Source organism: Gordionus sp. m RMFG-2023, chromosome 3, assembly GCF_954871325.1.
Source record: "Gordionus sp. m RMFG-2023 chromosome 3, tfGorSpeb1-WG-v2, whole genome shotgun sequence".
NCBI classification, from domain to species: domain Eukaryota; kingdom Metazoa; phylum Nematomorpha; class Gordioida; order Chordodea; family Parachordodidae; genus Gordionus; species Gordionus sp. m RMFG-2023.
In genome coordinates this window covers 45,667,441-45,801,511 of record NC_088777.1, presented here as the reverse complement: position 1 = coordinate 45,801,511, position 134,071 = coordinate 45,667,441, and the positions used below count along the sequence as shown (strand labels likewise).

The 134,071-nt window shown below is 28.8% G+C and overlaps 6 protein-coding genes and 2 non-coding genes across 10 annotated transcripts; 4 read left to right on the top strand and 4 right to left on the bottom strand.

Moving 5' to 3' along the window:
• Positions 1-13,481: 13,481 nt before the first annotated feature.
• Positions 13,482-18,400, top strand: LOC135926484 (actin-3). 2 transcript variants are annotated; one of them, XM_065462373.1, is made up of 6 exons: positions 13,482-13,628; positions 14,017-14,167; positions 16,337-16,576; positions 16,780-17,026; positions 17,159-17,350; positions 17,608-18,400. In XM_065462373.1, exons 2-6 carry the CDS (start codon positions 14,042-14,044, stop codon positions 17,931-17,933), a joined length of 1,131 nt encoding a protein of 376 aa, XP_065318445.1. In that variant the 5' UTR covers positions 13,482-13,628; positions 14,017-14,041; the 3' UTR covers positions 17,934-18,400. The 2 variants fall into 2 exon arrangements, with proteins under 2 accessions (XP_065318445.1, XP_065318446.1); XM_065462374.1 differs by lacking the exon at positions 13,482-13,628 and adding an exon at positions 13,735-13,869.
• Positions 18,401-27,155: 8,755 nt separating this feature from the next.
• On the bottom strand, positions 27,156-33,449 carry LOC135926419 (uncharacterized). The gene is made up of 4 exons (XM_065462295.1): positions 32,794-33,449; positions 31,063-31,240; positions 28,911-29,069; positions 27,156-27,496 (listed from the first exon to the last, which is right to left on the bottom strand). Exons 1-4 carry the CDS (start codon positions 33,307-33,309, stop codon positions 27,360-27,362), a joined length of 990 nt encoding a protein of 329 aa, XP_065318367.1. The 5' UTR covers positions 33,310-33,449; the 3' UTR covers positions 27,156-27,359.
• Positions 33,450-37,288: 3,839 nt separating this feature from the next.
• On the top strand, positions 37,289-37,407 carry LOC135927715 (5S ribosomal RNA). The gene has a single exon (XR_010572162.1). It is a non-coding gene; the product is annotated as a 5S ribosomal RNA (ribosomal RNA).
• Positions 37,408-38,566: 1,159 nt separating this feature from the next.
• LOC135927714 (5S ribosomal RNA) lies at positions 38,567-38,685 on the bottom strand. Its single transcript, XR_010572161.1, has one exon. It is a non-coding gene; the product is annotated as a 5S ribosomal RNA (ribosomal RNA).
• Positions 38,686-65,490: 26,805 nt separating this feature from the next.
• LOC135927038 (uncharacterized) lies at positions 65,491-67,935 on the top strand. Its single transcript, XM_065462974.1, has one exon. The coding sequence runs from the start codon at positions 65,491-65,493 to the stop codon at positions 67,933-67,935; it is 2,445 nt and encodes an 814-aa protein (XP_065319046.1).
• Positions 67,936-74,380: 6,445 nt separating this feature from the next.
• On the bottom strand, positions 74,381-76,166 carry LOC135927196 (uncharacterized). The gene is made up of 10 exons (XM_065463151.1): positions 76,150-76,166; positions 76,016-76,097; positions 75,547-75,588; positions 75,465-75,506; positions 75,325-75,375; positions 75,201-75,269; positions 75,105-75,149; positions 74,959-75,045; positions 74,742-74,909; positions 74,381-74,471 (listed from the first exon to the last, which is right to left on the bottom strand). Exons 2-10 carry the CDS (start codon positions 76,083-76,085, stop codon positions 74,440-74,442), a joined length of 606 nt encoding a protein of 201 aa, XP_065319223.1. The 5' UTR covers positions 76,086-76,097; positions 76,150-76,166; the 3' UTR covers positions 74,381-74,439.
• Positions 76,167-79,640: 3,474 nt separating this feature from the next.
• Positions 79,641-97,301, bottom strand: LOC135927380 (1,4-alpha-glucan-branching enzyme-like). Its single transcript, XM_065463347.1, has 16 exons — positions 97,084-97,301; positions 96,873-97,042; positions 93,757-93,872; positions 93,112-93,234; positions 90,838-90,982; positions 90,155-90,245; positions 87,238-87,447; positions 86,461-86,576; positions 85,916-86,040; positions 85,503-85,601; positions 85,041-85,183; positions 84,711-84,850; positions 83,277-83,461; positions 82,348-82,478; positions 81,215-81,332; positions 79,641-79,916 (listed from the first exon to the last, which is right to left on the bottom strand). The coding sequence occupies exons 1-16, from the start codon at positions 97,290-97,292 to the stop codon at positions 79,869-79,871; spliced, it is 2,169 nt and encodes a 722-aa protein (XP_065319419.1). The 5' UTR covers positions 97,293-97,301; the 3' UTR covers positions 79,641-79,868.
• A 12,629-nt stretch (positions 97,302-109,930) lies between these two features.
• On the top strand, positions 109,931-132,510 carry LOC135927699 (uncharacterized). 2 transcript variants are annotated; one of them, XM_065463868.1, is made up of 8 exons: positions 109,931-110,242; positions 119,488-119,797; positions 122,099-122,268; positions 122,771-122,896; positions 123,243-124,016; positions 124,414-124,618; positions 129,022-129,209; positions 131,827-132,510. In XM_065463868.1, exons 1-8 carry the CDS (start codon positions 109,946-109,948, stop codon positions 131,968-131,970), a joined length of 2,214 nt encoding a protein of 737 aa, XP_065319940.1. In that variant the 5' UTR covers positions 109,931-109,945; the 3' UTR covers positions 131,971-132,510. The 2 variants fall into 2 exon arrangements, with proteins under 2 accessions (XP_065319940.1, XP_065319941.1); XM_065463869.1 differs by lacking the exon at positions 129,022-129,209 and having other exon boundaries at positions 131,827-131,975.
• Positions 132,511-134,071: the final 1,561 nt, after the last annotated feature.

The following is a 134,071-nucleotide window of genomic DNA, read 5'->3' as shown; positions in this document are numbered from 1 at the left end:
TATTTATGAAAATTTTCCATGGATATTATAGAAATGCTAGCATCCGTATCAATCAAACAACATTTATATGTACATTTGATCAATCCTCAATTTAACCCGAGGACAAGGAAACTGTTCATTCAATCTTTCAGTCATTAAAATTTTATGTTTGAAAGATTGAATGAACAGTTTCCTTGTCCTCGGGTTAAATTGAGGATTGATCAAATGTACATATAAATGTTGTTTGATTGAAACGGATGCTAGCATTTCTATAATATCCATGGAAAATTTTCATAAATATGGCATTATAGAGGAAAATAAGTTTGTTAAACAATCTGACGGATCTGAAATTGAAGTTTGGATTAAAATTAAGTGGAATATGTTTTCAACGATACAACCATAAGTTTGGATTTATGTAAAAAAATGTAAACATGGGGTAGGATATTGTAATGAAATTATGATTCTATGGGAGTAAAAATTGAATTAGGCTTGGGCCAAATAATTAGATGAAAAATTTTTATAGTAAATAAAAGGCCTATATATGTATAAAAAAGATGTGTATATGATAGAAAAGATATATATAAATGGATCATAAAATTTGTTTTATGAAAAGTGATTTACCTAAAATGAACATTATGAATATTTAAGGTTTTCATTGAATTTTCAAAATCTTAGAATAGATATCATTAATATTCTTAAAGGTTTACACAAAATCTTAAAATGAATAATATTAAAGGTTTTTATTGAAATATATTCATTGAAAGTGAAAAAGTTGAGTAGAAGAAAATAAGAAGCATATATAGAACTTTGTCCTGCTAATAATAAATTATTTATCACGTCAATATCGATGCTGAATATATTAAATTATTCCTTCCGCATGCCCAACAGCTATCTTTCTACGTTTGTCCCAACCTTGTCCTGTTTCTCTGTTTGAGTGACGACATATTGGCCTATCTTGGATCATTTCCTCCCTTTGTTGCGCTTGGCGGCATTTGCCCACTTTCTAGATTCTGATTAACCATCTATTTCTCTGATCTCTATCTTAATTGTCTTGTTATCTAATCTAAAACATGACGCCGTCTGCAAATAGAATTGACATTTTTATATATATTTCTTATCCTTATTTCTATCTCTTATCTCTATAAAAATCTCTTACCCTTTCTTCTTAATTTACTAAGCTACCCTTTGTTGTTACTTGTTACATAAAACTTCCAAATATATTATAATTTTACACACTTTGTCTAAAAACAACGAAATTTTAATTCTCATAATTCCGTACGACTTGTAAAAAAAGCAAATCAATTATGTCTATCATCAATTTAAAACACGTTATTAAAAATATAACACAAATATGATTCTCATAATTCTCGTACAACTTGTTAAAAAACAAATCAATTATGCTTATCATCAATTTAAGATACGTTGTTATTATTGCTCTACCAATCTTGGTAACTGCTTAATAGGACTTGACCAAGTTCCTGACTGTTCTTCAATTTCTACCTAAGCTTTTGAACCTATATTTTTCCTTACTACACCCTTCCCCAATTTAATTAGATTATCAAACAATATCCAAACTAGACTTCCAATTTTAAAATTTTCATAACATATAGTTACTTTCTGTTTTATTCTTTCTTTCAAGAAATCTATTAGTTCTTGTCTTTCTACCTAAAAATATATCTGCTGGAGAACTTCTTTTGTACCTCTTGGTGTTGTTGAATTCTAACAACGATAACCTCCATCCATATCCACTTTTTTCTTTTTTTAACTAACTATTAACTATAGCTACCATTTGCTCGGCCTGTCTAATACTTCGTAATGTGGTGGCAAAAATAAATGCTCAATCTTCCATCTATCACAAAATTTGCCAAGTGCTCTGCCTTTAAAAGCTGGACCTCTATCTTATACTAACGTCTTTATTAATCTATATTTACCACAAAATATTTTATTTTATCCAAAGCTACTCTTGTTTATAAACCTGAAACATGCTAGCAATCTATCCATTTTGAACCTGCATCTACCATAATAAAATATTTTCTTCTCATATATTCTAAAAAATCACATGTATTCTTTAATATGGAATGTTCCTCTCAGGCCATTTATCTTCTTTGATACTTGCTAGTACATTTGCCCACATGTTACATGTACCACAACTCCCTAGATGTCCGGCATGCACAGCTGCTAAAATATATTCTTTCCTAATATAACCGGTATCACTAAGCGATATCCTCTAATTATTAAACAATTGTCTTTTACTTAATTCACTCTTTGTTTTAAACACTTTGTCTTTACTTTTCTATTCTATTCTATATCTCCTTTCGAACAAGCTCTAATTCTCATTAATTCTTCATTTTACTTAGATACTTTATCTACCAGTGCCGGAAAGAAAGCATTGGGCGAGGGATTATTAAATAAGGTGACTGTTTGATGGCAGGGTTAGGAGATTGGAACAAAAAGAGGTTAGCATGATTGCAGGAAAATGGAAAGGTGAAATACGGATGTTGAAGGGAGAGGGGGATAAGAGTTCTGTGTATGATCCCTCTCATAGGGTAAGGTATAATATGAATGGAAAGGAGGTATCAATGTTGTTTAATATAGGAGCGGCGATATTAGTGATGGGACATGAGGAATATCGTAGATTATAGCCGAGGGGAGTTATAAATAGAGAGGAGATTTGTATGAGGCAGTTTGATGGATCGGAAATAACTGTCATCGGTAGAGTAAAGATATGGGCTTATATAGTGGGGAGTTACAAGTGTTAGATTTGTGGATAATGGATCGGAGGGTAAAAACAGTGTTGGAATGGAATTATTGGATCACCAGTGTAGCCAGTGTAAAATTTTTAGTTGGTATTTGCTAGATGAGGTAAATTTATTGCTATAGATAGCTAGAATGAAGGTGAAATCATGAAGAGTCGAGAGGTACTGCGGAGTGAATTGAAGGAGATAATATAAATGAAGGTGAGTCTTTTTATTGGGGAGAAAGTAAAGGAATGGCGTTAGAAGGTCGTGGATACGCTGAGAGAACGCCAAATGTTGGGTAAAATGGGAAAGATGATTCAGGTGATAAGGAATGAAGTAGCGAAGCTACAAGTTCGATGTGTAGGAAATGGAGAATTACAGTGCGAGAATGCGAAACGACATGAGAAGCAAGTTAGGAGACCGGGAGAATGTGGTAGAATTGGAATCTACAAAAGAGAGTAGAGCGATTGGCAAAGGAGTAATATAAAATTTTTAGTGAGGAGTTGGTTTGCTTGAGAGATTATGAGGTAGAAATACGGATGAAAATGTATGCCGAATAATTGTATTGTGCGTCGAGTAAAATCCCAAAAATCTAAATAAATTGACTAAACTGTGAATTGACATCATAACTCAAAAAATAATGACGGAGACTTAAATTTTTTTTCATTTTATGATAATATAAGCAAGTTTACACATAATGAGTCAAAAAAATAAAATATTTTTAAAATCCCAAAAATTTTAAAAAAAATTGAAACTCCATACTAATAAATAGGCCTAAATAAGCTTCAGCCAACTCGTTTTAAAAAAATTATTTTTTGAATTGAGATTTTTTGGAATAAAAAATAAGATTTAACAGCTAAATATTTTTTATAATGCAGCCATTTGGGTGGAGGCAGGAGATAGAGCGAAAGTTAGATCACTGGGGTAAAGGAGGGCATAGAAGCCCGGTTGAGTACGGCGTGTGATCAACGGCTTTGGTATCGGTGAAAAAGACTAATGGGATGTTGCTGCTTGGTGCCGATTTCCGGGTAACGTTAAATCCATGGGTGGTTGAAGTGAAATATCCGTTACATAGGATCGAGGAAATATTGACCAATTTGAAAGGGGACAGATATTTTTCGAAAGGGGATTCTTCGAATGTTTATAATAGCGAATGAGGAAGGAGATGCAGAAGCTGTTGAGGATTACACGCCAAAAGGGTTGTTCGCCTTTCATAGGTTGCCGTTTGGGTTGAGGGCCTCTGCATCAATATTTCAGCGAATGATGGCTGCGCTGATTCTGATTAGAAGGTGTGTTTTATTACATGGATAATATGTTGACAAGGAGGTTCACGCCGGAGCAGCATAATCGAAGATTGAGATATTTCCGAGAATCCGGGAGAAAGGATTGCGAGCGAGTAGGGAGAAGAGTATACTGTGAGTAAAGGAGGTTGTTTATTTGGGATATCGGATTAAAGGAGTGGAAGTGCGGCCACTGCATAAAAATATGGTTGGAATCAAAAATATGGTGAAGTTCGATGTAAAGCGGAAATACAGTCTTTTGTGGGTATGGTAAATTATTATCACCGGTTTGTTAAGAATTTTGTCCATGTGGTAATGCCGTTGTAAGTTTGGGGAGATGAGCAAGATGCTGTGTTTGATTGCCTGAATGGGAAAATATGGGAAGAACCAATTTTAGTATGTTTCAACAATGAGTTGGAAGTGGTCTTGGCAGTGGATGCGTCGAATAAAGGAGTAGGAGGGGCTTGTTGCTTGAGATGGATGAAAAAGAGAGACCTGTGTTGTTTTTTTCGAGAGTATTCCCGGATGCTGAAATGAGGTATTCGGTGATCGAACAGTAGGTCTTAGCGGTGATCTAAGTGCAGAGAGTGTTAGATTGGGCAGCGGTTTGTAGTATATACGGATCACAACAGTTGATACATTTGTTTAAAAAGGATAACAAAGAGTTAATGAGGTTACAGAGGTGGTTGTTGCTATGGTGAAATATAGAAGAGGTCGAGAGAATCCGGACATTATGTTGAGATGTGGGGCAGGTGAAGATATTGAGGACAAAGGTTTGATGGTGAGGGAAGAAATGGAAATTGGTGAGGGCGATGTCGAGATTTTTAAAAGGGGGCCCGGTGGAAGAAATTCGCTATGCGACTTTGAATGATGGAATGCTGAGTCGAATAAATGAATGTATAATGAGGAGCAGGAGATGGCGAGATGGAGATAAAAGATACAAGAGTGTTGGCAAATAATTAACAGTACTGGATGATTGTGTAGTGCGAAGGCGGTGGTCCTAGTAGGCTGAAAGAGAATGTGATGATATTGTTGCATGCTGGGCATCAGGGAGGAACGAATAAAACAGTGGGCCTGTGAATATGTATGATGGCCAGGAATGAATGAAGAAATTGAGAGACTGGTTGGGCAATGTGAAGTGAGCAATATCTGGGCCAGAATGCCCTGAAGGATAAGAAGAGTATATGACCGAAAGTGTCGGGACCTTGGGAAAGAATACATGTGGACCTTTTTTTAGTTTGACAAGAAAGTGTTTCCTTGTGGTAGATTCATACTCCAAGTGGGTAGAATTTGAGGTTGTGAGAGGATTGAATACACAAATTGTTGTCAGTAAATTGAAAATATGGGCGAAGTTCGGAGTGACAAAGGTAAAGGTAATAGTGTCCAGTGGAGGTCCGGCCTTTAGTTGTGAAGTATTCAGAAGGTTTTATGTGCAAAGTGGAACGAAACATGTGCTGGCGCCACCTTATCATCTGAGCTCGAATGGATAGGCTAAAAGGATTGTGGGAGTGGTAAAGAGTTGGTTGAGGAAAGCAAAATCGGGAGAAGGTTAGTTAAGGATGTAAGTGGCTTATTATAACAATAGCCGGAAAGGGGCGGAGTTTCCGCCGTCAGAAAAGTTTTTGGGCCGTGGAACTCAAATTGGGTTGGATGCGTTTAGGCTAGGAAATTAGAAGGAAGGTGGGAAGATAGAACAGGAAAATGGTGGGAAGATAGAACAGGAAAATGATGGAAAGTTTGAAGCAGCGTCTATATGACAGGATTTTCACAGGATGCAAACCACTTTCAAAAACCTATGCCCATCCAAAAAAATCCCACCGCCTTCGTAGGCGATGTTCTCCTGTTTTTAATTTTACCAAGTTAATTATAACGATATTCTAGCAGAAAATTTAAAAAGAATAACTTAAATTATTTTATCTCTACTACCAACTATCGACATTTTGTGAATATAAAGGAGTTATTTTTTAGATAATAAATTCAATTAAAACCCCCATCATTTCCAATGAATTCATTATTATAGCATTATGAGCTTGCTGAAAGTGTCTAAACCTTTTAAAATGCATTTGTAAGGATAGCAGAAAATTTTATTTGGAAAATAATGTCTATGATTGTTTGTAATATCTAGATTTGGTTGATGAATTGTATTATAATAGGTCTAAAATAAAACATTAATTTTTACAGCAATAAATTTTGTCCCATTTGATCTCAAAATTTAATAGATAACCACCCAAAAAATGTATCATACCCCCATTAAAACCGCCTACCCTCTACTCCCCCTCCTCAACTACTCCTACCCCCCCCCCCCGTTCATGTGGATGCTAGTTTGAAGTAAGGTCAGACAGTGTAGGCAAGGTTGTATCGAAGTGAAAAAATGGGAGACAGGACAGGAGTGATGATCGAGAAAATGAGTAGAATGTTATGCCGTATCAGATTTCCGGAAAGGAGAATTGTGGTCAGGCATGTTGACCAGCTGAGAAGGGGAATAGTATCAAGTCGGTTGTACCGGATCGGCCACAGAGGTGAAAGGGCAGTGAATGACTCGGAGACTATATTTTAAGGTCATATGAAAATCAAAGGGTTCCTTTCCTCAAGATGGGCTGAACAGTAAAATATGGTAATCTAAAAATTGTTTTCCCATAATTTTTTATTTAATTTTTTTTATGTATATTTTCTTAATTAATAAAATATTATTCACAAATATGTATCTTATGTTATAAAATGGTTATTATATTACTTATATTTTATTTAATGAATTTTTTTTAAAAAACTTAACGAGATCTGTGACTCAGGAAACTAAAGAAAATAAAATTATATACTCATAAATGTATCGAAATATATTTTTTTGGACAGTTGGGGAAGTAAAGTAAAATCTTGTAGGTTTATAAGTCGTGTACACTAGAGGAAGTAAGAATTTTTTTTTAGTTTCTTTTAAAAATAGCAATTTAATGTAAGTTTTGGCGTAAACGCCAAAGGTTTGATTATTTTTTTAAAAAATTGTTTTTAAGTAAATATAGATAAAATAAAGAATAGTAAAAAATAATATGGCAGTAGATAAATAAGAGTATTCGAGAATTGTTTGAGCATATATATTTTTTAGTTGATATTAATAATCGAGATTTGTAATTTAATAATAAGTATCAGAGAATCGGGTCGGACACAGAGGTGAATGGGCAGTGTAGACTCGGAGACTTTCTTTCAAGGTCATATGAAAATCAACGGGTTCTTTTCCTCAAGATGGGCTGAACAGTAAAATATGGTGTTGATATTAATAGTCGGGATTTGTAATTTATTGGTAAAATGTGAATAAATATTTGCAAAAGAAAGGCCCGTAGGAATGAGAAAGAACTGGGATAATATTTTTATTGTGTTAACTGCCAAAAATAGATGATGAATTTAGGATAATGATTTACGATAAATGAGTGTTGGGGTTGGCGAGGGACCGGAAATAATTGTTTTGTAGTTTAGCTTGGTTAACCAAAGTTTTCATATGAAAAGTAAAAATTGTTGTAATTGAATTTGGTTAACAAAGGTTTTGATATAAAAAGTAAAAATTATTTCTTGGTGGTAAATTCTTAATTTGGGGCTTCACATGGGTCTCTTCGAATAAATGTTAATTCGAATCGGGTTAATATTGTTTAGACATAAATAAATAAATAATTACTCTAAATTAACTAAATATACTAATTGTTTGGACAATGTCAAGTCGGAACTATAAGTTTTTTTAAAAATATTATAGGCAACAAAATCAGAGCTATAGAATAAAAACCCAATGAATTTTATATTTCTAAAACAAAAAATACAAATTATTAATTTAATATATATTTATGCTTGTTTTACTGGAAACGATTTCATTGGACAGAGTATGTCACATACATGTAACTAGAATCCTATCATAACTAATATTAGTTTTCAACAAATAAATTTGAATTAATAATTTTATATTTATAAATTGTTTAAATATAAAAAATAATTATAAAAAATTTGCAATCGATTTCCTGTATCATAAAATACTAACCCGTTGGTATAACATATTTATTATCAAAATTTAAAATAGCAAAATTTGACTCAAAGAGAAGAAAAGAGAAGAGAAGAGAAGAGAAGAGAAGAGAAGAGAAGAGAAGAGAAGAGAAGAGAAGAGAAGAGAAGAGAAGAGAAGAGAAGAGAAGAGAAGAGAAGAGAAGAGAAGAAGAAGAGAAGAGAAGAGAAGAGAAGAGAAGAGAAGAGAAGAGAAGAGAAGAGAAGAGAAGAGAAGAGAAGAGAAGAGAAGAGAAGAGAAGAGAAGAGAAGAGAAGAGAAGAGAAGAGAAGAGAATAACCTTTTAATGTCATTATCTAGCACTTTCATTCAGCATATCTTTGATCGCTCTCTAGGTATTGTGTCTTTCCTCCACTTCTAACCAACAGCATCTATTCAACCAATCATTCTTTGCCTTCCGTTAAACATGAAAATTTATTCTCTTGACATTTTATCCCATACCATTCTTTCAGTTCCTGGCTTGCATTTTCTTTCCAGTAAGAGGTACTCGGCTCATCCAACTAATCAATCTCATCTCCGTTCTTTCTAATTTGGCTTGCCTTAATTGATTATGTCTCGCTGCCGTATATGCAACCTGACATACACAGCTTGCTTAAACTTTTCCCTTTAAAGCTAGGAAGACGTTTTATTGGTTAAAATTGAAGACATCTCTTTAAATTTAGTACTTCATATCCCCACCCTCACTGTCAGGTCTTTACCTCCATCTACACTAATCGCCTATGGAAATCATACATACCTCTTTAATGCACTTTCTACTTACAAACGACGCTTATTGCCTTCTTCCGGCTTCCCTTTACTCCTACACCTATTGTGCATCCATTTAAGACAGCAGGTACTAATGATGAAGTCTCTAGAAACACTTTTCCCAAATACACACGGGCACATACCTGCCTCCTCTCTTTTCTAACAAATCTTTATGTTATCTAAGTTGAAATTGCGTTTTCCAAAAATTTTATCAATTTTGATATTATTTATTTTTTTTTACTGATAAAATTTAAAAAAAAAAATTAAATTAATAAATATATTACGAAAAACATCTCAATAATTGATCTAATTTTACCAACCATTTTTTTTAGTGATCCTTAACTTTAATGTAAATCATATCGTTGGCTGAGTTTGAGTATTATAATGTTCCAATACACTTTTTTACAAAATGCTTTTTTTTGATAAATGAAATTTTTCCAATAATAAAAATATAAATATATAACGAAAATAATCCTTTGCATCATCACATGTAATTAGTGTTGTCAAACTATTCGATTTAAGCCCATTTTTAAAAATGGCTACTCAACATTTTAGCCAGAAAAATATTGTCTAAGCCTCGAGATTTCGTTAATAGATGTTAAAACCTTTGTGCCACCTATTAGCAAAATCTTAAGGCTTGCATAATATTTTTCCTAATAAAATATTGAGTTAGCCGTTTAACAACACTTTGTGTTCTCTTATATAGGAAATATTTCTTTTTTTAAAAAAAAATGCTTTTTCGAAGAATTTTTAAAGAAATGGATATAGAACACTATTATATTCAACCGACAATATCTAGTTATAATCCGGTCCCGTGTAATTCATCTTTTGAGTTCGTAAGATGATTCGGACCAAGTGGCATACTTTTCCTCCCTTCACCGCCCTCTAAAGGTCTTCATTGTTTTCTGTAACAAAATAGGAAATTTAAAAAAATTGAATGTACGCCAATACAAAACAGGAAAAACTCTATCATCCTATATTGAAATTTGAAAAATAAAAAATTGAAACAATTTAATGTACTACAATGCAAAACATGGGAAAAACTCTATCATCTTAAATTGAATTTTAAAATGATATACTTTTTTAAATTTTCTGTTTAACAAAAGAGAAAATTGAAAAATAATTTAATGTACCGCAATGCAAAACACGAGAAAAACTCCATCAGCCTAAATTGAAATTTGAAATGAAATTTTCTGTTTAACAAAATAGAAAATTGAAAAACAATTTAATGTATTACAATTTTACATCATCAAAAATAGAATTTTGAAATGATATACTTCCTTAAATTTTCAGTTTAACAAAATAGAAAATTGAAAAACAATTTAATTACAATGTAAAACAGAGGAAAATCTCCATCATCAAAAATAGAATTTTGAAATGATTACTTTCTTAAATTAACAAAATAGAAAATTGAAAAACAATTTAATGTGCTACAATGTAAAACACAGGAAAAACTCCATCCTAAATAGAATTTTGAAGTGGTAAAATATACCTTAACTCCTTAAGTAAAAAAAAATGGATATAAAAATTATTTTCAAATTTTAGAAATTGAATTTAAATATTTTGGATGATATTTAAAAACAATTGATTAATGGCTCATGTAGACTTTTTTCCAGAAGCCCTTTTCATATTGATATAAGATAAACTATTTAGCGCATAGAATTGTTTTATTTTGTCGTAAATTAAACCTAACATTTTTTTCCCCTTTAAAATTGGTTATTGGATTTTTAATATAAGTTGAAATATCATTATATATGTATTTATCTGGTGTTGTTAAATTATTCTATTCGAGCCGATTTTTAAAAACGGTCCACTCAATATTTTAACCAGAAAAATATTATGCAAGCCTGATGATGCACAAAGGTTTGGATCTATTAGCGAAATATCGAGGCTTAAGTAATATTTTTATGGCTAAAATATTAAGATAGCCGTTTTTAAAAATCGGTGAAATCGAGTCGTTTAACAACACTATTTTTTATTTATTGATAATGTAATTTTCAAAATAGAAAAATGAATCTAAATCTATTAAATTCAGTGATGAAATTATTAAAGTATTTTGATTTGCATTACTCTCCACTGGAAAATGTCTTTTTGACCATGCCCTATGCTAGTCCATTTCTTAGATCATTAATATAAACCACACACCACAACCTATTATATATTCTAATGTAATGTTGTTAAAAAGCCCGATTTTAAAAAACGGTTCGATTAAGATTTTAGCTAAAATAATATTATGTAGGCCTAAAGATTTTGCTAATAGATGGCAGAAAGGTTTGAACATCAATTTGTAAAATCTTGAGGCTTACATAATTGGCTAAATCTTAATCGGATCCTTTTTAAATCTTTTTTGACAACACTTTTCTAATGGATCCGCCTATTCGGATGCTCTGGCTGGGCCTTCTGGGGAAGGTCTTTCTCAGTTTCTGACAACATTTTATTGTATCATTAAATTTTCCATCACCTTAAAATAACTTTTATTTTTTATGGAATATTTTAACGTATTCATAGAAATGAAAGTGTCAAGCAACAACATGGTCGCTAAAATTTGGGGGCGTGTGCTTAGCACACCCAAAGTATTTATTTGAACATTCTTATTATTCTTTGAATGACAAAATGCCTGACCTCATATTGCTCTAGATATCGCTCCTGTCATACCTACACTGCCCACACCGATAAATTAATTAACTATCGAAAAACCGTTCGGTTTAGGGTATTTTTTTTTAAAAAAAAGAAGATATATTTGATTTAATCATTAGACGAATTTAAATATTTTATATAATATTTCTTGAAAGGGTCAAGGGTATAGATATAATTACATATTAAAAACTATTTTCTCGATAAATTTGTAAAAACCTCACTATTTTAAGGTAATCTTTTATTTTATAAGTATAATATTCTTTTTTAGACATCCCAATCGACTTCGTATTCATTAGTTTTGAATAATTGTGGTTATGATATATATATAATATTTTTATTATTACTATTTTCTTAAAACAGTATAAACGAGGATTCCCTTATTAGGCAAAATTACACACTATAATTTTTTTTTAATGTAGTAAATATAGATAATGTTTTAAATTATTTATTTTTTTAATTACAAAAATAATGAAACAAAAATATGAATGATTTTTAATACATAATATACATATATTTATATAAATTATAAACATCAGCAAAAAAATACGAAACAAAGTTCACTGTAAAAGTGAGTAAAACAAAACAAAAATGCATATTATATTGCTTCAAAATTTTGTTGTATAATTTGGTTCACGCAGAAAAGCAGAAAAGAATCCATGTGTGTTGTTTTTTTTATATATATTTGCCCATTATTACTCATTAAAGATTACACTATAATTTTTTAAAAAAAAAAAATAATTAAAATAGAAGAATTATTATTTAAAATTTAAAAAAAATATCGGTTTCTGAAATTCTGAATATTCTCGATATCAGCTTGAAACAAAATTTATTATAAATTATAATATAAGTAATTGCTATCATATCATGACTAACTTAACTATATATAACTGCTTTTAACACAAGAAATTTATAGATCGAATCGTTAAGCAATAGCAACATATTTTTATATGAAAGAAAAGAAAAACATACACATATGCTAGATTATCTCTTATTTTCTAGTTCAATTTATTTATTTTTTTTATAAAAAAAAACTTTTATTTTAACAATAATAATTATTCAATAAGTTTAATGTTAAATAAAAAAAATTTAAATATTATAAATGAATAAAAAAATAAAGAATATCGATAAATTCCTTACTAAATAGGAATTGGGAAAAAAATCATGCCCCAAATAGATGATAAAAAAAAATTTAAGTGATAATCATGATAGGTTTGGTATTAAGAGAAAATCCTATAATTATTAAATTAGATATACACCAAGTCAAGAACACTGAATAATTTCGAATTCTGGAATTAGGGCAAAATATAAAAATCGAATTCTACTATCCAAGCACTTGAATAATTTCGAGTTCTAAGATTTGGGCAAAATTTATAAACCGAATACGATTATCCAAACACTTGAATAATTTTGAGTTCTGGAATTCGGGATAAAATTTAAAAACCGAATTCGACATCTCGTATCCGAAAAAATAAGGGTGGATACAGGAAAATAATATACTCATTTTTAGATATAATTATCTCTATATTAGATATTTAAAATAATAAAATAAATAATCCAAAGAAAGACATTTTAATCGAACACATCAAAATCGCAAAAAAAACTTGGCCTCATCCAATTTAAATTTTTCCCAGTTGGTTCTAACTGTCAAATTTTACTCATATATAATAATTATTATTCCTATTGATTCCAAATTTTTGACTTAAAAAATCACTTTTTTTGTCAAGACATTTTTTTTTGAACATAAACTAGTCTCATAATTAAATAACTAAGGATGCTCATTAATTATCAATATACAATTGGAATTTATCTTTTAATTATAATAATATTTTTTAAAAAATGAAGAAGATTATTATTGGAGGAAAAACAAAACAAATTATTTTTTTTTAATATTTATTTAATTTTTTTTTTTCCAATAAATAAGTTATCCTCTAAAAGGTTAACAAATGGAAGTTTGCTTAATATGGAAAAGATGTTTTAAGGAATAAACAAAGCGCATCTTTTTCCAAAACCATAATAATTCTTGCTTTTTAAAATAATAAATGAGAATACAATATTTTATTTTCCAATATTTTAAATTAAAATTATTATATCGATAATTTTTTTTTGCTAATTTAACTTTTTACACACAAGTATAATATTTTTGTTTAAACTTTTTTTAATACATCACAAATTTTTATATTTCTTCTTTGTCATAAAAATTATATTCTTATAAAAAGTAAATTGCATTATTTAAAATATATTTATTGATTGAATTAATATTTACAAATTTATCGGAATTTTTTTAGGCTAATTTTAAACTATTTTGTCATGGATCATTAATTTTTAAATTTATTAATTTATAAACCCATTAAATTTTAGAAATAATATTATCTATCATCAATATAAAAATATTAAAACTTATAAAAAGATATTTTAAAATTTTATTCTTATATCTTTTTTTCTGATATTTTTGTAAAGTAAGTATTTTTGAAATTTTTAAGGAATAAAATAAAATATTAATAATTATTGATTATTAAATATTAAATATATTCTACTTTATTTAGAAGATTATTCATATTACCATAGTAATATTTTAAAAGATTTTTCTTCGTTAAATTTTTTAGAAAAAAAAATTCTTAATCTATCAAAATGTGCGACGATGATATAGCAGCATTAGTTGTCGATAATGGATCTGGTATGTGCAAAGCCGGATTTGCCGGAGACGATGCTCCAAGAGCAGTATTCCCATCCATAGTTGGTAGACCGAGGCATCAAGTTTGAAATAATTTTAATTTATAAATATATCACCAGCAAATCCTCTATATAATTTTTTTTTTAAATCTTAGCAATGAATTATTGACTTTTTAACCGTTTTATAATTAAAAGAAAAATTGGACTACCGATCATTTAAGTCTGACTTAATAAATGAATCCCTTGTGTTGGGGTTATCCAATTAAACTTTTCTAAATTTTATCTATAGCTAGTTTCTTTTCTAACAGGTGGGGAAGGGGGCTAATTTTAGTTTTTCTTATTTCACGTTAATAGGTAATTTTATCTAAATTTTTAATATATTTGTCTAAAATTAGCATTTAAAAAAGAAAATTAATTCTACCTAAAATTTGCCAAAAAAGTACCATATCTTTAAAAAACATTTTACTCAGCGCCGTGCCCTCCTGAAGATGTTACTGACACCCACCCTAAGAATTTTTGATAAATTTTATTATTAAATTTAATAAATGTTTTTTTTTTAAATTTTTTATCAAGAATCTATTATGATTTAAAATTAAAGACACAGCAAAATTGTCTAAAAATTCATTGAGTTAGTTAATACTCTTCATGGAATATATTTACTCTCGAATCAAATTTTAACAATAGCCTTCAATAAGATTTAAAATAAAATTCCCCAGTCTTAAGTTATTTTTTTCTCATGAAAAAACTCTCATTAAAATCATAACAATTAAAATATCAAAATAAGGTAATTAAAATGTGGTTAAGAAGAATATATAAATATTATTTTTTTTTTGCAAGTCAAAAAATTTTACTTTCAAATAAATAAAAATGTTTTTTAATTTAATTTACACAACAACTGCTTTACAATCGATTTCTGTTTTATGAATTAGAAACTTATATTTGACAAGTTTTCTTTATTATTTTGACCTTATTTTTTACACTTTTTTTAATCATAACTATTAGAAAACTTTATCGGCTCAACCGATCGCCTAAATTTTTTCGAATGATTTAGTAATTATAAAATATTGATCATGAAGTAAATCAAGGATAAATTTAAAAAAAAATTTAGATCAATCACAATGACATTCGAAACTTAAAAAAAAAATTTTGAATTTGTTTTATTATTATTTTAAAAAAAAAATTATTATTGATTTTCATGAATAAAAAAAGTGTGTAAACTAAATTATTTACATTATCGGTGCACCTAAATTCCTTGCCCATTTATGGAATTCATGTTTTATTTGTTTTTTTTATTGCTATATAACTTTTTGTTGGTGCTTTATTATTATTATTATTAATTGTGTTGTGTTTAATATTTATGTTAATTTTTAAATAAAAAATATGTATATTAATTAATTTAAATCAAGAAAAGTTATATGGAAAAAACTATACGATGCTCTGGCCGTTGTTAATTTTTGAAAATTTGAAATATGTTTTTTATAAAAAAAAATACACCGTTTTTATTAGTGACTTAAATTTTATCGAAAAATAACGGTTTTTTTAAACTTTGAAATATATTTCAATTTTTTCTTAAAAAAGTACCAAGATCCTTTCACCGTAGAATTGATCTAGCAATATAGTGTTGTTAAACATATCGATTTAAACATTTTTAAATTAAGATATTTTTTTAAAGTCTCGGGTCTGAAAAATATAAAAATAAATTTGAAGTAATTTTTTTTAAATAATAATTTACTTGTGTTAAGGGAAAAGCAAAAGGGATTAGTGATTTTTATTTATTTAATTTTAATTAAAAATTTCAGGCCCTGGAAGTTTGAGTTCGGGTTGAGAAAATGGAATTTGACTCCACATATTTGTACTAATTTTTTTTCTCCCCAAGCAGTAAAATTAAAAATTTTAAAACCCGTTTTGAACCAGTTCGAATATGTTTTTTACGATTTGGTTATCCTCTCAAAATATTCTTATGACGGTTCGGTTACGGTTCTGAAATTTTTCGCTTTTTGAGGTTCGGTTTTTAAAACCCGGCTTGGTTTTTTAAAGTGAAGAGATAGATTTCGATAGTCCTAAAATATTGTTAAAATATAGTCCTAAAATATTGTTAAAATATACAATATCATGTAAATTTAATGGATTTTATTAAATCTTCTGAAACTTAGGAATCTTTTTATTTCTTTTAATTTTAAACGAAATATTAAATTACAGGCAGGATATTTTATTGGGAAATTTAACAAACCTTTATTACCTAATATATATTAGGGTGTGATGGTTGGTATGGGTCAAAAAGACAGCTACGTAGGCGATGAAGCTCAAAGCAAGAGAGGTATCCTAACCCTGAAATACCCAATAGAACATGGCATCGTTACCAATTGGGATGATATGGAAAAAATTTGGCATCACACTTTCTACAACGAATTGAGGGTTGCCCCAGAAGAACACCCAGTTCTTTTGACCGAAGCTCCACTCAACCCCAAAGCTAACAGAGAAAAAATGACACAAGTAATTAGTTGATTATTAAAATGTTTTTATAATATACCCGATGTTCTATTTGTCGATATTTGTCGAACATCCTCGTTTATCTTTTATATTTATAAATATAACCTTTTTTGAAGATTTGCATTACTGATACGAAAAATAACTTAATATTCTTCATCAGATTTTACTTCCCATTAAAATTTACTATTTAACATTTCTATATTTAGATCATGTTTGAAACTTTCAACGTACCTGCAATGTATGTTGCCATTCAAGCCGTGTTATCCTTATATGCTTCAGGTAGAACTACAGGTATAGTACTTGACTCTGGAGACGGTGTCAGCCACACCGTGCCTATTTATGAAGGTTATGCTTTACCTCATGCCATCCTCCGTCTCGATTTGGCCGGAAGAGATTTAACCGATTATTTAATGAAAATCTTGACAGAACGTGGTTACTCCTTCGTTACCACGGGTATGTTAGCAAATGATCCTTTTTTTTTATTACTCAGCTAATTTATTAACAATCAAATCAAATAATTCAACTAATTTTTATACATCATATCGATTAATTAAAACATGAATATTTATCGGTTCTACCCTATAGCTGAAAGAGAAATCGTCAGGGATATCAAGGAAAAGTTGTGCTATGTTGCCTTGGACTTCGAACAAGAAATGGCTACCGCTGCATCCTCTTCCTCTTTGGAAAAGAGCTACGAATTGCCTGATGGTCAAGTCATCACTATTGGAAACGAAAGATTCAGATGCCCTGAAGCTCTCTTCCAACCATCATTTTTGGGTAAAATCTTTTTCTAAACTCAAAAAAATGCTATCAAAAATCGAATGTATTGAAATAAACAGCATTTATTTTTTACTATTCACTTTTAAAAATTCTTTAATAAAATTTAAGAAATTTTCCTTTGAAACAATTTTACAAAATACAACCAAACTTTTGTCAAATCCGGGCCGAACCGTAACTGCTGATTTTTGATATATAAATAAATTCTTCTACCCATATTAAACACCATCTTAATATATGACGTAATATCATTGAAGGTATGGAATCTAGCGGTATCCACGAAACCACTTACAACTCCATCATGAAATGCGACGTTGATATCAGAAAGGACTTGTATGCTAACACCGTATTGTCCGGCGGTACCACCATGTACCCGGGTATAGCTGACAGAATGCAAAAGGAAATAACTGCTTTGGCTCCTAGCACAATGAAAATCAAGATTATAGCGCCACCCGAACGTAAATACTCGGTTTGGATTGGTGGTTCTATCTTGGCTTCTCTTTCAACCTTCCAACAGATGTGGATCAGCAAACAAGAATATGACGAATCTGGACCCAGCATCGTTCATCGTAAATGCTTCTAAGCTATCCTTTACTAGGGTTTTTTTTCTTTTCTTTATGATCTTCATTATATTGATTTCCTCAAAATATCAATCCAATCCCTATTTATTTTCTCGTATTTTTAGATTATTTTTTTTTAAATCTTACAAAAAACCATACGGCTAATAAATAATTATTTGTTAATGTAAATGACATTTTCACACAATTTTATACACATTATAATATTATATGACAACATATATTTTTAAGTATAATTTATGTTTCAATGATTATTTTAAGGTTACACATATATAATAAATGCTAAAACTTTTTTAAAATTGATTTCTATTTATCTTTTTAATACAATTTTTGGAAATTGGATTAATTTATATATATACTTAGAACTATTTTTTTTTTGAAAAGAAAATTTATACGATTAAAAATTTGTTTTTTTTAACTGCCATTTCTAATTAATATGAGCTGTTGCAATAATAAAAAGTATTTCAATAAATATGGCTAAATTATAATTCGTAAAATATACAACAATATATTATTATTATTCAAAGTTTTGACATATAAAGAGAAATTGTTTGCGAGTATGAAATAAATTGAATTTTAATCGAATTGCTAGCCGTACATTGACGTAATGGAGAGATGCGAAATCCTAGATATAAAGATACTTATTATATTGATATCTAGACGAAAATTTGCTTTCATTTCTTTTAAATTGACTCCCTCTTGAATTATTTTATATTTAAAATGATCTCAGAAATTTCTTCTATTTTAAAAAAGTACGTGACTTATTCATTTAAGTTTTGGAATTAGTGCTTCAAAGGGTTAGAAAATTTCTAGCTTAGAACTGCATCTTATTGTAAGATTTCGATTAATATCAAATCAAATTAATAGTATTTAGACATAATTGAATTTTGAATGGAAAATTTGTGGTAAATACTAATCAGACATTACAGCGCATTTATAATTTTCGATCTGGTGGAATTCCAATCTTGGCGATATTTTTTACTTTATCAATTATGCGTTTTTCCTTAAACTATCTATAGTTTGGCGGACATCACGTTTAACGCTTGATTGTCATATTTTTTTGTTTGACTTATAATTCTTTTTTTTTGTTTGGCGAACGTGATTAAAGAATTATAATTAAGGCACTAAATATTATTGCGAATCAAAACCAGATATAATAAAACTTCTATATTTTCCATTCTCTGATATGATGCGAATTAGCAACTTTTTTTTATTTTGCCAATAGTCTTTTTTTCCCTTCTGCCAAGAAGATTAAATCTAAAAAATATACCTACTAATTAAGTACTACATAATGGCTTGGTATACGCTTTAGAATTGGTGTTTCCAATAGTTTTCATTTTGTTCATAAATATATATTTTTTTGTTCCCAAAACCTATTAATAAATAGGAAATGCTAATCAGAAGGCATAGATTTTAAAATGAATTTTTCCAATTGTTCAAACTGACGAATAAGATGATATAATTATATTACATGTTTTAAAATGATAAATAATAATCGCGTGGAAATGCGCCAAAAAGTTAAAAAATTTTCGCAGCCCTCCAGATATCCTAACTAGGCCACTGATTTTGAGTTGATTTACTCCCCCTAAATACAAGATATCAACCAGCAGCGTTATCCAATTTTCCAATTTTCCCATATTCCTTTTTGATTATTATTTAATTATGTAATAACCGTTACATTTTACTAACACAATTATAACTTAAATATTACATCTTTTCACCAAGACCGTTAACTTTTTGGAGTAACATATACAATAGGGACTACTATGAAAAACTATTCCATAAGGAGTTATGTAAAAATCCTCTATGTCCATTAAGACATTCCTGTACCAAGTTTTATTTACGAGTAGATCGCGTCTAAAATCACCATTTTTGAGATTATAATAGATATTTCTTTATAATTATTTGGACAATTAAAATGAAATATCACCCTGACTAAAATAATTAGTTGTTTCCCTAATTCTTTAAGTATTTTATTTTTAAATCAATGATACTATAACCATTATCCAGCCGTTTGTATTTTATCATTTGATATTTTATCTACTTTAATTTTTTTTTTAAATTTTATTCTATAAATATTATTACAGTAATTATTAAAAGATCAGATCTTTTTAAACTTATAAAATATTAATCTCTAAATTTAGTGCTAATTTTTATCTTTCTCCATTTTAAGGTTACATTTTTACTTCTGTTATTTTCAAGATCCTTCCTGCAATTTAGAATTGTTTTCCTTTCTACTTATTTTATTTATATAATTGCTAATTGTAAATCGGGTTTCATTTTACTCTTTTTTCCAGAGCCACTTTCTTTCAATCGCTGCCCTTCTGGAATGCCTATAACTACCGAGTACTTGTACCTAATATTGTTTTTCTCTAATTAAGCAGTATCATTTCCTTAAGCTTTACCGTAAATTATTTGTATCTTTTATAAACATCCTGCGAAGTCTTTCACTAATCTTGCACCTTTCAACTATGTAAATTTACTCTATAAAAGCCTATTCAAATAACCCTAACTCTTTTGAACTAACGGAATAATATATTGTTAGTAATTTTTTTATTACTAGCTAATAATCCGTCAAGAATGACGGGGTTGAGGGGTAATTAGTTAGTTTTTCTCCCTACTTTTATGATAGTTGTTACCTGATATTTGAAAATAATATCTTTTTATTCTTTATAACCCCCTCCCCCCTTCAGGCCAGGTCCCCAGGCCTGCAAAAAAATTTGTTTTAGGTCAATATCTGATCCATAGTTGATTATAGAATTCCCAAGCGTCCAAGCTGATAATAATCTTGAAAAATTTTCCCTAAGCCTAGTCCAATATAATTAATAAAAATATTTTCAAGCCCAGCCCCACCCATAATAATTTTAAAAAAATTTTCTTAAGCTAATTTAAATATATTTTTACTCAAAAAATAGCAATCACTATTAGTCCTAATGAGTTGATCTTAGTCTGTCTGAAGTAAGATTGAGCGGGATTAAAAAGAATAAAAAATGAATATGATTTTTAGAGATTTAGCTATCTCCAGGCTTGAGAAAAAAATTTCAAAATTTTTACGCGTTGGTCAGGTTTGAGAAAAATTTTTTAAAATTATTATGGGTGGGGGTGGGCTTGGAAAATATTTTTATGATTTATAAATATTATGCCTAATGGTTCATGCTCATTATTATGTTGAGAAAATTTTCTCAAGCCCGCCAAGGACCATAATAATTTTTGTAGTTAAAAACTGAAATAAAATATGTAAAAGTCATAATTCATTTTAAAATACAATCAGAATATGAAAGTTGCATGAGAGCCTTGGTTTTTTGATCAGGCCTAGCTGTCTGCAAAAAAAAATTTTCATGCCAATGTCTAACCCAATTTAAAATTCAAAAATCTTCAAGCATCTCTATTTTAAATTTTATTCAATATGATTTCCATCACAAATTTAAATTTTGATATTTCTAATGCTCTTAATGCTCACTGTCACTGTATTCTCCTAAATTTTAATATATTTATAAAATTTATTAATAAAATATATTTAGTACCATACACACAAACTAAATAATTATCCTTAACACCGTCAGCTAGTTATGGTAATAAACGGCAAAATTTTTAAATTTTCAGCTATTAATTAATATATATATATATATAATTAATATTTTAAATTTAATTATATTCAAGTTGGTGCATGCGTAAAGCATACGCCTTTGAAACGGGAGGTTTGTGGTTCGACTCTCGTAGATAGCAAAAAAAATAACATTACATTATTGTAAAAGAATGCCCCTTACTCTCAATCCTTCCCTCTCAAAAATATAACTTAACAATCCAAAACAATCCTTTTCTAACAATTAAATAAATAAATATCAACAATAAACATTACCAACTAGGACAATTTTACAAGTCCAATTTATTCGTACAAATATATAAAATTATCTAAGTATCGTAAACGATAATCATTAAATTGCTAAATCCTTCACGATCCATCCTGGCATCATCCAATATAATGTCTTCTTCACTCCAAACCGCACACAAAAAACACAAGAAAACACTAATTCCCCTGGTAGAAAATAACTGTCATTTGATATATTATATTAAATTTATTTCTTCTTTTTTTCAACAGCTACAACAATTATATAGTCTCCTTAAATTTTAAATACATTAGGGAGATACGAAAACGATCGTGTTTTGATTATGGAGATTATATATTAGATATACACGAATAGTAAATTATTCAATTCCTACGAAAAATTTTTATACCAATAATTCATTATTTGAATTATTCATTATTGAGTAGATCTATTGTGTAACCTCTAATATTATCAACTCGCCCTAAGATTTGACCATATTTCGATATTATTGCTCTTAAAATAATCGTATTTTATTGCTATTACCACTACCTCCATAAGATAAAATTCGTAATCCTTAAGGGAATCATAATTTCGCTTTAAAATTTTAATATCAGGGCTTCAACGGGAAAAATTCCAATCTAAAGATTTTCAAATCTATTTTTCCGCTATTAAATATAAAAGTATCAAAGCTACAACCAAATCAAGTCTCATAGATGTTAAGATTTTTTTATAATGCTAATAATAGTAAAACTTATTTTAGATATTTCGCTTATTTAATTGCTTTTGTGCTTCTAGAATCTTCGTTCTATCTTGTTTGATGGGATTTACTGCTATATTAAACAAACTGAAGAGAAAAAGTAGTATAAAGTTCATAGAATCATAAAATTCAGAAATATTTTGAATCGTGGAAAGTTAACAATGTATTTAGACCAAATTGATTGGTGATAATCTAAAATTCGATATTCAAGATTAAGTCTTATATTTTTATTTATTAGTTAAACATAACTTATCGATGAACTAGTAAGTAATAATCATGCTCATATTGTTCATTGCTTCTAAAATTTTCCTTCTAGCACGATGCCAATTTTATAAAAAAAAATTTTTTTGCCAAAAAGGTTTTCCTTTGAACTATCTACCAAACAGAATTACTGATATAAACTTCCTCGATAATACTTCCAATGTTTGGCTAACTTCCACTTAAGACATGATATTGTAGGTTTTGGGTTCAATTTTTTGATGGCTGGCAAAATTGATTAAAGAATTAATAAGGTACTAAATATTGACGCAAATCAGATAGTTAGAATAGAACTTCTATATTCTCTGTTCTTGCATGATGTCAGTGGCGTAGTTTATAGGGAGGGGGGAGGAAGGGGTCAGCAGAGCATAGTTTTTTTTAGATTTATACTTTCAAAAGACTCAAAAGTGACTTTATATCAAATAAATACCATGAATATTTATATTTTTCTGGTTTTGATGTTAAAATTAGTGTTGTTAATGGCAGCCAGAAAATTATACAAGCCTGAAATATTTTGCTCATGGATGATACAAAAGTTTAGACATTATTCGTGAAATCTCTAGGCTTGAGAAATATTTTTTGGCTAAAATATTGAGTTAGAATCGGCTCAAATCGAGCCGTTTAACAACACTAGATCAATAATTCTAGGACTAAAAGGGGGCCTGGGGGGATTGGATCCGCTCTAAGAAAAATTCCTAGCTACGCCACTGTTTAATATCAATTTTTTATCATTAATTCTTTTCCTACCAACTACCAAAGAGAATAGTGCAATAAAATATACTGTTAAAGCTCTATTTAATGATTTAGTATAAGTTTCAGAATTAGTGTTTCAATGGCTCACTTCAAGCTTAGATCATGACGTCATAGTTTTCATTTTGTTTACAACTCAGTTACTGTGGTTCCTATACTAGAGTGAGAAATTGCATTAAATGTTAGCGTAGGGCTACATATATTTTTCTATATTTTCCATTTTAGCACGATACCTATTTTGGTAATCTTTTTTTTTCTTTATACTGTCTACCAAGCGGATTAAATTAATAAACAATTATGATCTAAACATTGATAAAATTTGCTGAATTAATGCTTCCAGTCACTTTTTAATCTTAAGGTTAGCCAAAATCTTGCTACTATAATTTTTTTTATTTCTACCATACTGTTAAAGTGAGACACTAATAAAGCATAAAACATTGCCCTATTATTGATATATATAAATAAAATATTAAATTCGGTTCTTGTAAGTAACAACCGGCGAATGAAAAAAAAAATGTATCTATAAAAATCTAGCTTACAGCTAAGTCAAAAGAGATAAACTAATTTCCTCCCTTATATATTATCCTTCTCCATTTTCAATTAGAGACACGCAGACCCGGCACATTAGTATTTGGGCCAACAATATCAATAAAATATAAACCTCAGCTGTGGCCCACATGCCTTCCTATCCTATTTATCCTCTTTTTTTTACCTGATTGAATATCACAACTTTCTTTCTTTTAAGAGTTTAAATAGTAGAATTTTTTTTTAAAAAATAGGGTCAAAAATATTTATTATTCATTTTCTAACGATATTTTGTGATATAGAGTTTGAAAATTTTGAATAAAAATCTTTGAAATATATATATTTTTTTAAATTTTTGATTTTCCTCCTAAAAGATTTTTTACCCATTAAAAATACAAATTATGAATAGAAGAAGATAAAACATTTAAATCAAGGTTATTGCTTGAAAATTTAAATTTATAATCATCAAAATAATAGATTTATATAAATAATTCTTTTGAGTTTGAGATTTATTTCCTATATTTTTTTATTAAATTTGAGCCGTGGGCCGCAACGAGCTATATCTAAAAAAATTCCCAACGGGTGGCGGGCGGGTAAAATGGCGCTTTGCAGATCTCAAGTTACATAGATGAAAAAAAAAATGTTTTACTTTAGGAATTCGAATTTTAAACACTGGTTCCATGTTTGCGCACATGATTTATATAGTATTTTGCTAAATAACAACCAAATTTATTAAAATTCGATAAGACCCACTTACTTTTTTTAAATATATGTCCACGGAATCATGCGACTCCGATTCTTTATATCTCCTCCCGTAACACGGAACCACCTAGGTGGCTCCAGAAAACCTAGATATCGGATTAGTGATACAGGCACTCACCGAACGAGCCAAAAACCTGACACGAAAACAAATTGTTTTTGTAAAATAAGGATAAAATTACGACGCTCTCTTAACATTTTAATAAAACGGATAAAAAAAATCAATAACGTTCGACGCAATACATCATTACCCAACAAAATTATAAATATGTATTTAATTTACTTTATAATTAGTTTAATAAAACCAAGTTATTGACTTTGTTAAAAAAAAATTATTTAATAAAATATTCCATAAAATTGCGTTTTGCTTTGGCCATTAAATTATATTATTATATACATAAAAATAGATTAATTTTTTTGTTTAATAACAATTTATAAAAATTTATCTTCTTCGTTTTAAATAAGTTTTATAATGCCGAATTAAAAATAAGTTCGATGCCTGTTTTAAAATTTTATGATTTGAGGGGGAAAAAATTTCTTATTTCTTTTTAATACGTAATTTTTAATTCGTAATTTTGAAAATATAACTCAAATTGTTATTATTTAGAAAATTGAGCTACTCAACGCTGGTGGAGAGACCTAGAGTAGATCTCGGTATTTTATGAAAACGTTTTTAATAAGTAGAACATTGTAAAAAAAATTGGTTTTATCTTTGCTTTTAGGATATTATAATATAATATTTATATTTTTTAGGCAAATTGGCATTTAAGAGAATATCCTATATCACTCTAATAAAATTATATAGCATGAGTGAGAGGTTTTATACGATAACTTTCATAAATTATAAGTGTAGAGGTGTATATGGAAATATTGGATAGAATCTCTATCATCCTAATTCCATCTCCACACTTCAATCATGGTGCAAAATCAATTTAGCGCTAACAACTATATACATTAAATTGGCCTCATAATTTGAAAAGACCAACTTGAACTCGTAAATTAAATATCACTAAATTATCTTTTCATTCCCAGGTCTGCACAAAAATAAATAATTTAGAAATTATGTGATACATGATAATGTGCATCGCTTTCTAATCGTTGTAGAACAAAGCAACGCTAGGTAGTCCTCATTTCCATCCAATTAGATGTTATGAAAAATTTTGGAGAAATATGAGAATTCCTTTAAAGTTTGTGGGCAAGCGGCACTCTGTGGGCTGCTTAAAAGAGATTGGGACAAAAAAACATAGCCCACACCCAAACTTATAAATTAATTCTCATCCAACATTTCTCAAACAATATTAATCCATTCTTTTAAAATAAATTTACTATTTGCAAAGAAGCAGAAAAAGACATATTATGTTATTAATAAGTAGGTTAAATTGAGCTATTATATCGCAATTATGTAAAAACCACCTAAAGGAGTTTATGTCAAGAAAAGCATCCGATTGTAAAAACCTTGCTACAAGATTTCCTAATTATTAAATCAGAGGGAAACTGGCCAACCTGGATAAACCTGGAAGTCGCCATTAAACGGAGAAGAAGATACAATAAATAGATGAACAGAATTAAACAAATTACCTAGAACATATACAAGGACCGGATCCATTATGTCTAACAGTTACTTCGCTCTGACCGCTACTTTATAAAAATAATAATAAACATATTTAAAAGGGCATAAAATTGCTAAACAGATAATTTCTAACTTAATTGGCTAAAAGGAAAATCGACTTATACGAAAAAAAATGTATTATTTTTAATAGTTTTTTTTTAAATTTATATTATATTATAATATTAAAAATAATAATATATTAACAAACCCGTTTTTGAGCCATTTCAAAAGATTTACAGTTTTGATGGCCCAATTTCGGTTCTGATTATTATGGTTTACAAAATTATAATGGTTCCTCCTGATTTACCGGTTTGGTATTCGTTTGATTCCGGATATCTGAATATAACGACGCCGAACATATATTTTGCTTAAAATTATATCTGTCTATCTTCCTTTTATTCCTTCCATTCATTCATCCTTCCCTCCCTATCTCCCTTCCTCCCTCCCACCCGCCCCTATTTGTCCTTTTTTTTTATTTTCTATTAAATTTGACAACGATAGTTTAGTTTTTATTTTTTTATAATTATAAATATATATATTTATTAAATATATGATGTCAAAAACAATATTTGGAAGATCTATTGATTGTGTACAATGTAATATTTGTATTCGCAAATCAGCTCAGTTTGGGACTGAGCTTAAAAATCAAAGTTTTTAATATTTATAAATGATAAAAAAAATATATATGGCACAAAATATAATTGTAATATAAAAAAAATATTTATATAATATAATATGAATAGTTTCAAATATTGCAGCATTTTTTATATATTAAAATTAAATATATATATGTATAGTATAATAGCATAAATATTGAATTCCTAACCTAATTACTAATATTTATAAATCTCATTTCATAAGTTTACATAACATTAAATTTGAATATAATGTCAGCTAATAAATTATAATTCATTATATAAAGGAATGAATAACAACGAATAACCTATTAGTTTGGTGGAATAAGGTAAGCAGGTGAATTGTTTAAATAAGGTAAGAGTTTTCTATCTGGGTACAAATGGTTTTGCCTCATAACAGTTGAATATGAAGGAGGCGGAGATGAAGGATGAAAATTGTTTCTTTGAACTTTTAAGATTTATGTAAATTAGTGAAAGTTGATGAAAAAAAATATTCTATGAATGTCAATCTAATGACGTATATATACATATATATGTCGTATGGGTTTTAAGAATTCGTGTGGATTAGGAATCTTTCAGAAAAATTTTTCTTTGCCAAAAATGTTTTAGAGCCTGAATAGTGATGCAAGACAGCTCAAACCGATATTTATAAACGGCTAACAGAGTATTTTATCCAGAAAAATATTACGCAAGCCGGAAAATTTTTATATGGCACAAAGGTTTGGACATCTATTCGCGATTTCTTGAGGTTTAGTTTTTCTGGATAAAATATTGAGTCAGCCGTTTTTTAAACTCGGCTCAAATGGAGCGATTTTGCATCACTAAGCCTGAAAAACAAAGTATTAAGACCAATTTTGCTCCAAGAATTTTAACTACTTTACAGTATTCATATGATTATTAACACATTTCTAATTTTTTTTTCTCTAACGTTCTTATAAAATTATGTTTTAAACAAAAATAACAATAATTGCAGCTAGTTAAGCCAATTTTATATGAAAGTTGCTTAATCTTTTATAACAACAATTCATATTAATAACTAAATTTAACAGTGTTTGGTAAAATCTGATGGAAAAACCTTTCCATATTTTTTTAATTTATATTTTGCAAATAAAAATTATTTAATCAACTCGTAAAAATTTTAAGTATATAAATTTAAATATCATGTAATAACAATTTGTTCAAGTTTTAAATTTATGTTGTTAAACGGCTAAAAGATTTTTAAAAATGGGCCGAGATTTTAGTCAAAATAATTTTATGTAAGTCTCGAGATTTGCCAAATATAAGTCCAACTACCACCTATTAGCAAAATCTTCAAGCTTACATAATATTGCTTTGGCTAAAATCTTAATTGGGCTGTTGTTAAAAATTTACCCAAACAAACACAAAAAATGGAAAAGTTAATTAAACAGTTCGATTTTTAAAAAACCACTAACAATATTTTTAGCCAAAAAATATTACTCAAGCCTGGAGATTTTTCTCTTAAATGGCCGAAATGTTTGCACATCTATTAAATAAGTTTCGAAGCTTGCGTAAATATCATTTTGACAAAATTTTTTAATTTAAAATTTGCTAAATCAAGTAGTTTAAACAAACAACTGTATATTAATTTGTGATAAAAATATATAATTTTTTGTGCATAAAATTTTTAAAAATAAAGTTACGACAAAAGTATCTGATTATTCACGGGATAAGGTTACATCTTATAAATACTGAAATAAGAATCGGGCAAAATTAGTTCTTTTCAAAATTTAACAAAAACGAATGCTATATAATTGATTTAAGTATTAAAAATTTACTATTGCCCTGAATTGCTAGAGTTCTTACCACATATATACTCTTTTTTTTATATAAAAAAATAATACCTGGATGTGTGTTACGATGGTTGGAATTGAATTCAAAACGACCCGAGTTAGAAGAGAAGCACAATTTTTTGAGGAGGTATTCGAAGCAAAAGCATGATGTTTTAGGTATGTATCGCAAAAATAGGAATATACCTAATATCATTTGTAAGGTTCCGGTAGCTTATACGTTAAGTTCATTTTTTTTTTAAAAAAATCATATTTTTTAATCAAAAATTTAATTAATTATTTTTTAATAATCATCTCTTATCTTTTATGCGTTATGATATCGGTTGACCAGATTATTCATATTATTCATAAAAGCAATATTAATAATATATTAATTTTTTTTAAAAAACCTTAATTTTTTATGGAATACCTTACTAAAATATTTTTAAAAAAATAATAAATTTCAAATTTTTCCTTTTCTTTAAAAAAAATGATATTCCATAAATAATTTATCAAATTTATATATTAAAATATAAATTTAATTAAAAAATATTTTATTTTAAATTATCATGATTCAGATAATAGATTATGGAAAGAAATCATAAATATTATATCTTTACTATAATGCTTAAATAATATTTATTATGTTATGGATTTGATAATTTATTAATGAAATACCTGTTATGAAACTTGAGTCATAATATTTTAAGATTAACTTTTAATTAAATTAATAATATAATTTTATAATCCTATAAACTAGAATGATCTTTTCAAATATATTAGAGATCTGCAGATGTACATTTTGCGCGGCCCGGCCCGAATTATTTTTATAAAAAAAATTTTCGACCCTACTCGGGTTTTATATTTTCAGGCTCGGTCCGGATTTTTTCAAAATATATTTTATTTATTTTTAAATTTTATAGCTAATAATGGCAATTTAAAATTTACGGCCCGGGGATTTTTTAAGACAGACGCCGGGCCTGCAAGTCTCTGAAATATATCTCAATTAGACATCTGCATCGGCCAAAAAATATTTTAAAAAATTATCATAGCCCGAACCGAAATTATTTTTTAAATATAGACCAGCCCAGACCAGAGCCAATTCGGATAGCGAGAAGGAGGGTCGGGCAGACTTTCCAGGCTCTATTCTCAATCTCATGTATTCCTGAGATGCATGATAAAATTTACTATTCGTATTATTTGATTGGTATAATTGCGAATAATCTATTTGTGAAGAATCGAATACAAATTTTTTGAATAGGTCTGTCCATGAGAAGCATGATATTAGATATAAGAAAGCAGTGGTACCGCTAGAACTTGTCATGTAGACATGATCTTTTCCTTTTTTTTGGGTTAATTTTGAATTCCTTATGTTATTTTATGTGGGGGATGGGGGGGGGGGGGGGGGGGGGGGGTGGTAGGAGATAAAAAGGAAATTAGAGTGTATTATCGTCGTTATTGGCTGAGGGTAGGGGCAGTGGCTCTAACAACGGTATGGTGGTGGGGGAAGGGGGGGGGGGGGGTTCGAAGCAACTGCTTCTAAAAATTTGAATGGGGGTACTTTTTTTAAAATGTAATTCTTTTATTGTTTAACTACACACATTCATAACCAAGTGGTTTCTGGTTTATGATATCGGAATCGACCTCGTGATTCCTTCTTCTGATGATAATTTTGAGACTTATGGTTCAGACTGGAAAAACTATTCGTTTATTTTACCTTATCGTCTACTTTTAAATTTTTCTGCTTTCCCTAATTTAACAATTTTGTATAAATATTTATTAACCATTATTACTACCTCATGTACTGACGAAAGGGCCATGTGTTAAATTAAATTAATTTAAACAAGACTTCGTAGTACCATGAAAGATCTATTTCTTAATAATTTAACCATTTTATCAATGAAAAAAAATTTATTTAAACAATTGATGAAATTATAAATTCTTTCACTTTTTCTTTCCTTAATTTGTCTAAATTATTTATTTAAAAAAATATTTTTAAAGTGTATATTTTTTAACATTTTATTTATATTATATATTAAAGATTGATGCAATAAAAATTATTTTTGAAATTTATGGGTGTCAAAACAATTAAACATTTTTCGGGGGGTGGGGGGTGGGGTACTTTTCAGGCGGTATTTTGCTTCTATCTCTCAGAAAGTGTAGGGGCCACTGGGGGGGGGGGGGGTTAGGTGTAGAGGTGTCTGATATTGTTTTATAATATATATACAGGCAAAAGTGATGGCTATTTTATGATGAACGTTTATATTGTTGGTATTATCGCGTAACTCGCCAAACATTCCAAAGGTTATGGCCAATATGAAATTCATGAATCCAAATCCTACCAAGAGAATCGTCCAATTTGATATCGATAGTTTTCTTTTGTCGATCCAACCTTTCCTTAAATCCTAAAAGAAAAACATATGATAATTTTAATTTTATAATAAATTATCTAATTATGATGATAACTTAGTGAATTAAAATTTTAAATAATAACAAGAATACTATTATCCTGAAATAGAAATAGAGTTACCACAAATTATTTAAAATATGTAATGAATTCAGAATTTGTAATCTTGACTAAAATCAAATGTTTCTGTTTTGCCTGTTCTGGATAATTTTTAAAACAAATTGTTCTTATTTCGTTTCCGATAAATTTCCAAAAGAGAAGTTAGGAGTTCTGAAATCAGGGTTCTTTATACATCATTTCCTATGTTATTTTTTTTTATAATTTTTCAAGATAATCGCTCAAGTCAAAGAATGTTTAACTGAAGGAAATTTTTTAATTGGATGAAATATATTTAAAATGAAACAAGTAGATGTCCATACCTTTCTGCCATCTATGAGCAAAATAATCGGACTTTTAACAACACTAATTTTGAAGAAGAAAGATTTTTTGATTCAAATTTTACCTAAAAAATTGTAAAAATATATTTTTTTAAAAAAGCTATAGTAATTTTATGCATAAAAAAATGTTAAAAATGAAAATCAAAAAATTTTTGTTGAAAAAACTTTTATTGGTTTTCTAAACTTTTAACAAATTTAAGATAAAAAATTTTTTTTAAAAAAAAATACAAAATTTTATAAATTTAATGATCGTATTTTATAATAATATTTAATAAAACTTTTTAAATAGAGAATAATCTTCTCGTCAGTAGTAGTGATTAGAGATCTGCAAAAGTAGGCCCGGCCCGTACCCAGCCCGAACAGGCTTGGAGAAATTTTTTAAAATATATCTAAATTTATCAATTTTATGATGAATTTTTTATGTAAAATAAAAATATATGATTTTATTGATAGAAAGTAGACGCCATATAACATATATCGTTTATTTAGAGTAATTATAAATTAATTTCTATATTTAGCAAAAAATTTTTAAAAAAATTTCGGATTCGGCCGGGCCTGAAAAACCAGGCCCGATGCAGATCACTAGTAGTGATAACGGCTCTTAAGATCTTAGTATTACATACGCATCGAGATATCGATAATAAATTCCATCTAATGAGCAAAATATCCAGGGTTACACATATTATATTTTTTGGCTAAAATTTTGGGCTAATTAAAAAATCAAGCCGCTTAACAATTCATCAGAGTAAAAATTAATAATAATTACATTTTAAACCATTTATTTTTATAAAATTCGTATTATAATATAAATAATCGTGGTAAACTGTGAAAGTGAAAGGCATATCGAGTTCATAAACGATCTATCTTTTTTTTAAATTATTTTATATCGCATTTTTGACAAGTGGATTTTGCCTACCTTTTGCCGTATGAGAAAAAAAATTGAAATTTATTGGTAATTCGCTTTTCGATTGTCATAATGAACTATTATCTAATTATTAAAAACCTTTATCAATAAAATGATGAATCTTAAAGAATATATTCTTTAGAGTAAGGCAAAAAAAAATCATTAAAAAATTTTAAAATGCCAAATAGAAATTAAAATTTAGTATTTAACCTGAGTAGATGACATGGCTCGCCTATAACTATCGTACCACCTCCGCTCTAACTTAGCCGGAGAATAATAGGTAGGAGCTGATCCTCTAAATAATCCGCCGGGACTAAATATGCTATTATTAGCGTTTCGAATGCTTGACAGTGTTGGGTTGTTAAGAATTTGGCTCGCCGGGGTAGTTGTTGATGCAATAGACGTCGTCATGTTGTTGTTAACCAGGCGGTTGGTCATAGTATGAATAGATAGTGGAATCACATCAGTTGGAACAGTATAAATTTTAGTGTTATCTCTGGTTGAATAAGGGGGGTGGCCATGATAATTGATAGGCCTGATAATACTGTGATCGAATCTTCTAGGGGCCATAATTTGGTTCCCATTCGATCTGGATAGTAGACCATTATTACTATTTAATTGGAACGTAGCGGGAGGGGTAGGGACGGATAAGTGATAGAATGTTGGAATAACAACCTGTTTAAGTTTGGTTTTATCGGGAGCAGTGGAGTAATGGGTTAATTTCATTTTTATTTTATTCAATGTTATATATACTTCTTTTTTTAAAGAATTAAAAGTGTGGATTAGAAGATACAATTAAATAATTTGTGCCATGCGCTATTTTCGCATATGTTTTTTTTAAAATGATTAAAAATTCACATATTTTATGAAATTCTTTCACTTTGTGGTGTCATATTTTATGTTCTTTAAATATATAGTTATTTAAAACATATTTATGAAAAATTAATTTTATTTTTTTTTAAAAAAAAAGTAAATATTAATTTTATTTACTGTTTATGTATAATAAAATTTTGAAAAAAGTTTTTTTTAAAAAAAATGTGGATTGGATTATGATGTTTGATTATTATAACATCACAAAAATATTCGTGATTTTCAATATAAAAATAAATGAATACACATAATAAATTTTATTTATAATTTGTCATTTTGTGTTATATCATTATTTAAAGTCCTCATAAAAATTCTTTTTATAGATAGAGAATAGAAATTTACAACACACAATATATCCTCAAATTAGGTTTTAATTTTTTTATAAATAAATTATTCTCTTTTGATTTTTGAATATGAAGCGAGTCTGTCACATTACCCCCATCCTATCCCATATGAATTAATTTATTTTTTGTTAATTGATATCCTTTATGTTTATTTCTCATTCTTTATAATATTTTCACAAAATGAAACATTTTAACATCTGTTTGGAACGCGTTTAAGATTAGTATAGTATACTAGTAAAAAAAATAAATTTAAATTTAAAATTTGATAATTAATGGGAAAAAAAAGAAGCTTTAAAAATTAACATAAAAATAGTTTAATTATACTTTTCTTATACCAAAAAAATTGTCACTAACTTGTCATTTTTAATAAAATACCGATTAATTACATTACATATACAATATAGAAAATATGAAAACAAACAATTGATTTTTAGGAAATTCAAATTAAATATTTTAAAATTCGGACAAATTATTATAGGCCTTTTATCGATTGGCCCTTTAAAAACTGAAAATCGTTTACGTAAAATTATCGATTGATAATTTCTTAAATTAAAAGGATAAAGATCAAAAATGATGTATATTGGTCTCATAACATTATTATAAGGTTTATAAAATTTGTTTTTTTATTATTATTATTAAGTTTATAATTTTACAAAATAATACAAATTAAGTTTATCTATAACTATTATTTGATTGTCAAGAGTAGTGTTGTTAAACGGCTCGCTTTGAGCCGATTTTCAAAAACGGAAGTCAATATTCTAGCCAGAAAAATATTGAACCTCAAGATTTCGCTAATTGATGTCTAGACCCTTGTGTCATCTATGAGCAAAATCTTCAGGCTTGCGTAATATTATTTTGGATTAAATATTGAGTTACCCGTTTTTAAAAATCGGCTTAAATCGAGCCGTTTAACAACACTAGTCAAGAGATCTGACAATTTTGGCCAAATTAAATTTACAGGGTAGTTAGTAGATGGTTATAAATTGCTAAAACATAAAAAAATTAAGAATATATTTCTATTATTTCATTGAATAAATCTCTTAATATTATGTAAGCAATATTTCCAATTTTTAGATTCAATTTATAATGTTTCGGCTGATAAGGTGTTTTCATGACAACATAAATTATAATGAGTGATTGTATTATAAGAATTTTGTTTCAATTTCAATAATTATTCAATTCTTTATATATCTCTTAAAATATTAACATATAGGTAGAAACAGGTGATAAAGATCAAATCAACTAATTCAAAATTATGTTTTTGTTTTCTATTAATCAATTTATTCCCTTTTTTTGAGTACAAATTATTTTATTATTGATAAAGATTTTAAAAAAAGTTTTATATCACCTTTTAAAAACCTCTCCATTGTACAATATTAGTAATCATTTAGTTTGGACATTACTATCCGTTTTTAATAATGTAAATGTGTAATGTTTAATGCAATGAGATAGGAGGGGATGGAATAAGTAAATATTTGATTAAATGATACATCATATATAGACATATTTTTCTTACGTAATATTTTTAAATAAGTCATTATTAAAACTACATAAATATGATTATTCTTTTTCGTATATAGGTGTAAAGGTTATATTATTTCATTTCTAAGGAATATGATAATTTTGGCTGATAAGTTATTCTCTTACCTTATGTATTAATTTTAAAATATTTATTTTTAATAATATTTATCAGAAACTTGCAGAGGTAGAATTTGCAATTTTTACGGCCGGCCCGGCCTGGCCTGGTTTTTTTTTAAAAAAAAAATTTCAGACCCGGCCCATATTTTTTCATTATATATTATATTTATTTGATTTTTATAGCTAATAATGGCGATTTCAAATATTTGGTTTTAAAATATACGGCCCGATTCGGCCAGGATTTTTTTTAAAAAAAATTTTCAGGCCCGGCCCAGCTATATTTTGAAAAATGCCGGGCTTAGGGTCGGGCCTGCAGGTCTCCGATATATATATATAATTGACGTTTATGGGTTCTGTTACATATTTTGTATTTAGTCATATAATTTAGAGAACGGCAGCTGTTAAAATTTTCGGCCTGGTCCAGCCCCAATTTGAATTTTCTATTTATTTTTAACCCCGGACAGTGATACATTCCCGGATTCTTTATTTTTGATCATTACCTAGTCACACAAATTTTTAAAATTAGATTTTAAAATAATTTTGCAAAAAATAAGCAGTAAATGAATATTAATTTTCCTATATTTTCTCACTCACGGATTAATTGATGTAATATTAAAGTGCCATTATCTAGTGTTCATTTAAATTTAGATTTTATAAAAAATCATAGTTAACCTCCTCTCCCCCGTCAATCACGTTGAGGCCTCATTAAGGATAAAATTATTTAATTTTAAAAAGTTAATTTATGTATTAAGAGGGTACACGCCCCCACCCGACCCTCCAGATTTCAAGAATACAATTGATTAATGATTCGCGTGTTATCTAGCTCTAGGTTATATTAGTATATAGTAGGAATTTGCAAACGGCAAAAAGCGATACTATAAAATTAGCCAAAAAAATACCGCAAATATTAAGAAACAAAATATATAACATGCTTAGAAAATAAATAGTCAAATTGTTGGATAGATATAATCTCTTTTTTAATAATAGGAGCACTTTTATCAAGTTAGCAGTTTTCTTTCTGTTCGTAGTTGTAACAATAACCTATCTAGTGTTGTTAATTAGCCAAAAAATATTATGCAGGCCTGAAGATTTTATTCGATAGCAGAAAGATTTGGACATCTCTTACCGCGAGACTTGAGTAATAATTTTAAGCCAAAATAATGGGTTAGCCGTTTAACAATAACACCTGAAACACCTCTTCTAACATATCTAGAAACCGTAAGAAGGAGTATCAATTTTAAAAATTTCAAGTAAACAATGTAGGAGAACTGGATCTGACAAAAGCGGGAATAATTTATATATAACTATCGTTCGAAATGTTTAGTGATTCATTATGGGGTTTATTATTCTTAAAATAAAAAATTAATGCAAGCCTGGAACGAGGACCGAAAACTCTCAGTAACGAAAACACTGACCCTTTTTAAAAAAATTTAGAAACCACATACCCTTTTTTTTGATAAATAATTCAGAACCGGAACTAGAACTGTCTTTTAGTCAAAGTTCTGGTTACGTTACAACTTGCAATATATAATATACCTGCAAAAATATAAATCGAACCTTATATATCTTTAATTTGTATTTTAGAATTCAATAATTGTATTATTCGATATCGTACGAATTGAATAATTCCTTATTCGTAATCTTACTAATAATCATTATAGATTTGATTCGTCGAATTGATTCTATTCGAAAGTTATGTTATTTAAAAATAATTTTATTTTATATAAAATTAATTATACAATAATATTATTTTTTTATAGAAATTTGGTTTTAGTCAATATAAAAAATTATAGTAGAAAGCTATAATAAAATAATATGTTTTATAAATAAGCATCTTTCAACATTTGATTTTCGATTACGACCATATCACGTTGAAAGCACCGGTTCCCTTTCGAACACCGAAGTTAAGCAACGTTGAGCCTGGTTAGTACTTGGATGGGTGACCGCCTGGGAATCCCAGGTGTCGTAATCTTTTTATTTTATTTATTTAAATGTATGCTTTTATTTTATTTTATATTATTCTTATAAACATTGTATTGTCAAATTTACCTCTAACCTATTTCTTTTTTAAATATCCATAAGTGTGAATTATTAAATAATGTAACGATCTAAGTTATTATTCGAACCATTATTGTAGTAATAATATGATTTGTTAAAACATTTACATATATTTTTAGCAACTTTCTTATAAAATTGTTTAACTTTTATATCGGAGTAATTATATAAATTCTGGGCAATTCTTTTAATGTGAGCTTTAAGGAATAATTCTGAGCATATTAAATATTTATTCTAGTTTTTTTAAAACATTTTAGTTTTTTCGTAATTCAATCCACCTTTAGAGACAACTCCTTCAATTATCTGACAGACTTGGTGGTCATGAATGGTTAGAATTACTCCCTAGTCGTAACCTTGGTAATCTCTTATCAGATGAACAATGAGTAATCATTGGTTTACGTCTAGGTTGTGATATAGTACAGCCCCATGCCTGCATCAAATGCAAATCACCCGTTGATTCAATAGACATGGCTTAAATTGTATATTTAGTCAAGGGAGACATCAACGCCACTCAGCTGTAAACCATATAATAAATAGAAGCCTAACAGCTGCACACATTCCAAACAATCTTGAACCATCAAATTTATCTCAAGTAGATGGTTTAAGACATGATGGTATGACAACCATACTTTGGGCCCTAGGCAAATCACTCATATGGGATTACACGTGTGTCTCATCATTCCCTTCAAACATAAATTTCAATTTAATAACACAGGCAGAAATTAAAAAGACAAACAAATACAAAAATTTTAAAAACTTCATATTCACTCGAGTAGTGACCTCTACTAACGGGCATTATTCACCTTCAACATTTATGTTTTTAAAAAATCTGCGTAATAAAATACGACTTTTCACAAATGAACCCAGAGAATTTCTTTTTATTCGGCAAAAATTCGAATATAAATTTTTTAATACAATAGGTTCCTTTTTGGGGACTTAATTATAGAATTTTATTTTTAATTATATAATTATAATTTTATAAATTAAATTTTTTTACTAGGTTTATGTAAAAAGAAATTTAATAAAATTAAGAATAATGTAATTATCAATTAAAAATCTAAATAAATAAAACAAAAAGATTACGACACCTGGGATTCCCAGGCGGTCACCCATCCAAGTACTAACCAGGCTCAACGTTGCTTAACTTCGGTGTTCGAAAGGGAACCGGTGCTTTCAACGTGATATGGTCGTAATCGAAAATTAAATGTTGAAAGATGCTTATTTATATAAAACTTATTATTTTATTATAGATTAATATAATATTATTTTTTATATTCACTAAAACCAAATTTCTATAAAATAATATTATTGTGTAATTAATTTCATTACCTTTTTATACAAGTATTCCTTAAAACATTATAATTAATAGTTAGTTATATAAAATCTATTATAATTATTTTTAAATTAAAATATGTTGCTATAATATAAAAATGAATTAGATTAAATAATGATATAAATTAATCATTATAAATTTACGGAAAAAATCAATTTATTTCATACAGAAGTTAGTATATAAGAGAAGAAAAAAAAAATTGTATCGAATCGCGAATATAAATGAGAAAAAATAGGAAATATGTTTCATAATCATATTACGTGATACGTGATATATAGCGCTTCTGCCCTCTGCCGTTAAAGGTTAAACAAAGCTACGCTAGGTTTTCCTCATTTCCATCTAATTGGAACGAATTTAATTTGGGTGTAAAAGTAAAAATATGAGGCCGCAACATTTCGAAAAATGTTACTTAAATATCTATAGGCTTATTAAAAAGGAGTTGGACAGAAAAAGAGGCCATATTCGAGAACTACAGTATAATTTAATTACTTTAAGGGTGGGTGTTGGCTGATTTTAAGTTCATATTCTTTGGTGTAAGTCTTTATGATTACTATCAATATTGAGATTTAATGTTCATAGAATCTGTAAATAAAGATAATCAAATAAAAAAAATTTGCCTAATCAGTGTGATATATTATTATTTTTTATTGATGATCTATACAATACAGTATTAACACTTTTACTTCCAAATCTTTAAAAAATTTTACACCGGATCCATAAACTATATAGAGAATTATCGTACAAGCTGAAAAAAGGATTTTCTGTTTCATATTTTGAAAAAGGAAAAAAAGAAGATTATAAACAATGAAGGGAAGCAGTGACTCCTATAACAGGAGGGGGAAGGAGGGTCCGAAGCAACTGCTTCTACAAATTTGAGTGGGGGTACTTTTTTAAAAATTTAATTTCTTTATTGTTTTACTACACCCCTTCATAATCGTCTCATTGAAACCATGAAAAATATGGTTATAAAAAAAATTCAAAAAGAGATTGAATTTAACAGGTGCTTTTCAATTATAGTTGAACACATATGATGTTTCAAAACCAGAAGCAATTGCTATGTTAGTAAGATATGTTGAAAATAGTGAGACACCTAAGCCCGTTTAAAGACTGATAGACATATATTGTATGGGAAATACAACTGGTCTTGATATTAAAAAGAATAATATCCAAACTTGGCTCCATGAATCTACCCCTCAAATTCTTAGTTGGGAAAGGCTATGATAGCGCCTCGAACATGAGTGGAAGAATCAATGGAGTGCAGGCTTAGATTAGAGCGGAGGCGCTAAAGGCAGCTTTAATTTTTGCGCTATTGTCATCGATTAAATTTAATCATTGTCCAATTATGTCAATCAATAAAAGAACTGCGAAATGTTATAGGAATATTAGACGAGATTCATGTATATTTTATTGATGTTAAAAGATATATGGTGCTCAAAGCATGTCAGAGTAATATACTGACAAAATCGCTACGATTTTTATTCATCAAGAATACCACTCGGTAATATTATCATATTTGTTTAAGTTTATTTTATATTTATAGAAGCTGGTTATCATCATATAAAGCGATTGTAAAAATTTTTTTACTTTATGATGCCTTGAGAGCAGCTTTGACAAATTTAAAGGATTCTGAAGATCCTGCCACGCCACGTGTTATAATTTTTAGAATAAAAAAATTTTATTTTATTTTATCACTTTGTGTTTTGGCTAAAATATGTCGATAACAAGCTTAGTTACAAAATCGCAAACCATTTAGAAGGATATACGGTTTGCATTAAATCAAATTCAATTGGCAAAAGATTGCCTGATTAATTTGAGAAGTATAATTTAAATTATTGTCTTTTATTATATTTTAATCTTAATAGATAATAACACTGAATTTTTGGATGTTTTTTCAAAGGCACAAGATTTTATAAAGGAGAGAAATCTACCTTTTGATTTAGAAAGTTCTAGATTGCAAACATTACAATCCAAAAAGGAGAGGTATATAAATTTTTATCAAATATTTTATTTTAGCTTTAAAACCAGTGTATTTTATGCTGCACTTGATAATTATCATGCAGTTTCGATAAAAATTAAATCAAACATAATTTTTTACACCAAAGGGAATGGCAGAAAAGTCAATCGTTAAAGATGATATCGAGGATATCTATGAATTTTACCATTTAAATTCAAGTCAAATTTTTGAAAATGTTGAAGTTTCATATTTATAAGATGGCTAAAACGGGTGATGTAATTTTTACACGTGACCTAGAGTATCTAAAGATTTGCCAGATTTTGAGAATTGTAAATGTATATAATTAAAATATTTTTACTAATACATTATTTAGCTTCTTCTTCTTCTTCTTCTGACGATAATTCGGAGACTTATGATTCAGACGAAAAACTATTCTTTTATTTTACCTTATCGTCTACTTTAAAAAATTTTTGCTTTACTTAATTTAACAATTTTATAAAAATATTTAACCATTTCTACTACCTCATATACTGCATAAAGGGTCATGAGTAAAATAAATAAAACAAGACTTCGTATTTTATTAATTAAAAAAAATTTATACAATTAAATATGGATGAAATTATAAATTCTTTCTCTTTTTCTTCCCCTAATTTGTTAAATTATTAATTTAAAAATAATATTTTTAAACTATGTATTTTTTTTTACATTTTATTTATATTATAAATTAAAGATTGATACAATAAAAATTATTTTTGAAAATTATGGATGTCAAAAATAATTAATCAATTTTTCAAAGGAGGGGGGGGGGGTACTTTTCAGAGGGGCAATCTGCTTTCATCGATCAGAAAGTGTAGGGGCCACTGAAGGAAAGGGGGAAAAGATCTAGATTATACTGGCTAGAAATGTACCCATGAAGCATATGAAATTAGATTTTATCATCCGAATTTCTATGCGTTAACATAAGTAGATGCCTTATTTTGAGTCTCCTGATTTAATCCTCATGGCTCTAGCCAAGGTATTTAATTATGCTAAGAGCCAGGCTTCTAGGATGTTAGGGTTGTAAGTCACATTGATATTAATTTATATTCATCAGGAATTTCCATATATTTGTTAGTTTTAAAATCTTCTGTGTATTTTAAGATGACTTTATTGATGCTGGAGGGTGAGATGGAGTCAACGCAGGAAAAATCCTACGCTAGAAATTATTCTTTTCCCCAAGGAATTTGTGTAATTCCACCGGGCTATCTCCCATCAGCGAAGAGATCTGGGGATTCTAAAGTGGCAGAAAAGCATTAAGCATTGTAAAGCCCGTTTTATGAGAGTATTGCATCTGATATGTCGGATTGAGCGTCCACTGCTAAAGATGCATTGGAGGCAATGACGGCCAGTTTGAATTACTGGTTTCTTGCACTTGACGAGCTCATATGAGACTGATGCTGTAACATTTAAGCAAATGTCCACTGCAAAGCTAAATTCTAGGTTTGACTGCTCGAGGTCAAGATTTTTAGAGGGAAGGGCGTCTAAGTATTCATATCCAGAACCTTGGCTGAGACTGGCTAATAAGGCATGATCTACAGATAGCAGAGTCGAAGTAAGGTAATCAACGGACCTTTCAATATTATTTTTGGAGCTTTGATAATAGTATTCAATTTAATTCTTCGAATATTCGATTAAAAAATTAAATTCTTTATAAATATTTTCAAAAATGGATTATTAAAATTTTAAAAAAGTGATTTATAAAATATATGCTTTTTGTGAGTTGCGACACAACCTAAAAAAAAATAAACGTACTACAAGTTAAACAATAGAAATTTCTTAAAAATATATAGATATGTTTTACGACAAATCATATTATTACTATAGCTACTGTTAATCGAATAATAACTTAAATCGTTATATTATTATTTTATCATATTGTTTAACTTCGAATTAATATGATCATATCGTTTATTTCTGGTGAGTTCACCTTAAGGTGAGAATTAGTTGTGGTAAAAGATATAAGTTAATTGCAATGATTCCCATTTAAGAAAATTAAGGAAAATATATATAAACTAATATTTAACCAATCCAAGGTGAAATACTAATTTTATTTTTGTATTCATGCATCCTGTCTCCAACCCAAATAACCAAGGTAAACAAGGAGGAAGAAAATGATATAGGAGTGTAGCTTATGGGGGTGTATCACTCCTCCACCCACAAATTCACTGCTACCAATACCACGAATGTTTATTCTAAACAAAAGTCCATTAATTTATTCCCACTGTTGGTGATCGTGATAACATTATCGCAAATTCAATTTTGATTCCTAAACTAGAGATAGTTCTAAGGGCCTGAAATAGCTGGGACTAAATATAATATAAATGTAAAATTTTACTTAATTTCACTTAAAATAGGCTGCCAAGCTAAAGCTTGCTAATGTTGTTAAATACGTATATATTTTTTAAAGAAATACATTAAAATTAAAACGCCAACTTCCGGATTAATGTTCAACAATATCAATAAAACTATTGATAAAATTAAATCATAAATTAAATAAAAAATTAAAGCACAATACAAGTAGTGGAATATTATATGTCGTAGATTTACAGTATATATAATTTTATCAGTTATCATATCACAATCAAATAATTTGTACCAATATAGCCAATTATATATTTTACAGAAAAATATAAAATATTGATAAGGACATAAGAAAATATAGTTTAAAGACATTGTAGGATAAATAATATGAAGATTATTTTTTAATATAATTTTTTATTTAAAATAAAAAGATGTCGTTAAAATATTGAATGCAAATTGTTGCTATATTTACTATCAAGAGCATTGATTAGTAAATTTTGTTAAAATATTAACTATAATATTTTCTCTACTATCACATATGTCTGTAAAAGTGGAATTTTACCTAGTATTTTGTAACTAATTCTATATAATAGAGGAATATCAACTATATGTCTACTTACTTTTTATAAATAAATTTTTTATACTTGTTTGGAATAAATTATTATTATATTTTATATAAACTAATAAAAATATACTTAATATTTGTTCCAGGCTTATTTTTTTTATTAAAAATAACCTCCTCTCTTGTAAAAATATTTTATTACTTTATATAGACTAAGGTAACCCGGCCGAAGCCTTGGCAAAAGTGGGCCAAAGGCCCGGCCAAATACCCCCCCCCCCATTAGGAAAATTCTGGCTACGCCTATGACAATAGTATTTATAATTATTCAATAAAATTTTTGGATTTAAAGAGAAGTTGTTGGGAAATAGAATAATATATCTTAAAATAATAAAAATAAAAATTATTATTTATTCTATCTCCAGTTTTAGAATAATAATAAAGATGATTTTTTAAGAAATATATCATAGTACTTTATATAATTGATGAGGAACTATTAAATATACACATGAATTTCATATAAAACCTTCTCTTAACTCAAAAGATCATTTAAATGCATTTAAGACCTTCATAAATATTCTTTTAAACTAAAATCTCCTAACATAGATTTCAATCAAATATGGGGTCAGCTTGATTGTGTCACAAAAACTATGTGGTGGTATTTATCCCATTTGCAATTGTCTATTTAGAAGATTATTAGCAAAAATAATTGCCATGGGTCAATATCCATAGCAATTAGTGTAACAACCCATAATTCAATAATAATAAGAATAAGAATACGACTCAACTTTATTCATTAAACACCAAAAACAGTCTCCATGCATTAACAAAAAATATACAAATCATAAATCATAATTATCTAATTCTTCATTTCCCAAAGGTCCATTCTTAGTCCCTCGCTGACATCTTCTCGAATTAATCCAAACTCCTCATCCCAAAATGGATAACAAAAGAATCCTCCCCATCAACCCATCATGTGTTCATCACCTCCTCTTCTTCCCCCAAGGAAAACTTTATTCCCCTGTCAGAAAATAACTGACATTTTATGCATTATATTAAATTTATTTCTTCTTTTTCAACAATTACAACACGCCCACCCTTCACAAGCCCAGCGTCCCTCTCTTTGTGGTGGTGTTGTATCGAATCGCCCCTTTGAATTGTATCGAATCACCTCTTTAAATTGTCTCGACTTTTAATTGTATCGGGACGCCTTGAAGACGTTCAGGGAATTTATCGAATCAACTTCCCTTATAATGATTTATAATATAATAAATCCAGTACATTTCAATATAAAATCGCGAAAACAGACATTATCAATAATGACATGTACATTGGGGTATCTGCATTTATAATCTACGGAAAATTAATATGGACAATGTAATATCCGCAAAACATAATAATTCATTCAGTTTAAGACATTTGTGAAATATGAGCTATAATACACATTATTTGGGTATGATTCATGGTAATTAAGAAATAATGATTTTACATATAATAATGTAATGTGAAAACATGGTCTATGTGTGAAATGCAATTTCAACACATGTAATTTTTCTTCTGTCATGTAAAAAAAACAAAGCTACATCTTTATAAATATTTCCCAAAATGAATATAAAAATCCATTTTTAGGTATAAAAATAATTGCGAAACTTGGCCGAACAAAGATTATAAATAAAATTACAATACATACGTATATAAATACATTTAATATTATATATGAAGGAACAAATATATAATATGTAGAAAAATATTTTCCATCTAGAAATTACTCAGTATCCTAAGAAAAACATACCATTTCTACCTAACTCTGTCATCACAATTATCACAAATTCACAAAAATGTAGAATGCAAAGTAACAAAAATTGAGAATATAATGGTCTATATGGTATATATGTAAAGAATCTTCAATGTACCTTCACAATATAAAATAATTTGAGTCTTTTCTTAAAAAAAAATGTTCATAAAATAAATAGTGCAATGTGATGTGTTATAAAATTATTAAAAAGATAAAAAAAAATGTATTATGCAGCATAAATTTACAAAAAAAAATTTACACCAAAACAAAAATTTCCCCAGTATCCAAACTAAACAATATTTTCACCTCAAGGCATACCCATCAACATGGCTGACCAATCTGTAAAAATATTTTCCCTTCACATCATTGCATACCATAAAAATAATATAATAATTGCAAATAAAACTTTTTATAAAAATTTATAATTTAAAAAAAATATTAAACATAAAGATTTCATAATTTGAAAAAAAAAATTATACACCATCTAATATATCATATAAATTCCTATCCAATTTATATATATACTAAATGCAGACACTAAATCAAAATAACTATCCACATCTAACATTATAGATATTATTCTGACCTCATCATACTTCAATTCCTTTAAATTATCATTCATAATTAAATATATCATATGTGTAATTAACATTACACCCTATTTCATAAAAATGGTTAATTACTTCAAAATAAACAACATTAACTTCCCCTCAATAGATCCTTTAATAACATATCAACCTTAATCATAACTAAATTACAAATACAATATATTAACATTAATTAATAATAAATGATCCCACACATGTCCATCCCTTTAAAACCCAAAATGCCTAACTTCATTACAAAAGTCTATTTCCATATATATTTTCCTAAATTTCAAATACTTAAATATTTAGTAATCCTTTCTGTCCTGCTGATCGTGAGGTCTAGCTTCCTATGACGGAATACCTATAACACCATTCAATGAGTTTTAAGGCATACCAAATAATGATCAAAATAGGATGTACCATATACATCTAGATAGACATAAGATAATATACCAAATATTACTGTCTTAAATTCCTGATCTTATTTCCATATTTCTGCCTAATACTCATTACATACTTCTAATCTTACACAGCTTAATTCAAATATAAAAATATATACATCCTTAAACTCACCCCCTCCTGTATATTTCACAGTAAAACTCAAAATTACATGAAAAAATGGTTCTTACCTTTTTATCCAGTACATTGCATTGTGGCCACACTAATATCTAAGTCCATCCTGGTCACGGCACCAATATAACAACCCATAACAACCCATAATTCAATAATAATAAGAATAAGAATACGACTCAACTTTATTCATTAAACACCAAAAACAGTCTCCATGCATTAACAAAAAATATACAAATCATAAATCATAATTATCTAATTCTTCATTTCCCAAAGGTCCATTCTTAGTCCCTCGCTGACATCTTCTCGAATTAATCCAAACTCCTCATCCCAAAATGGATAACAAAAGAATCCTCCCCATCAACCCATCATGTGTTCATCACCTCCTCTTCTTCCCCCAAGGAAAACTTTATTCCCCTGTCAGAAAATAACTGACATTTTATGCATTATATTAAATTTATTTCTTCTTTTTCAACAATTACAACAATTAGGATTTAGTGTTAAGGGAGAAGTTAAAATAGATGCCATTCATAAATTCAAAATCCTCGTCCTTATTATCAAAGTATACTTTAAAAAAGCTTTTATTAACAAATTTCGAGAACATTTCATTGATGGTTATACTCAGAGTTGTTAACGCTCCTTTTTAAAAGTAGCGAGCTCCCGCTCCCGCTACTACATATTAAAAGGAGCGCTCCCGCTCCAACTAATGGAGTGCCGCTCCATAACCGCTCCTTTGATTTTCATTTTTTTAGAAGGTACACGAAACAAAATCATATTTTTTTATCAAAACGTTTTATTTATATTATATGATATATCAAAATATTTATAATCTTTTATTAGCTTTTAAAAGTAATAAATTTTCTAAATTAGAATCTAACAAACACCCACGCCTCTCCTCTAAGACCTGTTTTGCAATACTAAATAGGCGCTCCACAGGAGCACTAGAGGGAAGCGGGGTATTGTATTTTATATAAATATTTTTTAATTCAGGGAATTGTTCAAAAATAGTAATTTTGCTATCATTATTTAAAAAATATCTATCCAATATATTATCTTCATGGTGATTAATTTCATGGAATCCAAAGAAATCTTCCAAATCATTGCAAGGTTCCCGTGAACTAGTAGTAGCTCTTTTTACGTCGGGTATTTGTTTCCTTAAAAAATTAATTAATCTGCCTTTTAGTTCCATATTTTTTGGATTTTTTATTCATTCCCAATTCAATCTGAATGCAGGATGGACAATCGCTGCAATGATAGCTACTCCCGCTCCCCATTTTTAAAAAGGAGGGGCGCTCCAGCTGTTTTTGAGGAAATGTAGCGGCGCTCCAGGAGTGCCGCTCCAGGAGTGCCGCTCCTTAACAACTCTGGTTATACTCATAAATTCATAGAGACATAATATAACATAACTCTCCTTTATTCAGCCCAGATGTCATAGACTCTGATGAAAGGAATTTTTACCTGGTATTTGTGATCTCACCAAAAATAAAATAATTGAAGTTTAACTTTGAAGCCAACTCTCCTTGATTCAGCCCAGATGTCATAGACCCTAATGAAAGTTTACACATCAAAAATAAAGTTATTGAAGAATTTAAACTTGCCTATTCTTTTGATATACCGAAATAAATAATGTTTACTTTGGTGTTCAGTAACAAATATTTTTGTATAAGCCTTGATTTAAAAAAAATATTATCTAGATAAAATTTGTTGAAAAAAGAATAATTTACCTATAGTGGCAAATTTGATATAGATATTGTGTTGAGTATATTCTTCATATTATAAATTACATGGGAATTACTATTGGCTTTGTAATGTATTAATATAAATATAAATTGTATTTGGTTTTAAGCTACAATTTATTATAATAGATTTAATAGAAAACCATATAAATATATTTTATTACATAAAAATCACTTTATTTTCATGCTTAAAAATGCTATGATGATTATCATTGGAAGAATATTTTTTTAAAGAACACTATTGGTTAAATTTGATTAACGTTTTTTTGAGGATTATTAAAATAGATAATTAAATATTTTTATCATATTTTATTTATCAGATCAAATATTTTGATCCTGATATTGAATTATTCTTTCTTTAAATACAAGAATATTTTAACTTGAATTCAATCAAAATAAATTTAACAAAAAAATATCTAAAAGTTCAATTTAAATTAATAGATTATATTGTAAAAATACAATGATAATTAAAAAGAAATAATAAAAAATCACGTTATATCAAAATGTCTTTAGAATATGAAATAATTTATAGTTCTGAATATTTTAAAAGTTGCTCTAGGTGAGCTATAACTTCTCCAAAAACATATTTTGAAATATATAAAAATTTAAGGTAAAAAAATTTAATTCCTTTAAAATATTAAATTTCTTCTTTTGCATAATTTTATTAATTAATATCTTTCTAAGATATATGATGCAATTCACATAATAAATAAATTCAACAAGCATATTTGTTTATTTTTTTTGCCATAGAGTTATATTAACATGCATTATTTTAATAAGTCTATGTCATGATTTTAACGTTATATATTCCATGTATTTATGTAATTTTTATATTTTTTATTTAAATCACATATATATGAATTGCAAGATATAACATTTCTCTAAAAGATATTGTCATATCTAACTGTTGATATATAATTGACATTTAATGGACATTTTATCAATTGAATTCGCATAAAAAAATATATATATAAATTTTTTCTTTGTAATTGGGAAAATCATATTTAGAAAAGTATTACTGTCGTATTCGTAAATAAGTTTACATTATATATATTTTTTTTTACATTAGATATAATTCTAATTGTAATTATAAATATATATAGTATATATTATAACACGTCGCTCATAATCACGTGTTTTTTTATGTAATATCGTAGTTATATAATATAGATTATGATTATTATTTTTTTTTGGATTATTATTTTTTTTTGTTTGGAATTTAATTTTGATAAATTAAGAATAGAATAAAGAAAACGATTGATATATTTTCAGCTTTGTGTTTTCTGATCTTATTAATTTAATATAATTTTTGACAGTTTGTTTTTAGAAGGGTTGAGTTTAGTTTCGAGGATTTGTTTAGGTAGATTTTGTTTTTGTGTTAGTTTGTGTGTTAAGGTTTTTTTAGTGGTGCCTTGTGACGCCGATAGTTTCCTAGGAGTTATTCGGTTTAGAAGGTAAAACAAAAAATTTTTAATTATATAATTTTCTTAAATTTTTTTTACTGCACATTTGTAACCATTATACGATTTTGCTACCAAATATTTAAAGTGTTTGTAATTGAGTATTAGTATTGATTAAAAGATTCATGACCAAATGGTTCATTTTTTTAGGTATCATGAAGATTACAGCGTGGCTGCTAAGATTTCATTATATAAGAATTTGGGTCTTAAAGTTTTGTATAAAACAGGGAATGATAATTGGAATATTGGTAATAATTTATATATTGGGGATTTTGGCGAAATATTTGGTAAAAAGGGGTACTGCGGTACTGGCAGGCATGTATTGCAGTTGGAAGAAGGATACTGCGGTGTCAGATGTTTATAAAAAAAATGGAGGAAACCTATTTTAATTTAATATCGGATATTTATGGGAAGAAAATAGCAGACTTGGAAAGTAATCTAAAAGATGTTTTAGAGGAAATCAAGGCTGGAAATGTTGGGAAGAAGTCGGATAAGATCTTTCTGGAAATGAAAAAAATGAAAGAAGCCATCAATGCGTTGATAAAGGAGAGCAAAAGTCTGGTTAAGAGCCAGGTGGGTGATAGAAATATGAATAAGAAATTTAATGATTACGAGGAAAATAAAGGATTGTCGGAAAATAAAAGATTTGTGGAAATAATCATTTGCCATCGTTGCGGATGGCGAGGACATAAAAGGGATACCTGCGTAGTCCCAGAGCAAAGGTTTAAAGATGAATTTCCGTTAAAGAGACCTGAAATAGGAAATGTTAATGTAAAAATGGTTAGTTTAAATGAGGTCAGATTATGTTTTAAATGTAAAAGGCCGGGACATGTAGCTGTGGACTACATGGAAGTATCTCAAAATTCGTGTTGACTATATGATAGCAGAGTGAATCATATAGGAGTTGGGGCTCCGAGAGTTTGGAAAAATTTGTTTAATAACACATTTAATATTGTTAGTCGGGATAATGGGAATGATAGAATAAAAATAAGAAGGCATTCTTGTAATTTCTCTGGGAGGGAGGTTAGTTGATTTAGGTGGGAACAATATCCAAGAAATATTGTCTGTTATTCTCTTAGAAGGGATGTTAAGAATTTTATTTGGGAAAGATGTCCCCAAAATCTTGTTAAAAGAAATGTAATTGTCAGTAATAAAAATTTAAATTCCGAGTTGAATTTAGGATGCAATGTGAATGCCAATGAAATTATTATTTTAGATAAAATAAACGCTGATTCTCCGATTAAAACATATAATATTTTAATGACGGAGATCTTAAATGGACAGTGTTTGTGTCCTAAGGTTAATTTGAAGATTGACAATAAAAATATATATATGTTATTTGATACGGGAGCTAGCATTTCGATTATGTCTAGCGAAAATTTCTATAAGTATTGGCCGGGAAAAACACTTGAGAGGGAGTCTATGTGTGTCAGACAATTTGATGGGTCTGAAATTGGGGTTTTAGGAAAAAGTAAATTGGGGGTGCATTTTAACGATACTATGTTTTTTCTTGATTTATGGGTAGTAAAGGAAAATGTTGAAACTATTATGGGTTGGGATTGGATTACTAAGCTAGGTCCTCCTAATAATTTTTGGAATATTTTCAATATTAGTGATAATGTAATAATGGATGTTGGAGAGAATGGAAATTTGGATAATACCGATAATAAAATTTGTGAAATTTCGGAGGAGATGATGGAGAAATCGAGTAAGTTGGATTTTAATGATGAGGGGAATGAGAAGCAAATTGTGGTCGGGGGAAAAGAGGATTGGAGTAAAGTTAATCAAGCTAATTCTAGTGAGGCAGTATGGCATCATTTTTGATGAAAAATTAGGTTGTTTAAATGATTATTAAGTTGATGTTCAACTTAGGGAGGGTTTTTCACCGATCTTTTTGGCTTGTCGGCGAGTTCCTTTCGAATGGAGGAAGGAGATCGATGAGGAATTAGATAGATGGGTGAAGGACGGCATTATTATTCCTGTGGGATATAGCGAATGGGCAACCCCGTTAGTGCCAGTTAAAAAGGCAAATGGTAAATTAAGACTTTGTGCGGATTTCAGGGTCACAGTAAATCGATGGGTGGTGGAGGTTAAATATCCATTGCCTAGGATTGAGGAGATTTTGGCTCAGTTGAAGGGTGCGAAATATTTTTCCAAGGTGGATTTTTCGTCGGCGTATTTGCAGTTACCTTTGAGAAAGGAAATCCGTATATTATTGATGATAACGACTCCAAAGGGATTGTTCGCGTTTTGTAGATTACCATTTGGATTGAGCGTATCTGCTCCCATTTTTCAACGGACCATGGCGTCAGTTTTTCAATGGAAGGAGTATTTTATTATATGGATGATGTGTTAATTACTGGCGTGACGCCGGAGCAGCATAACCAACGTTTGGAGGAAGTGTTTAGGAGAATTCGTGATAAAGGCTTGAGAGCTAGTAAGGAGAAAAGTGTTCTGAGGGTAATGGAGGTTGAATATTTAAGTCATCGAATTAATGGAATTGAGGTGAAACCTTTGGATAAAAATTTGAAGAATATATCGAACATGAAACGGCCTGACACTAAGGCTGAGTTGCAGTCTTTTTTGGGAATGGTCAATTGTTACCACAGGTTCATGGAAGATTTTGCAAAGGTTGCGGCGCCGTTATATGATTTATTGAAAAAAGGAATTCATTTTGAGTGGAAGGATGTACATCAGATTGCTTTTGAAATTTTAAAGGAAAAAATTGGAAAAGAGCCAGTTTTGATGTGTTTTGATAATGACTTGGAAATTGTTTTGGCGGTAGATGCCTCAAATTAAGGAGTTGGTGGTGCGTTATTACAGGTAATAGAGGGCTTGGAGAGACCCGTATTGTTTTTCTCGCGTGTTTTTCGTGAGGTGGAAACCAGATATTCTGTGATTGAACAGGAGGCCCTGGCTGTGATTTTCGGGTTGACAAAATGTCGTGAATATTTGATTGGTAAAAAATTTGTAATTTTTACTGATCACAAGCCGTTAATTCACTTATTTCGGAAAAACAATCGGGAGTAGTTAATGATGTCGCCCCGGTTACAGCGTTGGTTGTTGTTGGTGGGCAGCTTTAACGTGGAGATCCGATATCGTCGCGGTAAAGAGAATTGTTTGCCTGATATTTTGTCCCGATTAGGATTAAATGAAGGAAATGATGAAGGGAACAAGGATAAAGTTCGAAACAGTGAAAAGGCCCTGGTTTGTTCGCTTTCGCATATGCTCAAAGGGGGTCCTACCAATTGGGAGGATCTTAAGTTGAGTACATTGAGAGATAGAGAAATGACTAGGATAAAGTTATGTGTAATGGGGAAAAAGACTTGGGAGGAGGATTGTAAAGTTTTTAAAAAGGTGAAAGAGGAATTGTCTGTGGTGGATGATTGTTTGAGGGGTAATCGTGCCGTAATTCCGTTCAAATTACGGGGTAAAATTTTAAATTTGTTACATGCTGGACATCAAGGTCAAGGGAAGATGAAATCGTGGGCCCGTGAATATGTTTGGTGGCCGGGTATGGGAAAAGATATTGAAAATATCACAAGGAAATGTGAGCCGTGTAATTCGTGTGAGGGGATGCCCCGAAAGGAGGTGGATCAGATATGACCCAGGTCGAGAAAACCGCGGGAACGCTTAAATGTTGATTTTTCCGATTTAGATAAAAGGTCGTATTTTTTAGTAGTAGATGCGTATTCCAAATGGAAAGAGTACGAGGAGGTACATGGATATACCACGAAAATTGTTGTAAGGTTATTGAGGGCGTTAATGGCCAGGTTCGGATTGCCGGATACTATTGTATCTGATGGAGGACCTGCCTTTGGTAGCGAAAATTTCAAGCAGTTTTGTAAAGAGTCTAGGATTCGACACATTTTGACCCCGCCCTATCATCCCAGCTCAAATGGTCAAGCTGAGAGGATGGTAGCAATTGTTAAGAATTGGATAAGGAAAGCCGGCAATCAAGGGAATGGGGCGTATTTGGCCCAGTTGAATTACCTCAATTCCAGGAATAAGGAGGGAGTGAGCTGAATTGTTTTTGGGCCGGAGGACTAGGGTTCCCCTAGATTTTCTAAGGGCCGAGAGTCACGACAAGGGAGTTTTGGAGGACCGAAAGATTAGGTTTGAAGTTGGAGAAAAAGTATGGACTCGTTTGTTTGACGGGAGGGGCAAGAAATGGGCCAAGGGCATTGTTGGGGTAAACAGAGGTTCAAAGTTGAATTTGATTCAATTAGAAATGGGCGGCACAGTTATGCGCCACAATGATCATATACGACCGCGGGAGTAAATCTGAGATATGATAATATAAATATGAAAATATATATATAAATAAAATGAAGGTGCATCCCGAAGGATTAGACTCGTTCCCGAGCAGATATATAATGTGTAAATGAAGATTTGGGTAACGTATTGTATGTGGGAATGCGAAGTTAAAGGATCAAATGGGAGAGGCTTAAAGTGATACGTATATATATTTATGCGAAAATTAAGCATAAAAGGGAAAGGAAATGTAAATGAACTGTTGGTAATTTTTTTGTTTTGATTTATTTATTATTACATGATGGTAGATTGATAAAAATGTTTATGTGAAAGCGTGAAATTGAATAAGGAGGTTATCCCGGTAATGTTACGAGAAATTAAAGTATATGTAGATATATGTAATGTTAGGTTAAACTGGTTAATGTTCCGGCTGTCGGTAATAAACAAGGAAAAAAGATTGAAATTGTGGTAATATATTTATTGTAAATGAGTAAAAGTGTAAAAAAATAAAAGGAATAGAAAAGTTGTAATTCATTTCGTGAATACATTTTTGTTCATAGCCTTATAGGATAAATCACGGCTGTTGAACATTGGTATTGGTCCTGGGAAGATTTTTTTTTTTAAAAAAAATTATTAATTAATTAAAAAGTTTTTTTTAAAGGTTTTTTTTTTGGTTAGCACGTGCGGCGTGTTTGAGTTATTTGGTATTAGGAAGACATTTGTAAAAAAGGAATTAAAAGTTTTGTTTTATTTTTTTTTCTCCCCCTTTTTCTCTTGTTTATAATTTAATGGCCCGTGTATGTTCGGAATACCGTAAAGGGAAATATGAAAAGTTTTAAAAGGTGTTTATTTAATTTAATTTTTTTTTTGTAAAAGATTTTTTTTAAAAATTATAAAATTGTTTATTTTTTTAAAAATTTCTCAAAATTCGAAAATTATATGAAAAAATTTCGAGTGGTTTCAAGTATACCAATTAACAAACCACGATCCCCAATGACCATCTAATGACTTACGTAGGACGTATATGTAAACAAATGAAGATCAGACCTTTGCACGCTATGACTATGATAGGATGAGGAACCCGTAGTAACATATTACAGTCTTAACAAACTCGTGTCAAGAGCTATGACAACCACCCGATTACGATGTATGACGGCAATGTAGGCAAATAGAGATCTTTATGCCATGGCCATGTTATTCAGTGGGGCTACATTTCTTTGTGTCGCCGCTTTGAGCAGGCTTTTTGAAACATTTTCGACTCATAATAATAACGTCAATCATTATTCCAAAAGTACACGAAGGAATATCACAGTACCATCAATGATTAGTCAATGAACATTCTTTATTATGAATGGATATGGCAAAAGAAAAAGACGAAGCGGGAAACGTAGCAGATGATTTGACAAAGATTTTATTATCACCGGTAAAACAACTTAATATTAATGTGTAAAATAATATTAATAACGATTTCTGGGTGAATCCAATGTCTATTTAAGAAGATTATTCTTTAAATGATGTCGTAAGTTTTTTTTTAGATATTTTTTTTTCTCCCGTTTTTGTTTTATATCTAACGATATGCCACGATCCCATAAAGGGGTGGTCGTATTCGTAAATACGTTTACATTATATATTTTTTTTTTACATAGATATAATTGTAATTATAAATATATATAGTATATATTATAACACGTCGCTCATAATCACGTGTTTTTTTATGTAATATCGTATTATTTTTGGATTATTTTTTTTTTGTTTGGAATTTAATTTTGATAAATTAAGAATAGAATAAAGAAAACGATTGATATATTTTCAGCTTTGTGTTTTCTGATCTTATTAATTTAATATAATTTTTGACAGTTTGTTTTTAGAAGGGTTGAGTTTAGTTTCGAGGATTTGTTTAGGTAGATTTTGTTTTTGTAGTTTGTGTGTTAAGGTTAAAAAAATATCTTCCCAGTACAATACCAATGTTCAACAGCCGTGATTTATCCTATAAGGCTATGAACAAAAATGTATTCACGAAATGAATTACAACTTTTCTATTCCTTTTATTTTTTTTACACTATTACTCATTTACAATAAATATATTACCACAATTTCAATCTTTTTTCCTTGTTTATTACCCACAGCCGGAACATTAACCAGTTTAACCTAACATTACATATATCTACATACATATACTTTAATTTCTCGTAACATTACCGGGATAACCTCCTTATTCAATTTCACGCTTTCACATAAACATTTTTATCAATCTACCATCATGTAATAATAAATAAATCAAAACAAAAAAATTACCAACAGTTCATTTACATTTCTGTTAAGGGAACAAGCATTAAACTTAGTACGAGAGAAAGATAATAGCGTAATATACGTGAATAAATAATATAAAAAAATACGTGAATAAACAATATTAAACAAAGAAAAAAGATAATTGACGTGTAAAAGGAAAAAAATAAATAATAATAAGTAAAGGATGAATTGGTAAAAAACAAATATATAAGCGTGGAAAGAAAAACAAACGATGATGTTTTTTTATTATAAAATTTTTTCGATATATGTTATTGATTGAAGAAAAAAGAAATAAAAAGTAAAAGTTGTTTGATTGTTTTTAAAAAAAATAGAAAAGTATATAATATAGAAATTTTATAGTATTTCAATATAGGAGGAATAAGACGAATTTTATAGTGGTGACCCCGACGATTTGCGGGAAAAAGTTTATTTTAAATAAGAACATAATAAACGGTTTAAAAAAAAAGGAAACCTGGAGTTATAAGAATAAAGAAGCATAATAAACGGTTTAAAAAAAAAAGAAACCTGGAAATTATAAGAATAAAGAAACATAGCAAACGTTTTAAAAAAAAAAGGAAGGAAGCCGGAAATTATACGAATAAGGAAAATAGTGAACAGTTTAAAAGAAAAAAAGGAAAACCGGAATTTATAATAATAAGGAAACATTGTAAAGGTTTTAAAAAAGAAGGAAAACCGGAAGTTATACTAATAAAGAAACATAAAAAAAAAAAAGGGTTTTAAAAAAAAGGGTTTTAAAAAAAAGGAAAACCGGAGTAATAAATTTTTGTACGGCATACAAGATATATGTATAGCTGCATCTTTGGTTTGTTTACAATTCTCATAGTATTTTATTTATTAACGTTGCAAATTGTTAAACTCTTTATATTAAAAGTGTTAGTTAACTTTTTGTAGAGAGAAAATGAAAACTTTTAAGTTTATGAAATGTTGGGAATTACAATATAATATTGTGGGAGCACTCTTCATATTAGGGATTTGGATGTGTAGTTTGATTTGGGGTAGAAGAGTCAAAAAGAGTCGTAGCGTGAGAATAAAGGGCCAGACATTAACAATAGAGGGGCATAATGGAGAGGAGGATGTTATGGGAAAGGTAACATGGTTGCCGGTTCAAGAATTAATTAATGGATGGACAGAGAGTGAAGTGGATAAATTAATAAGTAGGCCTGAGGGGAGGGAGGTATATAGTGATAAAAGGTTGGGACCTTATAGGGGACCTAGAGAGGATTCTCAGGGACGTAGAGGGGAAATAAGACCCAGTTTTGATTCGAGAGTGAGGGGAAGAATGAATTGTTATAATTGTGGAAGGCAAGGACATATGGTCAGAGATTGTAGGGAGGCAAAGTGTTTCGAATGTGGTAGATTTGGTCATATAGCCCCTTATTGTCCAGGAAAACAAGAGAAATTACGATGCGCAGGTTGCGGAAGATTTGGTCACAAGAAGGAAGAATGTAACACGGGAAATTATAATACTCGAGGAGGTTTTCCCCAGAGAGTAATGGGAACTAATACTTCAGCTGTGCGAACCATTGAGGATGCCAGAGTTGAGGGAAAAGGAGTATTGCCGGAGGGAATTGAAGATCAAACCGTGGAATGTTTTCGATGTCGAGAAAGGGGACATGTGGCAAGAGATTGTGCTAATTTGTGACTATATGATGGTAAAAAAAATAATACACGGGGCCAAGAGAGTTGGTTATGGGAAACAAACAAAATGAATTCACGAAGACAAATCAATATAGTTGGGAATGTAAGGATGATACAAGACGAGGTAATACATGATCCTTGTCCTAGGGTAATAATAGACTTCAATGGAAATAGGGTACCTATGCTATTTGACACGGGAGCAGCTATTTCAGTAATGAGTTATACGAGATATAGGAGTATTTGGCCCGATGGAATGATAGCAAATGAAGGCTTGAGAATACGACAATTCGATGGGTCGCAAATAACAGTAATGGGAAGAGTGGAAATAGAAGCAATGACGGAAGGAGGGATATAGGTGTTAGACTTATGGATTATTAATAGGAGAGTAGAAGCGGTATTGGGGTGGGATTGGATCACCCGGATTGGTCCATGGTACAGTTTTTGGGGGGTTTTTGCATGGTGGGGAGTATTCGTACCGATGGTGAGTGATGATACAGATGGGAGGAGGACATATGAGGACGTAGAAGTATTGCCTGGAATTGAGAACATGTTCAATTGGGAGCGGGAAGGAGTTGAGGAAATGAGGGGAGAAATTAGGGACGGAGGTCAGGGAGTAAAGTTTAGGAATGAGGTAATCAGAAGAGATAATCATAGTGGAGGGGTAAGCGGAGATTGGGAAAGGGAAATGGAAAGGAATAATTTTATAAGAGGGATTGGGGCAAATAAGTTTAAGGGGGAAATAAGGGCGCATAATCATAAGGGGAAAATAGGGGATAATTATAAGGGGGAAATAGGGAATAATTACAAGGAGGAAATAGGGAATAATTACAAGGGGGAAATAAGGGCGTATAATTCTAAGGGAAATAAGTCTAAGGGAAAAATAGAGGCGCATTATTCTAAGGGGAATAATTCTAAGGGAGAAATAGAGGCGTATTATTCCAAGGGGGAAGTAGGGGCGGAAAGGAATAATTGTAAGGGAGGGGGAAAGAGGAGTTACGAGGGAGAATTAGAGGTGGGAAGTTATGGGTATGCGAGTAAGGAAAATGACAGACACAGGGAGGGGAGGATCCAAGAGACAACCGATAAGGGAAAGAAAGGGAAGTTGCAGGATAATCAGGAAGTTAGAATAAAAAAAGAAATGCCAAAGGAGAATCCGAGCCAAAACACGGCATGTGGGAATCGGGAAGGAGAGTTGGAAGTAATCAGGATGAGAGAGGGAGTAAGAAAATTAGAGGATGATTATCAAGAAATTTTTGACGAAGAGTTGGGCTGTTTAAAAGATTACGAAGTAGATATCAAATTAAAAGAGGGATGTGTACCAAAGTTTTGTGCTTTGAGGCGAGTACCGTTTGAATGGAGGAAGGATGTCGAAATGGAATTGGATAAATGGGTACAGAAAGGCATCGTATGTGCTGTCGAATATAGTGAATGGGCAACGCCGTTAGTGTCTGTGAAAAAAGCTAATGGTCAACTATGCTTGTGCGCTGATTTTCGAGTGACTCTAAATCCCTGGGTCGTAGAAGTTAAATATCCCTTACCGAGAATTGAAGAAATTTTAGCGAATTTGAAAGGGAGTATATATCTTTCAAAAGTGGATTTTTCCAACGCGTACTTGCAATTGCGGGTAAAAGCAGAAGTAAGAAAGTTGTTAACTATTACTACTCCCAAGGGGTTATTTGCGTTTTGTAGGTTACCGTTCGGATTAAGTGTATCGGCTCCGATATTTCAGAGGACTATGGCTGCGGTTTTTCAAGGGATGGAAGGCGTATGCTATTATATGGATGACGTATTGGTAATAGGGCGAACTCCGGAACAGCATGAGCAAAGATTGAAGGAGGTATTCCGAAGAATTAAAGAGAAAGGTTTGCGGGCCAGTGCCGAAAAAAGCGTGTTAGGAGTGACGGAAGTCGTATATTTGGGACATAAAATAACGGGAAAAGAGGTTAGACCGTTGGATAAAAATATGACGGGAATCGAGAATATGTTGAGGCCGCATAATAAAATTGAGGTTCAGGCTTTTTTGGGAATGGTAAATTACTACCACCGATTCGTAGAAGGATTCGCTCAAATAGCTGCGCCATTATATACCTTGCTAAAGAAGGGTGAAAAATTTGATTGGAAGGAAGAACAAGAGAATGCATTTGCAGAATTGAAAGCTAGAATTAGAAGGGAGCCCATTCTTATGTGTTTTAACAACGAGTTGGAGGTGGTGTTGGCGGTAGATGCATCGATTAAAGGAGTAGGTGGCGCGTTACTGCATTATATCGATGGGATGGAAAAACCTGTTCTGTTTTTCTCGAGAATATTCAGAGCCGCGGAGACAAGATATTCTGTGATTGAAAAGGAGGCATTGGCTGTTATATTTGGACTGACAAAATGCCGTTATTTGATTGGGCGTAGATTCGTGATATATACAGACCACAAGCCGTTAGTACACCTGTTCAAAAAAGAAAATAAAGAACTGATGCTGTAGCCCAGATTACAGAGATGGCTCTTACTTGTGGGAAGTTTTGATGTACAATTGAAATATCGACGGGGAAAGGAAAACTGTTTACCGGATATTCTTTCCAGGTGTGGAGCTGGAGAAGAAGGATATGAAATGGCTCAAGAGGATATAGAGGAGGGAAAGGAGCAAGGACTAATTAGAGCAATGGTCAAAATAGCCAAGGGAGGACCGGTAACTTGGGCAGAACTTAAAAGGGCAACTCTAAAGGATCGTGAATTGACTCGAATTAAGGCGTGTATAAAGGGGCGAAAACCTTGGAGCGACGGAGATAAAGTTTTTAAATACATCGAAAAGGAATTAGCTATAGTGGATGACTGTGTGGTACGGGGAAGTAGGGGTATAGTACCATTTAAATTGAGAGATTCAGTCTTGGCAATGATTCATGCAGGGCATCAGGGAGTCGAGAAAATGAAGCAATGGGGCCGAGAATATGTATGGTGGCCAGGAATAAACAAAGAGATTGAGGACATAAGCCGAAGCTGTGAAATGTGTAACCTCTGGGCGAGTATGCCTCACAGAGACAAGAAAAGTGTATGGCCCAAGACTACACAGCCGTGGGAACGTATCCACATCGACTTCTTTGACTTCGAGGGGCAAATCTATTTAATTGTGGTAGATGCATACTCCAAATGGGTAGAGTACGAGGCAGTAAGGGGACTAACTACGCAAATTGTAATAAAGACTTTAAAGAATTTATGGGCTCGTTTTGGAGTAGCAAGGACAATCGTGTCCGACGGCGGTCCCGCTTTTGTGAGTAGACAATTTGAAAAATTTTGCACGGAAACCGGGGTAAAACATGTCTTAGCACCTCCGTATCATCCAAGAGATACCCCCAGATATGGATTCGGGGAATAACGTGTATAAATTTGGGGTGGGACAAACGGTTTGGGCAAGAATTTTTGGGGGTAACCAGAAATGGGAATCCGGTGTGGTCGTAGAAAAGGTGGGGAACAAATTGCATAGGATACGGTTCTCGGACGGGAGAGAAGGAATGAGGCACGGGGATCAGTTAAAGAGAGGAATGGACCCCGGAAGGCTTAGGTCAGATCAAAGGACTTAGATCGGGTCGATAGGGGAAGGGGAAAAAGAAGTCACGTATGTAAAATTGTGGAGAGTAGTATATAGAAGAAGAAAGGTAATAATAATTGCAAGAATAAAAGGACATATATAACCTGAAACGTAACTTTTCTTGGAATTTCTGAATTAATCTCTTCAAATAATAAAAAAATGGACCCTATATTACCGGTCATTTTTGCCTACAGGGTTTATAACAAATTACAAATGTATCATTTGCTATTCTTATATTCCCATAGTATCCCAACGATTTATTTTCAATTTGTACTTTATATTAACTGTATTTGACTGTATGCCATTTCCCAATTAAATCGCGTATAATGAAAATAAAAGAAAAAATATATATAATGATGTAAAAATTTGTTTTGGTAACAGATGTAATTAATTTTTGTCTTGTGATAAGTAAAATGTCAAAAGAGTTGGAACGATATGTGTTGGGAAGCATATTATTGGAAAGGAGATTTGGGGATGTTAGAGATGGGAAAGGGGCACCGTCCCAAATTATTTGATGAAAAGATAATTAATTACTCGGCGTGCAAAGCATAGGCTTAGGAGGCAGTGGGCCAAAAGAAAAGAAATAGGGGAGGGAGAAAATTTTTTTTTAGAAATTTTTTTTTTGTAAAGGAAAAAATTTATTATAATTTTTTTGTGTGTAAATTAAATAAAATTAGTGATTACTTTGATGTGGGGAATTCCGTAAGGAGTATGTATTTTAGAAAAGTATATAATATAGAATATGTTTAGGTGAATAATCAAATGAATCCTAATCACGCTCGGAGTTTGTCCAGAAGCTCGATTTACGGGGACTATGAAATAGTATTCAGGATGCGATCCCGAGGAACAGGGCGAGGGAGTAGGGGGAATAGATGGAGAAGCGGGCGCAGTACGATGAGACGAATGCGGGACGATAGACGGTGCTATTGGTGTCAAGAGCGAGGGCATATTCAATATAGCTGCCCTTGGAATTGGCAGAGGACGGGGGGAAATAGAGAATGGCGGACGGTGCTCCCAGCAGTAGAGGAAGTGCCTACGCGGCAGATAGCAGTCGTTTTGGGGCAAAGCGCGGAGCAAGAGCAAGGAACGAGCGAGGAATACGGACAGGGCGCCGAAGTCCGGGAAACGATGAGACGAAGTGAATCAAGGCTGGTCGCAGAAATTGTGGGAACAAGGAGAAAGGAAGAGGAGCAGCGTGAACAGCGGCCAACCGTTAGCGTGGAATGGCCCATCGTTGATTTGACAATTGAAGGCGCAAACGAGGGGACAGAGGGAAGCGGTATAACGGAAGGAGAGGATAATCCGGCAGCAGAGGCAGCCGAGCGTACAGGAACGGGTCAAGAAGTGATGGGAACCGAAGAATGGAGGGATTTAGTGGCCGTATTGGACGATGCTGAGGAGCTTGGAGAATGGTTGGATGTGATGGTAGAGGATGCGGAATGGGGTAACCTCTGGGAGGAGGGGGCGTAGGATCATCCTTGTTGAAGGGGGCGTGTTAAGGGAACAAGCATTAAACTTAGTACGAGAGGAAGATAATAGCGTAATATACGTGAATAAATAATATAAAAAAATACGTGAATAAACAATATTAAACAAAGAAAAAAGATAATTGACGTGTAAAAGGAAAAAAATAAATAATAATAAGTAAAGGATGAATTGGTAAAAAACAAATATATAAGCGTGGAAAGAAAAACAAACGATGATGTTTTTTTATTATAAAATTTTTTCGATATATGTTATTGATTGAAGAAAAAAGAAATAAAAAGTAAAAGTTGTTTGATTGTTTTTAAAAAAAATAGAAAAGTATATAATATAGAAATTTTATAGTATTTCAATATAGGAGGAATAAGACGAATTTTATAATTTCCTTTCCCTTTTATACTTAATTTTCGCATAAATATATATACTTATCACTTTAAGCCTCTTACCAATATAGAATTATATATTTATTTTTAGGTTTATGATGTTTATTTAACCTAATGTTGCAATTATACATTTTTTATAATAGATATATAAAAATAATTTTTTATTTTTTAAAAATTCATATTTTAATGAATGCAGAATATATAAATTAAATAATTTTTATTATAATAATATATAATAAAAAAATAAAGTAACAAAATTACTACCGCAGGATGGAGCATTTTTAAAAAAATTTAATATGTTTACTTTCTATACAGCAAAAATGACGATTTCACTTACGAAAGAATATGATTATATATTTTATAATATAAAATGATATAAATATAAAATTCTTGTAAAAGTTTTTTTTATTCAACAAAAATAAGTATACTTGCTCTTTATCTTAAAAAATTAAATTTTCTAATTTTTTGTAAATTTGTCTTCATCTCAAAACAATTATTTTCTTTATAGAAACTTTGGACTCAACCGTAAACTTTTTATTTGTAAACTAGACTTTTTATAATTGATGATTTTATATAAATAACTATACTCATTAATGTAAATACAAATGTGGTATATGTATTTATAAAAATTTTATAAAAAGTATCTTATCTTGACAGTATTTTTGAGGTTTCTATATATATTTTTAGATTTAGATATAATATATTCCCTGAGCCTCTACTAATGCCCGATCATAGTTATCGAAATTGACTATTCTTTCCTAGGATGATTTTCTCCAACAATTTCTTATATAAGGTCGTAGATAATGTCCTCTCCATTCACGGAAAATATCGTCCCTTTTCAATTCTCCCAAAAAAAAAGAAGACATCTTGTCCAATTAAAATGTCGATTTCTAAAATATAATAATCTACACTCTTCAAAGATTATATAATATTATACCAACATATTCGAAATAATCAATTATTGCTCTTCCAACTACTTATCAACATTCGCGGAAAGCACAATTTTCGAGCAATAAAAAAAAACAATATTTTATTTATTTTTGAGCATATCTCCTCTTCCGGTTTTTATATTTTCTGGATTTTCTTATTCCCTGAGCCTATACTAATGCCCGGTCATAGTTATCGAAATTGACTATTCTTTCCTACGATGATTTTCTCCAACAATTTCTTATATAAGGTCGTAGATAATGTTCTCTCCATTCACGGAAAATATCGTCACTTTTCAATTCTCCCAAAAAAAAGACATCTTGTCCAATTAAAATGTCGATTTCTAAAATATAATTATCTACACTCTTCAAAGATGATATAATATTATGCCAACATATTCGAAATAATCAATTATCGCTCTTCCAACTACATATCAACATTCGCTGAAAGCACTATTGAGGGAGGCTTGTCCTATCAAAACTTTCTTTTTCAAATAGTAGAAGCGCTTAACTTCTTTTGTGTAACGAATAGTTCTAAGACAACCTTAAGATTTCCCTATTTTGCGGCCGTAGAAAAATTTCCTTAAGTTTGAATTCGTTTTACATCTCCACACCCTAAAGATTTCCCCGACAAAGTTTAATTTTTTTTTTTTGCATTTCTTGGTTTACCATTATTTTCGATTATTTTTTTTATTTGCCAATGCATCTAATTTATTATTATTTTAAATTTACCAACCCTCCTAATTTCGATTGTTCATAATCTTTCTTTTTTCTTTCAATTTTTGATTTTTTCTTTCCTCCTTTTTTCTTGTTTATACCCCCTCCCCCCTTTTTTTTTTGTTTGTAATAATACTTTTTATACTTTATGTACCTAGTCTTATTTTATAAATATTATTGTTTATTTATTATTATTTTTTTTTCAAATTTACCAACCCCTCTAATCTCGATAATACTTCTGAAAGGATAGATCAGGTATTCCTCTCTTCCCAATTTTGATTTTTTTTTTCCCCATTTCATCTTTTTTTTTTTTCTTCCAATCAAAATTATATCCGTTAATATATATTTTTTTTTTGTGTTTTCTCCCTTTCAAAGCCATCTCATGGTTAACTCTTGTTGTCAAGTATGCTTAAAAATAGTTTCGCTTAATTTAAATGGCGTGTTTAGGAAACATGATTCACCCGCGTGCCACAATTCTGGAAAATTTCCCCTCTCTTACGGCCCAGATCCTTTAATTAACGCTCCTCACTCGTATGACCCCATTCCACCATGTTCCTTAAGCTCTGTTGATTTATTCCTTAATTCGCATAAGCCCCCTGTTCTTTCTAGGATCCCTATAGCCGCTCGAGAGTCTATCTCTAGGTTCCTCATGTCACTTATAAATAATTTGAATTCGGATTTCTCCTCTCTACCCTTATGGTTAGACCTGGTTAGTTTTTGTTTTCGAGTCCTAGTTAAACCCAAAAATAAAATAAATAACTTATCTGCCTTAATTAAGGAAAGAGTTTCCAATTTTGGAAATACAATTATCGATGAATTTTCTCCTTCGTACGCTTTAAACCCCAACTCCTTCCGTCACAAATTGATCTCCGAAAAATTAGATCTTGGAGATATTAGCGGTGCGGCCCGAATATTGTCTTCCGATGACTCTATTTCACCTTTCAACGTTACCATATTTAAACAACTTCTTGAAAAACATCCACGAGCGTCCCCTTTTAACATCCACCCGCATGCCTCCTCCCCTATTCCCTTTACCTGTGACGAAGTACTTAAGTGCTTAAAGTCCTTTAAAAAAGGGACGACAGGGGGGTTGGACGGCTTCAGACCTGGTTTCTTTGTGGAGTTAATTCAATGCCCTGATAGTGGCTTCATTGACCCTTTGTTGAAAGCATTAACCGAACTGTGCAATAATATCCTCGTACGCGAAGTTCCCCTTTGCATTCGTCCTATTATTTTTGGCGCCCGTCTTGTCTCCTTGACCAAACCGGATGGCGGCGTTAGACCCATAGCCATAGGGTCATTCTTTCGTCTCTTAGTCGCCAAGGCTATCGTAAATAGGATTCGGCCTAAGGCTAGTTCCTTCTTATTTCCTTCACAGTTAGGATTTGGAGTGAGAGGTGGGTGTGAAGTGGCCTCACATGTTGCGCGTATTTTTATAAATACTGAGGCCGATAAGGTTTTCTGCAAGTTAGACTTCAGAAATGCCTTCAACACCATCCATAGGAGGGCATTCTTACCATCTTTTTTACACCATTTCCCAAAATATGGGAATTTCCTTAATTCCTGTTATGGATTCCCTTCGTTACTCAAATTCGGGGAATTTTCCATATCCTCCGAAGAGGGGATACAGCAAGGTGATCCTCTAGGCCCCCTGCTCTTTACTATAGGGATTCATGATTTGATCAAAAATTTAAAGACTAATTTCCAATTAGACCTTAATTTATGGTATCTCGACGATGGCTCTTTTGGCGGTTCTTTATCCAATGTTATGTCGGCCATAGAGTACGTTGAAATGGAAGCTTTGAAAATTGGTCTTTCCCTAAATAGGAAAAAGTGTGAAATTTCCTCCCTCAACAATAAGGATTTTATTCCTCCCTTAGATTTTACAATCATTCCGCACGAGGAACTCTGTCTTTTAGGTTCCCCTATTGGTTTTTCAACCTCCTTTTGTCAAAAAACTTTTGACGATTTGATCCATTCCCTTTCCAATTCACTCAAGAATCTTCCTCATCTCCCCAAGCATCAGTTCTTCTTTCTCACCAAAAAATGTCTTTTTCTACCTAAATTCTTACATTTATTTAAATCTTCCCCCGTTTTCCAGTACAATACTCTCCTTAAGGTCTTCGAATTAAAATTTAAACATTTTATCGAATCCCTTTTAGGCTTAAATTTTTCCGATTTCAATTGGTCCCTCGCCTCTATGCCCGCTTACCAGGGTGGACTGGGATTGTTACCCCCCTTCTTTATGGCAATTGCGTGTTTTCTTTCATCTCGAATATCCTTCGCCGATTCTATTTCCTCGCTTATCGAGTTGGACGATCCCCTTCTATCTTCAGCTAAACAAGAGTGGCTTACTCTAATCACCCAAGGCTCCGAGCAGCCAATTTCCTGCCATCTAAAGAGCTTCCTGGTCCCTATACTTCAATGCTCGTTTGAAAAACTTTGTATGTATCCTGAGCTAACTAACCTTCAACTGCTCAGAAACGCAAAAAAAATCTCTAACGGCCATGAATGGCTAGACGCGATTCCGAGTGGTAAAAAGGAAACGTTACTCACAGACGATGAGTTTCAAACTGCCATTGGCCATAGGCTTGGTTGCCTTATCCCTTCTGTGGACACCTGTGCCGCCTGTCACAAACAGGTTGATCCTTTCTCTAGACATTGTTTCTCGTGCCTCAAAGTCAGTGGCCGTTTCCTGAGGCACGACAACCTTAATAGGTTAATCGGCAAAGCCTTGATTTCGGCCGGTTTCCCCAATAGCTTGGAGCCATTGGGTCTTCTAAATGCTGACGGTAAGCGCCCTGACGGCATGTCTTTAATGTCTTGACACGGCGGCAAAAGACTTGTCTGGGACGTCTCTTGTGTTACCTCCTTTCCGGCTAACGGAAATACCGACCCCTTGGAACTACAAGAAACCAATAAGTTTAATAAATATAGATTCCTCCCTAACTCTTTTATATTTATTCCCCTAATTTTTAGCGTCCTTGGAAACCCCGGTCCCCAATCCCTAAAGTTCTTAAATCAATTGGGTAGAAGAATTTCGTTAAGGACAGGGGTCAAAAACGAGTCCCTATCTCTTAAACAAAAAGTCCAATTTGAAATCCTAAAGGGGAACTACAAATGTTTCTTCGAAACACTCCCATTTCCCTCCTAGTTTATCAAATATAGTCATTGTTAATTTTATATATATTTTGCATCGCAACTATATTTAGATTTTAACCACAAAAAAAAATATTTTTTTTCGTTATAATTAAACATTTATGTTTTAATATATATATATATATTTTTTTCCGAGTATGTACTATATTTCTTTGAGATAGTTATTAACTAAAGATTTATAAAATGTGATATAAATATTTTTTATAAAATATATTTCGGAATTTGTAAACTAATCTCAAAATAATAATAACTCTTATTGCAAATGCAATACTTTTATTATTATAAAAATAATAATTTGATTTTTTTTTTAAATTTAAATTTTTATTATTTTTTTCTAAAAAACCAATAACATGCAATATATTAATAATATATAAAGGTTATGATTCTTTGGGCAATAAATTAATCAAAATGGGCTGCATTTTTATTATCAACAAATTGATCTTTTCGACAGTATTTGTAAATTTTTGGACAGTAAATAAATTTATCGAAATTGTAATATTTTTTTTATCAAATTAACAACTTTGGCAGTATTTATATGAGCATTAAAAAAAATTAAGTTGAATTATAATTAAAATTGTATTTTATAGTATTTATTTGAAAGTTGTTAAGTGTTTATACAAATATCTTTCTATTATTAGCTATCAAGTATGTTATATGAAAATTAATAAATAAAATATGAAAAAGTTAATGAATTAAATAAAAGATCAAAAATTTTATGGAATTGTAATTTTTATTTAAAGTAATTTTTATAACTAAATATTAAAACCTACATGTTATTGTACAACAAGAGCCTTTTAAGTATTTATACAAATACATATATTATTATAAGTTATCAAGCATATTTTATGAAAATTCGCATATCAAATTTAGTAAATCAACAAATATATCAAGTAGTTTATTATTGCACATTGTGTCATTTGAACAAATCTAAAAAATAGAAAATAATTTATAAATGTTTATATTTAAATAATAATTAAAATTTACATTTTATTGTTCAGAAGGCAATATTAAATTTTTTTTGCAAATTTTCCATAATCGTTTTAGGTTTGGGACTTATTTTAGTTTCTAATTTTAATTGTCACTTGGCATACTAAGAATTTTCTCTTCAATAAGTTCATGAGTATGATATTGAGATGTATGTTACATTACCATCATTAGAATTATAAAGGAAATAAATTCTTCTACACATTGCTCTCCTCTTCTTTGTTTTTTACAAAATTACATCTAAAATAAATTTTCTTACCTCTACTGTAACATTTATGTTACATATTCGTAACAATTTATTTTTTATTGTGTTAAGCGTTAATATACTTGTCCATTTAAATAATGACGGTTTAAGGCGATAATATTAATCTTGTGATATATTAAATTAAACTTTGATATTATGTAAATTGAACATTTTAACGTTTTTTGTATATATATATATATTATTTCAGAAAAAGAAATATATGTAATTCTTAATTTATATGAAAGATACTTTTTTGATATTCTTTTTTGTTAAATAGTTAAATAATAAAGAAAAAATACATTTAATAAAAAAACTACTAGCGACGACAGGACATTCTAAAATACTACTACCTACGATAATCGACTTATTATTATCATTGCAAGGCCCATCTCACCTGCAATAATTTGTATATGATTGTCGCAAGGAATTACTTTTGATGTTCCTGGACTTCAGAATTTTTGAAGATCTTTTCCTTAAACCTGCAATATCTTTGATTTATTAAATTTTTTTATCCTTTATTACCAGGTTCTTCATAGTAATCAGATGAATCTGTACAATATTCACCAATTGCATTTATTAAATTCATTTTAAAAGTTAGTGTAAAAAATTAAAACTGCCCAAGTAAATATAAAACTGGAAAATTATTTATTAACTAACCAAAAATTTTAAATACCTTCCAAATTAATTGCCCAAATCAATAAAAAACTTGAAAAATAAATATCGCATGCCCAAAAATTGAAAACACCAACCAAATGTTTTTTCTGCTGCCCATTTAATTCTGCCTATTTTGATTTATTTTACTACCCTTCTTAATAAAAATAACTACCCAAATAATTTGTCGTCATATTATAAATTGAAAATTAGAAGAAGAAAAAAATAAATACAAAAGGGATTTTTAAAAAAACTTAATAATTTTTTTTTAGATCATTGCATGCATTGAACCATATTTGATTTGCACATTGTATTGAGATTCTTTTAGATAAAAATATTCATTTGGATCTCGAGTTCAGATTTTGATGAGATTTTATGGCACAAAATTAAAAAAATTTTTTTTATTCCATTCATGCCAAAATTCCTTAAAGGGGTGGTGTTTCCGACGAGATAAATGATATCGGTCTAAATTGCAGAAGAAAGTAAAAATAAATTTACAGAAGAAAATAAAAAAAATTTACAGAAAATAGTAAAAAAAATTAAGAGAGAATAGTAACAAAATTTACAGTAAATAATACTGGTAAAAGAATTTGCAGAAAATAATCAGGGCTGGGCCTGCAAATGGTACCTCTGCAGGCCTCTGGAAAAGTCAAAAAAATTTAAAGAAATAGCAAGAGAAATTTACAGAAGAAGGCTAATTTTTAAGTTTAATATTCATCATTTATTGTTCTTTAAGTTACCCATTGAAACACAATTTTACAAAATACATCCAAAATTATCAAAAATAACAACATTTTAAAATTTCAGGCCGGTCCTTAAAATAAAATTGAAATAAAAATCAGGACGAAGCCAAAATAAAATAGGCATTTTAAATTCACTCCGGGAAAATTTTAAAAAAAGCCAATCGGAGCCTAAAATTTTGACTTCTTGACTTAATACTAATGCCGACTCTTAAAGATGTAGGGTATGAATGAAGATAGAGAAATTAAAAAAAAGTACACCTTCTTCTACTCCTCCTATGCCTAGCCAAGATAAATTTTGCTGGGGGAAGGGGGGCATTATTAGGTAGATTTTTCCTCAATAAATTTTATCGGAAGTCTTTGGGCCCTCTTTTTGTAGGCCTTTGGCTATGCTAGATTTTTATAAATATAATTTAGATTATAGTCGTTATTTTTAAAATTATTATAGTGAGGGGAGGGAGTAGGGTGTAGTGGAACATTTTTATTAACTTAAAATGATATTTACGAGAACACTCAAATCTCCAAAGGAGAGGCCCCCTCCTTCCGGCTACGTATATTCTTCACAAGTATTAACAAATAATAACCATAAATCCTATCAAATTATTATATTGGTCCAGCTTTGAAATTTTTTTAGACGATATTGTGATTATTGATATTATTGTAAAGGTGATCATTTTATCGGGTTATAAAAATTTTTATATTTTATAAACAAAAATTAATGATTTAGAAAATTTTTAAATAACTTTAAAATATATATCATAAATTTATATTTAAAAAAAATTGAAATTTGGCATTTAAAAATAAAAGTAAGGTGATAAGTTTAATAGGTTTTCCCGACATGCGCAGTAGGTTTTACATTTTAAATTGAAATTTCTTTAAAAGTTCATTATAAAATTGTCTGAAATTTATAGGATGGATATTATACACCTATTGGCATGCATGTCCGGCAGAATCAGCTAACCCTAACCTGCTCAATTAATGATTTAAAATGCAAAAAATAACTCAGTACACAATCCTGTTAAAAACTAATAAATATTTTCCTTATTTTATTCGATAATTTACTTATAATATTTTACATTTTTTAAAAATAAAAAAAATATATAAAACGCCAACATCCGGATTAATATTTATAATAAATCCTGTCATTTATATTGACAAACATTTTTTTGAGAAAACTTATGTGAATATTTTTAAAAAATATAATCTTTTCTTATTTTATTTTTTGATCTTAAAAAAATATTTTTTGAATAATTTTAAGCTGTAATATGACAATTGTCATAATACCCAATTGTATATTTTTTTAATATTTGGAATAAACAAATATGATCATTTTGAAAAATGTCTTGTTATAATATCAATGTATTGATGTTTGATGTAAACTAGAAAAGTGACAATTGTCATAATACTTTATCATATTTTTCATTAAAATAAGCGAGAATAAATATTTTAATTATGTATCGAGATGGTTTCAGTGATTGTAAAACCTATATAAACATGGGTGAAACTGAAAATTGTCATAATAATTATTTCATTTTGAATAAATAAAAATGATTATTTTTAAAATGTTTTGAAATTTTAATGTATATTGGCATTTAATGCAAAACTAGAAAAGTGGCAATTGTCATAATACTCAACTTAGAACCTTTTAAAATAATTTTAGTTAAAATAGACTGAAATAAATATTTTGAGCATGTTTGAAGATGGTTTTTTTAAAAAATTTGAAAGATGACAATTGTAATAATCAGGGAAGTCATATAACAATTATACTATTGTCGTACATATTCTTAAAAAATATTTATTTTGATAACATATTATATCAGCAACTATTGAAATAAAGAGAGAATTTACCCGTCAAAAAAAAAAAAAAAATAATTATTGTTTAAATTATTTTAAAATTTATATAAATTAGCTTATATGATATGGTTGCTTATTATATAAAATATAACAAATAGGGCATCAAATAGAAAGAGGTAACTGAAATTTTGATTTTTAAATTTATTTGTGAGAATTTGTGATATATTTCGGAAATTTTAAAAATGTGGTAGAATTATGGCATGTGGGTTGAGTCAGGTAGATTTTCACTTTTTAAGAAAATTGTAATGTGGCAGACCTGTCAACCCTGGTCCTACCCAATTATTTTTAATTTCGGTTAAAATGATAATATTGTTGGAAAACACCTGTATTGATAATAGTATCATATAAGTTAAAATTTAGATGTAATCTGAATGGATTCAGCTGGAAAGATGCATCTTTTCCTATATTTAATTAGCTTCTATATGATACCTATAGTAATATTTTATGTTGATAAAAATATTCCTGAATTTCCAAACCCGACAACTTAAAGTGAATAACATTATAGCTCAAAATATATTTTTACTGCCTTTTTATTTGATATCCATATAAATATTTTGTATTGATAAAAACATAGACGCGACATGTTAAAATAATATTTAACATTTTAGTCGGAAGATATTTTAATTGCCATTTATTTGTGTTACACATAAATTTATATTAATAATAGTGTAATATGTTAAATTAATATGAAGTCAATTTTATTTTTTGTCATTTTATCGCGTAACTCATACAATTTATACAGTTTTTAACTTACAGGGTTTTCCATTCAAAAAAAGAAAAGAATGAATTATAAAAGGAAAAGGTCCGATCAAAAAAGGAAAAAGTTCAATCAAAAAAGGAAAAGTGTCGAACAAAAAAGAAAAATTCCCATTCAAAAAAGGAAAATCGTTATTTTAAAAATATTTTTGTCAATTTTTTTCTTAAATTTTTATGTTTTTTTAATTTTTCCTTCTTATTTTATTTCTAACTTTTTGCGATTTGTTTAAATCATTTTGAATCCTTATTTTTCATATCTTTTCTCAATTTATTTTTCTTCTCATTCTTGATAATTTATTTTTGTTTTTCATCATTTTTTGACCTTTTATGAGTTTTTTCTCCATATATTTTTATCTTAAAAATTTCACTTTTATTTCTTTTGGAATCAAATTTTTTTTATTAATATTTTTTGCATATCAAATTATGTGACTTGAGTTGAGTTTTGAGTCGATTACATTTTAAAAGTATTTTAACTTTGCTTATCTGTATAATCTCAGGCTACCCAAAAACACTTATTTAATCCATTTAATCTTCCTTTAAATTAAACATAGAAGAAATGGTAAATACTACTTTCAGATACTTATAAATTCGGCAAAAAGACTTTATGAGAATAGCAACAGCCATAGATAAATTTGAAGCTGAAAAGAATGCGATTAATAGATAAAAAATGTAACATTCTTGTTATGAGTTTTAATTGGCGATAACAGTAATATAATATAATGATACAAATTAAAATCGTTTATACACCACAAGTCATATCGCTAGGTTATATAATCATTTCTTTTATTTGCATTTTTTGAAAAAAAAACGATATCAAACATTTCAAAATCAATTAACAAGTTTTAAATAAATCAATTTTACAATTCAATCATATTCAAAAGTTTATTTAATTAACAAAGAAATTTATATAATATTCTTTATATAACGTCTCCGCTTTCGTCGATTAATAGTAAACACTCCATTCTGGATCGATTCCTGCATAACATATTTAATTAAAGGCAAAATTTAAATATTATCCCAAAAAATTGGAATATATATTATGGCGTACAGTCAAAACTCCGATTCAGCACTTTCTTAAGAGATAGGGCATTTTAAAACGTTAAATATGAGGAAAAGGGTTAAGACAGTAAATGAAAAAGAAATATTTTTAGAACCAAATATTCCAACCTGTGGGGTTAAAGATTCTAGGTTTTTGACTGCATACCATAAACTTTTATAGCAATACATTCGTAATAATGATAAAACTTTTTATTATAACTGAATTATCAATATTTCTATTCACTCTTTTGCGTCTCGACATTTTTTTCTTCTGGGACACCGGATTCCCCAGAAAAGTGTATTCGCCAACTTTGTATTCATAGGGAACTCCCTTATCTATACTACGCGCTTTAACGGGGTAATCATCACTTTCCGCTAAAATTATAAATAAAAAATTAAAACCAAATTATTCGCAATTTTAAACCTCTCATTCTCCTATACATAGCATTGCCTTCGCGCGGTGGCATTTTCAAAGCGTCTAACTTGCCTCTTTTAACTAATTTGCTAAGAGCTATAAGTTTAAAATTAACATTCAAAATTTAATTATTTATAATAATGATATAAACAAACCTCTAAGTTCATCAAGATCTAAGCCCATGTTATCAAATTTCATTCCTAAGAAAAAAGTAAGTTATAATATTAAAAAAATCGATTTTGAGTAATTACTTTGATCCATGTTATCATCCTCCGTATCATAAAATCTCCTTTTGCCGAATTCCTCTTCATTGTAAGGATCTTTGAAAAAATATATTCATTTATTCATTCCTACATTGAAATTTTTATTTTTTACCAATATTTCTGTTAGATCTATCTTGTAGACTTGTGTCACGGTCTTCGGTATCTTATATATACATTTTATAATATATATAGTTTATACAACAATTGCGTCTTAATTTCTAAGAAAATATTCATAAAAAAATTGATCTAAACCAGCAAGATATTTGTCCAAATCTTCCGATTTCAAGCCGCCTGCTAAAATCAATTATTTAATATTATTTTAATTTATAATTACCTCTAGCATCTTCGAGACTCCCGTAAGATGCTTCCGCTAAAACTGGTTATATTAAATTTTAATTTTTTTTTGTTTCTTGTTGTAATCATTATATAATTTTACTTTAGATGGGGAAATTTAGTCTACTAATAGCCTAAGCTATTTAAAATTGAGTATAGTTATTAGTCCTTAGATACTTTTTATGACTATGGCTAGTGATGTTAAACGGCTCTATTTGAAGATATCGCTTAAGCCTAAAAATTTTTGCCAATAGATATCCAAACCTTTGTGTCATCTAGGACCAAAATCTTTAGGCTTGATTAATATTTTTTTTGGATAAAATATTGAGTTAGTCGTTTTTTAAAAATCGGATCAAATCGAGCCGCTTAATAACATTAATTAACTATGGCTAATGGCTATAGTTATTTGTCCTAAGCCAATTCCCCATCATAAGTTTCACGAGGAATAAAAATTATAATTATTTTAATACTTGATTTTAAATTGTTCCCAGATAAGATCAAGCAAAAAACCATAGTTATTGAATACATATTCATTATCATTATAAAGGTTTCCTGTTTTATTTTTTTTTGAAGTATTAAAAATATAAAAATTAAAATAATTTACTTCTTTTTTTATTTGAATATATTAGTTTCTATTTTTTTCAAAATTATTTCTAATAATTTCTAGAATGATCGAAATTATTTTATAAACTTTTCAATAAATTTGTCGATAATATTTTACTTTTAATAAAAAAAACATTTTCGTTCCATAAAAAATGTAGAATGCAAGTAAAAATGGTTAAAATAATAATAATACAAATAGAATAGAATATATTAGAATATAATATAATATAAAAATAAATTACTTTACAATTTTTAAATAATAAATTTTTAAATGATAATAATTATTTTCTAATCAGGCTGAATGGATAGTAACCGCAATGATGGCTATGTAATGCTTAATTAGTTAAACGATAGTATAGTTGCATAATTTAATGTGCGTTTTGTAAGTGTCGCGATGTGATGCTATTTTCGCAGTTACCGTAAACAAGGTCCGAGGGGAAATTTGCTTGAAACCCTGGTCCTTAGACATAATTTAATTGGTTATCTGAACCGTCATATTACGACTATTTATCGGAGGCTCGTGGTTAAAGTTAACTTTAAAAAATAAACAGACTTGCCTATGCTAAAAAAATATGTATATGTTAGACTCTAACCGATGTTCTTGGTGATTACCCTTTGCTTGAGATATGAATTGGAAAAAAAAATTATTGAAGATATGGAGGTGCGATGGAAGGGTGAATAAACTAATTTCAGGACATACTGATACGCAGGGGTACTGGTAATGTGCAGCCTCGTTGACAACTATTTTTCTAGAGATCTCATTTTTATGGGGGCTTTCCCCTCATACCTCTATTTCCAGTTTTTGCCCGGCCTTCTATGAATCCCCTTTAAAGGCTTATTGGTGTTTTACTAAGATTTGTTGACAAACAAAATCATTTCTAAAACGATCGGTTAGAAACTTATTTCGCCTTCTATATTTGAATAAAGAGAAAAGAGAAAAAAACAAGCGAAACATGATTTTATTTAAATTGCACATATAATAATATTTTCTACTTGTTGCATATATAAAATCTTATTCCTTTGAGAATATAAAATTTTTTATATAAATTCATTTATTAATAAATTATATTAAAAAAAGGCGAATGTTTTGTGAGTAAACGAAATCAACAAACTCAATTTGGTTTAATAGTTTAAGTTCTACCTGCATAGGAAGTAGGAGCAGAGTTTATGGTCACCACGTGGCTCTATGATTATTGAAAAAAATATTTAAAAAATGTGGCGATGATTAGTATTCTCTATTTTTACTAACTAGCGTGAAATATCAAAAAAAATAACTGAACATTCTTTCTATTATATTATTAATATAATTAAGATTAAATTTTAACATATTTATAATTTTAAATCATATTAATCTCATAAATATTACAGTATCAAAAATAGATTATATAATATAAACTGTGTAATTTATTAATAGAGATACTAATAATTAATAATAATGAAATAATAATAATAGTATTCAATCTATTTTTCTATTACCACCAATTTGCTAAGAGAAAGCTTGCAGCTTATTTGCGTGACTGATAAAGGTTGATATAAGTTTATAATATTCTAAAGCATAGAAATTGTAACTATGCAATAGATCATACACATAAATTAGTCATTTTTTTGTAGTCATTACAATGACATTCATAGTAGTTTTATATTGTCTTTGAGTATTTTATTTGCAAGATTTTATTATCATATATCTTAGCAAACGAAATTAATTCTGGCCGTGATTAACGACTAGGGACTGTTAATTCGTATCTAATGTTCCCTGATTCCCTCGCTTGATTATTTGAACGCTCTTATTTGGAAAAAAATTAAGTTAGGCTTTAAATGAATAGATTTTATATTTATCTAATGTGTAAACCAAAATTTATATAAAAATATTTAATGTTTTTTTTGCTTAATTTACATAATTTCAAATCTTTCTTTTTATTAATGCAGCGCTCTTTCTCTCACATACTACTAAAATTTTACTTGTAAATTTTTTAATCTAAGTTTTTAAATTAAATTCCTAATATAAAATAATATAATTTTATTATGTTAACAGATATAATACTAATCTTTAATATTAATTTTAGAAGATTTCTGAGAGCAATTATGATTAATTATTTGGTTATTTAATTTATTACCTTTGCTTCAACTGGATTTTAAGGGTGTCGAAAAACATTCAATCTCCAATCAAATATTTTTTTTATAATAATAGAAAGAATCAATTTTAATGAAGTATCCCAAACTTCCTTCAATTTGGTCAGTAGGTTTAGCAGGAATAATCATTTTAAATTTAAATCGAATTATCTCCCGTTTGAATAAAAACATATCTGGGCATACTCCAATAGTCGAGAGACGATATGCTAAAATGTATTTGGGTAAAAATATTGCGTATTACTCTTAATGCTAATATCCTCATTATCACCTAAAAATACAAAAACAAGATTTTGTCATAAGGGTAATCAATCCACTAGATTTTTCGAAAATCTATCATTAATAAGGTTTGACTATTTTTATAAACCCAAATACCTTAATCATATATAAAGATCAAAGGATTACTATGCCTTTAATTCTGTTTTATTTCAATTGCAGTAATCAGTATTATTTGTTTAAAGTTAGCAGATTAGTGACCTCTACATTAAATATTTCTAGAAATTGGTTTGCTGTTAATAATGTTCAATAATCGAGCCTGTAATTCTTTATAAACAACTTATTAAACAACGCTCAAATTTTTTTAAAAAATAAATACTACACATAATATTTTTTTAAAATAAATTAATCGCAAACGATCTATCTAACCCTGTAAAAAAGTTACTAGCATGGTTTCCCTCATTTTTTTAACATATAATTTTCAAGTGGCGATAGAATATATTCTAATGGGATTGGTCTAATAAAATGAGATAAAAAATATAGTTGGGTAATGGCTAAATGTCGGCTCAATCTTCAGGAGCCTTGCGGGAGAAAATCCATTGATATTAAGGCGTTTTAAATTATATTAGTTTATTCCGAATTTGAGCAGCTATCTTTTAAGAAAAACCCAGGGGGGGGGGGCCAACCTGGTTTAAACAATTTTTTAGACGGGTAAAAATTGGCTTAAACGGCTAAAAATAAAATATAGTAATTACCCAAATGTAGTAAAAAGTAAGAGAAAAATTTAAAAAGACTTACAAAAGCTAGTTTTACTCTTTAAAATTTTACTGCCAATAAATTTGGAAAAAAAGTCCTATCTATTTATTACATTAGTAGTAAAATAAAAAATTAATTATAAGTTTAAAACGGTGAAAATTTTATTTTAAAGTCTCCAAGAGGAAAAATATATTTTTATAAATATTAAATAACTATTAATTTTGAATGAGGTTTGATAAATTATATAATAAAATGTATAATATAAATTTAAAAAAATCATTAATTTTGTAATAATAAATAATAATTATAAAAGGATCTATATCATTATAATCCAATTCAGTTGACTATTGAAAATATAATAATATGGTTTAAGTTATTAAATAAACAACCTAAAGAAATATTTTAAAAAAAGGTATTTTATATTTGTACAACAACAAAAAACAGTTTTCATACATCACAATTTTTGGTGAGATTACAATTACAGTATTCATCCTTTAAACATTATTCAAATTTTGAAAGCTTAAACTATAGTTTAAAATTTATATATATGTATATCTTATAAAATAAATCTATGGTTTTCAGCGAGTCTTTAGTGGATATTCTGAGTGGTGTTTCGGTTTTCTAATCCGTTTTGGCAAAAACAAGACAAACTCGGCAAGGTATGTAAATCTGTATAAAAAAAATTTGATTTCTTTAAAAAGTATTTCAGATTTAAATAAGAATTTATAATAATAATTAGGGGAAAGTTTATCAAAATTGACATGATAGTAATTAAAAATTATTGTTTTAAATGGCCGTGTCTAGACTTATTAATACTTCCACTAAACAAGCCTAAAAAGTTAAAATAATAAAATATGAAAAATAACAATGCTACCAAACACTTAAAACACACTAAAATAGGGTGTCACAGTTCAAGAACTGTGTCGAACCGAGGACGCCAAAATGCTTTAATTATATAGTCAATTTATATAATCATTAGAATCAATCAAAAAGATAAATAAGCCAAGGGTTCGGATGTGGTGTCGTTAAAAACTTCGAGATTTTTGCTAAACAAATATTATCTAAGTTTCTAGATTTCACTAAAAAAAAGCCAAACATTTTTCCTATCATTTAAAGGAATATCGAGGCTTATTCTATTTTTAGAGTATACGCGTTATCTTCAAGCTTTGCGTTATTTAACGCAGCGTTATTACAGCTGATTCAGTTTTATAATGACTAATTTAAGATAAAGTTAAAATAGAGATAATTATTTTATATAATATTTAAGAAAAATCGTATACCTTTTTATCGAATTAGCAAATATTTTTATAATCGTATAACATATCTTTTTTTATCAACGCATAGCAACCTATGTTTTTCAAATTTTATTAAAGCGTTTTCATCATAACGCTCCCTATTTATAAATTTATTTATTGGCTTTATTTTGCTCTAAATAAAGTAACGCTTGAACAAAATGGTTTACTATAAATGCGGCCTAAATCGAAGTTTTTAGCAACATAAATAAAGCGGGGAATATCTACGTTTCTTTCGATATTTTTGTCCGAATCTTTTAACAGCTCAATAATTTACTGTAAAATATATGGGTGCCTACTATATATTCTTGGTTTCTCTTAAGAGTTTGTGAGTTATATGAGGCGTATCCTAGGTGGGTTTAATTTGGATGCTTAATTGTTTTTTAATATAGGCTAAAAAGTATTTGACAGAGGGCACCCTATTTTGGTTAATTTTAAGTATGGTGGCATTGCTATTTTTCGTATTTTATTATCGTTTTTTTAAAAAATTTTCTTTCGCTTTTTAAAAATATCCATTAATCAATTGGATAAGCCATATAATAAAGGTTTTAACCCTGCGTTAACAGTTAGCGCAAATTCGCGGCGAAGATGTAATATTTATACATATAGTTTAGATAAGTTATTTATTATTTTTAGTTAGATAACAAACTCCATCAATTTTATAATAAAGCTTACCATCATAGAGTTTTGCCTATTATTCCAAGGTTCGGGATAGGTGAAAAATTCGATAGAATTATCAACGCGACTGTGGCCACCGTATGATTCGTCATCCGAGTTTAAGACTATTTTGTACCTTTTTTTTTAATTTCAAAATAATAATTTAATTTTAATAAGAACGAAAGAATTAAAAAAAATACATTTGAGAAATTATAATCACCAAAAAATATAATACTCATCAAAATCAAATAAAAATTAATTAATATGAAATTAACAAACAAATGCAATATATAAAGCGCGGAAAGTCCTAACTGGGTGGATGAATTGGAGAGTTTGAAGCTTTTGTTTTAAAATATAAAAATTCTAAGTTTTAAACGATTAATTTTATAGAACCAAGAAATTTAAGACCAATGTATTCTAGAATTAAAAATTAAGAGTTGTTAATATAAAAATATGAAAATTATTAAACTTAATCTTGAGATCCTTCTGTTGAATTTATAGGATCGGTATTTGTATTTAATGTTGAAGGAAAATCGGTAAAACAACTTGAGTAATCTCACATATTGCCACAACTTCACAAGTAGTCAAGATGATCTTTATTAGTTAATAAATTGTAGACATTGCTTTCTTGCTTGCTCTAATTCTACAGATCGCGTCTGGCGGCAAAGAACAATTGTTTCGCGAATACCCAAAACGCCAGATTCCCTATTCAGGTGGAGCCTACAGAGCTAGCACACACCTATTACTAACATACGATTTGACATGGTCACGTCAAGATCCCTGATATGAAGGGAGTATAATTCATGTGGGGATTACTCATATGTTAACGATTTTTCTTTAACATTAAATACCAAACCTATAGATTCAACAAAAGGACCTCAAAAATCAAGATTAACAAATTGATTTTAATATACTTATGATAAAGATTTGTTTACCAGATTATAATAAACAAATATATTCTATAAAAAAAAATAATCTACTAAAATGCTCAGTTTTTCGGTAAAATATTATATTCCCATTTTTATCGAGAATATTTTCTTTAAAGATCAATAATTTTTACATTACTTTCTTTATAAAAATATATAACGTTTATTCCTAAATTACTTAACAAAATATAGTTTTAAAATTAATAGATATTCGTAGTAACAAACTTTCCGGCAACTTCTATCCCTATTCTGTAATCGGGAAAGCTTTTGGTAGGATTAAAATTGAAAACGAACTCGAGACCGGCCCTTTCGAACACTATCACCTTATCATCTTCGTGTTTGGTACTCACGTAAGCCTTAATGACATTATAAGTTTTTTTAAAAAACAAATATATTTGTCTTAGGCCTCGTTCTAGCTCACACTTTCCTATCTTTTAACATTAAAAACGTTCTTAATTGATGAGTCAAATAAATGATTCAGAAGGCTTTTAAAGGTAACAAATCATCGCTCAAAGAAAGAAAGAAAGAAAAAAAGTCTATTACCGGCAGAATTTAAACGACCAAGATTAAAAACGGTTTCAGTTCCAAATATTTATCAAAATGCAGTTTTATGAAATCGACATGGTTCAATTGATTAACGGGTCTAAAGTTTATTCATGAATCATAAGAAGGTTCAACTTTTCTCCCACTAAATGATATAAATCAGAGACCTGCTTAGGTGCCATTTGAGGCTTTTTTTTAAAAAAAAAATTTTTAGGCCCGACCCCTATTTTTATAAAATATATTATATCAATTATTTGATTTTTATAACTAATAATGGCGATTTCAAATATTTCATATTAAAATATACAGCCCGGATATTTTTGGGGAAAAAATTTCCAAGCCTGGCCCGGGTAATTCTTAAAAAATTTCAGGCCCGGCCCGTTAGTTGCGGTTCATAGGTATCTTAACAGTTTATACCCCTGTAGCCACTTAAGTTATAATAAATTCGGTCTGCCAAAATGATATGTTGGTTGTTATTTATTATTTTATTGCCCTTATTTATCTTATAATAATAAATCAATTCGTTTTTCTTAATAAACCCTATAAGCGATGATAAAAACTCTTCTCCCAAAGTATACAAAAAATAATATTAAAAAAAATATATGTTAAACTTGCGGCGATGAAAGCCAGGCGTATTTTTTCTCCAGATCATTCATCCCCTTATCAAACGCGTAGAGAAATTTGTATCTCAAATTTTTGTCGTCTAGAAGATTAAATTGTCGCCTGGCATAATGATAACTGTTGTTATTGCCAGCTCTGGGAAAATCTAACCATTCTGGGTGACCAAATTCGTTACCTTGTTCAAAATTTGATTTATTTATTCATAATATAAACATGTAATAAAAACGTTAGAATTTTTTTAAACAAGTTTAAAAATACCATTATTATGAACTGACAATTATCATTCATTATTCTATAAAATAAGAATAAAAATTTAATTAAATCTTTCCTTTTATATAATGATATTTTGCGAGTTCTGATTTCGAAATTACTATCAGGATATTTAATCTTGATTTAAAATTTATTATAACATTATAGCGTTCGGTGTCCATACATAAAAAAATTATCATTTAAAATAAAGCTTTTGAAATTAACAAAGTATTTTTACCGCGAGGAATAATATTTTAAATCAAATATAATAATAATATTAATATATAATTTAATAGCAAGAATTTACCGTGGTGTATTATACTCTATAAATTCTCATTCAGATAAAAAAAAATTAAAAGGTTAAATTAAAATAAACTAGTATAAAAAAAAATTAATTCGCAAATGCTAAAAATTGTTAAAATTTTAGGAAAACACTCCATTTTTGGATGGCTAACTTTATTATATGCTCATAACGGTTTAGTATGAACATATTCGAAGATCATATTTTTATACCTATAATCTCCTATACATTAACCACATTCGATGGCCGTGCTTTAACTTTCTTCAAGGAACTCTGCTATTCATCCATAAATTTATAGATGAACCCAGTGAAGTACAGACAAAGGCCTATTGCCATGTAGAAGTCGAATTACATCAGTTTCTGTGGAAATTTCCTTCCCAAGAAGCCAATCTAACTATTTTAATCCTTTTTATATATATTTGTTTTTTTTCCTACCTCTATTTTACTATTTTATATATATAAATATAATATACTAACATTCATAATGTATTTATATAATTATATAAAGTTTTCGACCCATAACCTTATTAGTAAGTTATCATATGAATTATCGATAATTATTATAAGAATAATAACTGGCATCAGAAGGGGAGAGCATTGGTATTTTTTCAAAATTCCGCTGAGTAATTCTAAATTTTAAAAAAAGCAGCTTCTAACCCTAAATACCCAGTAAGTGATGACACTGTGAAAAATGAATGTTTCATATGGAATTTTAAAAGCATAAATAATTTGTGCGGGTATTTTTTTTAAAAAATAAATCTGTTTCTCATATATCTTTAGTGATTGACAATCTTTTAAGATGAGAAAAATTTAAATTCAAAATAAATAAATAAAGCAATTATATAATATAAAGATTATAAATATAAATTTTTACCAATGAAATTAAGGTAGCCTTCACCGCCCAACGCGTTGGTGATCATTCTTATCATCTTGTGCAAAGCAATGCCCCTATCAATAATTGGTGTTATAGGACCCTTTAGAGACATAAAATCGTACATTTCTTTATCCATCAACCTTTTCATCCCAAAATAGATTGTTTATATATTAAAAAAAAGATCTAAAAAAGGGACTAAAATGGGGGTAAAACCCAAAAAAAATCAGATCTCTAAATGGCGGAGCTCTATCAATTACCAAACAAAAACCTGATTCAACTTTACAATCTCTATTGGGGGGGGGGGGGGGTAATACAATAGATTTTAAAAACCAAAAGGCTATGGTCTTATCACCAACCAAAGCTTGATCGTGGCTTTCAGCGTATGCTATGTTTTTTTCGCGCCAACGTCTGTTCGTCAAAACGCCTACTATGTTGTTCATGTTCCAGTCTTCGTCTTTTTTTTCCTTAAGAATCTGTTTAACAGTTCCAAAAAATAATTTGATTTAGATTTAGTTTTCTTTAGTAATTGACTTTTGATTTTAATTTATGAAAGTATTTGAAATATTTTATAAAGGGTGAGATGGAGTGGAGAGGAATAAGAAGAACTAAAATCATAATTTTATGCTTATTTTTATTTTCTTATGTTGGAAATGGAAAAGGTATAAATTTACATATATAAAAAAAATCTTGTAAAATTAAAGAGCGAATTTTTCCTAACCTAATAATATTTCTTTCTCATTTCCCCTCCCCCTTCTTTCTTTCGTTATATTTATATTATAAAATATATATAACCTTAATCCACATATCGGGAATAGCCATGGCCAATCTATAATCGAATCCTATTCCCCCTTCGTCGATAGGCCTACACAAAGTTGGCATCCCCGAAACTTCCTAATTTGATATTAAACATTTCAAGAAAAGATCACAAAAAAATATGAGTAAATAAATTCCGCTATATTTGAATAGTGGCGGAAAATCGTTTTCTCTAAAATGGCTGAGCCGATGAACTTGAGGTGAGGGAAACCGTAAATATCTAAAAGAGCTTCAAGGCTTACTAAATATTATTTGACGCCCACCTTAAGATTAAACGGAATTATCCACGATTTTGTGACAGTATACTTATTACTCATGACTACATCTAGAAATTGACAAAATTGCCAACGAGTCGTTTATAATATCGTAACTATTATGTAAATCATCATTACCTCCGCAATAGTAATGGTATAGGGGTATATGGTATGGAGCATATGGTTAGCCAACGCTAGATAATTAAGAGAATCGGTGTCAACCCCTAATCCAAAATAATCGTCGTAATGAGTAAATGATTGTCCTAAAAAGTGTTTTTTTACAACATAATTTTATAATTCAAATTAGATGAATAGGGCAAGATAAAGATAGGTGCTCGCCGGTTTAAATTTTTTTAAATTAAACTTCCCGAACAGGTATTTGATATCCCCAACATAGCTGATTATAGTGTTAAAAGTGTATTAAAAATTCATATGATAAATATTTTATAGAAGTGAAATAATTACTATAAATTTTTTTTATCCATCTTTCTTTCTTTCTTTCAACCTTCTTTCCTTTCATTCTTTTAATGTAATATATATTATATATTTCATTTTAATAATTTTAAAAAAAGCATAATTCTAATATACGAAATTTTCTTAATTAAGTAAAGAATCCCTTCAAGGGATAAGAAAAAATCTTCAAGATATCTATCCTTTTTTAAAAAAATAAAAGAAAATTAGACCTAAGCCTCTGGAGTGATAAAGCATGGATGTCGCTCCGTCGAATCTGAAGCCATCGAAACGATATTCGGACATGTACCAGCGAAGGTTTGAGAGTAAAAACCTGAGAACTTCCCATCTTTTGTGTTTTTTATTGGTTTTTAAAAAAAAAATGAAATACGATAAAGAACCATAAAAAATAAAAGGCAAATTGACCGAAAGATAAGATTAAATTTAAGAGGGAAAAAATATTTGTTAGTTGTTTGTAGTGTTGCTAAAAAGCCCGATTCGGACCGATTTAAAAAAAAGAATCCCTATTAAGATTTTAGCCAAAATAATATTATGTAAGCCTGAAGATTTTGGACATTGATGGCAGAAAAATTTGGACCTTTATTCACCAAATCTCAAGGCTTACATAATATTATTAAAATATTAATTGAACTATTTTTTAAAAATCGACCCGGGCTTTTTAACAACTCCATTTATTTATTCCAAAGTTTATGCAACGTAGATTATAAATAATATTTTAAATCTATTTATAAAAATAACAGATATTTGTAAATCGAAACGGACATGATTTATTACACGAGGATAAGTGAGTGCTACCAAAAGCTTCACTTACTTTTCGGATGCAATCATGTATCAAAAACTTAAGACAGTTTCATTTACATAATTGCTCATGAAAAGTAACGCGTTTTTAAATTTTTTGTTGCGTAAATTATCGTTTGCTTTTTTTTTGAAGAAAGGAAGGGGGTGGGAGAGGGGAGGGTGATGATCTTTATTAAAATAAAATAAAATACTGAGTATAATCGAAGAGCCGGCTATCCCATAAGGGATGGGTGCCCCTTGGCCCAGAATGGAAGTAGCAAGCGTCGGTGCCGTCGAACTCGTTCAGGCCGTCGACCGTGTTCTTGCAAGCGTGACTGTGCACCACGTCGAGAAGGACTACCAATCCCTTGGAGTGGGCCGTATCCACCAAAAGTTTCAGGTCTTCGGGTGGGCCGAAACGACTAACGAAAACATATTAAAATCCCATATGAGTGTTATTAGTCATAGGTTTTTACACACTGTAAGATCATGTAATATTAGCTTTTTTAAGCTAAAACTTCATTTATAGTTAAACGCGCTATGTTCTCGAGGTGCGTTTACGCTTGAACATAACGCTCTTATACTATAAATTGGGCCTAAAGCAATAACCAAAGCGTTCTAGGTTAGTAAAAAGCAAGCTAAAAATCGCGCGTTGTAAAATTATGTTTCCAAAAAATTATGAATATTTCAAGGGTTTGCACATTAAAGAAATCGTCTGCTTACTATTTTTTTTAAATTGTGATTTCATCAGGAAATATTCTTATTAATGAATAAAAATCACAAAAAGTTTTTCTTTTAAAGATTTTTTTACAAAAAGAATTTGTAATTTTTGGCAAAACTCAGTGATGTTAAACGGCTCTATTTTAAAAAAAGGCAAACACAATATTTTAGCCCAAAAATATTACGCAAACCTGGAAAATTTGCCCATAGAGGGCAGAAAGGTTTGGATATCTATTAACCAAATCTTGAGACTTACATTGTATTTTTTTGGCGAAAATATTGGGTTAGCCATTTTTTTAAAAAAAACTAACACTAGTAAAATTTGAAAAATTGTGGTTGGGCATTTTCAAGAAAATATATGTCCATTTAAATATCTTTGAAGATTTTTTAATTTTGAAAAGTATTTCAAACTCTGAAAAAAATAAATACAAATTAGTGTTGTTAAACCGCTAAGCCAATTCGTCTAAGCCACGACTCGAGTCGAGTTTTTAGTCGTTAAAAACTGCTAAGTCTCGAGCGGCTCAATGAGTCTTTTGAGCCGACTTCCGAGTAGACTCCAGAGCCGACTTACAGATACAATATTTTCATACTTATATATACAGAGTTCGCTGTTGTTCTCGAATAGAAACTCTTATTTTATCGTTCTTTGAGCAAATTCTCTTTTAAAATGAGTATTTATCTTTAAAAATTTTTTTTTAAGATTAAGCTTATTTATTCATTAAAAGTTAGCGGATATTTATAAAAGTTCTAAATAAACTTATTTGCTTAAAATAATTTTGTGCTTCAATGGTATTGTTTTTAATAATTAATGAGCCTCATGGCTAAGCAAGGATTTATATATTCTTTTATATGATAAAAATATCCTTACAATTTTGAACTGATATCTATAGATTTGATGGGAAAAAAATATTGAATGAATATTGATATATTTTTTTATATAAGTTTTAATACTATATATATTTTTTTATTATATTATTCTAAATATTTTTTAATACATATTTTATTAAATTATATGCTCATATGAGATAAAATGAATTTTGCATTCAAATATTTTTATATTTTAATATAAAAAAGAGTTAAATAAAAGTATATCAAAATGTATTAAAAGTATCTAAAACAGATACCTCTAAAATAATATCTACAAGCCCGGCCCGAACCCGAAATTTTTTTAAAAAAAATTTGCCGGCCCGATTTGGCCCAAATTTAATTAAAATTTGGAAATTAATTTTTATAATTACTCAAAATAAACGATATAAGTTATTTAGCGTCTACTTTCTATAAATAAAATCACATATTTGTATTTTACATTAAAAATTCAACATAAAATTGATATTCAAATATGTTTAAAAAAATTTTTAAGGCCCGACCCTACCCGAATTTTCTCAAAAAATATTCCGCACGGACCGGGTACTGGCCTCCTACTTTTGCAGATCTCTAATTTTTTTATTGATAGAGAAAAATTTTTTAAAAAATATATTATTTACATGGCATCTTCCTAAATACGTTTGCGGTATATTTGATCCTAACCTAGGATTTAAAAAAATATTTGCCACCGATTTTAAATGCAACCGAATATTAAAGGTTCAAAATAAGTAACTGTACCTAGATCCATTTAAAAACCATCTTTAAACAACTCTGATGGTCGGCTCAAACGGCTCATTGAGCCGCTCGAGTCTGAGCCGTATTTTACGACTCAGGCTCGAGTTCAGAGTCGAAAAAACTCGACTATAAAATTATTACAAATGATATATCGTTAGTATTAATGCAGAAGAGATATAATTTAAAATCTTATCAAATTATTGGTGTGATATTCAAATTAATATTTTTATACAAAAAATGTCTTATGCAAATTAGAAGAATTATTATATGTGATGTTGGTTAATTTCATATTACAGACTATGGAGATTTGGATGATTAAATTTTTCTTGTAGGTGTTTTTAAAAAAAATTTTTATTTTAGCTTCTCTTTTAATTTTTTATATTTCTTTCATTTTTATTTTTGTATACCTTTTACCTTATGGATTGTAATTATGATAATTGGATGAATAAATATTATTAAAGGGATTATATTATTAATTAGAACCTTTATTATTTATATACATTTTTCTTCATTACAAGTGTTACAACAAACTTCATTTTTAAAATGATTTCATAAATTTTAAAAAATTCCATAATAGTTAGACCAATGACTCAGACCCAGGTAAATAGTAACACAAATTAAATCGGTAATTTATTAAATCAAGATTAATGAATAAGGACACTATATAACTCTTGAACAAGTAGCAATTATTTGTATTTGTTTTTGGTGGCGTATTTGCAAACAAATTAATTTCTTTTTTTTGTGCATTATCATAAGAAGTTAATAATGCAGTGATAATATTATTTATTATAGTATATAAATAAGTCTGACCTAGACACTGCGAAAAAGCTAGTGACTTGGTATCCAAAGCTAGCGTAAAACGCGTGCTCCATTACAGCCATGAGTTGTATAGCATTGTAACCTATAAAGATTTCATACATTAAAAATATAAGTCCAACTAATTATGTAATCGAATTATTCATTCTAGAGAAACACATGACTTTTAAGGTGTAAAATAATCAATCCCATTATTAAGCTTTAAAATTTATTCTAACCCTATATAAAAAAATTATTGTTAATTCATAAATAACTTTATTTCGCCATAATAACTTTTTCTTAGGGCCGTGCCTATCCAAAAATTTCCCCAAAAGTTAGTCATAGCATTTAAAAAAATTATGATAAATTTATAAAAGACAATAATATAAAAATATTGAGTTGAGTAAGGTCGAGAAAATAACGCTATTTTCAATGAAAAAAGTGTACATGTCATCAATCTCGGCCATTTTAAGTAAAAATTTTCGAGGATAATTTTCAGCATCATTATACTGTATAAAGATGAAAGATTACTTAGTTATCTTCATTATTAAATCTAACGATATTCATTTCCCTTGAGAAATTATAGGATCTTGACAAGGAAGCAATCTTAAAGATTAAAACTTTTAGGAGCGATGAGCATATAATCTTTTAAGATCACTTTGAGGACAAAAAGAGTCATAGAGTTAAATGATATTAACCCGTATTCACTATATGAGGTATCATGTGTTCAGCAAAATGGCGATATGTCGCCACCTCGCCTTTCCAGGATGCTATTCCAACGTGAGCCTCGTAAATCCGCAATCGGTCGGGTTTGCCAGGATTTTTGTGCTTGAAAACGTATCGCTTTTTTTTAAATTTAAATATTTAGATTTTGAGAATTACAATTGCAAATGAAGGTCAACCAGAGCCGATTCAGACTGAATTCCAAGTAAAAAAAATTGTCTGATTGTTATTTGGCTCTATTTTATTTTGCAATATTTTCATTAATGACGTTTGGTGAAATACTAGTAGGTATGTCTGGTGTGACATTTTATATGTTAGTATTTGTACCCTAATTTTGATTTAAAAAAAATTAAATGCTTAAATATAGTGGCATTCCTGTTCCCAATTAATTTCACTATGATCTTATCTTATAACCCCCCCCCCCTGTATTAATCCAAATTATAATAAAATAATTTTATGCAAGGAAAATGATATTTATTCATAATAGCCCTCTAATATTTCTTTAAAAAAAGCTATTTAAATAAAATATCAATGTTTAAATGGATGTTAATTATTTAAAAATTGGGTCCTATTTATAAAAATATTTAAAAGTGATTGTAACTCATTAATCTTGTCAATTATATCATAATTAGGTTTTAATGTGTTTTCAATGGTTGGATGAGTATTAGTATTTTTTATTATTTTACTAATTGATATTATATAATGTAATTAAAAATAACATGTAAAATAATAAGCATATAAAATTTAAAATACATTTAAAAATAATTTTTTTAAAAAATCGCCCTACTCTGGTGACGGCCATGAATCTTTAAATAATTTAAAATTGTAACGCTTTCATCAAAAAAGGGCTCTCATGATTTTAGGGCTCTTTTGGTTAATTAGTTTGATTAGGCATTAAGCCTTTGTCACAAATGAGCAGTTTGTTGGTAATAGGGTGAGTATTAATATATTGTAATCGGCTGGATATTAATATTTTATTTTTGGGACCATTTTTCCGCTATGGACAGTAATTATTATTTATACTACATGTGTTTACCCATATTTCAGAGGGGGGGGGGGGGTAAACATATGCTCCCCCAGGGGCCGCGAGTTATTAATAATAGAAGTTCGAGATGTGAAGGAACATCGGCTTTGAATACTGAATTTTGGGCTTTTTTATTAATCTGTTAACGAGACAATCGAGTGGATATCTAACTCAACCTGTTGTAATATGTAAATTTATTTTGAAATAAAATCGAGAAAGAAGAAGTAATATTCAAATCGACTGTTAAACAGAAAAACGAAGCGAATTCTTAGATTATTTATGTAAAGACGATATAAATGAATAGGATAGAAAAGTATATATAATCGAGGAAATTTTACTTGTTAATTATTATTATTATTTTGCGAACTTGCTTTTTAATCTTTTAATTTTAATTTTTTTATTATTTTAATTTTAGTTTTTACAATTTATATTAATTAATAAAGTATTAGTAGTTAATTTAATTATACTATTTATTTGTATTCTCTTTAATTCTCAACTACAACATTTGTTACCGAAACATTATGTTCTATAGACATATCCAGGCTAATTAACCTTTCTCTAGATGACAATCTTTCATTATTTGACATAACCAATACCTCGCATATTTTACGGTTGTAAGGTAGAGATATGCCTGGACTAACCTGATAGGCAACGCACATCTAAATTCCTTGTTTATCAAAAGATATTTATTGAACAGGTTTGAATAAGCTTCTAACCATTCGGTGATTGGAATTTATGGATGTTTGGCACATGAAATTATGACAGTTTTATTTTATCCTTTAGAATGTAGTTTTATGTATTATGTGGAGTGGAAATTTGGATGAATAAAGAATGTTATTTAGAATGTGAAGAGTATTAGAGCCACTATATTACATTTTTCATTATCTAATAAATATCTATTATGTGTAAGAAATTACATTGATTTGTTGTAAGTCATTTCATAATATATGTAACAACTTTCTCATAAAATTGTTTAATTTGCCCGGAAATTTTTTTTGTTGAATTTTATCAATGTTTACAATAATAAAGGCAAGTTACACAATTTTATAAAAAATGGAAATAATTTCCAAACCAATACTACCGTATTACAAAACTTAATGATATTTTTAAAAAAAATTTGTTTATAGATTTATTAAACCTTTATGGATTCCGAATTGATGGAATAAAAAAAAATGGAAAATTTAATATGCTAAACGTAGTTGCAAAAAAAAATTAATTAAAATACTTGATTTTCAGGCGGATTCCAGAAGACTTGTTCGAATACGATTGAATTAGAAGGCGGTTTAACGTAAGTGGCCCAAGGACTGAGTCTATCTAGCATATGACCATGGTGATCTTCTACAACCAACTTAAATATAAGATTTATAACAAAAATTGTTTATATAGGGTGACGTTAGACATAAAATAAGAGCCTACAGAAGGAACTTAGTTGGTACGGCGTTCAGATTGGTAGGCGGAAAAAAATTAGAAAATAATTCCCCGGAATTGATTTTAAATTTTTCAACATTTTATTTGAAGATTTTTATTCCGTGGATATATTTATAGGGAATTTTTTCTCCTATTTTATTAATTTTGTAACTTTTAATATCTTAATAAAAGGGGATTTTTTCTTAGGGGAATTATTTTCCTAGATTCGTTCAGATTAGTGGCACAAAAGATAATTATAATTAAAAACATGCAAATTAATATTCAGACAAATTTTTATAATAATTTATTAGAAAATATTTATTTTGTAAATTACGGGATCCCAGATTTTATTAAAATATAGGTGCTGGATATTATCAACGAATCCTGAAAGAAAAAAAATTACGACATTTATAATATTGTTACAAAATAAGATAGGAATTTTTAAAGTATTGCTAAATATCACTTTTAAAGCTGATTTATGTTTAATTGGTAAAGTTCCATCTGCCAATGGAGGTATGTATAATTCCCATTTTCCAAAAGGAAGCTTTTCGAATGGGAATTCATTTTTTTTCCAATTGTCTGTTATAAAAAAATATAAACATACTAATTTAGCTTGGATAAACAATATTAAATAAAAAAAATTTTATTATGCACTATCATTTTGTTTTTTGCTGATAATAATTATTGTTAAATAAAACCATTGATTTACCCTGCATTAAAAGTTAGCGCGAATTCGTGTTGAAGTATATTAAAATAATTTTGTATACTTCCTAACGAATGCGTGCTACTTGTGTATGCATCCTAACCTCTCATTCACAGTTCGTGAAGAGTACAAAAATAAAACATATTTAGTATAATTCGCCGCGAATTCGCACTAACTAAGAAAACGGCTAAATCAAGATTTTAGGCAAATAATTACCTAACCAACGTAATTTCGTCAAAAACATGGCAAAAAAGTTTGACCCTTTTTTTGGCCAAATCTCGAGGTTTCGGTAATATTTTCTAAGCTCGTGATTTTGCTATTCTTTATCTTTTTTTTAAAAAACCCATCTAAATCAAAGTTTTTTTAAAAACATCACTAGGTGATGGTGCTGTTTTAAAGCTATAGAACACTACTAACACGGAGCATATTAGTGTGTAGTAAAATGTTTTATTTTGGGAAAACAGCAAATATGGTTAATTTTCCAAAGTCTCCAAAAACTAAGGTCAAGGTTAGATTCCCAATTTTCTCCAGAAATTTATTATTATTTTTTATTATAAAAAAAATGATAATAATCAATATTATGGAAATTTAAAAAATGGGTGAAAAAAAAATGTATCCTCTTTTTTTCCATAAGGAATTAGGTGTTTTAGTGCGCGAAAATTGTAGCGTTTAAACGCTGTGTTGTAAACGCAACTAAAGCATTTCGAGTGGTATCGCGGAAATTGGTCAAATTACTGTTTAAGCGATAAAAAACCATTTTAAAAAAACGCGAATTGGTTTTCTTTTTCCTTTCGTGGTTCTTTTTAAATATAATTTACGTCTCACATGTTTTTGTTCCAAATTAGCATACATCATCTGTTATAAAATTAAATCCCTCTTCAATTTAAAATAAGGGAGGTATCAGTTTTTTAAATTAAAAATGACAAAATGAACGCTCAATTTGTGCGCAGATGCGCTCCTTAAATATATTATCGATTATGAAAAATAAATCAGTTTTGGAAGTTCTTTTATTAATGAAAATAACTTTAAATTTTAACAAATAATGATACTGTATAAATTTTAATCGACTAAAAAGGGGGAATGGGGTGTTGGCTCATCTATGCAATTTATACAATCCAACCACATTGTAGCCATCCTCAAACAAAAAATAAAATAAAGATTGATCATAATTGTTATTGAATTACTCAACTAAAAAAATATAATAAAGTGACCAGACCACTTGTTCTAAAATTGAGTTGCCATATCTTTATATTTAACAATTGTCAATATTTTCTGAAGCATTAAAACTAAATAAGTTTTGACATTATTTTATAAATATACTAAATTTCAAGTGGTGTAAAGTAACGTCAATTAACGGCGTTACTTTTCTTAAGAAAAAAGAACGCCATCTGTTACGTGTTTCAAAAGATAAGAATTAACCAGTAAAGGGCTTCTATTTTTTGAGTAATGGTGTCGCAAAACGTTACTTTAAATTTTTCCTTAATGGAATAAAAAAAATTTTTTTAAAAAAATTTCATAAATAATTTAAGCTGTAATTTCAGATCAAGGTTCTTCATTTTTATTTTATATTACATTTTTGTTGAATTTTATACATTCAAGATTGTTAATCTAATTAATATTGAATACCAAGATATGTGAATTCATATTCTTTATTATAAATTTTTTTATTTTATAAAGAATTAATGTATTTTTTATTTTATAAAGAATTAATGTCAATAATACTTTTTTCTTTTCAGATGAGGATTTTTAACTCTGCCCTGGTCAAAGAAACATTTTTTTTACCCAACAAAGAAAATTAAAGGCATAAGTCTTGTTTTCAGTGTGAGAAAAGAATTTGACAAATACAAACAAAACTCAGATTTGGTTTCTTTAAATAACACAATTTGCCAGATTAAATTCTGATAAAGTATTTTAAAAAAATCGACAAGAATCTTAATAAAAATTCTTGTGTCAATGATCTAAAAATTTTTTATGAAATAAAAAATTATTCTTTAAATATTTAATAAATTCCCTCTCAATTAAAATTTTTATTTATGAAATAGCCCTACCTTTCTCTGCACTAGTTGAAAGTGTGTTTAGCACAGTGAAGGCTGTGTTGAGCACTAAGCACTATTGTTTATCTAACCAAAATTTTCATCAATTGTTAAAAATAGATAAAAAATTATTATAAAAAACTTTTATTTTTGTAAAATTTTATTTTTTGTCTAGAGATAAAATAAATAAATAGAAAATTTGTATATAATAATTATAATTTCTTTTAAGCCAAATAAATAATCTAAATATAAAAAAATATACTAGTGTTTTTTTTAAAGTTATTGGAAAAGGACACTATATGTTGGAAATATAACACAATGTAACTAAAATTATATGAGAAAGTAAAAAACAATAGATATATAAATTCTTAAATTATAATCTACAAACGTTCATTTTTAATACAAGTTGGTATTTGACAATCAATGTTGTACTTTACAATAATTAAATATTAAGCCTGATTTGGGTAAATTTTTAAAAATGGCCCAATTAAAATTTTTAGTCAAAATAATATTCTGTAACCTTGAGATTTGGCAAATAAAAATCAAAACATTTCTGTCACCTATGAGCAAAACCTCCAGGCTTAGATAATATTATTTAGCTAATAAACTTAATTGGGCCATTTTTAAAAATTCACCCAAATTGAGCTTTTCCCAATTTATACTCAGTATCATAATCCAATCTTAACAAATGTTCAAATATGCTTGACGATATTATATAGTTATTAATAGCTCATACTTATGGCATATATTTTATTATAAATAAATAAAATATGTCCAAAGTAATTTATTTATAAATAAAAATATAATTAATTGAGAATAAAACAATAAATAATTTATATTTACTAAAATCTCCTCTTAAATATAAAGCCTTAGCCCCAGGTGCCCATTCCAGACATCTGATACCATTCTCAGGTGTCACTTGAATGCCATATTCTTGATAACCTCTTGAAAATTTATCCAATGAACCCTCAACCTGATCAATTTTTGATAGTGTATTACTAAAGACTTCATATCTAAAATTAATTGTGGATAATTTTAATAAATGAATACCAACCTCCTACATATCTCTTTTTCATAAGATTTTAAGTACCCATCTAATTCAAATAAATGTTTCAAATTTGATGGAGATTTACTATTCTCAAGTATATTTAAATTAGGATTGGTGTGTGGGCAAATTTTGTTGGTTATATTATTTTGATGAGGCCTTATATTGCTTATATTTTCATTTTTGATATCTACACCAAAATCTTGACCCTTTAACATTTTATTTTACATATGTTGGGATAGGTGTATAATAAAATTGAGAAGTATTAAGTATCAACATATAGATAACGACAGTGTAAAGAATATGACTTATTTGATAAAAATATAAAATGTCTATATTATTTAGAAATTTTATAATTCTCTAAAAATTTATTACCTCTAATATGAAAACTTAAATTATTATGCTCCCTCTCGACAATTATTTTTATTATGCTTTCGACTTACAGATACGTCTCTAGCTATAAAAAAAAGAACAGGATTACAGTGTTTCCTAATTTATAATTTAAAACTGTTTTTATTTTAAAGTTAAAATTAAATTAATAACACTGATGATAATTAAAGAAATTTGAATATCAAATATCGTATAATTCAAAGGAAACGCTATGAGAAAAAGTGAATCAATATATAGTGGGACCAATAGAAATGATTTTAGCATAATTATTTTTGTTAAATCTTTTTCAATATTAACCAATGATATATATATAACTATAGATTGACGATTCATTCATTCAATGCATTATAAAAGTGTCCACACATTGTAATCAGCTGTAGCGCCATTTTGTAGTTTGGTTATCCATTATTTGTCAGCAAGAAATATTAATATATAGAAAACAAGTCTACTACGATAATTTAGTTTTAAAGGTTTCGATTTATGATATAATATTTTATAGTATCTTTTATTCTTAAATTTTCATAAGACTTTTTTTATGAATGTGGACTAGGTGATTATATTTAAAAAATGAATCTATGACTAACCCACCTTTTAATTTTTTAAAATATAGTTTAACTTAATTCTGCACGGATTTATAAATCTTATGTTAATGCATCTTAGGATACATGCAAAACAGATCTTTTAATATCACTATCATTTATTATTTTATTTAGATAATGGGAGTGTGCTGTGTTCATAATTGTAATAAAACAAATAAAATGGAATCTAATACACATATTTCTTATCATAAGTATATATATTATTTTTTATATGCAACATATTTATTACATAAAGCATTAATAAGCTACAAACATTGAAAAAAAATCCTTATTTAGTAAAAATATAAAGTTTTCTCATTTTTACTGCTAGGACAAATAATGCTTCTTCCTCTTGAGTTGATAAGATTTCTATTTTGAACTTTGCCTAAATATTTTTCTGGATAAAATATTAAGTTAGCCATTTTTAAAATACATATTTACTATGATACAGTTTCATTTTTAAATATTTGTAAGAAATATGTAAACCATATATATATTAATAGAGGCTCTGCCAATCAACAAATTTTCACTGATTCAATACTATATTACTAATAACTGATCTGATATTAATATTGATTGTTATATACTATCTATCTTTGTATCAATGTCATAAATATATCTTATATTTTACTCATTATTATTCACCTATTTTTAAATATAGATTTCCATAAAATCCAAAGAATTATTGGAAAAATGGTTACATGCTATAAATAGAAAAAATTTTATGCCTAATAAATATAGTATTATTTGTGGAAGGCATTTTAAAAATACTTGTTTCATTCAAACTATATCTGGAAAGATTTTATTGAAGGAAGATTCTATTCCATCGATATTTAGTATATCTAAGCCACTTCATGATGTATGTTAACAATATCATTACATAGTTAAAACAATATTTTAAAATATATACTTTTTAGATAACGAATGTTTATTCAAATATACAAACACCATTAAAAAGTGATATATTATATGAAAAAGATCCAATTATACATATAACAAATGATCATAATTATTCCGCGACATATGAAACATTAAAAAGAAAAATTATTTACCAAGAGGCTATAATTAAACGCTTAAAAAAAAGAGCACATGCTTATTATAGGAGCTCAAAAAGAGGAAAAAATAAAATAATCAATTTACAAACAATAATCACTTCACTAAAAGATGAAAATTTGTTATCAGATGATGTCGAAAATATTATAGACAGGCACTTTACAGGGACATCTGCTATATTCCTTAAAACACATATACACAGTGGAGGCATCTCAAACCCACAAAAAAAAATATATACATGTGAATTCCGTCAATTTGCATTGACTATGCATTTTTATTCACCTAAGGCTTACAGATATCTCAAATCACACTTTTGTATGCCTTCGGAATCCACATTAAGGGCATGGAGTCGCAAGATTGAAATCATGCCAGGTTTATTATAATAATTTTAAAAAAAATAAATTAAATAAAATAAAGGTTTCCTTTCTATTTCATTTACCCAAATTAAAAGCTACCAAAAAAAATCAGAAAAGCAGTTATATTGTGTACTTAGCCTTGATGAAATGCATATTAAAACACAAATAGATTATGACCCCCACAAAGCAGAATATCATGGTTATGTTGATTTAGGTGATGGGACAAAATCAACAAAGGAAGATAAATCTTGTCCAGAAGCAACAAAGGCACTGTTTCTTATGGCTACATGTCTTAATAGCAGCTGGAAAATGCCAATAGCCTATTTTCTAGTTTCACAAATGAATTCAGATATCCTAGCTAATTTAGTGAGAGTTGCATTGTTCAATATAAATGAAACAGGAGTTATCTGTAAGGCCATAGTATGTGATGGTTGTGCTGTTAATAAAAAAATGAGCAAACTGCTTGGTGTTAGTATGGATCCTGATAATATCATTCCATATATTGAGCTGGAATTTTATGAATCAGAAAAAATATACATGTTACTAGATGTTTGTCATATGCTCAAATTACTTAGAAATCTATTAGCGGAGGAGGAAATTTTAATAAATGAATCAAATGGAGAGGTAGCTAGCTAAATTTGGTTAAATATTTATTTTGTATTTATAGTTAATAGATTGGAAGCATATACAAAATTTACACAAATTGCAGGAGTGCGAAGGTTTACGTGCTGCAAATAAATTGCGCAAAGCACATATTGCTTTCCACAAACAAAAAATGAAAGTTTGATAATAAATATATAATTATTAAATATTTTTTAAGGTAAAACTTGCTGTTCAAGTTTTTAGTGCATCTGTTGCAAATAGCCTTCTTTTTGCCCAGCATCAGGAGATTCCTGGATTTGAAAATTGTGATGGTACAATTAATTTTATATTGATGATAGATCAGTAAAATAAAAATTATGATATAAATTTATGAATAACTTATAGAATGTTTGATTATCTTAATACAAGAAATTGTCTTGGTAAAGGATATAAAGCCCCTTTATATAATAATACAATTGCAGATTATGAAAATCATTTTGACAAGTGCATTAAAACTTTAAAATCACTCAAGTTAACAAATGGAACTTATGTCTATAAGTCTAATAAAAAAACATGTGTAGAAGGGTTAATTCTTTCTATGAAAAGCATCCTGGAAATGGGGAAGGAATTATTAACTGGGGAAACCCCAAAAATGAAGTATTATATTTAATTTATAACAAGAGTTATTCATAAAGCTATAATATAACAATTTTTTAAGGTTCTTTTTAACATATAAAACCTCTCAAGACCACCTAGAATTATATTTTTGTAGTATTCGTAGCAGAGGTGGATTTAATGATAATCCATCAGCATATCAGGTTCGATCTGCTGTTCGCATTTCCTTAATGGCAAAATTGGATGCTACAATTACAGGAAATTGCATTTCCTTAGATAATACTCAATTAATATGTTCAAATTTTCAAAATAATCATGACGATGATTTTAATTCTATCAAAACTATTTCAAATCCAATAATACCCCAGGCATTATCTTATTATTTTAGCCAAACAAATCCTCATATCCCAAAATTATCATTATATTTAGATAATGTAACAACTTATATTTCGGGATATATAGTACAACAACTTATTAAAGAAAAAAAGGTACGATGTGATGTTTGCATTAATGCAATGGTCAGTGATTCATATATTGATAATAATATAAATAATATGCTCATAAATTTTAAAAATAATGGGGGGTTAGTGATTCCTTCATCTAGTATGTCTATATTATGCCGAATTTGTGAAAGTTCATTTAGAACTTATCAAAATGATATTAAACGTAAAAATATTATTAAAAAAATGGAAGTGTTGGTTTTTTCCACAATAATTGGTACAAATATTTTTATTGATCTTACTGAACATATTAATGAACATGAGATTGGTTACAGCCATTTTCAAATTCTTGTAAAATTAATTGTTCAAAGGTAATCATTTATTAGTTTTATACTATTTTTTTAAAGATATTTAAATATTAGATTTTTTCATTTTGCTGACTTGAGAAACCAGGAATTGAGAACTGGTATGAGGCAAAATCTTACAAAAGCAATACAATTTAATAATCAATAAGTCATGTAAATTAATATTTATATCTTCTTTTATTTTTAAAAATTATATTGTATAAAGAACAGGCCTTATATAAGACATATTATAAAAATTATGATATTATATATAATCTATGCTAATGTAAATATATTTTATTTTTTATAGGTGATGATAAAATCAAAAAGGATGAATGTTTATAATCAAAGATAATTTTCAAAATTTCACCGTACAGAAATGTTTAACTTAACAGTATATTTATTTATTTTTTTACCCCTTTTTTTTTTTGAATAAATTGGTTTTATTTTTCTTTAAAACAATAAATATAAAAAAATATAATTGATAATAATAATGAATTTCCACTTTTTTTTTAGTTTATATAAGATTATTATTTTTTTTATAAATATTAAATTATTATTTATTTTTTTTTACATAATAAATATTAAAAATATTTATATAATGACGTTCAAGATGACTGCGCGAAACAAAAAAATATTAAAAATAAAATTTCAAACAAAAAATATTTATATAATGACGTTCAAGATGACTGCGCGAAACTAAAAAAAAATATTAAAAATAAAATTTCAAACAAAAAAAAATATTTCATGACTCATACAAAAAAATAATAAAACTATTTATAACACGCCCCCATTAAATGAAAACCCTTGAACATACAAAAAAAAATTAAAATTGAATTTGATTTAATCTCGGAACTGCGGAGGTATTATCATCTTGGGTTAATTATCATTATTAGTATTATTATTTTCTATGTGCTTTAACTCGAGAATTGCTAAGATATCTATCCCTCTCTCCTCGCCGCATCATGGCTAGATCTCAATCTTTCAGACTCTACTCTCTTCCGTATCTGTTCTACGTGTCTAACTCCTTCCTTTCCGTCCACGAATTTTACTCTCACCATTTTATGCCCCATGTTCTGTATAATTATTCCTGACTCCCATTTTCGGGTACCTCCAAAAATTCTCGCCCATACGGTCTGACCATTCACAAATTCACACTGATTATCCATTGAATTTTCCTCCTGCGCCGGTTTGGGTCTTAAGAAATCCAACTGAATACGAGTTCTACGGCCCAAAAACTTTTCTGCTGGGGACAATTCCTCTCCCTTTCGACTATTGTTATAATACGCAATCGCTATCCAAATCTCTCCACCCCCATATTTCGACTTCCTCAACCAACTCTTTACCACCGCCACCATCCTTTCCGCCTGCCCATTTGAGCTTGGGTGGTAAGGAGGTGCCAAAATGTGTCTCGCCCCAGTTTCAGTACAAAAAACTTTAAATTGTTTACTTATAAAAGCGGGTCCTCCATCCGACACGACTATTTCCGCTACCCCAAACTTTGCCCAAAGATCTTTTAACGTCTTAATTACTACTTGCGTTGTTAACCCCTTTACTTCTTGATACTCTACCCATTTTGAGTAAGCGTCCACTACGAGGAGATATATTTTATTTTCGAAGTCGAAAAAGTCTAAGTGTACTCTTTCCCATGGTTGAGTAGCCCTAGGCCAAATACTTTTCTTGTCCTTTCGAGGCATACTTGCCCATGAATTACACATTTCACAACTTCTCACCATATTCTCGATTTCTTTATTCATGCCAGGCCACCATACGTATTCCCGCCCCCATTGTTTCATTCGTTCCATACCCTGATGTCCAGCATGGATCATTGCCTTTACTGCCTCCCGCAATCTGGACGGCACCACTCCCCGACTTCCTCGTACCACACACTCGTCCACTATCGTTAGCTCTTTCTCCACTTGCTTGAACTTCTTGTCCCCATCTCGCCATTGCTTCCGACCCAATATGCACGCTTTGATTCTCGTCAACTCGCGATCTTTTAAAGTAGCATTTTTGAGTTGTTCCCATGCAACTGGTCCTCCTTTAGATATTCCGACTATCGCTCTAATCAACCCGTGCTCATCCTCTTCATCCATATCTTTCGACCTACTCGTTTCGCAATCCTCTCCCGCTCCACATCTAGAAAGAATATCCGGTAAGTAATTTTCTCTTCCTCGTCGGTATTTCACTTGCACGTCGAAACTGCCTACCAGCAATAGCCATCGCTGCAACCTAGGCGACAACATGAGCTCCTTGTTGTCCTTTCTGAAAAGATGAACCAAGGGCTTGTGATCCGTATATATGACAAATCGACGTCCGATCAAGTATTCCCGACATTTAGTCAATCCAAATATAACCGCTAGCGCTTCTTGCTCGATCACTGAATATCTTGTCTCGGCCTCTCTAAAGATTCTTGAGAAAAATAAAATAGGTCTCTCCAATTCGTCTATACAATGTAATAGCGCTCCACCCACACCCCTATTCGAAGCATCAACGGCCAATATCACTGGCACATCGTTATCAAAACACACTAGTACTGGTTCCCTTCCAATCCTCAATTTCAACTCCTCAAAAGCCTCCTCCTGTTCAATCTTCCATTCAAATCTTTCTCCTTTCTTTAACAATTTATACAACGGCGCCGCTATCTGCGCGAAGCCTTCCACAAAACGGTGATAATAATTCACCATTCCCAAGAAAGCTTGTACTTCCACTTTATTATTAGGCTTCAACATGCTTGTTATATTTGCCATATTTTTGTCTAAAGGTCTGACCTCTTTCCCATTGATTTTATGCCCCAAATATACGATTTCTGATACTCCCAACACACTTTTTTCAACGCTTGCCCGCAATCCTTTATCCTGGATCCTTTTGAACACCTCCTCCAATCTTCGTTCGTGTTGCTCGGGAGTCTTTCCCATCACTAATACGTCATCCATGTAGTAAAATACTCCCTCTAGTCCTTGAAAAACTGCCGCCATCGTTCGTTGAAAAATTGGAGCCGACACGCTAAGTCCAAACGGCAATCTACAGAAGGCATACAATCCCTTCGGAGTCGTGATCGTTAATAGCTTTTGTACCTCGGGTTTCACCTTCAATTGTAAGTAAGCGTTCGAAAAGTCCACCTTTGAAAAATATATGCTACCCTTTAAATTAGCTAATATTTCTTCAATCCGAGGTAACGGATATTTTATCTCCACAACCCACGGGTTTAGCGTGACCCGAAAATCAGCGCATAAACGAAGCTTTCCATTGGCCTTCTTCACGGGTACTAACGGTGTTGCCCATTCGCTATATTCCACTGGACAAACAATGCCCTTCTGCACCCACTGCTCCAATTCCTTGTCTACTTCATTTCGCCATTCGAACGGTATCCGACGTAATGCACAAAACTTGGGCACATATCCCTCCTTTAATTTGATATCCACTTCATAATCTCGGAGACAACCCAACTTCTCATCAAAAATCTCCTTGTAATTTTTCATCAAGTTTCTCACTCCCTCTTGTACTTTGATCATACCAAATTCTATCTCTCTATCCCGCAATTCCCTCTCTTCCCGTCGTCTCGTTTCCTTTCCATCCATTTCCATTTGTTGGCTATGTGTTCCCTTAGTATTTCCTTGTTCCAAATCATCATCTTCTCTAGTCTCTTCTTCTGGCAACATTATTTTCCCATCTGCCAATCTCTCCAGCTCCGCTTCAAACTTTCCTTGATCATGAATTTCTTTCTGTTCTTCAGTATCATTTCTTTCTTCCTTTCTCCCAAAGTCGCGACAACTCCTAAAATTCTCTCCAATACCTCCCCTAAAATTCTCCCCAATACCTCCCCTATAGTTCCCCCCAAAACCTCCCTTATAATTTCCCCCGATACCTCCCCTATAGTTCCCCCCGAAACCTCCCTTATAATTTCCCCCGATACCTCCCCTATAGTTCCCCCCGATACCTCCCCTATAATTCTCCCCAATACCTCCCCTAAAATTCCCCCCAATATCTCCCCTATAGTTCCCCCCGATACCTCCCCTATAATTCTCCCCAATACCTCCCCTAAAATTCCCCCCAATATCTCCCCTATAGTTCCCCCCAAAACCTCCCCTATAGTTCCCCCCAATACCTCCCCTAAAATTCCCCCCAATATCTCCCCTATAGTTCCCCCCAAAACCTCCCCTACAGTCTCTAACAACCCTATTATCCTCTCTTCTCCTTTCCCCTTCCAAAAAGGTTTCAATTCCTGGCAATCTCTCTCCATACCACAAATTCATATCTCTATTTTCTTCATATCTTGCAACAGGTAAAAATACACCACACCATGCGAATACCCCCCAAAAACCACAATCTGGACCAATTCGGGTGATCCAATCCCATCCCACTACTGACTCTACTTTTCGATCTACTATCCATAAGTCCAAAATCTCCACTCTATTCTCTAATACCACCTTTAACTCCACCCTTCCCATCACTGCGACTTCTGATCCATCCAACTGACGGATCTTGATGTCCTCCCGTTTAATTATCCCTTCCGACCAAATACTCTGATATTTCTCATATCCCATCACGGATATGGCTGCCCCGGTATCAAATAACATGGATACCATATTTCCATTCAAATTTATCCAAACTCTAGGGCAAGGATCATGTATCCTTTCCTCTTGTATCATATATATGCCCTTTGATACCCAATCTTTCTCACTATAATCTAATCTTTCCATCTCTTTCGCCCAAAGCCCCCCGACCTTTGCGGCATGCTCTTTGCCATCATATAGTCACAAATACTCGCAATCTCTCGCCCCATGTCCTTCCTTCCGGCAACGGAAACAGATTCTATTCTGCTCTTTATTCACAGCCAAAAATGGTATTCCTACCTCTTTATTTTTTTCACTTTCTATAATTCTAACATTTGGAGCACTTTGCCCCATGTCCCTCTGCGGAAAACCGCCTCTAGTTTTGAAATTACCCACATTGCATTCCTCCCTATTATGACCAAATCGACCACAACCTGCACATCGTAGCTTATCACGTCTTCCTGAACAAAACGTGGCTATATGTCCATATTTTCCACATTCAAAACATTTCGTTTCTTGGCAATCTCTGACCATATGTCCCTGTCTTCCGCAATTATAACAATTCATTCTCCCCCTTACTCTTGAATCAAAGTTGGGTCTCATTTCTCCTCTCCTTCCCTGTGAACTTTCTCTAGGTCCCCTATATGTCCCCAATCTCTGATTAGTATATGAATCTCTCCTTTCAGGCCTATAGGTTAATTTATCTAATTCGCTATCCGTCCACCCATTAATTAACTCCTGCACTGGGAACCATGTTACCTTTCCCATAACATCCTCTTCCCCATTATGTCCTTCTATAGTCAATGTCTGCCCCTTTATTTTCACACTTCGACTTCTTCTCAACTTTCTTCCCCATATTAAGCTACACATCCATATTACTAATATAACCAATGCCCCAAAAATATTATACTGTATTTCCCAGTATTTTACAAATTTTAAACTTTTCATTTCGACCTTATAAAAAATTTATAATTAATTTCAAAATAAAAATTTTTGTTATTTGTAATGTTAATAGATATGATATTATTAATAGTGTAAACAACCCAATAATACACATGTACATCTACAGTTAATAAGTCTAAAGATACGACAAAAATTTGGGCAAATTTTGTGTAACAGATTTACAACTCGTAAAATTCGGACAGCACTTCCGTACGATAAGACTTTTTTTTTTATTTTGAGAGAGCAGAGAAAGGAAAAAAAAATAAATGGACAGCTGATGTCGATGATGAAGACGATGTATACTTCACTTCAAGACTCAAATACCACTATATGATATTTTTCACTCGAAGACTCAAATACCACTATATGATATTTTACCGCAGATGTAGATGAAGACGATGTACAATTCACTTCAAGACTCAAATACCACTATATGATATTTTCCACTCGAAGACTCAAATACCACTATATGATATTTTACCGTAGATGTAGATGAAGACGATGTACAATTCACTTCAAGACTCAAATACCACTATATGATATTTTCCACTCGAAGACTCAAATACCACTATATAATATTTTACCGTAGATGTAGATGAAGACGATGTACAATTCACTTCAAGACTCAAATACCACTATATGATATTTTCCACTCGAAGACTCAAATACCACTATATGATATTTTACCGTAGATGTAGATGAAGACGATGTACACTTCACTTCAAGACTCAAATACCACTATATGATATTTTCCACTCGAAGACTCAAATACCACTATATGATATTTTACCGTAGATGTAGATGAAGACGATGTACACTTCACTTCAAGACTCAAATACCACTATATGATATTTTCCACTCGAAGACTCAAATACCACTATATGATATTACGACAACCGCACTAACCAGGTTGCTTTGTATAAACACGGCACCAATTTCAAAATTTCACCGTACAGAAATGTTTAACTTAACAGTATATTTATTTATTTTTTTACCCCTTTTTTTTTTTGAATAAATTGGTTTTATTTTTCTTTAAAACAATAAATATAAAAAAATATAATTGATAATAATAATGAATTTCCACTTTTTTTTTAGTTTATATAAGATTATTTTTTTTTATAAATATTAAATTATTATTTATTTTTTTTTTACATAATAAATATTAAAAATATTTATATAATGACGTTCAAGATGACTGCGCGAAACTAAAAAAAAATTAAAAATAAAATTTCAAACAAAAAAAATATTTCATGACTCATACAAAAAAATAATAAAACTATTTATAACAATAATATGAATGTGAATCATCACATTGTTAAAAATACATTTTGTTTTTTAAAGTGTACTCTATATTTTTATATATTTATTGTATAAACCTTATTTAAATGATTTATATAATAATTTAAACTCATGCAAAAAATGTTATTATTACACTATGTTTTTATTGAAAAAAAATAAAAGATGTTTTCATTTGTCATTTATAATTAAGATGAAATAATTAAAACAAAAGAAATTATAAATGATTATTACAATAAAAATTAAGTAAGATGAGCTCTCAACCCATCTTTTAAGATAGTTTAACTTATTTCATCTAGAACACATAATCCAAAATAATTTTTAATTGACAGGATATTTTTTTATAAAATCTTATTTTCTTAACATAATTAATTAATCCTCATCTACTTTTAGAGTATTGTAGATTTTATTTAATTATATCTATACAGATCTCTTTTTTTGTATAAATTTTGATTATTATTTTAAGGTATAAATTACTTACCTAAAATTAAAAGTACCAGCAACTACAATAAATATAAGTACATCATTTTTATTTATTAATAAGATATGAATCATAAAATATTATTATATTTAATAATAAGGATTCCATAAATGAACAATAAGTGGATAATAAGATTTTTAATGAAACATCAAGTGAATTTGATAAAATTATAAAAACTAATTTTATTAAAAAAATTAACAAATATATATAAAAATATAAATGATTTTGATATTTGCAATTAATATGTATAAAATAAATTAGATATTCTAATAAATGATTGGGGGTTAAATAATTGAGGAATGTTTAAAAATAAATTTATTTTTATAATAATATTAATCAAATAGATAAATTAACTTAAAACTATGATTGAAAGATGTATTTTCTTGACTGAGTCAAAGGAATCTGTGTGATAAGTTTTTTTGGCAATTATATATAGGCAGTGGACCTTATTTGGTTGAATATTTGAGGGTGTATTAGATATAAGTATGGAATATTTTGTATGGGTATAATTTTGGTGATTTTTGTTTCAGTGATGTTGTAGCAATCTATGTTTCTGAATAATTTCTGGGTGAAAGTAATTTAATGATATTATGTACTACTATTGGATTAAATGTTGAGTTTTTTTATTTTAGAGAATACCCATGTAATTTAATTGAAGATCAGTTGAGGTTAGGATTCATTTGATTATTTTACATAATTACATTAAAAATTATTAGTAAAATTGTTAAATTTTTAAAAATTATTATCATTATTGAGGCATTTGATCAACGTACAAGCTACAAAATGGCGCTACAGCTGATTTCAATAGGTGGACGTTTTTTTATGCATGATCGTCAATCTATAGTTATATATATCATTGATATTAACCCTTTTTCTTTTATCTGCCATTAATCAAACCTACAATGGGTGTCTGTAAAGTATATATAGAAATATGTTATTACTCAATGTATATTCGAAAAATAATTTACCAATTTATAAAAATTTATATTGACATATATATAAAGCTATTTAAACCTTTACCTTATATAATCGAATTTTTGTTTAATCCATTTATTTTTTATTAATGAATATTATTATGAAATTTTGGATATAATGTAGAAAATTTATACCATTTGTCATATAACAATTTTCATAAGCGGATGCTTAAAAATTCAGTAAGAATAGGATTGTTTTCGGTCAAAAATTTCATTTATTTATAGTCATTATTACCTGCTTTTAAAGAAATATTACAATCATTAATGATTTTCATATTATTAATTTATGTTTTCATTAATCGAATCTCTTCACAGGATCATTTAGATATTCTATTCAAAGATAAAAATATAAATTTTATAGATATCAATAAAAAATTGCATAATGCTGCTCAGAATTTATCAACAAATAATATCCTCTCATCAATTTATCAAAATGATTCTTTGAATTACAATAATAATCACAATTCTTATATTAATCAATCGTTGAATGAAGTAAATTTATCAGACTGGCATTATATTGATTTAATCTTTCAATATATTCGAGATAATTCATCAAATCAAGTTAGACATTTAATTTTATATATAAAAATTTTAACTAATTGTATATAGTTAGAGGTTATTTTATTTGAAAATAGTATACTGCAAAGATTAAGATTGTTTTAATGCATAAAAATATATAATAAAGAAAAAATTAAATAATTTTGATAAATAAATATTGTCTAGAGCTGGACAGAATTTTTATATATTGAGTACTGCAAATTTATGATTTTTCTTTTGCAAAATTATGGATTTAAACTGATATATTTGCATGCCAAAAACATTTTACAATTTTGGCCACACCTTCAGATATCTTACAGTATGAGGCTTTATATAAATTTTTTGAGCAAAGGAATTAACTAAATATTTTATTAAACTTGTTTTCTTTTTTTTTATTTGTTATGATTATAAACTTTTATATCAATTATTTAAAACTTGTGAACAAATTATTGGGGATTGTAGTTTATTTTTTTTATATTGAATTGATATGTACATGGTGTCATTGTATATTTTTTTATATCAAGGTTGCATTATATATACCTCATTATTTACATTATTTTGAATATACTTTTACATTATATTTTATAATTAATATTTAAACTTTTTATCAATTATTTTGTTTATTTGGTTAACTTCTTGTTAACCTTGACAACCAATTTGGTAAAAAAAAAAAAATTATAAAAATATCTTATGAGGTTTTTAAAAAAATTTCTTTATAGAACCAGAAAAAATTTTATGTCCAGATTCTAAACTTCACTTCCTTAAAAAATTTTAAAAAAGGTTCTGGTTCTAATTTTTGATGTGACCAAAATGTTCTGGTACAATTTCCAAACATGAAAGCTATGAATATTTTTTATAAAAAAGTCATAAAGTGGTAATAGAACCTTGTAGTAAAAAGTATTTTAACACTTCAAATCAAATATTGCAAGTAGATGGATGTTGTAGTGCCCTATGAAAGTTTTGATCCTTAAACAAAATCCACACCCCTTCCCCTCCCCATAATATACTTGATAATAGGTCTATTCAAAAATGAATTGAATTAAAAAAAATTTGAATAGTAAATTATTCATGTTCAAATATTAATAAAGAAATTATTAAATTCGAATTAAACAAATAATTTGTATTAGAATATTTTAATTATTTGGAATAATAAATATATTTTTAAATAAAATTTATCTCTTCATTTCTATTTATAACACATCAATCTAATGGGTGATATGATTAACACCATATCATAAAACTACTTGTGAGAGACTTTTCTTATTTGGAACTATTTTTCTGTCATAAATCTCATACCTTATAAAAAAGAAACAATAAGAAAAACTTTAATTATAAAATAAATTATATGAATTTTAATTTCACTATTAACTTGATCACATGTTCTTTAATATCAGATTATTAGAATATTTTTTTCTGTTTAAAAATAGATATGCAATAAAAATAATATAAAAAATTCTGTCAATATTTTTTTTGTGAATTATTTTGTAAAATTTTTATAAAAACGAATTATTCGAATGAATATAAATAGCTCATTTTATTATTCATGAATACAAATCTACTTGATAGTGATATCATAATTCTAAAAACCCTTTTTTGGCCAAAAATATTTTTTTTTGACAAATGTGCTACATACTTTACAATTTTTGGCACGTTTTGGATCAAAAAATTGTCTATAACAATAATAATAAATAGTCATTATACTAATCTGTTTTGAAAAAATTATCATGATAGGGGAGGGTAATTTTATCAGTAACATTATCCAACTTTTTTATACATCAGTGGGTTACGCATAGGTGGAAATAAAATGTATATTGTTATATATATTCCAATGTTAAATTGATAAATAGATAAAGTCAGACAGATGATAAAAGGTAAACGGATAGAAAAGGAGGAGAATATAATATGGGGGTTGAGCATGAAGTCTGGGGTATAATGGCCCAGGGGTCATTTCATTTCTAATGAGTAAGAAGATCGCAATTTACGGCCACCCCCTTTCAATCTCGATAGAAATTTGTAGGCACGTTATATATATTCTAATATCTGAAACGAAAGCTCATTATCAATTATATCAATTGAGATAATGGGAATTAAAAGTAAATGTTTTAATTTAAAAACTAAATTAATTTCGAATATTTAATCTAATATTGATAACTATGTCAATAATTGATAATTATGAGAAATTAATTTTTTTTGAAAAATATTGGTCAAATTAATATTTTTAATCTATTATGAGCCTCAATAATTAACGCGGCTGGAGAAATTTTATTTCAGTGTGCATGATGATATTACTCGATGATTTTAAACGATTAAAAAAAAGCCTTTTATTGCCTTAAAGTATTATATAGCAGGACTGTGAACCCAAACCCTGAACCAGAACCCCTTAAACCCTGATATTTTATTGAACCATAAACACTTTTCTAAATGTAAGGGGGCGGGGTTCAAGGATTTTTGAAAAATATTTTAAAATTTTTCATTTATTTTTTTTTTCTCGATTTATATTTTATTAAATTATAAAAAATTTGAACAGCATTAAATAAAAATAACATAAAATATTTATTAAAAACATTTTTTGTGAAAATCATATTTTATATTTGTGTATCCATTTTATGTTCTGAACCTGAACCGGGTTGATCTTCACTAACCAGAACCTTTGTTATTAAAAGGAGTGTCACAGCCCTGCTATATAGTGCCTTCTATATATTTGTACATTATTCGCGATATTTTTAATTTCCCAGCCGCGCTAATTATAAAGAATTTATAAGAAAATTAGTAAATGAATAATAGAAGAAAAAAAATCGAAGAATTGAAACTCATAATTCATTTCGAAATATTAATTTTTAAATTTTCTACTGGATATAATGACCGTTATTTAAAAATGAATTTAATTTTAGATATTTCACTCTTAATGGTTATTAATTTTAGATTCAATAATCGGATTAATTTAGTTTACTTAATTGCTTCAGATATTACTAGAACATATATAACGTGCCTTACAAATTTTTATCGAAATTGAAAGGGATCATCCATCTACATCGTTAAAGAGAACATCCGGTATTCCCACACTTAAAAAACGCAAAAATAAATTGGTAGGGTAAGCTATAAATATAATTTTTTTTTATAAAATTTTGGTATAAGTATTATTGCACTTTTTTTTCCATGTGGATGTTGTAACGAGTAGCTCTAACCAAAAAAATCGCTCAAATTAAATATAACTTTATTGTATTTTAGGATAATATCTAGTCAGTCTCTTATTTTGGAATCTAGGAAAATAATTCCCCGGGAAAAAAAATCCCCATTTTTTAATATATTTAAAAATTACATAATAGGCGAAAAAATTCCCTATAAATATATTCACGAAATAATAATCCTCGATATTTAAAAGTTTTGAGAAAATCAATTCTGGTGAATTATTTTCTAAGAAATATTACCGGGGATTTATTTTCTGGGTAATTATTTTCCATTTTCGTTATTTTGCCCTCTAAAGTAAAAATGGTGTTTTTATTTATTTTATTTCAATTTATTATTTTTCAAAGACTTGCAGAGGTACCATTTACACGACCCGGCCAGATATTTTTTTAAAAAAATTTCGGTCCGGCCCGGGTTTTATATTTTCGTGCCCAGCCCGGTTTTTTAAAATAACATTTATTTTTAATTTTTATAGCTAATAATGGCGTTTTAAAATATACGGCCTAGCCCTGGTATTCAAAAAAAAATATTTTAGGCTTTACCCGACCCGGGTATATTTAAAAAAAGGTCTTTTGGCAGATAAGATACTCGATAACTTAAATAATTTATGGAAGCAATAGATATATATTTTTTTAATTTTTCTGCGTTAACTCTTAATAGGAATCTTTAACAAGACTTCCGGCTAAATTTTTTAAAATTTTTATTTAAACATTTAAGTCAGCCTTATTTATCACGTAATTTTTTAAAAAAAACATTTTGCAAAAATAAAGATATTATGCTTACTTAACTAATTATTTAGTAGACGGATAAAAAAATAGGTATTGAAATATAGACTAGGATGTTAATCATATTTCTTGTTTTGGCACTCAAAATAATTTTTTTTAATACCTCATTTTTATTTGGTTAATGTTAGATATATCATAGTATGATATTGAACTAACCAAATTTTGATAGTATCGAGGTAACGCTTGTCTATTTTTTATATTTAAAAAATAGTCATTTTCGAGTAGCGTCTCTGGCCTAGTCGGATGAGTGCGTAATCCGAAGATTCTGGGTTCGAATCCCGTGTGGTTACATACTTGGGGGAAGATATGTAGTAGATCGGACTCGACCACGTGATTCCAATGATAATTATTAAAAAATAAAAAAGTTCTTTTACATTTTTTTTTAAATTGGTTGTTTGTTTAGTAATTGCTAAATGTTTACCATGATATTATATCTAAAATTAACCTATTTATTTCCGATATACGCGAATATTTTTGTTTAAAAATTTTGATTATTTTTTTTATTTTGGTGTTAAGGGATAGGATTTGTTTTTAAAAATTATTGATAAAATAGTTACTTTGTTCTTGGAGTTGGCTAAATTGGCTGATGAATCTCGAGTTTGTCGATCTTAGAAAGGTGATTGCTGTATTTTTGTATTCTCCGCCGTGAATTCACTCTAACTTGAATTCAGGGCAAGTTAATTCAAACAGTTGGATATACAACATCCTGGTTCACGGGGAAATAAATGTAAATGTTAGTTGCTTTGGAGCTGATTCTATTTAATAATTTAGCAATTCAATATGTTCGCTTCTGTCACAATTCAAGATTTTACGGGTCAGGTTAATAAATCCGGTTTCTTTCGGATCATTCTGATTTATAATTCAACTCATATTTTAAAAATGGAAATACTCGAACGACATTTTTGATTTTATAATAAATTATATCCGAGTTAATTGTGGTGATCAACAAAGATGTATTATATTATCTGTTTTTTAATCTTAAACTCTTAATTTTGTTAAAGTTTTACTTAATAACATCAAATTATTTACCTGCTTTATTATATTTCACTATAATATAAATTTTTTGATGTCGTATAAAAAAAACAAATTTATCGCGCAAAAAATGAAATATCTGAAGACCACGTGGAATCCTAGGGCGCTAAATTTTTAATGATGCTTTATGGTTCTTGTGACATTTTTAAAAAAAAAATATATATAATTTTATTAATATACTTAGATTATCATTATATCGAATACAATTAACCGTGAGATATGTTTATATTGAAGTTTTGCAGATTCAAATTATCTGGCCCGATATTTTTATACTCAACCGGGTCCTTTATATTTTTACCGAGCCCGAATTTAGATTTTTATTTCAGGCCTGAGAGAAGCCCGATATGTTTAATTAAAAGTATTAAACGATTTTTTTCTAAAGATAATCTGAAGTAAAATTTATTTTTATAATTACCCACGCATGCGACGGAATTCTATACCATTGAAGACGAATAGGATAATTTTCGCGCACTTATATTTGTTATATATGGGCTACAAAATAAACATGGATATTATTTCACCGTACAAATAATTGAGCGGCATATACCTATGTACTCTCTATTACTGAGATCTGTCTACCCTTACTTGAATACTTTATAGGAGTAGCAAAAAGATTATTTCTACCTTTACATCATTAGAATAGAACATGAGAAGCACATCTATAAATTAAAATGTTACTAAAATTAGAATTTTATGCCTTATTCGTAACTAATAGCCGTTCAATTAATATCAGAGACCGGGCCTTGGCAAAAAATTTTTTTACAAAATAATTTTAACTCGTCATTATTTGCTCAAAATTTTAAAAAAATCCAGCCTTTTATAAATTAATAAGGAAAAAATATCACATACAGTATAAAAATAAAATTCATAAATCCCCACGTTTAAAGGCTTGATTTATATATAATACAATCTTTTAAAAAAATGATATTTTAAAATATCAATGATTTTAAACTTATATATTATGAATTTATTTTCCGAAAATTTTTATTGCTTATGATACGGCATAATTGAGGGCTTGCGTTTCGTTATGCAAAACGCATTCAAATGGCATCATGCAAATGGATAAAAATTTATAAGCATCAATAAAAACGCAAACTGGTTAGCTTTTTTTTTCACAGCTCAATTAGGTCGCACTATCACAAATTTATTTTATCTCGCTGTTATTATCGTTTTTTTCCTCATAATCTTGGTTGTGATTCTTTTATATATGAAATATTGAATTCAATCGGCGATAACTATAAAAAAAAATTGGAAATGGAAGAATTGTAAAATTTCAAAGATTCTTTCTTTCTAAATATAAGTCGAATCAATTTATTTTAAATAAATTTCTACAATACATATAATTGAGTACTGAAATGACTCGGGCGAGTATAACTGAAAGTGTTCTTTAGTACTTTCCAGCTGATAGCTAAGAATGCCACCATTGACGAATATTACAAAGATTACTCCATGATATAACAGTTGATCATTATTTTAATAATAAGTTGAATATGATTCTATTTTTCAATTCTTGTAAATTAGTTATAATATTTTATTATCCAAATTTTATATTTTTCTAACTAAAAATTTTTTTTGGTGTATAATAATAAGAAAGAACTATCTTACCGGCTACATCCGCAGCTGTTTATTTTTATTTTTCTCGTTTATTCTGAATAGTAATGTACCGATAACACTTTTTGGAGGCAGATCCGATACGATATTACCGATATTAATATCGGCCGATTACCGATCCGATATCATTAGTCTGATTTTGTCCGCTATGTCTATTTAATATATTTCAATTTTTATTATACCATTAGGCCGGCTTAATTTGTATACATAATTACTCTTTAGTAGGGGTATACCACTTTTTGGAGGCCGATCCGATACAATATTGGCGATATTAAATTGATATCGGCCGATTACCTATCCGATATATCTGATTCTACATTAGAAGCTATCTCTTATATGCCTTCTTGCTATACTATGAGTGGTCGGCTTCTACTGAATATTTTGGAAGCTTCATGCCGAAGGAATCTGGCACTCAATCGCAGTATCTTCTAAGTGCGTAAATGGGAATAAATACCTGACACAGAAAAAGAATATAGCACCCTATAACATCATTCAATGAAGGAGCCAACTCATAATCGTTATCGTGTTATCCTTATGTGAACAAAACGAGCGCCTCTTCAAGTTAAGGAAGTGGGTAATTTAATATCAAGTCTTAGAAGCATAATGGACTTAGCTAGATTGGTATTGATGATAATTTATCTAGTTTCTATAATATTCTAGTGAATGTTATATCACCTGATACATTAAAACAACATTGCAGAAGTGTATTTTCTAGCTCAATTCTCATAGACTACCATACCCAGCTATCAACCAAGCTTGTATGGAAAATTGCAATTTAACACTTTCCACTCTTTTTCTAATTCTTTCAGATACGGAACCTAAATATCCGATCACTGCACCAATATCCTGGGAGCTTTAAATAAAAATTAACTACTGGTAATCCAGGTTCGCTATTATATATAACAAATATAAATTAGACGATTATCTCTTAATTTTTCTTTTATTGAATCTAGCTCAAGGGTTCAGAACCAAATTTGAAATCGTAATATCGTGGTGACCAGTATAGAAACTTAGCAATATATCTCAATTCTAAAAATAATTCGACAAAATTTTATAGATTAAGAGAGGAATAAATTATCGATGTATTTTGCAAATTTCATCAAATTCTATCAACAGGGTCCAAAGTTATGCACATTCAAAATTAGAGCTTTCCAACGTGTAAAAAAATTGTTTTTTTTACTGAAATTTAAAGTGTACTATAGAAAATAAATGGTTTCAGTAAAGATGACTTGAGATTTAATTAAAATTTTAAGACAATAAAAATATTACGAAACCAAAGAATTTATTAACAGTAACTGATCTATCGAAGCCTGTAATCTTGATTACAAAAATGATGCTACTAGATCAGCAGAAAAAATGGTATGGTAATGGTAAACCAGGCACAGCTCGTACTTTGATAAATCTTGATTCTGTTGAAGCACTGACACTTGTAGGATTCAACAAGACCGGCCTGGCACCTACAGTACTACTCTTCAAATATCTCGAGGAACTGACATTTCGCAAAACTTCACTGCATCAGATTATCGACATAAAGCTGCAAAAAGAAACAAGTCTATGCCCTAATCGCATTATTACAATGGAAAAAGTAAAGTTTTTTTTAAAAAAAGTCAGGATCTAGAGTCGAATGGCGAAAATTAGTAAATAATTAATTGTTATACCTGCTTGCTTCTTTGGCAGGCAGTGAGCAAAAATTTCCCGGCCATATATTATTAGATACTTCATGAACAAATATTAATTGGTTATCAAGTTTCATTTTTTATTTACGACAAATGTCGAATAAAATGGATTAATCTAGCATAAAATTTATTAGAGTGATTGATTGCTCAAAATTTAATGTATAGCATTTGGCTTATCAAAATCGTATTCAATTTTTTTAAAATGTTTTAGAATAATTTACTATTCGTAAATGCCAATCAAATAAGAATGGTAAATTACTCTATTTGTTTAAAAAAATCGAATACAGTCCTACCTAGCATTATAATAGGGAAAGAGATTAGAAACGTAAAATTAATATTATATCGATTTTGCGGGACTCTTATATTGCAAATGTTTATTTAATTTCTTTTTTTTTATAGAATGAAGATCTTTACTTATACTTACAATTTATTTTTTATTAATAAATGGCCAATTGCAACGCCTATCCTTACAAATTATTATATTCAACTAGATTTAACCTTAACGATAAACTTGCTTATTTAACCTTTTATTAGATATAATTTTCAGTTCACATTATGTTACTTCTTATATCGTGTTTGTGAATGTGAATTTATTTTTGCCCAAAACCTATTTTACGTTACTCAAAATGATGCAAGATATGGTTAAATCATATGGTGCCCCTACTTCACAAAACTTGATTATTCTTAGAAACTGTAATCTTGTTTACTTTCCTGTTATATGACCGTTAGGAATGCGCGGTTCTATAAAGCTCCAATTGCCTAAACTCTTTACAATCTCTGATAGGCTCACGTTTCCTGTTATTTAATTTAATACCCACCTTAATAACATCGCCATCTACCCTTCTTTTTCTTACACCCTTAATACTCTCATTAATCTCCCTGGCAACTTCAAAAAAAACGAGGAGAACCACTTCACATTTACCTTTACTATTTAATTATTAAAAAATCTATTTAAATATTTTAAAAAATCACCACCAAGGTTGTTGAAGATTTGATGCGGGCTGGAGTCGATAGTTGGAAACAAACTCACTATAACCGCAGTAACATTAATTATTCGTCAGGGGACAACATTACAAAGCAGACCAGCTCGACCGATTTTTTTTCAAAGTTTTTGGAATCTCTTAAAAGCAACCCAAAAATTGCTAGGGATTTGGAAAGATTGTTGAAATCTTTGCCTATCACCAACGAATCCGAAAACATCTTCCTTCCCTCCGCTTTAAACGATACGATTGAGACTAGCCACGAGACATTGCTAGCGGATGCTGATAGGAGACCTCCAGCTAAACACGGTATAGTATTTTTTTGTTGTTATATACATCATTAAACATATATATTATAAAATTAGAATGGAAAATTTTCTCGAATTTTCTTTTGAGGAATTAACGGGAATGATATATAAAGTGAAAATGATAGAAATTTGATTAATATTTAATGGTTATTCGTTATATTAAGGGTTGTGTGCCAATCCAAAAATTTTCACCGATTCGTTCCTATATTACTAAATAAGGATCCGATATTTATATTGATTTTTATTTACCATCTATACATATCATAGGGTGGATGTAATATTATTAAATAGCTACATTTAGCCAACCTTTGAGTCATTTGTAATTTATATAAAAAAATATACGGGAAATCTAATATAAATTATATTAAGTTTAAAAGTTCATAGAAAAATTGTCTGAAATTCATATGGTAGGTATTCCAAACAACGGCTTGCATTTCCGGTTAAATCAGATTTTTAAATTTAAAAAAACGCGCTCAAAAAATGATTTTAAGTTATAAAAATAACACATTGCTTGAAAAAACACCTTGACGTTAACATATATGAAAATCATGAGAATGATACACGTTTAGGGTGCATTATCATTAGCCGCAGAGTCCAAGCTTTTTTTTTAAAAAAAGGAATTTTATATCGTGGAAGTCTTAATGAGAATATTTTAGAAGATTTTATGATAATTCGCATAAATAAAGACTTCGCAGTAATAAATTCGCTATATATGAGTCGCAAAATAGATTTCGCTAAATTGTCTTTTTGCGATTTGCACCTTCTTTGTAAGTGAGATTTTCGCTATTATAAATTGACGATAAAAGTTTCGCTATTATGAATTAGCTCTAAAGAGATATAAAAATTCTGCTATAAAAATTTGATATGGTTTTTGTTTTGCTGAATAGCATGCGAATATGGATTCGCGACATTTATTTACAACATCAATTTACTTTAATAAAATTTCGCGAAAATGTGTTTGTGATAAAAGTTTTGATATTTTATTGGTTTGTTTTAAAATTTTATAGAGTTTTAAAATAGCAAAAATCTTTAGGATTTATTTTTAATATAAATTGTGATTTCAACTAAAGATTTTTTATATGTAAAGAAATGCAAAATATTTAATTGTATATCAAAGAACTTTTATAAAAAAAAATATTTGTAGTAAAATTTGATCATAAAAAAAATATTATTTAAAAGGAATTTTTTACCACTTTATATTTTTTAAATCGAAAAAATGGGAATTCTATTTTCGGGGAAGTATTTTTCGCTTACCCTTTCTACTATTTGTGGACTAAATCAATATGCTTGAGTAATTTACCTTTGATCAAAATCTTGAGTTAACCATTTTTAAAATTGGCTAAATCGAACCGGGCTCGTTAGATATTTTTAAAATCCTTTTCCTGCTGCAGATAATATAACAAAAAATAGTGAAGAATTTTAAACCATTTTTTTAAAACATTTATTACAATAAATAAATTGTGTTTTAGTTCCATTCGTTAATTTATTTAATTATAAAATTATTTATAAAAATAAATTATATTATTTTATATATGATCATAAAATAATAACCAAAAAATATCGGCCCGATTCGATATTTTTTTTAAAAACGCTAAATATCGATGTCTATCCGATCTTATATTTAATATCGGCACTGCTCTAGTTTTATTTCAAATTAAATGTGTCGGTCATCAAATTTTATCGATATCCGATCCGATATTTATGGTGATTCTTAATACCTTTTAACCTATGTCATAAATTAATATTTTCCGTTTCTCATGGTCACGGCGATATTTGGTGCATCATCACGAAATGTATTTTGTTTTTTTTACTTCAATTTTTTTTAATAATTACTAATAAAATTTAATTTTGGTTCCTTTATTATTTATTATTAGAAAATTTTATGTAAAATATATAAAATAATTTTTGAATCATAAAAATAATGATATTATCGGATTTTAAAATATCTGATACGATATTTAATATCGAGGCACCCGCTCTATTTCAAATTTATGTTATTATTTATAGAAATAAAATAATTAATGTAATAAAAGAAATATAAATTTTAGATGTACAAAGTCAAGGATTACAAAAAATTTATATTTAATCTTAATTAATACAAAAATCTTGCTTTCAATGTCGTTCTCCTTATTTTTAATTATTATTATTTTTGCTATCATCCAAAATGGTTCCCTTCATGTGTCTAATCTTAAGACTAATTTGTTCTTTTTTATTTTTTAGTTTCCTCGCTATATTATATTCGCGATAATGCGTTTTTTAAAACATATTTTATACCCCTTAAAATAAATATTTAAAAAATCAGTATGGGGCTACTCTTTTTTATTCGTGACGATAATATGCATATGCTCCATGGTCGGCGTCGTGTTCATAAGTTTCATGAAGAAGAAATATTACAAATTGATGCTTCAATTTATGATAGGCTTAGCCGTTGGTTCCCTCTCTGGAAGTGCGGTTTTCCATTTGATCCCGCAAGTTAGTTTTTAAAATAAATATATTAAAAAAATTATTTATTGGTGGTCGATTAGATTTTTTGGTTCACATTATATAAGTGTATTGTTGATCCTAAAACAAAGTTTTGGTGGTTTTACCCTCGTTAATAAGGATCTCTCCGTAAACTCATATTAGTCTCGTTAAATTGCTGCTTATATATTTTTATTTAATTTTATTAAAATCCTGTATCAGATATATTTTTACCCTTCCGACCCAGCCCAATTTCATGTATATTTTTTTGTACGTCATATCCGTCCGATTAATAAAAAATAACATGTCCGAACCGATCAATCCATGCTTGTTCTGTTTTACTTATAGCGTTATAAATAATTACAATTTAAATGTCCAAATTTCTTGAAATTTATGCTATTTTTGTAGGGTATTATCATTAAAATTATCCAAAGATCCCAATGAAATCTAACCTTATAATACTACTATAAAGGTATTCTTAAATTTTTTTATTATATAATACCATGATAATAAGTCTTTCAACTTGATGGACACGGATATTCACCATTCGTACATAAACAAGAGCGCGACTATCATAGGCGGGATTTACTTGTTCTTTATAACGGAATGGCTTATCAAAGTTTTCTTGGAGTGGCGCAGGGTAAAATCGGATATATTCTTTAATATACTAATTTAGATTGAGAACTCATTCATAAAAATTGTAAACACATAGTAATTCGTTGTAGACGGATTTTGTGGGCTGCGCTTAAGCTAAATCACATTTATCGTTTATATACTTAACTATAAAAAAAATAAATAGAATAGACATTTTTAAACAAATATATAAATATCATTTTAATAAAATGAATTCAAAAGTGTTCATACATAGGAGTCAGCAGCCATTTTGAGGTCTGCATCCGTTGACTAGTTTAAAAATTCTAGACCAAAATATATTATTATTTACCATAAAAGTTTTACTTTTTAAATATTTTTTTTAAAAAAATAAGACCAACAAATTAGCCAAGGATATGCAAAAGGCAGCTTTAAAAATATCGAATGATGGAAATGCATTTAACTCCTTTCAAAAGCCTACTAGCAACGGGTTTTTTCCACCAGTAGGCACTCAATCAACCACTCGGTTCTGCAGGAAGAAGGATATTATTAAAAGATTGCTAACCTGTACATGTTGCACTACTACCCGAACCCAAAACAATCCCGAATTAGTTAACTCTAAGATGCTTCAAAAGCACGATCAGAATAATCACGTCCCAAACTTTAATAACGGGCATATCTCGATTGACGAAAAATTAGGAGATCCTTCATCTCGCAAATCATCATCTCAGACTAACAAAACCCACTTCACTTTCGACGTTGAAAATAATAAGAGCGACCAAAAGGTAGGCCTAGAGATGTCGGAAAATGAAAAATTGAAACAAAGATTACTGGCAAATGGACCATTAGACGGAACAACGGATTCAATACAGCGTAAATCAGCATCTGCATCGAATATCATTGACGATTCCTTGGGCTCTGTTAGTTTCAATTTTTTTTCGCCCAACCAGGCGACGGAGAGTTTCAGACCTAAATCGCATTCTTTCTGCCATCTAGACGGCGAGTGTTCCAAGAAATCCATTCTTCGGAACGGCAACCAACGTCATTCCCACGATGAACGCAATTGTACCCATAATAATAATTATGATGCGGTAACCATGAGAAATTTGAGAGATCCTTATATAATAAACGACGACGACGCCCCAGCTCTCAGCATAACGCCTGCCGAGGTATGTATCATATTAAATCTCATTTTAGTAACCGAGTAAAATTAAGGACAGGTTACAATTTTTATTAATATGGCCGATCATTGCACGAGCTCATTTCTCAATTTATTTAGTAAATTCAAGATAGATAAAATTGAGTGATCAAGGATTTAATTATTTTATAGCTTTCAAATTCTTACCTCTTTGCATTTTTATTTTAAAATTAAACAGTAAAGCCTACATATGCAACACAATAAAAATATAAAATGAATAAAAGTCACGTGTTCAGTAATTATCCATTTTTTAAAAATATCATTCAAAGTTGAAAATCTAGATTAAAATAAGGTTATTTTTCAAACTCCAGTTCAAATTTTCGGTTTCTATCAATTTTTTTAATTTTATAAAACGCTCGCTCTTAAAGATGATAAGAACTTGCAGCCACGAAGACGGGCTCCACTTCGCCGGGCAAAATACAATTTTGACGCTAGCATACATGATTTTGTTGGGAGACGGGCTGCACAATTTCATCGACGGTCTTTCCATAGGTGCCGCATTCTCTCAAAATGTATTGACTGGTGTCAGTATATCTCTGGCCGTCATTTTCGAAGAGTTACCTCACGAGCTTGGTAAATTAAAAATTTTATGAGCCGAAAAATTATAGGAATTTGACTAACATTTTTTTGGTATATCGCGTTTTCATTACTTAAACTACGATCGATTTGCCCCACATTAATCCCGTATATTTGGTTCTAATCTAGGTTCGGTTAAAGTTCTAGGAAGAGAAAATTGTAAGAGTTTAAGTTCAGATGAAATTAAATTTTATATATAAACCTTTAAGTTAGATTCAGGTTATAAAACACCTTTCATAATTGTTTCATTAATATTAGCAGTTATTATTTTGTACAGGGTACCCATATATTACTATATAAATAATTTTAATTACAGTCCGCAATTACTGTTATTAAAAAATGTTAAAAAAGCAAATAAACTAAAATGGCTGTCAAAATGGCCCCTATAAGTTTGAAGTGAGAGATTTATAATGGAATTGTTACATGGTAACCAAATTGCAATCTATCCATTCCACAATAAAAGTTTCATAAATAGCTGGCTTCAGTGGCGTCGCTAGGGGGAGGGGGCGCGCAGTGGCTCGAGCCTCCTGAAAAATTTGAATAGCCCCCTGAAGCAAAAAATTTTTTTTAATGACTCCTTAATATCCCCTTGAACTAAATAAATTTTTTTGATTGCCCACTGAATGATTTCTTTTATAATTCCATTAAGAAATATATAGATGTAATTTGATTATTTAGAAATTAATAATACTATTTAAATTTTTATTAAATGAATATCATTTTAATTATTAGTAGATTAGATTAATACATATAAATTATATTTTCACTATGTCAGCTTGCAATCAAATTCTGTATTAAAAATATAATATCAATAACTCACTAAATATTAATTTAGCTTTAACAGTTGAAGTTTAAATGACTTTTATTATTTAAATTATTATTTAACCCTAATTAAATAAATATAATCATATATTATTTGAAAATTAACAAATTTAATATTGTAATTAGCCGAGTTCAAAAGGACTAATTTACTATATATTTATTTTTAAATTTTATTATCATACCCATTCCATTCCTAAAAATATTTTCAAGGTCCAAATAAGTATAAGAGATTTCTTTATAAAAAGTAAGTAAACATATAGTTTATAGTCCTCTACGATAAACAAATTGTTTATAAAATATTAGATATAATGCCACTTTTATTGACGTATTTGACTGTTTTATAATAAATTACAGTTAATATTTTAATAAATTTTACTAATAAATGGTTTTGATAATAAATATAATAACAAATTGCATTCAAGTATTTAACGCCATCTAAGTTAAAAATAGTTTTAAAAATTAAACATTTTATTATTCATCCTGCAATAGATGTAGTAAATTTGATATTTCTTCTTTTTTTACGTGTTTTTCGGAGAGCTTTTTTATTTCTTTTTTGAAAAACAGGCTTGAGTTAAATTTTTTAATACAAGTATATTTTTGATATTATTACAAACTACTATTACTTTAAGATATAATATACCAAGGTGGTACGACAACATATAAAATCTTAATTGTTTCATCATATCATTCTGGTCCTTATTTTATAGTTAGAAAATGTTTCATTTCTAATATGGCATTGCAGTGTAAATAACTCTAGGCTTCAATATGTTTGCATAATTATTTCTTCCAAAGATTTTTAGTGTTTTTATTTTATCAATTTATCCAACATAAAAAATTCTGATATTAGTTTACATCGTGAGTGTCATGGCTCTATTACTGCAAATTAACCAGCATCATTTATTTGTGTTTATGTAATTTAAAATTTTTACCACAGCTGCTGAGAGCATATGATTGCATATTTTAGATAAACAATAATAGTCAACTATGTAGTCGTTTATATATCATTTAAAATGGAAGATAATCTTTTAGAAATTTAATATCTCACATAATTTTCTCGATTACTTATCTAGCTTCCATCATGTATTCTAAGAGGAAGCTCTAACCACTATATAGTTTTATGATTTGGATTGGTCGTTTATACTCTCTCCTTCAAAAATTGTTAATTTGGTTTAGACCTATAAAATTTTTCCTTATTAGTCCATTCTATAAAACATTGTCTAAAATGGTAATAGAGAGTTATACTAATTTGATAACCTTTTGTCAATGTAAGTTGCTAAGAATTATATTTTGCATTATGTGGTTTTTTATATATCAGTTTATTTTATATGCATAATATAATAAATGTCAAAATATGAAATTCAGAATAGTTGTTCAGAGTTAACAAATTTTAAAAAAGTATAATATATTAATATAAAACCCGGGCAAAAATTGGAGAATAAGGGGGCGAAGCCCCCCCCTCCTAAAAAAAATATTTTTAGTTGAGCCCCCTGATATTGTGAAGGCTAGCGACGATTAGATCTAGGAGTCTATTAATTTTATTCATTAAAAAAAATCTTATATCACTAAGTTTGGTAAATTTATTTAAGATATGATTAGTGTTTTAATTGATTTGTGAAACTAATGTTGATAAATAGGTATTTAATAATCTCATATTTTAGCTTTAAGTTTCAGTCATATACCTCTTATATATTAATATTACAAATTCTACTCCATTTTCCATTTTCAATTATAAAATTATTTATTAAAACAAAATAAAATCTTACAATGACTTTGGCAAATATATTAAATCTTATAATATATTATAATTATATATCAAATAATAATGTGAAGTCATATTTTCATAATAAAAAATAATATTATAATAACAAACATTGATACTCAGTATACACATATAATTTCATTAAATACTCACACAAATGAAGAAAATATAATCTTTAATTTCAATATTAAAATAAAATTTTATAATTTTAAATACAAAACAATTCTATAAATATTAAATGCAAAACAATTATATAAATATTAATTGCAAAACAATTTTATAAATATCAAATGTAAAACAATTTCATCATTCATAAAAGGTAGGGTGAGCCTGATTGACCAAATATTACACATCATAAACTAGATAAAATTATTTATAAACTAATTGCAATATCACTTCTAGAACATTATAAAATAATAATTCATATTTTACTTTGTATCTTCTTTTATCCTAAGAGCTATAATTAATAACTGCCAACAGTTATTGATAAAAAAATATTTGAAGGAATTATTTCCAAAAATTCTTAATATAATATTTAAAAATTATAAATTGAGCAATAAGCTTAAGATATTTGAGCATATAAATTTTAAGTTTAATCGAAATTTAACGAAAAGTTAAGCGACAAAATACCTAATTATAACTTAAAAATAGTAAAGGCGGTACGATACGAATAATTTTAACCTTCTTTTGTGGTAAAATATAGAGTATTTTTTTTAAAAAATTTTTTTTAATTGACTTAAAATATTATTTTCAATTTTTATTTGTACATAAGATTGAAATTAATAAAATCTGTGTTTCAGGAAACTGTTAATATGCTTAAATTGCTCTAATTTTCTTCTCCCAATACGCAAGAATATGCTCTTGTTTTATACTGTGACTTATTATCTTCTTTCATCTGCAATAAGGATTAAAAATCGTCCTCAAGGTGGGGATAATTTTTTGACTTTGATGAACTAATGAAAAGTAATTATACATCATTATAACTTGATCATCAAGTGTCTCGATTACATGCCAAATTTGTAAATGATGTTTTGTGGTCTTGTTATTTTCTTTTTCTGATTTCCATATCGGGAGATTAGTAGAGACCATTTTTAACTTTATCTCGCTTAATTTTTATGGAAGGAATCAACAAATGTTGCATTAACTTAATTTGATTTCAATCATACATTTTAAGATAGATGAATAGAAATGTCTTTTTTTTAAACAATTGCTATACTTTTTATATTTATAAATCTTTGTCATTATGGTCGATAATTACTATATTTTTTGCTGTTTAAATCAATGGCCTTCGGATTTAAAAATATAGCAGCTCAAGTTTGAAAAGAAAAAAAAACTAATATAAATTAATACGCCTTAATGATATCGAATTTTTTCCGGTACGCGCCTGTAGATTGAGCCTACATTTTGCCATTGCCCAACTATAATGAGTTTTTATAAAAATTATATATATATTATATAAATATATATGCTAAAAAGTAAGATAACAATAAAAAAAATAATTTTTTTATTTTCTTTTGAATTAAATTATCAAAAACCATGAATTTCTGACTATAAAGATTTCAGCTAGTTCCTTTTATTATTTTTTTTAAAAATGCTTCAGTTTAGCTCAGATTCTAAAAAATTGATTATATAGGTTTGTTTCAAGATTCGGTTCGACACTCTGCTGATTGGTTGAATAAAAAATTGCTCTTTTTGATTTTACGAATATAACATTTTCCTAAACTCCAATTTTAAATTTATTTAAAATATCAATTTTTTGAATATCATTTGACACTCCTCTCATAATATCTATTTTATAAACTGCAACTAACACCAACAGGAGATTTCGCAATCCTCCTGAATTCCGGTATGCCGGTCAAAAAAGCCATGCTCTGTAACTTTCTTTCGGCTTCCACCTGCTATTTGGGCATGTTTTTCGGGATTATTTTGGGCGAAAATCAAGAGGCCAGCTTCTATATATTCGCCCTGGCCGCCGGTATGTTCCTATACATATCTCTGGTCGATATGGTAAATTTTAATTATTTAAATTTAGTTAAAACATGCAATTATATTTTTTTTCTACATTAAATTTTATTACAAATAACTTTCTTAATGTTTATGTAATTGTATTATAATTTGCCAACTCCTCTCAACATAAATATTATGATTAAAAAATCTATTAATAATTACCAAAAAAAAATTTATCGTTTATTTTTGATAATTTATTAGACTCCTTGATTGGGGTAATGATATATGGAGTTGGTCGGCATATAGCCACCACTTATTTTTTTTAAATATATTAACGGAATTATACGGTCGCTCCTGATATTCTATATATAAAAAAACATTATCCTTGCTGCATTAGAACCCAGAACCATCGGGTTGTGATACACGCATTGAGCCGAATAGGACTCGAAAACATCAATTTTTTTTGTTTTGTACATAAGGATTAAATTACAATACTATTTAATATATTAATCAAATACATTTAAAAAGAATCAATAACTCTTAACGCTTACTTCATTACTCACCTGATTGCGTGTATTTATTTCATACTAGTAAATACCCAAAGCGAACATTAAGGTTACATATGTTGGTTTTGTTTAAATAGATTCGCTTTAGTTGTATCTTTTAATGCATTCAAAATAAAAAGACGTTGAGACCTAGTCATATATTGTACCAAATAATTTCTTAATCTATAATATCGAGGATTGGATTAATTTGATTTTTAACTTTTCTAAAATAATATTTGGACCCGGAGCCTAACTGTAAGGAATAAATTATTTTATTAACCTGTCCCAACCCGAAAATTTTTAATTCTCGACTCAACCCTACCCAAAAATAAATATATATTTACCCTTAAAGTTATTTATATATTTTTTTTTAGTATGTTATAAGAAAATTAAAAATGAACAAAATTGTAAAATAATGTAGAATCAAGTCATGATATCATTGATAAAATTCAAAAAGATAAGCTAAAATATTTTAGACTTAATACGACCGACCAGAGCAAAAAAAATCAGGCCTTTACCTAAAAGCTTCTTTTAATATTTATATGAAGTAAACCCGGAATCAATTTTAAAATTTTGAACTAGTTCTAAAACCGATTCTTACACAATTTATTTATACATTGTTTAAAAAGCCCGACATGGGTTGATTTTTAAAAATGGTTCCATTAAGATTTTAGTCTAAATTATTATTGTGTGAGCCTCGAGATTTGGCAAATAGATGTTCAAACCTTTCCGTCATCTATGAACAAAATCACCAGGCATACATAATATTATTTTGGTTATAATCTTAATCTGGCGTTTATAAAATGGACCCGAATCGGGCTTTTTAACAACACTAGTCGGTCCGACTATAAAAATTCAAATTCTATATGATTGTAACATTCTGGACATTTTTTTTCGTTTTGGTTTATAAATTCATATATGTAATTTAATGTTTGAATAAGTCTTCGAAATTCTTAAAATTAATCAAAAAAAATTTGAAAATAATTTATAAACCCTATAAAAAATAGATTTCCAACAAAATCATTTTATGCGATAAATAATGTCATATTGGGATATGGAAACCGTTGGGATTTTTTAATCTCTCAATAATTTTATATTATTTATTAAGTACGATTCTTAAATTTGGAAAAATCTGACTGGAAATATATTACGGCATATCTAAAGTAAAACTACCCTACAAATTTTAGGCCATCCATTAAATTTTATATTTTTAATGCTTTGAGTACATTTCCTCAGATAATGAATTTCCTATTCAAAAATGTCTGCAATCAATAATTTCAAATCGAGAGATTCCAAATGCTCGTTGGATCTCATATTCCAATGTTACGTGTATGTATGTATATATATAATACATATGGAAATTAATTACCTACATTTTTGTTTAAACCAATTCTAAAACCAATTTTAAAAGAAGGTTCCTGGTCTGCTAGTTCCTAACAAATCATTTGAATTATTTTAACCATTTTTTAAAAAATAAATTTTAAAACCGTTATGAACTCGGGTTTGAGAGTATCTATAACCGTTCGCTTTTCTTGTGAGAATCGGCTATGCGTTACGGTTCAGAAAATTATAACTGTTTATTCTGTTTCATCCTAAGACTGAGTTACTCTTCTTTTGTTGGATAATTATATTCTTAATACCTTAGTGCTTACTAAAAGTAAATTAGATTTGGCCGTAACATATCCATATAGTCGAGAAAATTCATTTTCGAAATAGGAAACTATAGCGGTATTATATAATATAGAATCGTTAGACGTACAACGGTCTTGGTAAATAATCCCATAAAAAAGGTAATCGATCTTTTACCCAAGATCTCATGTAGGCTACTGCGGGTCAGTAATGTTAAATGGCTGGATTTTAGAATCAACTATTTAACCAAAAAATAATGTGCAATCCTCGAGATTTCGTTAATAGATTTCCAAACCTTTCAGCCATCGATAAGCAAAATCTTCAGGCTTGCATAATAATTGTTTAAAAAATCGAGCTATTTAACACTACGTTTCTGGTTAGTATATAATTAGATATGGGTGCCTGGTATTGTCACGGGTTAGGTTTATATCTGAGTAGCTTAATTGTGGTTATATAGGGGGTGTTATAAAAATTAATAAATTTTATGTATTAATATATATTAGATGCCAGAACTTAACAAATCTATCGAAAAAGCAAATAAATTAGGTAAATTACCTTCAACGCTAGTCATTCAATATTCCGGGATAGCTCTTGGACTAACTTCCATGAGCCTTTTAGCCAAATATGGATCATCTATCGCATTTTAATTTACAAAAATAAGAACAATATATTATTTATTTTACTAGATAAATACTCCCCATCCTAGTGTAAATATCATCGGTTCGAATAATAAATAATTTTATATCAATATCTCTCCAAAAATATTAGTTAATATTATAAGATTAAGTATTAAAATTATTAGGTTATTTTTTCTTTTTAATTTGTTTATAAAATTTTAAAAAAAAAAATTATATTTTTATAACAATAAAAAATGTAGCTTTAGGTAAAAAAAAATTTATATTATGTTCAATTGTATATTGAATGTGATAATATTGAAATATTTTTAATTTCTGTAAATCATATACCCAACTTAAAGAAAAAATATCTAGTTCAAATCTTTTTTTTTCCATATAAATTTTTTAAAAAGAACTTTACTTAATTTGATACTGTATTATCGGTTATGTGATTTATTTATTTTATCTAAATATGTGATTTCTTCGTATCAATATATTATTGTTTTGAATTTAGTATCCTAATTGTTTTTATGGGATAGAGAATGCTCAAAAACGAAATTGGATATATTATAATATGTAATATTATTCTATAATTATGCAAACGAACAATACAGATATTTTAACTTATTTTATTGTTTATTTATATATTTACCACCTATTTATACTATTTATTATAGTATTCACAATTTATATATATAACATACTTTACATAATATTCAAAGTATTTTGTTATGCTGAGATTATGTGAAAAAAATAAAAATAAATAAACATTTTAGATAATATTTTTTGTAAGGTAAAACCTCAATCATCATTTGAATCCTATGGATAAAAAAAAATCAATAGTGAAAAATTTAAATTGCTAATAAAATTGGCAATCATAATATTTAGCAGAAAGCAGTCGTTAAAATATTGGAATATTGTATCGACAATACATATTTTTGTAGATAAACTATAAAATGCAATATTACTTCTAGCGCAAGTGCACTAGTAATAGGTTTATTTAGCGTTGCTTATAATATTTTTCACCTACATAAAAAACGTGCTATATCTTTACCTAAAACGAATTAATCGATTCGTTTTATTAATAACTGTAAAAAAATTTCTAAATACTTGTAAAAATTGTATCATACCATATATATTTCGGCTTTTAGAAATTTGTATCGATTTCTATATATATTTCAAAATCACCTCAGATTTTATCAGCAGGAACTTTATTTTATATTTATTATTCCACTAGATATTATTACTTCGAAACTTTTATGAAGCAATCATATGACTAATACATTTTATTTCCCATTTTTAAAATTTTCATTTCTATGGGTTAAAGTTTTATCTAATATATATTATATTTTTTAAAAAATGTCATTTCATTTCCCATTTTTTAAATTTTATTTCTATGGGTTAAAGTTTTATCTAATATATATTATATTTTTTAAAAAATGTCATTTCATTTCCCATTTTTTAAATTTTATTTCTATGGGTTAAAGTTTTATCTAATATATATTATATTTTTTAAAAAAATTCTTATATTTTGAAGCATCTTTAGTAAGCAACCTTATTTTACCTTTTAATCGCAGCTTCTTTTCAGCGTAGTTAATGTAAATTGCATCTTTTTTAAAAAAAAAATGTGATTTAATATAATTAACATGTGATTAAATTTTTAAACTCCTAATGTCTCAAGGAAATAAGATAGGTAGGATGGCCTCGTAAGCAGCGTCTACATGAGCGAGAGGGGTAGGAACAGTTTGCATCCTATTTTTTTGAGGGGAAGGGGGTAGGCTGCTTTAATGGGGGTAGGATAAATTTTTGGGGGGTTATCTATTAAATTTTAATATGAAATAGGACACAATTTATTGCTGTAAAAATTAATACATTTATTATAGAATTATTATACAATTATTGACCAAATCTATATATTGCAAACAATCATACACATTGTTTTCCAAATCAGCAAGCTCATAATGCCATAATTAATTCATTGTAAATAATGGAGGTTTTAATTGAATTTATTATCTAAAAAATAAATTCTTTATATTCACAAAATATCGATAGTTGGTAGTAGAGATAGATTAATTTAAGTTATCCTTATAAAATCTCTGAAAAGAGTATCAATATAATTATAAAGGTGAAAATA

Bases quoted from the DNA above. Each gene is read 5' to 3' on its own strand.
- LOC135927699 (XM_065463868.1), top strand. From the start codon at position 109,946: ATGATTTTCATATTATTAATTTATGTTTTCATTAATCGAATCTCTTCA. The intron at 122,897-123,242 runs GTAAAATCGGAT...TAAAAAAATAAG, and splicing joins TTTTCTTGGAGTGGCGCAGG to ACCAACAAATTAGCCAAGGA. The intron at 124,017-124,413 runs GTATGTATCATA...TCGCTCTTAAAG, and splicing joins TCAGCATAACGCCTGCCGAG to ATGATAAGAACTTGCAGCCA.
- LOC135926484 (XM_065462373.1), top strand. From the start codon at position 14,042: ATGTGCGACGATGATATAGCAGCATTAGTTGTCGATAATGGATCTGGT. The intron at 14,168-16,336 runs GTTTGAAATAAT...AATATATATTAG, and splicing joins TTGGTAGACCGAGGCATCAA to GGTGTGATGGTTGGTATGGG. The intron at 17,351-17,607 runs GTAAAATCTTTT...ATATCATTGAAG, and splicing joins CTTCCAACCATCATTTTTGG to GTATGGAATCTAGCGGTATC.
- LOC135927038 (XM_065462974.1), top strand. From the start codon at position 65,491: ATGGTTAACTCTTGTTGTCAAGTATGCTTAAAAATAGTTTCGCTTAAT.
- LOC135927196 (XM_065463151.1), bottom strand. From the start codon at position 76,085: ATGATAATGAATATGTATTCAATAACTATGGTTTTTTGCTTGATCTTA. The intron at 75,376-75,464 runs GTTTAGATCAAT...TGTATATATAAG, and splicing joins TTTGGACAAATATCTTGCTG to ATACCGAAGACCGTGACACA. The intron at 74,910-74,958 runs GTTTAAAATTGC...TTATAATTTTAG, and splicing joins TATGTATAGGAGAATGAGAG to CGGAAAGTGATGATTACCCC.
- LOC135926419 (XM_065462295.1), bottom strand. From the start codon at position 33,309: ATGAAATTAACCCATTACTCCACTGCTCCCGATAAAACCAAACTTAAA. The intron at 31,241-32,793 runs GTTAAATACTAA...TTTTTCTTTTAG, and splicing joins GAGCCATGTCATCTACTCAG to GATTTAAGGAAAGGTTGGAT. The intron at 29,070-31,062 runs GTATATATATTA...TTAACGTATAAG, and splicing joins AATAGCCATCACTTTTGCCT to CTACCGGAACCTTACAAATG.
- LOC135927380 (XM_065463347.1), bottom strand. From the start codon at position 97,292: ATGTTAAAGGGTCAAGATTTTGGTGTAGATATCAAAAATGAAAATATA. The intron at 90,983-93,111 runs GTATTTTAATTA...TTTAAAAAAAAG, and splicing joins GGAATCCGCCTGAAAATCAA to CGATACGTTTTCAAGCACAA. The intron at 86,041-86,460 runs GTCTAATTTTCT...AACACTTTTTAG, and splicing joins TTATCACTCCAGAGGCTTAG to GACAATCATTTACTCATTAC.